Source organism: Scyliorhinus torazame, chromosome 22 (genome assembly GCF_047496885.1).
Source record: "Scyliorhinus torazame isolate Kashiwa2021f chromosome 22, sScyTor2.1, whole genome shotgun sequence".
NCBI classification, from domain to species: Eukaryota; Metazoa; Chordata; class Chondrichthyes; order Carcharhiniformes; family Scyliorhinidae; genus Scyliorhinus; species Scyliorhinus torazame.
In genome coordinates, this window is record NC_092728.1 from 75039887 (window position 1) to 75184065 (window position 144179).

General features: G+C 46.8%; 1 protein-coding gene and 1 long non-coding RNA gene across 2 annotated transcripts; one reads left to right on the plus strand and one right to left on the minus strand.

The window, feature by feature from the left end:
* Window positions 1-13964: 13964 nt before the first annotated feature.
* On the minus strand, window positions 13965-31026 carry pdcl (phosducin-like). Its single transcript, XM_072488378.1, has 4 exons — window positions 30904-31026; window positions 19150-19351; window positions 16629-16810; window positions 13965-16049 (listed from the first exon to the last, which is right to left on the minus strand). The coding sequence occupies exons 2-4, from the start codon at window positions 19310-19312 to the stop codon at window positions 15501-15503; spliced, it is 894 nt and encodes a 297-aa protein (XP_072344479.1). The 5' UTR covers window positions 19313-19351; window positions 30904-31026; the 3' UTR covers window positions 13965-15500.
* Window positions 31027-56523: 25497 nt separating this feature from the next.
* On the plus strand, window positions 56524-108537 carry LOC140399140 (uncharacterized). Its single transcript, XR_011937641.1, has 3 exons — window positions 56524-56578; window positions 98221-98345; window positions 108239-108537. It is a non-coding gene; the product is annotated as an uncharacterized lncRNA (long non-coding RNA).
* Window positions 108538-144179: the final 35642 nt, after the last annotated feature.

Consider the following 144179-nt stretch of genomic DNA (forward strand, 5'->3'; position numbering starts at 1 on the left):
AGAAGCCGGGGTCAGTTGAAGTCAGCTGACTTTCGGAAGCAATATGGGGGGAGTAACCATGCTAGATGGGGATCTAGTGGGGGGGGGGGCACAACTGGGTTGCTGCTGCGGAGATTGAAAGGGAGCTGGTAAGAGAAACGGTGGTTGAGGCGGGAATGCGCCGCCTGGGGAACGGGTGGGTGCACGGAACCGGGACGTGGGACTGGCCCAGAGAGGGTGATGGCTAGTCGACAGGGGAGGGGGGCGGGCAGCCCCCCAGTCCGGCTGATCACGCGGAATGTGAGAGGCCTAAATGGGCCGATTAAGAGGGCTCGAGTGTTCGCGCACTTAAAGGGACTGAAGGCAGACGTGGCCATGCTTCAAGAGACGCATCTGAAGGTGGCGGACCAGGTTAGAATAAGGAAAGGATGGGTGGGACAGGTGTTCCACTCAGGGCTGGACGCAAAGAATAGAGGGGTGGCCATATTGGTGGGGAAACGGGTGTCGTTCGAGGCTAGGAACGTTGTAGCGGACAGCGGGGTCAGATATGTGATGGTGAGTGGTAGACTGCAGGGAATGGAGGTCGTGCTGGTCAACATATATGCCCCAAACTGGGATGATGCCGGATTTATGAAACGGATGCTGGGACGCATCCCGGACCTGGAGGTAGGAAACCTGGTAATGGGGGGGGGGGGACTTCAATACCGTGCTAGACCCAGGGTTAGATAGATCTAGATCCAGGACCGGAAGAAGGCCGGCAGCGGCCAAGGTGCTTAGGGGGTTTATGGACCAAATGGGGGGGAGTGGATCCGTGGAGATGTGCTAGCCGGCTGGCCAAAGAGTTCTCCTTTTTCTCCCATGTCCATAAGGTATACTCCCGGATAGATTTCTTCATTTTGGGAAGGTCACTGATTTTGAGGGTGGAAGGAACGGAGTACTCGGCCATAGCTGTTTCAGACCATGCCCCACATTGGGTGGATCTGGAACTAAGAGAGGAGAGGGAGCAGCGTCCACTCTGGCGACTGGATGTGGGATTATTGGCGGATGAGGGAGTCTGTGGGATGTATCGAAAGGTACCTGGAGGCCAACGATGATGGGGAGGTCCGAGTGGGGGTAGTATGGGAAGTGCTGAAGGCGGTGGTCAGGGGAGAGTTGATCTCCATCAGGGCTCACAAGGGGAAAACAGAGGCCAAAGAAAGGGAAAGATTACTGGGGGAGATTTTGAGTGTGGATAAAAAATATGCGGAGGCCCCGGACGAAGGACTATATAGGGAGAGTCAACGACTCCAGGCGGAGTTTGACCTGCTGACCACAGGGAGGGCAGAGGCACAGTGGAGGAAGGCACAGGGGACGAGATATGAATATGGGGAAAAGGCGAGTCGCCTGTTGGCCCACCAGCTTCGAAAGAGGACAGCGGCGAGGGAAATAGGGGGAGTTAGGGATGAAACGGGAACCACGGTGCGGAGAGCAGGGAAGGTAAATGAGGTGTTCAAGACCTTTTATGAGAGGTTATATAGGTCCCAACCCCCGGAGGGAAAAGAGGGGATGCAGCAGTTTCTGGACCAACTAAGGTTCCCGAGGGTGGAGGAGCAGGAGGTGGCAGGCCTGGGGGCGCCAATTGGGGTGGACGAGGTGACCAAAGGGCTGGGGAACATGCAGACAGGGAAGGCCCCGGGACCTGACGGGTTCCCGGTGGAATTTTATAGGAAATATGTGGCTTTGTTGGCCCCGCTGCTGGTAAGAACCTTTAACGAGGCCAGCGAAGGGGGGACCCTACCCCCGACAATGTCGGAGGCGACGATATCACTAATCCTGAAGCGAGATAAAGACCCGCTGCAATGCGGGTCTTATAGGCCTATCTCACTCCTAAACGTGGACGCCAAGTTGCTGGCAAAAGTGCTGACAATGAGGATAGAGGATTGTGTCCCGGGTGTGGTGCACGAAGATCAGACAGGGTTCGTAAAGGGGAGACAATTGAATGTCAACGTGCGACGGCTATTGGGGGTGATAATGATGCCCCCAGCAGAGGGGGAGGCAGAGATAGTGGCGGCAATGGATGCAGAGAAGGCATTTGATAGGGTAGAGTGGGATTATCTATGGGAGGTGCTGAGGAGGTTCGGGTTCGGGGAGGGGTTTGTCAGCTGGGTTAAACTCCTCTATGGGGCTCCAATGGCAAGTGTAGTCACAAATCGGCAAAGGTCGGAGTATTTTTGACTATATAGGGGAACAAGACAGGGATGCCCGCTGTCCCCATTACTGTTCGCGCTGGCAATTGAACCACTGGCCATAGCGCTGAGAGACTCCTAGAAATGGAGAGGGGTGGTTAGAGGGGGAGAGGAACACCGAGTGTCACTCTACGCAGATGACCTACTGTTATATGTGGCGGATCCAGTGGGGGGGATGATAGAGGTTATGCAGATATTGAGGGAGTTTGGAGATTTCTCGGGATATAAGCTTAACATGGGGAAAAGTGAGCTTTTCGTAATACACCCTGGGGACCAGAGTAGAGGGATAGATGGCCTGCCGCTAAGGAGAGTGGAAAGAAACTTCCGATACCTGGGGATTCAGATAGCCAGGAGTTGGGGAACCTTACACAGACTCAATCTGACTCGGCTGGTGGAGCAAATGGAAGAGGATTTCAAAAGGTGGGATATGCAGCCGCTGTCACTGGCGGGCAGAGTGCAGGCGATTAAGATGATGGTCCTCCCGAGGTTTCTTTTGTGTTTCAATGTCTCCCTATATTGATCACTAAGGCCTTTTTCAAAAAAATAGATAGGAGCATCATGAGCTTTGTGTGGGCAGGGAAGGCCCCGAGGGTAAGGAGGGGGTTCCTGCAACGTAGCAGGGACAGAGGGGGACTGGCGTTGCCGAATTTGGGCGACTACTACTGGGCCGCCAACCTGGCGATGATCCGTAAGTGGATGATAGAGGGAGAGGGGGCGGCGTGGAAAAGGCTGGAGATGCCGTCCTGTAAAGGAATGAGCTTAAAAGCGCTGGTGACGGCGCCACTACCGCTCTCCCCAAAAAAGTTTACCACGAACCCAGTGGTGGCGGCAACATTAAGTATCTGGGGGCAATGGAGGCGACAGAGGGGTGTGCTGGTAGCCTCGGTGTGGTCCCCGATCTGGAACAACCAGAGGTTTGCCCCAGGGAGGTTGGACAGAGGGTTCCAGAGCTGGCACCGGGCAGGAATTAGGAGAGTGGGAGACTTATTTATAGATGGGACGTTTGCGAGCTTGAGAGTGCTAGAGGAAAAGTATGAGCTTCCCCCGGGGAATATCTTTAGGTATATGCAGGTGAGGGAGTTCACTAGACAACAGGTGAGAGAATTTCCGCTGCTCCCGACACAAGGGATCCAGGATAGAGTGCTTTCGGGGGTGTGGGTCGGGGTGGGCAAAGTGTCCGAAATATACCGGGAAATGAGAGAAGAGGGGGAGGAGCTGGTAGAAGAACTGAAGGGAAAATGGGAAGAAGAGCTCGGGGAGGAGATTTTGTGGGCTGATGCCCTAAGTAGGGTAAATTCCTCTTCCTCATGTGCCAGGCTTAGCCTGGTCCAATTTAAGGTGCTACATAGAGCACACATAACGGGAGCGAGGTTGAGCAGGTTCTTCGGAGTGGAGGACAAGTGCGGGAGGTGCGGGGGAAGCCCGGCGAACCACACACATATGTTTTGGTCGTGTCCGGCACTGGAGGGGAGTGACGGGAGTGATCTCGAAGGTGGTGAAGGTCCGGTTCAAGCCAAGCTGGGGGTTAGCTACATTTGGGGTAGCGGATGAGCCGGGAGTGCAGGAGGCGGAAAAGAGGCCGATATTGTGGCCTTTGCGTCCCTAGTAGCCCGGCGTAGGATTTTACTCATGTGGAAGGAAGCGAAACCCCCCGGCGTGGAGGCCTGGGTAAACGATATGGCAGGGTTCATAAAACTGGAGCGGATGAAGTTTGCGCTGAGAGGATCGGCTCAAGGGTTCACCAGGCGGTGGCAACCGTTCCTCGACTGTCTAGCGGAACGTTAGGGGGAAAATAGATAGCCTGCAGCAGCAGCCCAGAGGGGGGGGGGGGGGGGGGTGGCGTAAATTGTTTGTGTTCTAGATGGGATGAGGGGGCGGGGGGCGGGCACTATTTCGTGTTATTTTGTTAGTTCACTATTTTATTTCAACAATGTTATCTATCAGTTATCATGTTACCGTTTTTGTTGATTTGTAAGGGGGGAAAATTGTGTTTGAAAACTTTAATAAAATATATATTTTTTAAAAAGAAAAAAAAAGAAAACTGGTTGGCAGAGAGGAAACAAAGAGTAGGAATTAATAGGTCCTTTTCAAATTGGCAGGCAGTAACTAGTGGGGTGCCACAAGGATCGGTCAAGGGAGTGCAGCAAAGGTTTACCAGACTGATTCCAGCGATGGCGGGACTGTCATATGAGGAGCGATTAACTAGGTTAGGATTGTTCTTGCAGGAGTTCAGAAGAATGAGGGGGGGATCTCATGGAGGCTATAAAATTCTAACAGGACTAGACAGGGTAGATGCAGGGAAGATGTTCCCAATGGTGGGTGTGTCGAGAACCAAGGGGTTACAGGATTCAGTCTGAGGATTCATTTCGGACAGATGAGGAGACATTTCTTCACCCAAAGAGTGGTGAGCCTGTGGAATTCATTACCACAGGAAGTAGTTGATGCTAAAACATTGAATAGATTCAAGAGGCGGCGAGATATAGCACTTGGGGTGAATGGGATCAAAGGGTGAAAGCAGGATTAGGCTATTGAGTTGGATGATCAGCTATGATCGTGGTAAATGGCTCATTCTGCTCCTATCTTCTACATATCTACGTATCTATTGCCAGAGAAAACTATCTTATGCTGAGAAGGAATAAGTATCAAAACAAAATCTGAACTTAAAGAGACACTAACCGGAAATCATCCCACTGCATAAAATATCATTATCCTTTTATTTCATTAGTATTTTCAACCATCCCATTCCCTCTGTGTTGTTTGTCTGTGTGTCTGTAGAGAGCAGGGGTAGTTAGGAAGGGGGACTTGGGAAAGGGGTAAGTAGATAGTCAGTCACATTTTCTGTCCATTTAATTATAATACTGCACATAATAAAATGGTTCTTGTGTGCTAAAGTTACAAACCCGGTGACTAGTTTATTGGGATCAACCAATGATCTTGAGTGTTTTAAATAAGATCTAATTTCACCTGTGTTGCGACTCCGAGCCAAGTGGGGCTGGAATTGACCAGGCACTAGCCCAGGGTGTTGTGACATGAAGTAAATAGTGGGCACACACACAGAATTTTACTCCAGCTGTAATACTGAATATTTTTTAAACCAGAAAGGACAGTCAGCACCTTGTATTCTGAGAAATGTTATTCATTGCTTATGTTCACATGTTTTCCCATGTGAGCTGTGCGTTTTATTCAATGAATAAACCACAATAAGAGAAATCGAAAATGCTCAATGTCACCCATTCATGCAACCTTAAATGTCAAAATCTCTGCTCTTTTCACGACCTCTTGATTCCTTGATAACAATGTACAGTCAACTCCCATTCTAAATGGAACCTTTTGGCCAACTTGTCACATCTTACAACAATTGAGTTGTGCTGCAAAATTTAACATTGCGACACCAATTTCCAACAAACTGGATCTATTTTGCATTTCAATATTTTCTGATCGACACAATTTGTACAATTATTTTAGCCCATTTGTGCTATTATTTTAGCACACCTGGTCTAAAGTTATTTTTTCATTCCATTAAACATTGATTCCATGTGCAATAACCTTCTCCAGATAAATCCCTTGTAGCTTTAGGAAACCTAGCAGTTTGTAATGTAGTTATATCAGGTAACCAGCTGGGGATGCTAAAGATTCAAACCAAGCCCGCTCCCTATATTAAATACACGGTGGCTTAAATAAATGCTGGCTTTCGTTTTTCATTTAACTGTTAATATTTGACAAAGTATTCAGTGAAAGCGGGCATGTTATGAGCTTAAATTTTGCACAGTTATTTTTGTCAGGTATTGCACACTTGTGCAAAGTGATTGGTGTAGCCACCTAAATTTGCCAACTCCCGATTTAAAATGGCGAACTGCAAAGGCTGATGGGAAAGTCAGCCAACAAAACAGAAACCGGCAGGTGCAGGTTTGCTGTGTATTAAAACCTTGCAAAAGGCCAGACAACATCGATACCAGTGACCATCAGCATAACAATGTAGCAGTCATCTGCATACTGATAGCAATCCCCAGGAACAATAAGTAACATTTTGGACACACAAAGCAAAGCCAGACTCCTCGCGCCAGCAGGAGCCAACACAAAGGAGGTGAACGAGCACCTCAAGACCGCCCATTGATCAGAGAACCGCTCCAGTATTGGAGAAAATCGAACCAAGCAATTGGGACAAAGTCCAATCACTTGGGACCAGGTACAGGGTCCGCCCCAAAAGGCGGGAAGCCCCTTGGGACTCTAAGAGTTAAGCCCCAAGTTCAAATAGGGCTCTCTTCAGCCCTCTTCACCTCTTCGTCCTGCCCGGGTCACCCAGCAACGCAAACCAACATTGACCGTGACCGCTGCAGTGACCACCGAACGAAGTAAGTCTTAATTCAACGCTCGCTACGAGATAGGCACTCCTAGCTACCAATCCGTACCAACTTCGAATCCCGCAGACTCAGAACCCGAACGAAAGGCCATTTGTTCCCCTGACCTGGTGGGCCAGTCCGAAGTTAAGTCTAGGCCTGTTAGTTATAGAAGTAGCTTAGACGTAGAATTTGTGCATGAGTAGCGATTACTGTGTATAATAAATGTGCTTTGATTTGAATCTTACTAAATCGGTGTATTGGGTTATTGATCATTACTCGGACTTGAACATCGTGGCGGTATCATAAAGATACCTGGCGACTTGAGAGCAAAGGTAATAAAACAGATCAATTGAACCAAGGAGAAAGTTAGCAACCTTGGCAATGTAAAAAGTTAAATGGATCTGCAATCAATAGCTCTGTAATAGTAATAGCACTGCAATGAAGTTACTGTGAAAATCTCCAAACGTACTGTATTTTGAGAATGGTGCTGGACAACTATGTAACTGGCAGGTGCAGGCTTCGAGATCATTGCCTCACCCCCATGATCGTGCAAGAGATAAGGCGGAGATGTTTGCAAATATCATGAGCCAAAAGTGTAAAGTGGAAGAGCCCACTTGCCACCCCCACCTCCGCTCACAATGTCCCTACCACAATAGATGCCAGTGACGGCTCTGCAAGTCAGTAAATGCTGAATAGACTTGAAAAGGCCATGTGTTAGGATAATATTCAGATTGGACGTGTGCCAGTCACCCCTCTGGGTTGAGCTATTCCAGTATCACTCTGACGTTGGCATCTGTCAGACAACATGGAAGACTGTTCAAATATGCACAATCCATGAAAGTCAGATCAAATTTAAACCCACCAGTTATTGCCCTATCAGCCCCCTCACAAACATCAGTAACGCGATGGAAGGACCATTGGTAGCATAATCAAGTAACACGCACTCACCAAAACCCCACACAAGATCAAAGAAGGCAAAGTGAAAGAAATAAAAGAGAAGCAAAAGAAAACAAAACAGACCAGCATTGAAGCTAAATGAAGATTAGGGGGAGGTTATGGTATAAAATTGTTGAACTCAGTGTTGAATCTAGAAGGCTGTAAAGTACCCAGTTGAAAGATGAGCTGCTGTTCTTTGAGCTTACATTTAGCTCCATTGACCACATCCCTTCTTCAAATGTCACCCCTTAATGTGGATTCAGATAACCTCTGATCTCCCATTCTCTGACCCTGAATGATCTGTGCATGGCAAAGCTTCATCCCCTTTCAGCCCCACCTCAATGAATTTCAAAGCTGGCACACTGCTGAGCTCTTCTTCTGTTGGCTTTGCCTTCATGTCCCCTTCTTTGGCAGGATTCCTTCCCGTGCACAATGGACCTGGTCACCGGTCTCCGTTATTTGCCCGCACTCTGGCCTCCAAATCTCTCTCGATATCTTCATTGAGAATTGTCGCCTTAGCATTTGCTATCTCAATTTGATTCCAGGTTTCACCAAAGCCTCGATCTAGATATGAGTGCAAAGATGTAAATTCCAGGAGAGGCGAGGGTGGGTACCTGCAATATCAAGGCAGCATTTTTCCAGCTATTGCACCAGGGAGCCATTCAAAACTAAGGGAAATGAGAATCAGTGGAAAACCCACCAATGTCTGTGGTTATACACCAAGAGAGCTGGTTGCGGCTGCTGAAGGCCAGTCCTCTCTGGCCCAGGACATCAGAACAGGAAACATCTTTTATCCAATTGTCTTCAGCTGCTTCATTGATGGCCTTTCCACTGTCAAAAGGTCATGTCTGTGGCTGTGAACTGACATTTCCAGTGTTTCATTCACGACTCTTCACATAATGGAGCAGCCCCCAACAGCTTCCAGCAGGGTTGGCATGACAGATTGGCTTAGGCTGATAATTGCTGGGTAACGCTGGGAGAATAGAGGCCGACCATCTCTCCATCATTGGCAAGTCCCCCCCACTATCAGCATGTTAGGGGCCACCGTTGATTAGAAGCTGAACCAGACCAGCCATCAACAGCATGTGGCAGTGCCAAGAGCAGGCAAAAGCCTGGATACATGGTGACAGGCGACTTCACCTTTTAATCCCTCAGGACCTAGCTACAAGACTCATGTCAAGAATGCCAAGCTGGATGTATGCCTCTAAACCTTTAAAAAAAAAAAAAAAATCAACATCTGGGACAAGGCAGATTATTTGATCAATGCCCCTGCTGCTGAATACCAACCCCTCCATCACTGGCAACCTCAACTGGAAACTGTATGATCCAGAAGAAGCACTGCAGTAATTAACAAAATAGCTTCAACAGCTCCAGACCTTGTGATAGCCAAGAAGGATAAGAACGTCAAAAAATGGAACACTTGAACATAGATCCCCCTTAGAACCACAGAAATGTTACGGTACAGATAGGGGCCATTCAGCCTGTCATGTCTGCTCTGTGCCGGGCAAAAAGAGGAAAGAAACCAGCCACTCATTTTAATCTCATTTTCCAGCACTTGGTCCATAGCATTGCAGGTTTCAGCACTTCAGATGTAGAGCTGCACCTTTTACATGAGTTGAGCATTTCAGCCTCAGCCACCAACTTAGGCAGTGAATTCCAGACTTAAGAGGTAAATTCCTTTGTTGTCACTAGGTCCTGGAATTCCTGAGCTAATACCATAGTGAGTGAATCTCATTACAAGCACTCTAGCACACCTATTTACTGTTTTCAATATATAGAGGAACAACACCAATGTAAAATATATTAGCATTTTATTCATTTATTGTTACAATTTCTTTCAAACTGTGCGTATATCTTACTTTAAAATATACTTAAAATGCTTTCTTTGAAAAAAAAATGTGAGAGACATATTCAAGAATCACCAAAACCAGGCACCTGAGCTGTCTTTAGAGGTCTTTTATTTTGTGGTAATACTGCTACTATTTATATGATCATTTTTGTTACAAAGCTTTACGAAACAGTTATGCTTTAACATGCACCTTCTAACTTAAGGTCCTGGGGCAGCCATGATTATCTTAATTCTGCCCAGAGGCAAGTCCATGAGATTTGCAACCAAAACCTATAGAAAATCAGGTGTCCCTCTTCACACCTTAACATAAAGGAGAGGCGGCTGTTTTTTGAGAAAAAGGGGAGGACAGTCACATCGAGGGAGACAGAAACCGATTCCACTGTTTAAAGCAGAGGAAAGGGTGCTTTTTATGTTAGCCTCCAAGTAGGATGCTGGTGAGCTCTGATTCTGTTCGAAGAGACGGGACTTATGGAGGTTTAGTGACCAAGGAGCCGCCAGACTGGTCCTTCCTGCTGGAACTTGATTCGGGGACACTCAAAAGACTGAGTGGAGTGACTTCTAAAGGAGACTGGATGACTCATCACTGTATGTCAGGGAGCCTAATGAAAAGACATGCATAGTTTGGGACTTGAATGTCAAGGCTACATGCTAGGAGTGTGGTATCAAGAAAAATGTGCTGTAAAGTATTTTGGTTGGATTGGTTAGATACTGGGGAAGTATCTTTTCTGTAGTTTGATGTATTTGTTGCTTAAGTAATATTTAGTCAGCATTGATTTTAGCTCTTGTTACAGTACACATCTTAAAACATGACTTTTTTTGACCTGTGCTTGGAAATTAATTTCTCTTAAATTACTGATCTGTGGGGACTGTGAAATATTGAAGAGTGAAAATTGTAGATTCTACTTTCACAATGGTCTACTTGACAAATTACAGAAGCTGTAAATCATAGGAACATCAGACGAGAAGTGGGCAATTCAGCCCGAGTCTTTTTCATCATTTAATAAGATTAGGATTGGTCTCCATCTTATCCCCATCTAGCTGCCAGTTTTGCCAATCTTACTACCTTAGCCTAACAGAACTAAATTGTTACAAGTTAGAAGGTCATGTAGCTTAGGCCCTTTGGCAGAGTGATGTATATGATTGATGTACATTCCATAAAACATGGGCTATGGTGTATTATAAATTCTTTCAACCCATGGTAACATATCATTATACTTGAAAATGACAGTAGACCAGTGAGATCTGTGAAGCTGATCAGTATGCTGTTGAACTGCTAGACATTGTTTTGTCCAGAATAGTTATTTTTACCAGCAAATCCATTACATAAAAGTGAATTGGTAGCTTTGATAAAGCTGCAAGGTTCATTCGAGCATGTTCAGGCTCATTATTTCGTTGTATAGAAATGTAATGTCTAAATAAATAATACTTACAAATATAGAGAGGGATAGGGAACAATGTAATAACATGGTTTTATAGTTCTGGTCAAGTCAAGGCTAGTTAGATATATTTAAGTGGCATAGCCAGTTTGAACAAAACATTTGTCTGCTGAATAGAACAGACTTGAGATGAATGTTCTGAAACATCTCTTCCCAGAAATTGAGGGAACTAGGTACTTGGCAGTGTTGTTCAGTAAAGTTACTAAATTATTGTTGAGCTTGATTGTCCGCTGTCCAAAACCATCAGCCTCACCACCCCTTTTGAACACCAGCACTTGCAGCTTAAATCTCTTCTGATGTACTGTTCTCTCTTTAGGTAATGTCCCTCTTCCCTTTAAATCTGTCATCACCCCTCTCCCCCTTAAAACAATGCTTGATCCCAGTCCTTGCAAATTATTACCCCACCGCCAACCTCCCTTTCTCTCCAAAATCCTTCAGTGTGTTGTCATCGTCCAAATCCAGGCCCATCTTCCTCAGAACCGGTTGTGAAAATCCCTCCAAAATGGCTTTCACATATCCCACCTCCCCAGTAAGCTTGAGGCCATATAAACACTGCTGCTCGTGTCCTTACTCATATCAGGTTTCCTTCATCCATCACCACGTGCACTGACTTATGTTAACCCCTGGCCAAGCAAAGCCTTGATTTTAAAATTCTCACCGTTGTTTTCAAATCCCTCCATGGTCTCACCCCTCCCTTTCTTTCACGGTCATCGCCTTAAGCAACATAAACCTCTGATATCTATATTCATTAAATTCCAGCCTCTGGAAGGCCCATTATTTTAATCAGTTTACCATTGGCGGCTATGCCTTTAGATGCCTCAGTCACGAGCTCTGGAATTCTCTCCCTAACCTCTCCAGCTCTTTTTCTTTCCCCTTTAAGATACCCCTTAAACCCAATCTCTTTCACTAAGCTTTTGGTCATCTGCCTACAATGTGGAGTTGTGTCATAGTTCTTCGGAATGGTTTACTGTGTTGAAAGTACTATATAAAAGGGTTGTGCTGAATTAGGCCTTAACCAAGGAGACATTGGTGGCTAAATTGGTGGGGTGGGGGAATCTATAAATCAGCCAGGATTCCTGCTCTAATTGCGATCCAGCGAGTCTTGTTAGAAAGTCTTTATTCATTTCAGTTAAAGAACAAGATTGCGCTCAAAGCTTCAAAATCCCTCTTGCTCTAATAGCCAGCCATCATTCATTCTTCCATTGCAATATCGGCAAGAATGGGCAACTGCAAAATATGGCAGAGCATAACAAACCACATCTGATTAAACAGGTTGAGATTAATTTTCCTGTTTGCCAGGATGATTTGCTTCTGCTTCATTGGCAGTTCAATTGCTATTTACATGAGATTAAGTATTGGCAGTTTCTTTGAATAAATACTTGCATTAACAGGGCAACTTTAACGTAGGAAAACATTCCATGGTGCTTCACAGGAGTGTAATATAAAAACCACCAAGTCAAAAGTATGACTGAATGGTTGGTCAAAGAGGTAGGTTTTAAGGAGAATCTTAAGAGGAGAGATGCTTTAAGGAATTCTAGAACAAGACCTAGACAAATAAAGGCAGATACCAATGGTGGGAATTAAGGAATGGATTAATCCAGATTTAGAGGCATATAGAGTTGGATGATGGGGATTAGCTAGAAAGGGAGATGTGAAGATGAGTTTTAAAACGGAGGCATTGGTGAACCAGCAGCTGACAACAAGAGTAAGGGTGATGGAGGAACTCAGGTTTATGGACAGTGAATGTTGGCAAGCCAGGAGAATATTGGAATAATCAACTCTGGAAATAACAGGCATCTGATACGTTATTGAAGACAAGATCTCTGCTCAATTATCTATACTTTTGAGAGATCAAACCTGGAGGAGTAACTATAATCTGTAGTACACAATTAGTGTTGAAAAAAGACTTGCCAAAGCTTGCACTTATCAGGACACTACACAATACCAGTATTGGTGGAGGAGGGGACAATTTATACTGTATAAGAAAATGCTGATTCATTGACAAGTGGACTCTGCAAGGCACTGCCATAGGAATGCACCAGTTGATGGTGACTGATGGATAACTGACAAGTATACTTTGAAATTTAAATCTGGTTGTTTTACTGATTAGCGAATGGCTGTCACTTATTTTGTTCAGCTGAAACAGGCGTAATATGTATAAATGTACTCTCTGTCAGCAAAGAACAGGGTCCTGTGAATTAATACATGTAGCTTCCAGTACGCACAAATTCACCACACCGAGCCCGACTGACTACCTTAAACTGGTTGTCAGCTTAATTATTAGCAGACTGAGGATTTAGCAAATGTTGGGCCAATTTCAGAGTCGCATCTCATGCTGGACACTGTTTTGAGAGCATGGGCTGGTTGGATAGTCTGTACCTTGCCCTTTGCAAACAGTAGCTGGCACATGCTGTTTGATACGATCCACCAGTCTTTGGGAGGTACAGCCTACATACCTATCACCACACTGGCTCTGAAATTCATATACCATATTACTCAATTGCTGTGGCAGAACTTCTTGTTTGACGGCAGAATCCTGCTATATTAACTGGACATCATACATTGAACCAATACATCAAAATGTTATCTACCTCTACAGTGCTCGAAGAGCTGCAGTGATTAGACCACTACTCCTGCACTCTGTTAAGTGATGGTCAGTCTGCTAACATTCACCATCAAAGACCACACCTCAATCCACAGCTAGACAAGGCACCCAAGAGCCATTGCAATTACACCCCAGTGAAGTTAAATGCTTTCAAAAGCGAGATAAAACCATGAACTACTTTTCATTTCAGTGCACAAGACTCATTTAATAATAATAATCTTTGTCTCAAGTAGGCTTACATTAACAAGGCAATGGAGTTACTGTGAGAACCCCCTAGTCGCCACATTCTGGCACCTGTTCGGGTACAGAGTGAGAATTCAGAATGTCCAAATTACCTAACAGCACGTCTTTCATGACTTGTGGGAGGAAACCGGAGCACCTGGAGGAAACCCACAGACACGGGGAGAACGCGCACACTCCACACAGGCAGTGACCCAAGCCGGGAATCGAATCTGGGACCCTGGAGCTGTGAAGCAACAGTGCTACCGTGCCGCCCCAAAACAAAGTCAGGGCAGCTGACCAGAGAAAACGTGGGACATATGCTAAAAACCTATGTTAAGGAGTGCTCAAATTACCGTAAATGAACAGACAATCTGATGTCACTTATTTTTTATTAGATTAGGAGACAATGGAAAAAGAAGCACATTTCTTTTCCTTTGTAATTGGAACTATTAAAAATACAATGTGTTCACAGGAAGCAATATTACAAAAGTTGCAGTTAGACATTACACAATAACTACCCATCATTTGGGGACATTTAAAACTAAATATACTTTCAGAATTACAAATGCTAGGCACACAAATAATAACTCTTTAAAAACGCCTATAAAATCTGATAGTTACCATTCGATTGAGCACCTCAACACAAGTGCTACATTTATTGGAAATTTGGTGCTTATTTAAACTTCATGCAAATAATGTAACTTATGAACAATCATGCCTCACAGTATAACTAACAGAAATTAATCAACTTTTGTATGTAGATATAATTAAGGAAACAGAAATGTGAAGTTTAGGAAGAATGTAAACTATTTGCTTTTATACGAAGAGGTCCTCAAAGTAAATTCATTACAAATCACAGCATTGCATGAAAGATTCTGGAACTACACAAATAAAAGGAAACAAGGTGGTAGAAAGGAGGTCTTAGCAATGGAGGTAACTAACAGTTATGGAGAGATTGGATCACTATCTAAGAATTTGTCAGAAAAAGAGCTTCGTTTGTAACATTCTGCTTTGATTACAAAGAACTAAAGCCCTCACAGAGTAGCAGGAAAGCAGATTTTGTCAGAAAGTTTATCAGAAAAGCCAAATTTGGAAAAACAAAAATACAAAGAAAATTAGATACAGTGCTACAGTACATCTCCTTCAGTAAGATATACCCAGATGTCCAGAAACTAAACATGCCTTCAGATTTTCATTATTTGCAATCATCAGTATTAATCTAACTGTATATTTAGCATAGCTTCCACAAATGCATAGCTTGACTTAAAAGAGTTTTGTTGCAAAGAACATTTCCGATAACATCTTAGAACCACTCCAAAGCAAATATTTTCTACAGTAAACACATTGGAATGTTTCATGTTGTTCTCGTATTAGTAACAGCTCTGATGCTGACAGGGCTGCAGGAAGAAAATGGAATTGTGACTAAAATTACAGGACATTGGTCAGAGGCTAACGATTTTCTTTTATAAATTGAAAGCGCACAATTGATTATTTTTTTCCAATTAAGGGGCAATTTAGCATGACCAATCCACCCACCCTACACATCTTTGATGGTTTGTGGGGGCGAGACCCACACAACACAGGGAGAATGTGCAAACTCCACATGGACAGTGACCTGGGGCCGGGTCCGCAGCACTGTGAGACAGCAGTGCTAACCACCGCGCCACCCGCAGGAGGCTAACTGGGGCAAGAACAAAACATATGGTGGCCTGATTAACATACAATGCTAAGGGAGAGCTTGTGTAAAAATTAAAAACAGGCACTACCTCAAATCAGTGGTCCATGTAATAATTTAGGTGCTGTCCACTTTCTAAAAAAAATAATAATTTGCTTTGAATTTGCTCTAGAAATAAACTAAGCCTCAATAATGACCGTCCTGAACCACTAACTTATACAGCTCTTTTGTTATTAGTCAACTTCCAGGTCACTATCATCACTACGAGACACCGAAGCACTCTGAATGGATGTGGGTGACACCACATCTTTCTCTGGCAGCACACCATACTCGCGCAAAAACGCCTCCAAATCTACTGCAAAGAAGTCAAATCCAAGTTGGTCAGTGATGCGCACAAAGTTGCCAATCAAATCTCCGCATTTGTAGACTAGCAGAGCAGGCAAGGCATTACCAGTGAATCTTGCACTGGCTCCAATGACAGAACTGCGGACTTTGCAGAATTTCACAACCGGATATTCTGTAGCTAGACAGATCAGGCACCCATTCATGGCTTCACATCCAGGATGGTCATCTTCATAGATATGCACCATTATGAGGGTATTCTTTTCCTCTTTGTCGATTGTGTCCAGGAAGGCTTGTGAGCTGCCCAGTTCAAAGATCTCTTCAAAGCGCTTTCCACTGTACAGATGTTCCCTCATTTCCTCCATCCGCTGCTTCCTGTACTGCTCCAAAAATTCTTCATCATCCCTTTCATGCAACATATTGCACTCTTTCATAGTCATCTACAGTACAAAAATCCACAAAAGATTAGATTTGAACTTGCACACTGCGAGTGCAAATACGTATTTCTCAATTTTAGGCTGGAATTCTTTGTCCGTTCACACAGGTGGGTTTCTCCAGTCCCGATGCAGTGAATGGAGTTTTTGGCTGAGCACCAAATTCTCCATTCTCGCTGGCTGAGTGGGGTGAACCCAGATCGGGGAATCGCAGCCTTAGTTACTTTATCCGGATCCAACAACATTAGCATCGATGGTCAGAACAAATACCTACAATATACACACATACACAAGGAACTTTAAAATTAAAAAATATTTCACAAACTGAAAAATTTCTCTTGTTACTGGATTTTTACTTTAGTCAAGTTACTCTAAAATAAAAAATGGAATGATTAGTAAAGCCTATTTTAATCAATTTCCTTTTTAAAAATAAAAACACACTATGACCTTCCACAATTAGTATTTCATTTTGGCAAACTTTCTGCACATTTATGCTTCAGAGCTCGATCCAGTTCTCTTCATTGTGTTTGATATTTCCACAGCCCTCTGTTCCCTCATTGACAAGTTACATATCACAAAATTAACCTTTCCATTGATCTTGTCCTGGATTACTCTCTGCTTCTGCTGGTCTTTCTCTTCATCCAAATGAGACCGACAACTCATTGAGAGTCTCTTGATGAGTTTCCGTACCTCCCGGCGCTGCTCTGCACGCTGTTCTGTTTCGAGCTGCTTGAACCGGCGCCAGTCATTTATCACTCCTTTAGGGCCTGCACAAAGAGGAACAAACACAACGGCGATCAATAAAATAAAAGCATTTGCTGGACAGCAAGTATGAGGCAAACGCCAGAGGGCATAACCTTCATAATTTACTAAATGAACGGAGAAAAGTCTAATGTGCGTTCAATGCTTCTCCGTTATTACAGGAGGTTAATGAATCCTTTTCACAAGTAGCTTCGAAAATTCATTCTAGCCTAATATCTAATTGAAGTCTATTACAAATTATAATACAAGTATGTTTCAAAGAACTCCTGAGCTGTCCATTTCATTAATTTGTAAATGTATTCTCTCTTTTCAAAATAAACTCAGCCTGATGCACTAGTGAGAAACAATGAACTACTGTGGGATCCAGTAATGACATGTTTTTGTTGATACCTATTTATTATTTGACTATAGACTCAAGTGGTGCACAGGAACACTCAGAATTAATGGAATCTGTATTTTAAAATATGCTATATACAACGTTTTTGTTAATAACGCAAAATTTGTTTTGACCATGGACTGAAGATGTTCGGCTGGTATATTGCATTTATCAAATTCTAAATCTATAATAAATGATGGCACAGGAAGGATCGGAGTTTCAACGCTATGAGCATCAACCTTTTGCATTTTGCAGTATCATGAAACTATCAAAATTATTTACCATAAAATTTGTGGATGACTTCCACAGCAGTGTATGTCATTTTAAAGATTGATCAAGGTGGAATCTGCGGTATAACTGCAGAATTTTATTTTTGAAAGTGATGTTAGGTCTCATTGGGTGCAGTTCAATTCTGCCTTTCATGTTATTCTATTTATCAGAGGCAGAAAGCTGCTAAAGGAGGTACTCTCCTAAGTAACCTTACACTTGCTGCAGTGTTAACTGCAACCAGCCAAAGCAAACGTTTTAAGCTGAAAGCTACAGAAATTGCAATGGAGACCATTGCATCTTTTGAAGGAACAGATGAATGTTTGAAGCAAAGGAAGATACAGAGCTTACAGAGAAAGTGTCAAGAGGCCCCACATTTGAATGTACACAAGTAGGTTCCTGCATTTCCCTCCATGTTCAGTCACAAACCAAATTCAGGAATGATATCCTTTAACACCACTTGTGGCATGTTATCTTTCCTCAACCTACCAGTGGCTTTTGGCACTTTTCACCCCAGCGTCCTCCTCCAACACCTCACCTCTGTTATTCAGCTCTGTGGAGCCTTTGCTGGTTCCAGTATTGACTACTGAATCACCACCAGAGATTTTCTACCAATTGTTTCTCTTCCCACACCTGCATTGTCACCTTCAGAATCCCAGGAAGATTGAACCTTGCCATAAACCCCCACCTAATCCGCAGTCTGGCCCTTGGTGATATCATTTGCAGATTGGGTCGCAGGTTCGGTTTGTAAACAGATAACATCTACTTCCCCATAAACTCTCCAATGCCTACTGCCAAGATTACTTGTTCAAAATTTGGTTTTAGATGAGCAAATTCTTCTAATTAAATTATTAGAGATAGTGGGGAGGCGGCAGCATAGTAGTATTGTCACTGGATTAGTAACCCAGAAACTCAGGGTAATATTCTGGGGACTTGGATTCAAATCCCACCACGGCAGTAAAAATCTGGACGACTATGAAACCATTGTCAATTGTCATAAAAATCCATCTGGTTCGCTGATGTTCTTTAGGGAAGGAAATCTGTCTACATGTGACTCCAGATCCACAGCAATGTGGTTGACTCTTAAAAGCCCTCTGAAATGGCAAGCCACTCAGTTCAAGTGCAATTAGGGATGGGCAATAAATGCTAGTCCGGCCAGTAACGCCCCCATCCCCTGAACAAATATTTAAAAAATTAGCAAGACCAAAGCCATCATTCTGCAATGAATGCATGCCCTGGCCATAGATAACTTGTTCTCTCTAGCATAGTCTCAAATTAAACAAGTTCGGTCTCAAATTAAACAAGTTCACTATCTTTAACACTAGAGCCTCTTCCTGGCCTACTTTCACACCACACTGCCTGCATCCCACCTGTCGCTAAAATCCTAACAACTAACTTTGCAATCCCGAAATCCAATTACTCTTCTAGTTGGCCTCCCATTCATGTTTACCACTTTAATACAATTAGTGAATGAAGGAAATCTTAGCCTGGAAATTTAACAGAAGGAGTGACAATCATGTTTAAGTACTTTACTGAATATAATGGTATCAAACCTGGTATCGTCAATTTTTGGTGTTTATTCTTGCTTTAGGGGAAAACAATGTTTGAAATATTTAAAAATATGAGTCCTTCAACCAAAAAGTCTGAAATATTTTGATAGCAAACATTTCCTGCTCGCCACCAAAATTTCTTATCTAGTACCTGTGTTGATGGCACTACGCTCTCGGACTTCTAGGTCCACCGAAATTCCAGGATTTCTGACGGTCTTTCGTTCATTCTCATCACGATCACTGTCTTCATCCTCACTGCTGCTGTAATAGTATTGGAGCTTTTCTCCAAGAATCTTGTCGTCCAATGTAGTCATTGTAACCAGTGATTCAGACCAACAAAGTCAAAAAATTATCTAGAAGAGAAACAAAGAAATGAACCATCATATCAATATTATTTAGGTAAAGTGTTCTAAGGAAACTTGGAAAACAATGAAGCTACTGTAAACATGCTAATTTTCACAAATAGTTACGGCAGAAGGTTAAGACAATAACATCTTCTGTTCACGCTTGCATATGATCAATAATTTCAAATTTGTCTTCCAAATCATTTTCATTGTTAAATCTGATTTTATTAATAATTGTAAAAGTAATAATAAGTCTTAGTTTACATCTGCATTCCACAATTTTGAATCAAACTGATTTCTGAAAGTGTTTCTCAATGCCCTCCGTAAAAGATCCGAGTGGTCAGAAGGTACTATAAACACACATGGAAATCACAAGGCTCTATGTTATCAAAGAGCCACCCAGCTTAATCCCACGTACCTGCATGAAGTCCGCAGCATTGCAATTCATTGCTCAAGTAGATATCTATGTACTTTTTAAAACATAGTGGAAGTTTCTGCCTCTCTCATAAAATTCAGACCGAGAGTTTTCAGTCTCTACCACCTTCTACCAATTACTTTAAATCTGGTTTTTGACCTCTCTGCTAAGGAAAACAAGGTTAGCCCTATTTACTCTGAAAATCCTTCATGACTTAATGCACTTCAATTAAGTCAACCTTCAGCCTCCTCTGGTCCAAGGAAAACAATGCCAGCCTATCTAATATTTTTCATAGCTTAAATCTTCGGACCTGGCAAAATCCTAGTAAATAATATGGCATAAATCACGTGTATAGCTAAACAACACGCACCAACAGAACGTGCTTCAAATACAATATCCGTTCTTCAGCTAACACACTATTAAGTCGAATCCAACACAATGGTGATTGCTACAGAAAGTAGAAACGTAACGGTATATTGGCCAAGCATAAAATGGATGCAGGTTACAAGCGGTTATCACTATTAGAAGAGGCGCTGTGCAACCAAATTTTGCATTTGCTGGTTATGCTTCTACTAGATTCCCAAAGGAAATTACAAACCTATTCACCTAAAAGACCGAGGTGAAGGTAAATACAACCTTAATATAACCGTGGCAATTAAGGTATAGTGCCTAGTTGTGGACTCACCTACCTTCCCCCGCCCGTCTCTTTTCGCCCGATCTAATCAAAATACACCAAAACTGGGATCTCCCTTACCAATGCCAGTCAATCGACCTTTTCTTTCAGATATTTTAAAATTCAAGCACTAAGAATGCTTACCCATCTTACCATTAAACCCTTGGTGCAACACTTATTAATTCAAAACACAAACTGGAGGCAGGATACCTGCCACTTAAACTTGTAGTTGGGTCCACTTAAATAAGGTGCCACAGGGTAGAGCTCCTGATCGGCTGTGCTTTTTTTTTGATGCAATTTGTTCGAGATTAGCATAACTCATGCAAAGAATTTTAAGTGCAGGTTCTATTCAGTTCAAACTGATGAGATCTTTTGCATTCGTTCAAAACAACATCATGTCAAATGCTAGTGCCACCCACTAAACAGAGAATGCCCAGGATGACTCAATCACTATTGCAAGTTCCTGCTAATACCAGTGTCTTCAAGGAGCCTCTAAAAATTCAGCTTCCTTTTGGGCATGCTCTAAATTCCACAAGTGTTTAAATTTACGAAGAAACTGACTTGCATGTAAATAGCAAATTGCTCCATTTAGTTTTATGAAGCCATTTTCACTCATTGAAAACAAGGTTACTCTCAATCCACAGATGGTGGATTGGCACGGATTAAAAATGTTTATTTTCCGTGATAAACCCATTTCAACTGTATCATGTTGCCACACTTAAATATACCTAGGAATATATATATTTTTTAAATGAATGCCTAACTGCATCAGATCATGGCAGATTTTACACCTGGTAATATGCAATTGAGTTTTAACAGGAACCCCCAAAAAATCCCAATTGAACCTAAAGTGGATAACCTACTTCATTGACTATCAACTGGCCTGCCTCCCAACTCATGAGAAAATCAATCACACATTTCAGTTTCATATTTTTGCAATGCAATTCATCCAAAAGTTTTCAGACAAAGGGTGATGCATTTAGGCGAGACTAAATGATGCCAGCATCATGTGACCATTTATGGTGACTGATGGGAGTTATGCAAAAATTAACACGCAAACAAGATTTTGTCATCATTTTCCTCTCTGCCAGCAGTTCACATCCTGTAAATGAACAGACTCAAATCCAGAACCATCTGCCACTTAATAATTTGCACCAGGCTATATGATGTATTTATTCTGACCAGTCCAGGTACTCTAGTACATGCGCAGAGTCCATTAGAGCACTCTCAGCTCTCCACAATACAGACATCATTTGTGGTTTTAGACATCCAAAAGCTATTACACGTAATTAACATGTCTATATTTGTAAAGTTCAGTTTTTACTACTACATCTAGAATTGCATATTCACGATTCATTATGGAAATATAGTAATGACTTCAGAATTGATATTGAATTACATCTTTGCTCCCTAGCCCAATTATTCCCCAGCCTCCCAATTCATAGCAATACCCTTGGTTGGTTCAGTGGTAGCACATTTGCAACCGAGTCAGGAGATCATGGCATTAAACTCACTATATGCACTGTCAGAAGTATAATTTGGAGAAGACATTAATTGGAGATCGTCCCTGCTCTCTACAGGGAGATCCTTTGGCAGCATTCGCTGAAAAGCAGAGAGTCGTTCTGCTATCGTAGCCAACTTTATCCTTCAACTAAAACTTAATTAACTTAGATCATTGGTCACTTTTGTCACTATTGTTTGTAGGCCTGTGTTGTGCACAAGCTACCATGTTTCCTCGTGACTAGGCTTTAAGAGTAATTAATTTCTTGCCAGTGCAAACTCAACTATTTTACATGTGGGGTGGGAAGCTGAGGGGCAAATCATGATGCCTGCTGACTCATGAAGAATCCTCTGGACAATGCTGAACTCGAGGCTACTGAATGGCTAAAACATGCATGATGCTGAAACCAACCACTTTGAAACATACAGAATACAAACTATAAAATAAGGGAATAAAATATTTTGGATTTTATTCTAAACTCTTTTCTACAGTTGTGCATCTTCTAATAGATGAATTGCGTTTCAAATGAAAGACCCCAATTAACTTCTGACTATTGCTCGGTCTGCAGCAGACAAGGATATACATAATCAATGTACGAGGGAGTAGATTTGACTGATCTGGCTGTAACCACATTCCCGCCTCCCCCCACGATAACCTTTCACTCCCTTCCTTGTTACCTTAAAGTTCTAGTTCTACCTTAAAAATATTCAAAGACTCTGCTTCCACGGCTTTTTGAGGAAGAGTGACCCCCTGTTCCAGGTTCTCTCACAAGAGGAAACATCCTTTCCACGTTCATCCTGTCAGTCAATATCCCTCAGGATCTTAAAGGTTCCAATCAAGTCACCTCTTACTCTTCTAAACTCCAGCGGATACAAACCTAACCTCTCCAACCCCCACTCATTCCTGGAATTAGTCCAGTAAACCTTCTCTGAACTGCTTCCAACACATTTTTCCTTAAATAAGGAGACCAATAATGTACACTGTGCTCCTGCAAAACTGAACTACAATAAACAACAACATTCTATTAGCATTTTGAATTAAATGGTGCATCTGCATTTGTGATTTATGCACTAGAGCAATCGGGTCCCTCAATCTCTCACCAGTTACATGATTTGCTTCTTTTCTATCCTTCCTGTCAAAATAGACCACTCAAAAGTTGCCCACATTATACTCCATTTGCAAGATCTTTTCCCACTCACTTAACCTATCTATGTCACTTTACAGTCTTTACGTCTTCTTCACAATTTACTTTTCTACCTATCATTGTGTCGTCGGCAAAGTTAACAGCATCGGTCCCTTCATCCAAACCATTTATAAAAATTGTAAAAAAGTTGAAGCCCCAGCATGGATCCCTGCTGCACACCATTTGTTATATCCTGTTAGCTAGCCACCGCCACTTTCCAGGATGTCAAACAGGTTAAACAAGTCAAAAAGGTGACTGAAAATTACAAAGATGTTAGAACGTATAGCTCACAGCATGACATCGCTGCCACTTGAATAACCACCATTTTCAGAATGTACAGCAATATCTGCTCAATGGATAACAGTACCTTCGTTGGAAAAAGCTGCACAGCATATGGCATCAAAAGGAAGGATGTGTATCTTTTACTCACTCAAATGACCATACACAAACCTAACAATCCAACCCATCCAAACACAAAACCACCAAAAGAGCGTTCTTCCGTGACAAACGTAACAAGTGCACTATTGATCCTAAACTGTATTTTGCAACTAGCCATCTAATGATAGTAGAATACTGGTCAAAAAGCACTTTAAAAAAAAAAAAAAGTCCACAAACAGCAAACATTTAAAAATCTGTTCTGTAGTACCTGGTCAAAAAACAATAAAAGCCATCCCTTACCAGTCCTCAATTGCCACCGCACTGGCTGTGGTGGCTCAGTGTAATCAGAAGCAAAGCAAGACTGAAATAACCCCCTGACATTCAATCACAAAACAACCTGAAGAGTCAACTGAACAACCACATGAGACATTATCTAACCATTTTTTTTCTCAAATCTACAGGACTCTAATTGGAGCACCAATGACAAAAACACATGACTGCTCACATCCTATAAATAAAACATTTCCAGCTTTTTTTGTTTTGATGGAAAATATTTAAATACATGTGTGCACACATCTGTGACAGATGCAGTGAACTGGTCCATGAGTAACACGATGCAAATCAATGGACTAGAGCTTGATTTCAAACACTCACTGCTTAAATACAGCCATAAACAAATGTTCGCTTAAAAAAAATCTTTTACACAAAGCATCTACAAACCTTTGTTGGGACTATAATCATGAAGGTGAACTATACAAAAGAACGAATAAATCTCGGCATATGTTTCAATGGTAACGTAAGTCTTGTTCCAAGCATTAAAACAGAAGATAACTAGGCAAACAAGCAGAAAACTTCATCGGCTCCCTTTGTGTATCGTAATCCTAGAAGATATCTTTATAGAGGAGTCAATTCCATATCTAGATGCACACAGCAGAAATTCCTGGAGTACACACAAGCCTTTAACTTCAGGAACATAGAAATATGAACACAGCCATCCGGTGTCCATCTTTATCGACCTACTGCATGTCAATGAAAGGCCAATGAGGATGTCAAAAACTAAACAAATATTCCTGAATTTAATCATTTTTCCAGCATTGACAAGTTTCATCTCCTTGCAGATGGGTTGCCATCTGAAATGCATAGAATGAAACAACGATTTGCAATACATTAAACATGCATACATTTAATTCACCACAGGGTTAAATTCAAGCTGTACACAACAGCTGGTGCAGTCGCTTTTACCATTATTGGGACTACAATTTGGCAGATATATTTCTGACAGCAGATTGATTATCCTAAAACCAGAATATTCTAGATTTTCCATTTACTGAGAAACAACCTGATTGTAATTATACCCAGGTGGGGTTGGGAGGGGGGGGGGGGGGGGGGGGGGAGAACAGCTGTTCAGCCAAATGGTTTGTAGCCCTAACATCTATCTCAGAACAACATTATAAAAGCATGCTCTACAAACCTATAAGATGGGAGCAACAAAAAAGACAAGAAGGAAAATTTTTAATTACATTTCTTAAACTTTAAATTATAATGAAAGGTAGCAAACATATTAAATTCCTCTATTATTTCAACAGTGGCACTAACAGTTTTATTTTAAAGATCAACATTAAGATACCAAAGGCATTACACTAATTTTCACACATGTTTCAAGAAATCTGGTTTCTTCTCTTCACTGTCCATAAAATATTTTCTCCAAACCCCACGAGGTCATTGGTATAGTTCAACAAATAAAAAACAGCAGGAACTCTGAAAATATCCAAAATGACAGCAATTTCAAAATGCATCCGCATGGGATGTACTTGGAGAGAGATTATAGTTTAAATTTGGCAGAATGAGATTAGAGAACTGCAGAGTAAACCCTTCCAGCAAATAAACCATATCCTTAGACGGATGAGCAGGATTAAAAACAGCCTAGAAGAAGATTTTAATAACCAGAGTGAGCTCAATTCTGAACAGTCAAAACAAAATCTACCTTGAAATCCTCACATTTATGAACTAAAGTTCCTCAAACAGAATGATGGAACTAAATGTAAACATTTAGACATGCTTTTATGCTGACAATTAGCATGGTATTTTAGTGAGGACAAATCAGCAGTTCTGGGTTTGAATGTTAACTGTAACCCTTGACCGACAATGACAGACACACAGGAGAACCTAGGAAAATAAACTTGTAATGAAAATAATAATTTCCTTCCAGCTGACAATTACAACTCTAATCTTGTGCCACTTTAAATAAAAACAATAATAAAATGATAAATAGACATTCCAATTATATTAAAAAATTGTGTGGAGGTTAAGTAACCAAAATCTCCAATTATAGAACATAATAGGAATACACGCAAAAAAAATCAAAACACAAAATCTCTCTGGGAATGTTGTTGAGGGTGTGGAACACTCTCAGGGTTTATCCCCAAGTGTCTTGCAATCTTGTGACATGTTGAATGTTATTCTCTATGCAATTAAGAAAAACTTAATGATGATACTTGTTTATTGTTTCGTAGTCATATGTTGCAACTTTATTTTTTTTTTTAAATATTCAAACATATTGAATTCCTTCCCTTCATTCACACAACACACTTCTCGCGCGTGGAGTGTACTTTCATTTTTGATTGTTCAATTAATTTGTAATCATAGAACTTATCATGCTAAAGGGAAAATTCTAACCTTTCATCAAGTTGTATTTTTTTTAAAGACATAGGAGACATATGCCATTTACCTAGAAACAAATACATTTTCTATTCTGCTCCTTGCAATTGGGGAGATGGTGGCTTAATGATATTTTCACTGGACGAGAAAACCAGAGACCCAAATTCAAATCCCGCCACTGCAGATGGCGAAATTTTAATTCAATAAAAATCTTGAATTAAAAGTCTAATGATGACCATGAAACCATTGTCGATTGTCGTAAAAAAACCATATGGTTCACTAATGTCCTTGAGGGAAGGGAATCTGTCATCCTTACCTGGTCTGGCTTACATGTGACTCCAGACCCACAGCAATGTGGTTGACTCTTAAATGCCCCCTCAAGGACAATTAGGGATGGGCAATAAATGCTGGCACAGACTGTGACACCCACGTCCCATGAACGAATAAAAGAAAATCCAAAACAGGTAAATTTAATTTCTGCAAACTACTGCTACCACGGCATAGGAGCTACATTTACAAGCAATTTCATTTTGCGCCAAAGAGAGTGAAGCAAGTTTCCCTGGAGGAAGCGTGTCACACCTGACATATTTGTAGTGTAAATGCTTCCTCAAATTGGGAAGCATTTCCCGATTTAATGGAGTGACCAAGCTATTCAATCATCAATAATAAAGTAAATAGTCCCAGATGGATATAGGCTGCTTTCCCTTTTGAGGGGGAGTGCTGACTGGTGGTGATTTAACCTGAGGATCACCACACCTCAGGCAAGGGGCAAGGTCGAGAAGATGGCCCTTCATGAATAATAGGTTAATCATAAAGTCAAGCCAAATGAATGTACTTAACCACTTGGAGCTATTTAACACCAGTACCTACTTTGGCAGCATTGAGAGTGGGAAGGTGTTATACAGACTAATCTTGATCAATCATTTTGTAGTTTTAAAAATGCCCAATTCTTTGAATTGAAACACATGTTGCAAAAAAGTGGAACTTCAGTCTAAAACGATCGAATGATCAGATACTATAAATTAAACAATTACATGAGTGTATGCTGCCTTGGCCAAAATGCAATACCCTTATTCACGCCGAGATATTTGCATGTGTACTTCACACATTTAGAGTGTCATTGCCAAGTGATTTTTTATTAGTGAAGTGCCAATGAAACAGTCAGTTTTGAAAAAGGTACCCCAATAAATCAGAAGATTATTAAACATTCAAGTTCAAAACATTGACGACTGCTTTAGGAAGCTAGGAGCAGGTGGAGGCCATTCAATAGGATCATGGCTGATTTGGTTGTGGTCTCAACTCCACTTTTCCATCTGTTCCCCCATAGCCCTGGTCTCCCTTTCCATCAAAAATCTGTCTAACTTGTCCTTGAATAAATTCAACGACCCACTATGCTCCAAGGGAGAGACCACCTCAAATATCCTTAAATTGTGTCCCCTAGATCTAGTCTCTCACACGAAAGGAAAAATCCTCCACCCGGTATCATTTATTATTCGCTCTGCAAAGCAAATACAGTACAAGATTATATTATCAAGGTCTCCCCGACCTCTTTTGATAAATAAACAGTGTGCAAAGGTTTGTTATAAATTGCGATCCTACTGCATATTTTGCTTTGATGCAACACAAGTATTGAATCAATGCAAAATCTACAGTATAACTGATCCACTTATATAATGGTTATGACCTGGAACTCGCTGCCTATGAGAAGGGCAAAAGCAACGACGATCAATAATTTCAAAAGGACATTGGATGGACGCTCGAGGGAAACAAACTTGCAGGACTACAGGGATTGGGTGGGGGAATGGGACTCACTATTAGAGAGCCAGTGATGGCCCAAATGGCCTCCTTCTATGTCATAATGACAATGAACTCTAAAAGAAAGTGCATTGATAGGCTGTTGATGTATTGCTCATATGCTTTACTGGATGACAATAGATTATTTGCTCACAACACTATATTAAAAAAATCAGGTTGGGAGTAACAGCTGGCGATTATAGGGGTGGGTTGATTCCAGCTTCAACAAGATTTAATGTTGTTAGCTGGTGTTTGGACTAATTCAATAAACAACAAAAACAAAACACGATCTTGTTTCCAGAGAATGCAAAACAAAGAAATTAATACCGAAACAGAATTTATATTAATTTCTACAGCAAGGTCAGCCTTTCTGGTGATATAATTTTGTTTAACTATTTTTATTCTGGTGATATAGTTAAGCCCATCACTCAAGTGTAAAAACAAATGTGGGAACGAGGTGATTAGGGAAAGAGAAGTCAGATCACGTTTGGACCTGTGAATTAGCTGGCTGTAGATGTCCTGAGATTATGAATGGCACAGTACAAATAAACGTTTTCCCTTTGATCCCTGCTATTCTGTTTCTCTTCATCTGTTACCCTTCCTCCCTATTATTCTTTCTCACCATGCCCCATGCTGGCTACCGTTAACATTCTATTTAAAAATGACAGAGCTGAACACTTTTACAAGTCTGTCATAGCATAAACAGCAAAATTTGCAGATAAGTTTTCCATGGAGCAAAGGAGGTTGAGGGCTGATTTGATACAGATGTATAGATTATGACAGGTTTAAGATAAGGTAGACAAAGAAATTTGGTTTCACTGAGCTGATGGCATAAAGACTAGAGGAGCTTTTGGACATGAGATACTGGGTGTGACTCAGTGGTGGAATGATGGAAGAACTTTCTTTACACAGCAAGAGGTGATGACCTGGAACATGCTGCCACGGTCAACAATTTTGAAAAGGAAATTGGACTGGCACTCATGGGAAATAAACTTGCAGGCCTACAGAGATAGACAAGGAAATGTGGCTGACTGCAACATTTCATAAATGGCACCACAGTCCCAGAGGACAATAAGCTGCTCTCTCCTCCCATTTGAGAGAAAGAGCTGACTGGTGGTCACAATACCTCAAGTAAGGGGCAAGGTTGAAAAGGCCTCAGCCGGTATGGGAATTGAACCAATCTGTTGGTATCGCTCCACATCACAAAACAGCCAACTGAGTGAACCAACACCCCCCCCCCCCCCCCCCCCCCCCCCCAACAAACCATCATTCTACAGGAGGGAGATAGAGAACCTAGTGGAGTGGTGTAGCGGCGACAACAATCTCTCCCTCAATGCCAGCAAAACTAAAGAGCGGGTAATTGACTTCTGGAAGCAAAGTACTGTACACACCCCTGTCAGCATCAACGGGGCCGATGTGGAGATGGTTAGCAGTTTCAAATTCCTAGGGGTGCACATCTCCAAAAATCTGTCCTGGTCCACCCACGTCGACGCTACCACCAAGAAAGCACAACAGCGCCTATACTTCCTCAGGAAACTAAGGAAATTCGGCATGTCCACATTGACTCTTACCAACTTTTACAGATGCACCATAGAAAGCATCCTATCAGGCTGCATCACAGCCTGGTATGGCAACTGCTCGGCCCAGGACCACAAGAAGCTTCAGAGAGTCATGAACACCGCCCAGTTCATCACACGAACCTGCCTCCCACCCATTGACTCTATCTACACCTCCCGCTGCCTGGGGAAAGCGGGCAGTATAATCAAAGATCCCTCCCACCCGGCTTACTCACTCTTCCAACTGGCAGGAGATACAGAAGTCTGAGAACACGCACAAACAGACTCAAAAACAACTTCTTCCCCACTGTCACCAGACTCCTAAATGAGCCTCTTATGGACTGATTTCATAAACACCACACCCTGTATGCTTCATCCGATGCCAGTGCTTATGTAGTTACATTGTATATGTTGTCTTGCCCTATTATGTATTTTCTTTTATTCCCTTTTCTTCTCATGTACTTATGATCTGTTGAGCTGCTCGCAGAAAAATGCTTTTCACTGTACCTCGGTACACATGACAATAAACAAATCCAATCCAATCCAGCTAGCAAGGACTAGGTGGGTCAAATCATAGAATCCCTACAGTGCAGGTCAAAATCAAACATGGTTCCCTGGTGCTGTGAGGCAGCAGTGCTAACCACTGTGCCACCCATCTGTGGACTAGGTGGGTATATAATGCCTCAATGGCTGCATCATTTGTTGGAAAAGCCAGTAATGTGGCTTCATTCGGTGCTGGTTTAGCACACGGTGCTAAATAGCTGGCTTTTAAAGCGGACCAAGGCAGGCCAGCAGCACGGTTCAATTCCCATACCAGGCTCCCCAAACAGGCGCCGGAATGTGGCAGCTAGGGGCTTTTCACAGTAACTTCATTGAAGCCTACTTGTGACAATAAGCGATTTTAATTTCAAAAGACTCAAAAACCGAGAACGAGGTAAAGAAGCCCCCATCCACGTCTCTGAATGCCTGCTTTAAATTACTGAAATTTCCAGATGGTAAACGTTTAAAAAAAAGCAACTCCTATCTGATGCAAATCGACATTTTCATTACAGGTTCTGTTCACCACTATCTCAGAGCAATTAGTCGCGGGTGGACGACCCCTGGTCATCTTTCTGGGGAATAAACATGCAGAATCAAATGTTGTTCCCGCACCTCCCCCTCTCCAGCCCTGAACAAATGTCCCAGACCCCCAAATCCGGCGGGGCGGGGGGCACTCACCCGGGCAACAGGCCTGTTGGCGGCGGCCGGAGCTGAGCCGCCCCCCCAAAACCTTGTCTAACAAGGCCCCCCCTGTCCAGAACGCGTGCACTTCAACCGCGTAACCTCGCTCTCCGGGCGCCTTAAGATGGCTGACCCGACCGACCTTCCCCACCCCCCAATACCGATTTTAACCGCTGCCTTACCGGCCCCGCCAGCGCCCAACTGCGCGCGACACCCGCTCGCCGATTACCCCCGCCGCCTATTGTGACGTCCGCTGTCTGACCTCCCTCGGCGGCCACTCACAGAACAGCCACGCCTCCAACCAGTCAGCGCTGAGCTGTGGGGCGGACCCTCTTGCGCGCGCGCGTCCCTGACGCTTCGCGCGCGCGCGCGCGCGCATCCGCGGAGTGGGCGGGGTCGCAGCTTGCTCCAGGGCCGATTGAGAGGAGTGGAGTTATACAATCTCTACATGGCACAGTGGTTAGCACTGGGGCTGAGGATCAGGGTTCGAATCTTAGACCTGGGTCACTCTCCGTTTGGAGTTTGCACATTGTTCCTGTGTACCCAAAGGTGTGCTGGTTAGGTGGATTAGCCATGTTAAATTGCCCCTTGGAAGAAAAATGACTGGGTACCCAAAATTTATTTTAAAAATACAATCTCTGCATTCGGCCCATCCAGTTTGCACCGATCCTCTGAAAGGGCACCCGACTGAGACCCAAATCCCCCACCCTACATCCGTAACCCCACCTAAGGGCAACTTAGCACGGCCAAACCACCTAACCTGCACATTTTTGGACTGTGGGAGGAAGCCCATGCAGACGCGGGGAAAATGTGCAAACTCCACACAATCACCCAAGGTTGGAATCAAACCTGGGTCCCTGGTGCTGTGAGGCAGTGGACAGACTGGGCTTGCAACAATTACTCCACTGTGAACCTTATTGCCATGGATGGGCACCCATTGGTTCGCCCTGCTGCCTCATGGCATAGAGGATCCAGTTTCGATCCCGTCCCCGGGTCACTGTCCATGTGGAGTTTGCATATTCTACCTGTGTCTGCGTGGGTCTCACCCCCACAACCCAAAGGGTAGGTGGATTGGGAATGTTACATTGCCCCTTAATTGGAAAAAAAATGGATGGGCACCCACATTGATTTTGTGTGCAAAATATTAGCTGATTTTTAAACTTAAAATTTTCATTTCACTTTTTAATGAAATTGTGAATCTCAGTTGTACGTAGCAAAAGATATTAAAATAAATTACAGTCATGTTTCCAAATCTTTGGCATTCAAAGGGTTTGCTTCATCTTGAGCTCTGTTTACCCATCTCCTTGTGCCAGTTGGAACCTGAAAACAACAACTTTTCTATTTTAAACCACATGGTTGATACAACTGTTTAATTCTGATACTATAGTTCAGTACAAACAAGGTGGCTACAATGCATTGCGTTCAGAAGTAATTGCCGCTATTTCAATTGACAACAGATTTCCCCATTGCCTTGCTATGTGTTTTCCCACATATTAAATTATGAAGATGATGAAGTTTGCATCAAAGCCCTGATGTAAGGTCTAAAGAGATATAATCCGTGATAAGATCCTGAGATATTTGATGAGTTACAATGCACAAGAACAATTTGAAGCAGTAATGTACAGTGGGACAATTCCACATAAACAGATGTACAGCCTTCTTTCAAATGCTAACTTTACATTTTTAAACTTAAATATTTTATTTAAAGAGTAGTTTGAATATTCAAATCCATCCAAATTTTTAAAAGCAAGCCACAGCACATTTTCTTGCTAATTCTGGATGGGATTTCACATCCTTTTGTTGAAACATTCCCCTATTTCAGTAACCCCCTCCAGACCTGCAACGCCTCGTCAGTACCCTCCCGCCCCCCCCCCCCCCCCCCCCCACCCCCCTCCCCCCAGCCGCTACTCTTTGTTCCTCTGTGTTGTACTGTTATATTATTCCAATACAACATGATTTTGGAACTAAAATGAGCGAATGATTGCCGGTGCTGGAATCTGAAACAACAGAGGATGCTGGATAAAAACTCAGCAGGTCTGGCAGCATCTGGAGGGAGAGAGGAATTGCAAACGTTTCCAGTCTGGCTCTTCATCAGAAGTGAAGAGGGAGGGGGGGGGGGGGGGGGGGGTAAACTGTTTATATTATTGCTGGAAGAAGTCACAGAATCCCTACAATTCAGAAGGAGGCCATTCGGCCCATCTAATCTGCACCGACCCTCTGAATGAGCACCCCACCCAGGCCCATGCCCGATCCCCACATAACCTTTTCAACATTAAGGTGCAGATTCCAAATATTTATTGCCCAAATGATCTGCATCCCTCCATTCCCTGCCATTCACGTGTCTATCAAGGTACATCTTAAACGTTGCTGCCTGTCTCCACCACCTCCAATGGCAACATGTTCCAGGCACCCACCACGCTCTGCGTGAAAAGCTTTCCTTGCACATCTCCCCTAAACTTTCCCTCTTGAACCTGTGCCCCCTTGTAATTGAGTCTTCCACCCTGGGAAAAAAGCTGGCTGTGAAATTAGAAATTATTGAGTGACAGAACAAGTTCAGTCAGATGAAGGAGAGTATTGGTGGACGAGGATTGTTCAGGCCTCTTTCAAGGAAGAAGCAGGAGAGTGCTCAGACTCTCCTGCTGCGGGGGTGGGTGGGTGGGGGGAATGGAGGTGTAGAGGGCTTGGACATCCATGGTGAAAAAGAGATGGTTAGGACGAGGGAACTGGAAATTGTACGTATGACGTAGGGCATCAGAGGAGAGACTGCCGAAGGGGCGTGAGGATGGAGTCAAGGTAGGAAGAAATGAGTTCTGTGCGGCAGGAACAGGCGAACATGATGGGTCTACCAGAGCGGTCTTCGTGGATTTTGGATTGGATTGGATTAGATTGACTTGGATTGGATTGGTTTATTGCCATGTGTACCGAAGTACAGTGAAAAGTATTGTTCTGTGTGCAGCTCAAACAGATCATTCAGTACATGAAAGGAAAATACATAATAGGACAAACATAAAATACACAATGTAAATAAATAGACATAGGCATCAGGTGAAGATGTGTGAAGAGATCAGATCAGTACATAAGTCCACCAGTCCAGAAGAGGGTCACTTAGGAGTCTGGTAACAGCGGGGAAGAAGCTGTTTTTGAATCTGTTAGTGCGTGTTCTCAGACTTCTGTATCTCCTGCCCAATTGAAGAAGTTGGAAGAGTGAGTAAGCCGGGTGGGAGGGGTCTTTGATTATGCTGCACACTTTCTCCAGGCAGCGGGAGGTGTAGACAGGGTGAGTGGATGGGAGACAGGTTCGTGTGATGGATTGCATGGTGTTCACGACTCTCTGTAGTTTCTTCCGGTCCTGGGCCGAGCAGTTGCCATACCAGGCTGTGATGCAGCCAGATAGATTGCTTTCTATGGTGCACCTCTAAGAGTTGGTAAGAGTCAATGTGGACATTCCAAATTTCCTCAGTTTCCTGAAGTTGTAGCATGGACGTGGATGGACCAGGACAGATTTTTGGTGATGTGCAGACAGAAATTTGAAGCTGTCAACCATCTCCACCTCGGCCCAGTTGATGCAGACAGGGGTGTGTATAGTAATTTGCTTCCTGACGTCTCTCACCAGCTCTTTAGTTTTGCTGGCATTGAGGAAGAGATTGTTGTCATTACACCACGAGGTTCTCTATCTCCCACCTGTATTCTGACTCATCGTTGTTCGAGATCCAACCCACTACGGTCGTGTCGTCAGCAAACTTGTAGATGGAGTTGGAGCCAAATTTTGCCACAAAATAGTAAGGGGCTAAGTACGCAGCTTGCAAGGCCACGGTTTTGAGGACTATCGTGGAGGAGGTGTTGTTGTTTATTACTGATTGTGATCAGGAAGTCGAGGAACCAGTTGCAGAATGGGGAGCCTAGTCCTAGCTTTGGAGTTTGCATATGAGCTTGGCTGGGAAAGTAGGGCCAAGAGGTTGGTGGCTGTGGAGGAAAGATTTCCAGAGGCGATGAAGTCAGTGACAGTCCTGGAAACAATGGCTTTGTGTTCGGTGGTGGGGTTGTGGTCCAGGGGGCGTTAGGGAGTCTGCGAGGTTGAAGTCAGTATGAGAGATAACAACGGCACCACCCTTGCTAGCAAGTTTGATCACAAGGTCAGGATTGGACCTGAGGGAATGGAGTGCAGAAGGTTCAGAAGGAGACATGTAAAAGTGATTTTGAAACTATATGTCCCTGTGTATGGTTACATATATATTCAGAATGTCACTTCATTCACTATTACATTACAGTCTGTGTACTGAGCAATAATGTATCAGTCTGCAATGCATGGTGTCATCTAAAAAGTACATCAAAATTCCAGCATTTGTATCTAAAAGTGTGATTATTTTGGACTTCTGAGAACCACAAGACATAACGCTCTGAACACTCTGGCAACGAACTTATGTATTTCCTTCTTCATCCTGTCGGTGGCTGAGTTTTCAACCTTTGGAAATCCAGCCTTGAATCGCACTGTCTCTGCAACTCCCTCTCTCCTGCTTCAAGGTCATGTCACAAGTCACCCCAATGACCAAACGTTTGGTCACTTTTCCTAATCCCTGCTATGACCTGGCTTCCATTTTCTTTGTGAAGTGTTTTGGAAAATGATGCATGGGCGCGATCTAACCAAATTTATTTTAAGTGTGGTAGCGAGCGGGAAATGCCTGGGGTTTCCCGACAGCTTACTGGTGAGGCCGTCACCGCTATCCAACGTCAGTTAGGCCACTTATTGGAGCCCCGTGGGCTTCACGCTGCAAATGACTGACTCGCCGGGTGATTTGCCGGGACACCATCGGCAGCTCGCTGCTAACGAGGGGGAGCAGCACTTAAACCGGTCCCACAGAGCAAACCCCAGTCAGCACGCAGCCATGCCATCGCAAAGACCAGCTCCATGGTTTGGGGATGCCGACCTGGCCAGACTAATGGACGCGGTGGAGTCAAGGAGGGGCATCCTGTTCCCCTGAAGGGGCTGGAGGGTGAGCCACAGGGCCGTTAGTGCCGCCTGGGAGGCAGAGGCAGGGGCTGTCAGCTCGGGGAGTGTGGCAAGAAGAACCGCCACCTAGTGCCGCAAAAAGCTCAACGACCTCCAACGGGCCGCACGGCTGAGTTAGCATCAGCCCCTTGGCACCATGAACATTGGAGGTTGCGGGGGTAGTCGAGGACAGATCGATAACCAACGTCGTAATTAGCTTGCGCCGCAGCAGTGAGGTCCACCGGCTCCCACCTAGATGATCTGTCACAGATGAGTTGTTCATGCCAGAATGAAGATCCTTCTCTCTCACTGACCACATGTCATTTCTCCCGCAGGATCGCAACTCGGTGTTGCCGGCCCATCCGAGCTGGGCTCTCCCCCTGCTTCCCAATAGAGAACACCTCGGAGGAGAACTCCGAGGGTGCCGCCATCAACTCGTCACGGCTGACATCCCCACCCTGCACCACCGCAGAGTCACACACCTCGGTGGGCGAAAGTCATGGACAGGCTTCTGGGGCACATTCTGGTGAGCACCATACAGTTAAAGATGCACATCAGGTGGAGGCAGGAACGTCCAGGGGAGGCATCAGTCGGAGGTCTGCTGGATCCCAGGACCCAGCTGAGTCCCAGTCACATGCTGAGCCTCTGAACCAGACTAACCCAGAGCGGATGCATTCGAGAAATTAATCGACACTCCAGCAAGTCCATAGTCGATCGGAGGAGTCCCAAAGGCTACGGGCGCAGAAAATAGCACAGGCAATGCGTGGCATCAAGGACAACACTGCTTGGGTGGTGACCTCAGTGGAGAGCCTGGGGTACAACTTCCTGAACTCCCCATGAATGTGAAATTATCTCTCCACACCACAACACAGGCCCCTTTATTGCTAACACCCCCCCCCCCAGAAAGATAGGTAGTTCAACCCAGAGCCCTAAGCACACAGACATGTGCGAACCCATTAGGATATATGTGGATGGATCTTCCACAATATTAGAAGGGAAGCGCATAACAGGATGCGGCATTTACGTCGAGGACGCACAAGGACGCGCCCTAGAAGAAATAGCAATCAAACTTCCAGAACACTTAGGCGCGCAGGCAGCAGAACTTGCGGCCATCGCATACATAGTGGAACACCCAGATTCATTACCCAGCCCAGCAGACATATATTCGGACAGCCTCTATGTCTGCAACAGCCTTACGGAATTCCTACCCCTGTGGAAAGCAAGAGGATTTGTTTCCGCAGACGGAAAACCCCTTCCCTCAGCCCCATTGCTCCGTCACATTTTAGAGAGAGCACAGAACAGGACTTTTGGAATAGTCAAAGTTCGAAGTCACCATCGTTCCTCCCCCCTGGAAATGTAAAAGCCGAAGCACTGGCTAAGGCAGGTTCCAGGCACGGATATTTGTGGGCACCCCCCGAAAGCGCACCAGTGAATGCAGTTCAGGTCTCGCAGATTAATATCGAGGATTTAGTGCAGGCCCAGAAGCAGGACAGCAATCTCAGGGAGATTTTGAAAGGAAACTATCCAGCCCCCTATGATAGGTTTAGAAATGCTCTGACCACACATGATGGTGTGGTGTTAAAGGGCACCCTTTATATGGTTCCTGAACAGGACAGGAGTCAACTGATTTGTTTATTCCATGACAGTCATGGAATCGACTGGTGGGCTGTAGTGGAATCATTCCCACTACAGCCCACCTCAGGCAGCTCTGCTGGTGGCCGAGTTTAAAAGACAATGTAAATCACTACATTGAGAATTGTCTTATCTGTGCCCAGAACAACCCGGACAGATATGCCAAGAAGGCCCAGCTCAGTCACACCCGACCCATTAATGGCCCCTGGACTAACCTCCAGATTGATTATATTGGACCATTGCCCCCTTGCAGGAATGGTTATAAATATGTACTCGTGGTGATAGACACGTTTACAAAATGGGTGGAAGCATTCCCATCCAGAACGAACACGGCAAAGACCACAGCCAAGATTTTAACCCACCACATCCTTACGAGATGGGGACTCCCCCGCAGCATTGAATCCGACCAAGGTTCCCATTTTACGGGACGTGTCATGATGAACGTCCTCACGATATTTGGCATTACCCAAAAATTCCACATTGCATACCACCCCCAGTCGAGTGGTATCGTGGAGCGATGAATCGGACCCTAAAATCAACCCTCAGAAAAATGGTCCAGCAAAACAACACCACTTGGGACTCAGTCCTCCCTTTTGCGCTGATGTTTCTGCGAAATACGGTTTCCACATCCACAGGTTACACCCCACACACCCTCATGACCGGACGCCCCATGAAAGGCACAGAATTTTATTAGGATTAGATTTGACCAGCCCCGAAGTGACGGCCCTCACACACGGGAAAGCAGTAGAACAATTAGTGGCAAATGTTAAAACAGCTCAGCTAGCAGCCGCAGTGAAATTGGGCACAAGAAAGAAACAGAGCAAGGCCTGTTTCGATAAGACAGTGCATGCGACTGAGTTCAGTGTAGGACAGCAAGTCAAGCTCTCCGTATACAACCCCAGCACATTCCTGTCACCAAAGTATTCGGGTCCGTACTCCATTGCGGACAAAGTAAGCCCTTCCGTCTACAAAATAAAGTACCCCAATGGAAAGACTGCGTGGTTCCATATCAACCAGATGAAGTCATATGGAACACAGTCTAATTACGCACACCACGTCATGCTTGACGCAGCAGACCACGCCCCGCCCACACCAACGTAACCCTACCCTCCCCCAATACGTCCAGCCCAGCCACGGACTCAACCTCGACTCCACCCCGAAATATACACTCCGCCCCGGAACGCCCACAGACTGCAGCAGCAGCGACAGCGACTGTGACTCGGACAATAGCCACAGCACGCCACCCTACTATCCCCATGCAACAGGACCCACACCCAGCGAATCTGACCACGATTCGAGTGATCCCTTCATGATCACTTTCCTAAACAAACCCCACCACCGACCACCGACCTACAATGACAACCCCGATTCCATCCCCGCAGAACTAGACACCACCTTTTGGCACCGAGATAATTCGTACAGACTTGTCCGGCATGACGAGAGCGATCCCAGATCACACCATGCAGCCCTATCAGCCCTGATACACTCGAGAGTTTGGCATCCGGGAGAAAATGATGACTTTGAGTCTGACTCCCAAAACGAGAACCCCTTTGCGACCCTGTTCGCAACCGATAACTGAGGTGTCCAGATGATGTTTTAAAAGGAACCGCTTGGGAGAAAATGGTGTCCTTTCTGATGGAACCTGCAGCATGTTTTATGTTGTTTGTAGTTGTATTGTTAAATGTTGTATGTTAGACTGGAATTTTTTTTCCACGGCCCCACGCCACCACCCTTCTGACGCCCACTGGCAGTCAGATAAACTAGTTTGGCCAGACGCTAGTTCAGCGGAACTAGTTTGTCCGCAGAGACTTATTAATGTCCCAGACGCCAGTTCAGAGGAATTCGTCTGTCGACTGAAACACAGGCTCCCGCTCGTAACTGCCCTTCTGGTTTGAAGGAGAACTAATACGGCAACCCCCCACGATGACTACATTTCTTGCCCGTTCTTGTCGGTTGCTCAGGCAGTGGAGAAACGGCATTGGGACCCGCCCTGCCTGGGAACCTCCCTCTGGTCAGCTACGCTCGGGTAGGGCACACACGGCATTGGTTGCCGTCCTTCCCGGGGACTCCATCTAAATCGTACCCACCGCGGCCCATACGCACCTCATTTCGGCAAGTTTGGTTCAAAAAGTTTTGTTTTGTTTTCAGGTAACCCTTAGGTTGCCAACCCTCTGCTATTTACATCCTCAAACATTTGGATGGTAAATCGCACAGCCTGCGAGACAGCTCACACTGGTTCAGTATTTGTAAGTGTGTCTTGTTCTGAAATTCGGTTTTGGGAAAAAAAATGAAAGAGTCACACATAGTGACCAATTATAAAGGGAGAAATTGGCACTAAAGGACAGACAGGCTATCATACGAGATATTAAAGCAAGATAGTAACAGACACTATGCTTATCCCACAGAACCCCAGAAGTTCCAGGACCAGAGAAGAGAAGAGAAGTGAAAGAAGAAGAGCCATGAGGACATCCTCCGCGTGGCTCATAACCCTAATGGACATTTGGTTGCGCGCGAACGCGAACCCCCTGATCTCCACCCCCCGCAACCCCCCAGCCGTTAATGATTCACTTCCCCACAGTACCCAGAGCCCAGTCACAAGTGACACCACACAATCTTGGTGTGACAGGTTTATAACCTGGTACTCCCTGTCCTACTTCATAGAATCCCTATTAGTATTGGCGATACTCTGCTGCATCGTGCAGACTATTTGTCTGAGAAAATGGAGAAGGAGAGCCTACCGCGCTCGCACCCCGGTATATCGGATAAGATTCCCTATTTTCGGCTATGACCAGTCCCCCGACCCCCGCGATCTACAATAAAGAACATTCGTTTACGTTTTTTGTTGTGAATAAAGAAATGTTTCATGAGCAATTGTACAATCCTGAGCTTGACTGCCAAGCCAGAAAAATGTGTATAATGCTGCTAGGATTTTGTGTGTATTGTTTAGGAAGTTAGTGTAATGGAATGTTTGAGTTAGTGTAGGTTATTAAGGATAGTTAGAGGTTCCGATTTTCTTATTTTGTAATGCATGTCCCTGTTTGACATAGCGCCCCTCAGAATCGTCAGTTAAAATGTTCTTGCATAGTTATGGTCAGTGTAGAGGCCATAGAAGAGTGCTCGCCGGGTCAGGGAATGAAAAACAATGCAGTTATGTGATCCTTCACACTTCGCGTTAGGATCACAAGGAGGGGGTGTAGCCACCTGGGTTGGCCAACTCCTGACGTAAAATGGAGAACAGCAAAGGCTGCAGGGAAATTCAGCCAACAGAGGCAGAAACTAGCAGGTGCTAGTTACTGTGTATTAAACTCTGCAAAAGCCCAGACAGCATCGATACAAGCAGCCATCTGCATAATAATGTAGCAGCCATCTACATACCAATGAGCGATCCCCAGGTACAATTGAAACATTTGGGATAAACAAAGCCAAACCAGACTCCCCGGCACCAGCAGAAGCCAACACAAAAGAGGTTAAAGGACACCTCAATCCCATTGATCAGGGAACCGTTCCAGTATTGGAGAAATCGAACCAAGCGATTGGAACAAAGTCCAATCACTTGGAACCAGGTACAGGGTCCGCCCCGAAAGGCGGGAAGCCCCTGGGGACTATAAAGTTAAGCCCCCAAGTTCAAATCGTTCTTCTTGACCGGGTCACTCAGCAAACCTTGACAGTGACCGGTTCAGCTGCTGCCGATATCCAGTAAGTCTTAAGTCAACGCTTGCTACGAGATAGGCGCTCCTAGCTACCAATCCGTACCAACTTCGAATCCCGCAGACTCAGAACCCGAACGAAAGGCCATTTGTTCCCCTGACCTGGTGGGCCAGTCCGAAGTTAAGTATAGGCCTGTTAGTTGTAGAAGTAGCTTAGAGGTAGAATTTATGCATGAGTATCGATTACTGTGTGTAATAAATGTGCTTTGATTTGAATCTTACTAATCAGTGTATTGAGTTATTGATCATTACTTGAACTTGAACCTCGTGGCAGTATCATAAAGATACCTGGCGACTCGAGAGCAAAGGTTATAAAACAGAGCCAAGTGAACCAACCAAAAGTTAGCAACAATGGGTAGGGTTATCAAATGCCTTACTAAAATTGATGTACATCATATCTACTGCCCGACCTTCATTAATGTGTTTCGTCACATCCTCAAAGAATGCAATGAGGCTTGTGAGGCATGACTTGCCCCTCACAAAGCTATGCAGACTATCTTTAATCAAACTAGGTTTTTTTAAATAATCATAAATCCTATCTCTCCGAATCCTTTCCAATATTTTGCTCATCACAGACGGAAGACTGATGGGTCTGTAATTCCCAGGGATTTTCCTAATCCGTTTTTTGAACAGGGGAACAACATTCACGTCCCTCCAATCATCCGGTACTACTCCAGTGGACAGTGAGGATGCAAAGTTCATCGCCAACGGTGCAGCAATCTCCTCCCTCGCTTCCCGCAGTAACCCTGAGTATATCCCGTCAGGCCCAGGGGTCTTATTTATCCTGATGCTTTTCAAAATTTCCAGCACATCTTCCTTCTTAATATCAACCTGTTTGAGTCTATTAACCTGGTTCACACTGTTCTCATGAGCAACAAGGTCCCTCTCTCTCGTGAATACTGAAGCAAAATATTCATTTAGGGCCTCCCCTATCTCCTCAGACTAGGCACAAGTTCCCTCCACTCTCCCTAATTGGCCCTACTCTCACTCTGATCATCCTCTTATTTCTCACATAAGTGTAGAATGCCTTGGGGTCTTCCCTAATCCTTCCCACAAGGGCTTTTTCATGCCCCCTTCTAGCTCTCCTAAGTCCATTTTTGAGTTCCTTCCTGGCTACTTTGCAACCCTCTAGAGCAGTGCCAGATCCTTGCTTCCTCAACCTTACGTAAACTTCCTTCTTCCTCTTGACTCGAAGCTCCACTTCTCTTGTCACCCAAGACTCCTCCACCTTACCATTCCTTCCTCGTCTCAGTGGGACAAAACTACCCAGCACTCACAGCAAGTGCCTCTTAAACAACCCCCACATTACTGTTGTGCATTTCCCCAAGAACAACTGTTCCCATTTTATGCTCCTCAGCTGCTGTCCAATAGCAGTATAATTTCCCCTCCCCCAATTAAATACCTTCCCATACTGTCTGTTCCTATCTCTCTCCATGACTATGGTGGGTCAAGGAGTTGTGGTCACTGTCACTGAAATGCTCTCCCACCAAGACATCTGACACCTGGCCTGGTTTGTTGCCAAGCACCAAATCCAATATGGCCTCCCCACTTGTCGGTCTATCTACATATTGAGTCAGGAATCCTTCCTGTACACACCTGACAAAATCTGCTCCATCCAAACCATTTGCACTAAGGAGGTCCCAATCAATATTAGGGAAGTTGAAGTCACCCATGACAACAACTCTGTTACTTCTGCACCTTTCCAAGATCTGCCGCCCAATCTGTCCCTCCAACTTTCTGCTGCTATTGGGGGGTCTATAGAAAACTCCCAATAAAGCGACTGCTCCTTTCTTGTTTCTGACTTCCACCCATCCTGACTCAGTGGACAAACCCTCCTCGACTACCCCCTTTTCTGCAACTGTGATGCACTGCCTAATTAACAGGCTACACCCCCTCCTCTTTTACCTCCTCCTTATTCTTAAAACATCCAAACCCCCAGAACATCTAACAACCATTCCTGCCCCTGTGAAATCCATGTCTTCGTAATGGCCACAATATCGTAGTTCCAACAAAATAAATGTCTAAGTTCAAAGCAAGAGTGGATACATATTAAATGAAGTTTGCCTTTCTGGGTTCTGAGGACATTGAGGTATAATTTCACAATAGCATAAAACAGTAAGAGTGAATCAACAGCAGCCTGCGCAATTTTCTTTTCCATTAAAGAAAAATAATGACCTGGCTTTGAACGTGAGATCCAAAAATTCAAAGTTGGCAGATTGTACAAAACCTTGTAATGTGGTAAACAGTCAGGTTGATAGTAACAGACTTCAGGAGAACATTGACAAACAAGTAAAATGACAGATACATGGCAGATGAAATTTGGTTCAGTGAAGTGTGAGATGATGCATTTTGGAAGGAACAGTGGTGGGAGGGGGCAACTTAAATTAAATGGTACATTGTTAAAGAGGGTCATAGAGGTTTACAGCACAATAAGAGGCCCTTCAGCCCATTGTGTCTGCACTGGCCATCAAGCACTTATCTATTCTCATCTCATTTTCCAGCACTTGAGCCGTAGCCCTGTATGCCATGGCGTTTCAAGTGCAGGTGTAGAAATTGAGAGACCTGAGGAGGTGTGTTCACAAATCTTTGCAGGTGAATGGACAAGTTGAGAAGGCTGTTAACAAAAAATACATGGGATCATTTTTTTCAGTAGAGGTTGGAGTAGCACAAAAGCAATGAAGTTACTTTAACATTTATAAGTCACTGGTTAGGCCTCAACTAGAGTGCTGTAGCTAATTCTGAGCACCACACTTTCGGAAGATGGTTAAGAAAAGGTATAGAGGAAATTTTAGATTAATACCAGGGATGAGAGACCAGGGAACTGGGATTGTTCTTCTTAGAATAGGAAGATTAAGGGGAGATTTAGTTAAGGGGAAATCGTTCGAGGCTGGGATTTTCTGGTGACGCTGAGAGTGAGTGGGGTTTTGGCTGGAATGACAAATTTTCCATTCTCGCTTGCAACGGGTCCCGCAACAGACGAGACTGGCGAATCCCACTGATAAAGTGGATAGGGAGAAATCATTTCCACTGGCAAGAGGGTTGGTGAGAGCTTGGAAAAATAAACCTGAATCTCTCTCCATTGATGTTGCCTGCTCTGCTGTGTACTTGCCGTATTTTCTGTTTCGTTGTTGACACTGTTGAGCTTGGGTAGCTCCCTGAAGCTAGTTGTCTTAACGGTTCTGGTATTGAGAGTACCTTTTTGAGGTAATTTCAATCAAGCAGAATTTCAATTACGGTGGTACATACAGAAACCCCAGAATCTAAACATATGAAGGCACATGCTCTGGTAATGTCTTCTAAGCATTTCACAGAGGCCTTACATTAGTATCAACTATGTATGCTATCTGGTGCAACGCTTGCAATGTATTTTCATCGAGATGTACATGTCAATTCTGTTTAGATGTTAACTTAATTAATTCCACAAAGAGCGCATGGTAACAATTACCATCACTTTGTATGAAGCCATACAATAGCTACTAACAGATTTTACACTGAGCTTTCAGTTGCCTAGGTGAAAAAATAACCAATCACAAACATCTTTTTCTTTCCGTCCCTGTGTTTTTTTTACTGTGCTTGATTAGTATTTAGATGAAAGTAGGAGCCCCCCCCCCCCCCAGCTTCCAATTACTTATAGTTGCACGCATTTCATTAAATCCACGAGACAGATTGGTAATGAGAAGAATTTGCTCTATAGCTTCCAATGTTATGTTTTCAACATTATCACTTGTTTTCAGAGAATCATAGAATTTACAGTGCAGAAGGAGGCCATTCAGCCCATCGAGTCTGCTCCGGCCCTTACAAGAGCACCCTACTGAAACCCACGTACCTTCCCTATCCCCGTAACCCCCACTTAACAAGGGCAATTTAGCATGGCCAATCCACCTAACCCGTACATCTTTGGACTGTGGGAGGAAACCGGAGCACCTGGAGGAAATCCACGCAGACGCAGGGAGAACGTGCAGACTCCGCACAGACAGTGCAGATTTTATTTCCTGTAACATGCAACTAAACTGTTCCCAACACAACTATTGAGGTAGCAAGATGGATTGACAATGCTTAAATATCTTGTCCTCCAAAGCGTGACATCTTTAAGCTTGTGTGTGCGCTGTTACATTTTCAGCAAGTGTGGAAGACAAAAGTTTTGGTTACCCAAAGTAAGAAATCTTAAACAATGCGGTTCACTTCCTTCTAATATTGAAGCAACTTGATGAGCCCATGGTGTGGGCTCTGGCATGGATAGAGGATTGGCTGACTGGCAGAAGGCAGAGAGTGGGGATAAAAGGGTCTTTTTCAGGATGGCAGCTGGTGACTAGTCTTGTGCCTCAGGGGTCGATGCTGGGACCACAAATTTTCACAATATGCATTAATGATCTGGAAGAAGGCACTGTTGCTAAATTTGCAGATGATACAAAGATCTGTAGAGGGACAGGCAGTATTGAGGAAGTAAGGGGGCTGAAGAAGGACTTGGACAGGATAGGAGAGTGGGCAAAGAAGTGGCAGATGGAATACAATGTGGAAAGGTGTGAGGTTATTTTGGAAAGAGAAATGGAAGCATAGATTATTTTCTAAATGGGAAGATGCTTAGGAAATCAGAAGCACAAAGGGACTTGCGAGTCCTTGTTCGCGATTCTCTTAAGGTTAACGGCAGTTAGGAAGGCAAATGCAATGTTAGCATTCATGTCGAGAGGGCTAGAATACAAGACTAGGCATGTACTTGAGGCTGTATAAGGCTCTGGTCAGACCCCATTTGGAGTATTGTGAGCAGTTTTGGGCCCCGTATCTAAGGAAGGATGTGCTGGCCTTGGAAAGGGTCCAGAGGAGGTTCACAAGAATGATCCCTGGAATGAAGAGCTTGTCGTATGAGGAACGGTTGAGGACTCTGGTCTGTACTCGTTGGAGTTTAGAAGGATGAGGGGGGATCTTATTAAAACTTACAGGATATTACGAGGCCTGGATAGAGTGGACGTGGAGGGGATGTTTCCACTTGCAGGAAAAACTAGAAGCAGAGGGCACAATCTCAGACTAAAGGGACGATCCTATAAAATAGAGATGAGGAGGAATTTCTTCAGCCAGAGGGTGGTGAATCTGTGGAACTCTTTGCCGCAGAAGGCTGTGGAGACCAAATCATTAAGACAGAGATAGTTAGGTTTTTCATCAATAAGAGGATCAGGGGTTATGGGGAGAAGGCAGGAGAATGGGGGTGAGAAAAATATCAGCCATGATTGAATGGCGGAGCAAGACTCGATGGGCCGAGTGGCCTAATTCTGCTCTGATGTCTTATGGTCTTATGATATAAACATGCAAGCCAGGCAAGAAAACATATTTTATTCTAAATCAGCATAAACAGTAAGGAGAAAACCTTTAGTTTCCTTCAATTGTTCATTTTAATAAACAGAAGTATGTCAGTACAAAGCAAGGAAAGCTGCTCTATACTCACATCTACGTTTCATTAAACTCAATCACCAGAGAAAAGTGAATTACTGGAAGACAAAGGATCGTCTCGCTAAAGTGTGCTTTAATCAAATGCCAGGTCCACGAAAACTGCCGTTGTATTAAAACCCTGTTGCCATAAATCCATATCCACGAGTTTAGCACAAAATGCTAAACATTTAGCATTGGAGATGGTTGACAGCTTCAAATTCCTAGGTGTAAACATCACCCTCAACCTGTCCTGGTCCACCCACGTCGACACGACGACCAAGAAAGCACAACAGCACCTATACTGTCTCGGGAAACTAAGGAAATTTGTCATGTCCACATTGACTCTTACTAGATGCACCATAGAAAGCATCCTATCTGGTTGCATCACAGCCTGGTTTGGCAATTGCTCCATCCAAGACCCTAAGAAACTACAGAGAGTCGTGAACACAGCCCAGTCCATCACGCGAGCCCGTCTCCCATTGGCTCTGTCTACACCTCTTGCTGCCTTGGAAAAGTGGGCAGCATAATCAAAGGCCCCTCCCACCCAGGTTATTCTCTATTCCAACCTCTTCCATTGGGCAGAAGATACAAAAGTCCGAGAACACGAACCAACAGATTCAAAAGCAGCTTCTTCCCTGCTGTTACCAGGCTCCTGAATGACCCTCTATGGACTGAACTGACCTCTCTACACACCTTCTCTACTGTTGAAGCACTATACTCCGTATGCTTCACCCGATGTCTGTGTCTATGTACTTATATGGTGTATTTATTGTATGTCCTATGTTTTTCATGAATGGATTGATCTGCCTGGACTAACGCAGAACAATACTTTTCACTGTATCTCGGTACACATGACAATAAATCTAAATCTAAATTACTCCCAACAAGAGCACAAGATTACAAATAGTTTTGAAAGGCCGATTTGATTGTATTTAAATCATAGAATCATAAAACGATTGCAGCACAGAAGGAAGGTATTCAGCCCACCATGTCCATGCTGGCTTCGCAAGACCAACTCAGCTAGTGCCTTTCTCCCCCAGCCTTGCAAAACCTGTTTTTTTTCAGATAATTATCCAATTCCCTTTTGAAAGGCAGAATTGAATCTTTCTCCACCACACTCTCAGGCAGTGCATTTCAGATCCTAACCACTCAACCTGTAAAAATGTCTTTCCTTGTGTTATCATTGTTCCTTTTGCCAATCACCTTAAATCAATGTCCTCTGGTGCTCAACACTTCCATCGATGGGAACAGCTTCTCTGTATCTACTCTGTCCAGACTCCTCGTCAAATCTCCTCTCATCCTTCTCTTATCCAATGGGAACAGCCTCAACTTCTCCAATCTTTCCACATGACTGAAGACTCTCATGCTCGGACTCATTTTCGGAAATCTTTTATTCATCCTCTCCATTGAGTTTGCATACTTCCGAAAGCGCAGTGCTCAGGATTGGACAGAATACTCCAGTTGAGGCCAATGCAATGTTTTATAAATATTCATCATAAATTGTTTGCTTCTGTGCTCTATACCTCTAGTTGTGAAGCCCAGGATTCATAGAATCATTGAATTCCTACAGGGCAGAAGGAGGCCATTCAGCCCATCGAGTCTGCACCGATCGTCTGAAAGAGCACCTCACCTATGCCCTTTCTCCCACCCTATCCCTGTAACCCCACCTAACCTACACATCTTTGGACACTAAAGGACAATTTCCCATGGCCAATCCACCTAATCGTCACAACTTTGGACTGAGGGAGGAAACTGGAGCATCTGAAGGAAACCCACGCAGACACAGGGAGAAAGTGCAAACTCCACACAGACAATCATGCAAGGACGAAATTGAACCCCGGTGGCTGGTGCTGTGAGGCAGCAATGCTAACCACTGAGCCACCATGCCTTACTTTCTCATCTTTCCCTGCCACCTCCACCGGTTTGCGCACATATACTCCTTGCCCCCTTTGCATTCCATTTCAAATTGCATCCTTTAATGCCACAATCTGATCTTCGTACCAAATTGTATCACCTCACTTCTCTGCTCCATGTCCGCTCAATCAGCCACCCTGTCTGTGTTCTCTTGAAGTCTATCACAAACCTGTTCACTGTTTATACACATTCCTCTAGTCCCCAAAACAACTGTTTACCACTACTATGTTTCCTGTCACTCAGTCAACTTCATATCCATGCTATCAGTGTTCTTTAATACCATGGACATCAACTTTGCTGACAAGCCAGTTATCTAGCACTTTATAAAATACCTTTTGGAAATCCATGTGCAGCACTTCAAGTGGAATACCGTCATCCACCTATCAGATTTTTCATCAAGAAACTCAACCAAATTAGTTAATCACAATTTGCCCTTGTCAAATCTATGCTGTATTTCTTAATTAATCCACATTAATCCAAGTGACTGTTCATTTTGCTCTGGATTACCACTTCTAAAAACTTTCCACCACCAAGATTAACCTGACTGACCAGTATGATTACCTAGAAGATAAAGAAGAGGCTCTGAAGAAGAGTCATACAGACCAGAAACATTGAGCGGGTTTCTCCATCACCACGCCGTCGGGATTCTCCATTCCACAGGCTGGGTCAGTGGGGTTTCCCATTGTGGGGCAGCCCCACGCTGTTGGGAAACTCCCGGACTGCCGGCAAAACGGAGAATCCCGATGGCGGAGAATTCAGCCCATTAAGTCTGATCCGCACTCTACCGCTGCTGCCAGACCTGCTGAGCTTTTCCAGCATTAGCTGCATCCCTAATTGCAAACAGTACAAATGGAATTCCTTTAGTTCACAATTCTCTGGAAAATCCTGTCTATAGGCCCTCAATATAGTCTTTAATGTTTGGTGCCACCTTTCTAAAACTCTCTGCGATTCTGGATGATATGCGGTTGATTTAAGTTGCTCTACCCCTAAGTGATCCATAATTTCCCTGAATAACATCGACATAAAATTTGATCCTTGATCTGATGAAATTTCTTTTGGTAGTCTGTATCTGATAAAAAGTTTAGGTAACTCCTCTACAACCCTCTTATCTGTAACATTTTATAATGCAAATCTGGTAGACACATCCATTATAGTCAAAAAGGACTGATTCGACTTCCGGTGGTGGCTGTGAAGGAGTAAGTCGCACATTTGGTGGCTCCCGCTCGGGTCGGACTTTTGGACCTTTTCCTCCGATTTTCTACCGGATTTGAACTGTAAAACTGAAGACAGAGGCAATTGTGTACTGAATTCCCACATTGGTGCATGGAGAGAAGGACTAGAAGTGCTCGTAAAGGCAGAAACAGAAAGACAGAGAAGGCTTGGGCTGAAGCTGCAGTGGGAGACAGCATGGCGGAGGACCGGACCTCTGGTTTGTCGACCCAGCGGTCAACGGAGCAGCTGATGCATGTTATTCAGGAAGGCTTTGCTAAGCAGAAACGGGACTGCTTGGACCCGATAAAAGAGTCGATTGAGCGGCTGGAGCGTAGATTGGATGCCCAAAATCGGGCGATCCAGAAACTGGAGAAGGCGCTGGCTGAGCAGGAGGAACATAAAACTGCGGTGGAGTTGGAGGCGGGGATGCTGAGAGACCAGCAGAAGAAGCTCCTGGAGAAGGTGGAGGACCGAGAGAATAGGTCCCGCCGGGAGAACTTGAGAATCGTTGGGCTCCTGGAGGGGTCCAAAGGAACGGACGCTGGGGCATACATTGCAGATATGTTTGAGAAGCTGCTGGGGGATGGGGCATTCTTCCGACCCGCGGTCCTTTTTTAAATGGGTCAACAAAGTGATCTCTGGCTTTGTTTGTGCGGGCAAGACCCCAAGGGTAGAGAAGGTAATGTTTGAGCGGAGTCGGGGAGAGGGTGGGCTGGCGCTGCCAAATTGTTGTAACTATTACTGGGTGGCGAATATAGCCATGATCAGGAAGTGGGTGGGGGGGAGGGGTTGGCATGGGACGTTATGGTGGCGGCTTCATGCAAGGGCACCAGTCTGGGGGCATTGGTAACTGCGCCTCTGCCATTCCTGCCAGCGCGGTACTCCACCAGCCCAATGGTGGTGGCGGCCCTGAGAGTCTGGGGGCAGTGGAGGAGACATGTGGGAGCAGAAGGAGCCTCGGTCTGGTCCCCAAGCTGTAATAATCGCCGGTTTGCCCCAGGGAGTATGGATGGGGGATTCCAGATATGGCGGAGAGCAGGGATTGAGAGGATGGGGGATATGTTTATAGAGGGGAGCTTTCTGAGGGCGCTGGAGGAGAAGTTTGGGTTGGCGAGGGGAAACAAATTCAGATATCTGCAGGTGCAGGATTCCCGCTCCTACCGCTAAGGGGGATTCAGGACAGGGTAGTTTCCAGAGGGTGGGTAGGAGAAGGGAGCGTCTCTGACATTTACAAGGAAGTTATGGGGTCAGAGGAGACGCAGACCGAGGAGCTGAAGCGTAAGTGGGAGGAGGAGCTGGGAGGAGAGATAGAGGATGGTCTATGGGCGGATGCGTTGAGTAGAGTCAATGCATCCGCAACATGTGCCAGGCTCAGCCTGATACAATTTAAGGTCGTTCACAGGGCCCACATGACAATGGCCCGGATGAGCAGATTCTTTGGGGTGGAAGACAGGTGTGCAAAATGTGCGGGAGGACCAGCGAACCATGTCCACATGTTCTGGGCATGTCCGAAGCTTAGGGGATTTTGGCAGGGGTTTGCAGATGTCATGTGCATGGTGTTAAAAACAAGGGTGGCGCTGAGTCCAGAGGTGCCGATTTTCCGGGTTTCGGAAGACCTGGGAGTTCAGGAGGAGAAAGAGGCAGACGTTCTGGCCTTTGCTTCCCTGGTAGCCCGGAGATGGATACTATTAGCTTGGAGGGACTCAAAGCCCCCAAAGTCGGAGACCTGGCTATCGAACATGGCTAGCTTTCGCTGTTTGGAGAAAATCAAGTTCGCCTTGAGAGGGTCACTGTTAGGTAGCAACCGTTTGTCGACTTCTTTGTGGAAAATTAATCGTCAGCAGAAGGGCGGGGGGGGGGGGGGGGGAGGGGGGATAGTCTAGCTTAGAGTAGGGGGTTAATAAAGGTGGGACCTGTAAGGGAGGGAGACGGCTTTTGCACTATGTTTATAGTTTCATGTACATTGTTTATTGTGTTGTTGTTACAATACCAAAAAATACCTCAATAAACTGTTTATTAAAAAAGAAAGTACTGATTCACACTTTTTGTCTTAGGAAGGGGTCCCACGCAATCAATTAGGGCTCTAGTAAAAGGTTCCTCAAATGATGGAATGGGGGGGGCGGCACGGTGGCACAGTGGTTAGCACTGCTGCCTCAAGGCGCCAAGGACCATGGTTCAATCCCGGCCCTGGGTCACTGACCTGGTGGAGTTTGCACATTCTCCCCATGCCTGTGTGGATTTCACCCCAGAACCAAAAGATGTGCATGATAGGTGGATTGGCTAAATTGCCTCTTAATTGGAAAAAAATGATAGAATGGATATTAAGAGTGCTAGTTCGATTACCACTTGAGTTTTTCCTATCACCTGACATGTGCGATATGCACAACAAAATTCAACCATATTCCTATGCAATCTAGACCAATAAAAATGTTTTGGTATTTTTACTTGAGTTTTCCTTACTCCTGAATATCCTCCTACTAGAACCTTATCCGCTACCCACAAAATCTTCTTTTTGTAACCCACTGGTTACATAACTTGATGAACTTCTGCCCATTTCTCATCTGCCTGAAGAGGTAAAGGTCTCCATTTTCTCATTAATGCATTATTTCTAACATAATAACACTCTGGTCCTACACTCAGATTCTATTTCTGTATATGCTTTCTGATACAATTGGTTTATCTCTGAATTCTTCTGTTGTAATTCTATCAACCCTCCTGAACTAAAGAAATCAGCTTCATCCTTCACCTGCTCTTGCTCTGAATCAACAATCTCGCCAAAGATTTATTCTGCTAACTGAACCTCATCCTCCCTCTCTTTACTCCTTGATTTTCCCCCCTGTCTCAACCTGGGGCTTTGTGATTTTGTTCCCACACAATCTGGAAACACCTCAGGATTTTCTTCTTGCTCAGTTGTTTGACTTTCCATTGGCTTTTCAACCACAGTAGGCATCACTCCCATCTGTGATCCAACTATACCATTAGCCTGAATAAACTGTACCTCCGAAAAAGTAATTTCTCTACTACTCCAACCACCACTTCATTTCACTGGACCCTCTAACCTGACCTTACATGATGGATTGCTACTCACTTCACCATTAATCCCACATAGTACCACTTTTTCTGGCAATGTTCCTACTAAACTACATACCTTATAAACGACCCTCTTTGATTAATACTACACTCCTGTATGCTTCACACGATGCTGGTGTCTATGTATTTACGTTGTGTACCTTGTGTTGCACTATTATGTATTTTCTTTTTCTTTTCTTTTATTTTCATGTACTAAATGATCTGTTTGAGCTGCTCACAAAAAAATATTTTTCACTGTACCTAGGTACATGTGACAATAAACAAATCCAATCCAATCTCCTTATCCCTCACCATTAATGATTGACTTGCTCCTGTATCCCTTAAGATTTAAACATCCTTGCCTATTACACCGTGTACATATGAGTAAACCTCACCCTCACAAACAAAATCCGAACAGGCAGTACATACTTCAGCATTTCTTCAGCTGCAACCATATTTTCTTTTGCCACTTTAATAAACCCCACTGGCTTCTCCTGTTTTAAAGAGTCAGTCTTCCCAACATTTTCTTAAGACACCATCATTGTGACATAGTGTGTCCAACTTTATTACAATGAAATCATTTAAGTGTTCTTAACTCTCTTCCACACTCATGAATTTCCTTTTCTTAAAAAATATTTTTTGGAACTTTTCACATTATATATCAAAAAGTTACAAAACAAAACAAAACTAACACACCTATTAACAAAGGAAAAAAATTCCAAACAACAACAGCAATATTATTCTCCCCTTAACAGAAATACACTCAAATAACCCACACCCCACTAACAGCTAACAGTGACTAATTCCTTAAAGAACAGTATGAACGGTAGAACCCATCAATCGATCGCCGCACAGTGAACTTGACCTTCTCGAGGTACAAAGATTCCATCCATTCACTTAGCCACACTGAGGCACTGGGCGGCGTTGCCTGCCTCCAACTTAGCAGAATCTGCCACTGAGCAACGAATGAGGTTAATGCCAGGGTCTCCGCCCCTGCCTCCATTGTTAACTCCAGCTGATCCGACATCCCAAATATAGCTACTAACGGACAAGGTTCTAAATCAGCATTTAGGATTGCCGACATGGTGCCGAAGAAAGACCAGCAAAAATCCACCAATTTGGGACAGGACCACAACATGTCCCGCAGACCCTCTCGAACTCCACTCGTGCCTATTTTTGACTCCTGCAAAAAATCGACTCATTCTGGTCCTGGTGAAGTGTGCCCTAAATACCAACTTGAGCTGAATGAAGTTCAACCTCGCACAGGATGATGTAGCATTCACCTGCGGATGGACTCACTCTTCACCACCTCCTCCAAAATAGGTCCCAGCTCCTCCTCCCACCTGGCCTTCACCTCTTCCACCAAAACCTGCTCTTCCCCCAAGATTGGTCCATATATCCCTGATGTACTGCCCTCTTCCGACCCCGCACAGGAAAGTGTCCTCTCCAATAAAGTGGACGGCGGTGTTACCGGGAATGTCGAAAATGTCTGTTGTACAAAGTCCTGTAACTGAAAATACCTGGATGTATCTGACCCCGACACCCCCAAGTCCTGCTTTTTCCTTCAACTCCTCCAAGCTAGAAAACCACCCCTCCAGAAACAAATCCTTCACCCTCTCCAGCCCCTTATCTGTCCACCCCCCCCCCCCAATTGTAACATCCAGTTTCGCCGGCTCAAACAAATGGGGAAGGATTCTCTGATCCTGAGGCTAAGTGTTGACGCTGTCGTAAACTCTGCCGCGTTTTACGACGGCGTCAACAAGCCCCCAGGAGCAGCAATCCAGAGCCCTACAGGGAGCCAGCATGGCACTGGAGAGAAGCACGCAGCTCCAGCTGCCGATACCGGCGTCAAACGGGCGGCGCGGGCCCGCGCATGTGCAGTGCGACCGGCGCGAACTCGTGCATGCGTGCTAGTTTCCTTCTCCTCGCCGGCCCCGACGCAACATGGCATAGAGCTACAGGGGCCTGGCGCGGAGTAGAAGAGGCCCCCACCAGGAGAAGCCGGTCCACCGATCAGTAGACCCCGATCGTGGGCCAGGCCACGGTGGAGGCCCCCCGGGGTCGGACCCCTCCTCCCCCCCACCAGGCAGCCACCCCCCCCCCCCGCAGGATGGACGCCAAGGTCCCGCCAGCTAGGACCACATGTGAACGGTGCCGGTGGGACTTGGCGGCCACTCGGCCCATCCCGCGTGGGGAATCGGCGGGGGGGGGGGAGGCCACGTAGAGCGGTCCCCGACCGGCTCCACGCCAACCACGCCGGTGCCAATGTCCCGATTCTCCGATCAACAGAGACTTGACGGACTGTCGTCGAGGCGGTGTCACCTGCCCATTATTCCTGCAGATAGAAGCCCGTCCTTACACTGCCCCCAGCTTAAAATGCTGACGGAGTTGCTGCCAAATTTTCAAAGTGGAGACAACCACCGGGTCGAAGAATATTTTGCCAGAGCGATTGGCAGAGACGCTGTCACAAGCACCTGCAAGTTCGACCCTACACGACCCTGACACCTGTGTTCAGATTAGAATTCTAGGACCTACTGATTCTTCAGACAGACCTGGCTCCTCCCATTAACTATATCATCTGTACTCAAAGCATAATGCATTTTTTTTGCCTCTTCTGACAAGATGCTCCTTGACTTGGTTATCTGGACCATGCGCAATGCCCCTCATAAATTATCCAGACCCCAGGATCCTTCAAACCTAAACAATATTCCATTAGCTAGCTTTCTGTAAACAAGTAAATGGCCCTCAAGATCTATGAGGAGAACACTACATCTGCAAATCAATGATTAGCTCACTTTTATGCCACCTTAATCACCGCTATAGCAGTCATCTTCTGTATGCATCTTAATCCACGTTTTAATAACATTTTTGCAAAAAATATAAAATAGGACAATTTCTTCACATGTATTAGATTATTGATGTTGCTCAGAGGTAATTCGGGAAATCAATGGGGGAAATTAAGCAACAGATTCAAATAGCGAACTAAAAGATGTGCATGCATGCAGGTTTTTGCTTATTAATGCGGGTCATGCCATTAAGTACAGGCTCCCGCGCAAACCACAGAATCCATGCATCTGATCACATTTTAAACAGATTAGCCAAAACAAGAATTTGACATGCTGTTGAACCATGGTAACAATTTGCCTGCCAGCTGATGTAACTTTATAGCATCAAGCATCAAGTTCATTGCACCAAAGCTGGCCAGGGGCTCAAGCTTAAGACACCAAAACTATTAGCAGGGACGTGTGCCGGTGATTTTTGTTTTGTGTGAGGTCTGGAGGATATATTCTTCTTTTGTCATGTCCCTTGCTCTGCCAGGGCACAGAGTATAAATCCGCCTCTGCCCTGCCCCCCATGGAGTTCCATGCAAGCTATTTCCAAACCAGTGTGCAGGGCGAGAGCACTGTATCCCCTGTAACACAAACAGCTCAAAATGCAGTGATTACTTTCAGTTTCCATGTTATGGATTAGTTGACGATGTGGGCTTGGGGCTCGGTCACTTGTCACATCACCCTCCTCTCTTGCTGCACTGATTTGGAGGATTGTGCTTCAAGCCAATTTAGAAGAGGCGGCTTCCCCCTAAACCCAAGCCTGGCATACAGGTAAGGTCCCAAAACTGTGCTTTGGCTAAGGGGGTGATCTTTGGTTGTTGTCACATTTTAATCAAACAGAATGCAGAAAACTCATTTTTCGGAGCTTTGGTGAATCTATAATTTTATTGAAATGAGCAGTATGTTCAGGCAAGCGCGTCAAGGGCGTTACTTTTCTCATCGCAGTCGCTCCTTGCCAAAAGGGGAAAGGTTGCAAAGGGCTCCGGTACCCAGGTCGCTCAGCACAGAGACAGCAAAACAGCATCTCTGAGTCTGAGCCGCTGCAATGAGCGCCCCGCGTGGTGAAGGCTGAATATCTGGCCAGGTAGGTAGATGTACAGTTATCGCGGACCAGGCAGTGTGAAGATAGCCTGGTCTCATTTCACTGAAATGGGTGTTTTTTTTGGCCACCCCCTGATCGGCTCACCCGGTCACCACTGAACTGCGAACCGCTTCTCCTCTCCCCCGGAGCACAGGAGTTCAGGAGTTCACTTGGCACTGCAGCTGCAAAGTTTGCACCTTTATAAAAGGTAAGGACCGAAGACTGGACCCCGTTTCTTTGAAGTGTCAGACCAGCTGGGAGTTATTTTTTTTGTCACAAATGATCAAGTGTCATCAGTCGATAAGACAATGCAGCTAACTGAGATGCACAGACTTTTGTCAATATGATAGACTTGTTTGAGTGAAACGAATGTTCAGTTAGCCAGGCGGGTTCTTTAATATGTCCTGTGTGTGTGTGTGTGTGTGTGGGGGGGGGGGGGGGGGGGGGGGTCCGAGCTCAGTGCATTCACCCACTCCCTGGGGTTTGACAATCCCAGTTACTGAGGCTACCGTTAAGGGGGGGGGGGGAATCGACTGCAAATCTTAATCTTGCTTCAAAGAAAAAATTGGAACAGGAGAAACTAAAACCTTGAGCTGTAGTGGGAACTAAGTTCCTTAAAGAGTCTTCAGACCGTGGGGTGATGGGGTGAACTATTAATTGTACATTTAGGGACATGGGGCATGTTTCCTATGATCATTGGCGGTCACGCGCTTTTTGTTGTCCTCCGGAGGTGAAAAGACGGGCATTCCCTTCTGTTGTACAATGCAGAATAAACCTTTTTATCAGGAGGATTTTAAGCACAGGAGTAGGGAGGTCTTGGTTCAATTGTATTGCAACTCGGTTAGACCGCACTGGGAGTACTGTGTGCAGATTTGGTCCCCTTACCTCAGAAAGGATATTATTGCCTAGAGGGAGTGTAATGAAGGTTCACCAGACTTGTTCCGGTGGGACTTTCTTATAAAGAGGGATTGGACAAACTGGGCCCGTCTTCTCCAGAGTTTTTAAAGGAATAGACAGGGGAAATGCAGAAGATGTTTCCCTTGTTTAGGGGGGCCTAGAAACATGGGGTACAATTTCAAAATAAGGGGATGCCACTAAGGACAGAGATGTGGATAGATTTCTTTAAAAATCTTTGGAATTTTCTACCCCAGAGGGCGGTGGAAGCTCAGTCATTGAGTATGTTTAAAGATTGATAGATTTCTGATTAACAATAACGTAAATGGTTATTGGAGATAGTGGGTGTAAAAGGCATTGGAATGTTCGGTCAGCCACAATCATATTAAATGGTGGAGCAGGCTTGATGGGCTGAATGGCCCAATCCTGATCCTAAATTCTTAACTTGAAGAACTCTGAATTGACTCGCCATCAAGAATTTTATGGTTTCCAAAGGGAAATAAGAACTCAAAATAGAGATTTGCCAATTATGAAAAAGGGACTTGGGAGCCCTAGTCCAGGATTCTCTAAAGGTAAACTTGCAGGTTGAGTCCGTAATTAAGAAAGCAAATGCAATGTTGTCATTCATCTCAAGAGGCTTGGAATATAAAAGCAAGGATGTACTTCTGAAGCTTTATAAAGCATTAGTTAGGCCCCATTTAGAATACTGTGAGCAATTTTGGGCCCCACACCTCAGGAAGGACATACTGGCACTGGAGCGGGTCCAGCGGAGATTCACACGGATGATCCCAAGAATGGTAGGCCTAACATACGATGAACGTCTGAGGATCCTGGGATTATATTCATTGGAGTTTAAGAGGTTGAGGGGAGATTTAATAGAAACTTACAAGATAATGAATGGCTTAGATAGGGTGGATGTAGGGAAGTTGTTTCCATTAGCAGGGGAGACTAGGACCCGGGGGCACAGCCTTAGAATAAAAGGGAGTCACTTTAGAACAGAGATGAGGAGAAATTTCTTCAGCCAGAGAGTGGTGGGTCTGTGGAATTCATTGCCACAGAGGGCGGTGGAGGCTGGGACGTTGAGTGTCTTTAAGACAGAAGTTGATAAATTCCTGATTTCTCGAGGAATTAAGGACTATGGAGGGAGAGCGGGTAAATGGAGTTGAAATCAGCCATGATTGAATGGTGGAGTGGACTCGATGGGCCGAATGGCCTTACTTCCGCTCCTATGTCTTATGGTCTTATGGTATGTCCCAATGTTGAAATGTTATATGTAGATTATTTACGTTTAAAGATGTCTATAAGAAAGCTTACACTGTAATTATACCATCCTTGTGAACGAGATTGACTACAGTAAAATGTAAATGCTACTTGAACCTGGAATTCATTCATGTAAAATGAATTAATCGATGGTAGGATCAGTGATATCGGAGCTGATGCAGATGCCAGGATTGCATCCGTAAGTTTTAGGGGGGCATGACAGCGATACTCCAGCAGGTCCATAGTTGATTGAGGAGTCCCAAAGGACATGGTTGCAGGAGTTGGCACTGTCAATGCATGGCACCAAGGCCAACACTGTTAGAGTGGGGATTGTAGTGGAAAGCCTGGAACACGATGTCAGTACCATGAGTGGTAGTGTCCAAAGCATTGCTCAGTCAGTGATGGCCATGGCTGAGCGCCTCAACAGCATGTTGCAGTCGCTGGGGACCGTGTTCCAGACGCAGGTGGACGTTGCCAAGGAACTGTGGAGCATGTTTGTGTCCCAGGTGGGCAGTGCCGAGGTGCTCCAGAGCATGTCCCAATCGCTTAGGACCGTGTCGTGACACAGGTGGACATTGGCGAGGCACTACAGAGCATGGCCTGGTCACAGAGTGGCATTGCTGATGACATTGACACCAATGTGCAGACAATGGTGAGGCGTCAGGGCTGGCAGAGACAGATGAATCAGGGGCCCCCGCAGCTCACTCCAGCTGGCCCTTCAGCCCATGGTGATCCCCCCGCGCCCTACGGGCACCGACTGGGCGAAGAGAGCACCGGAGGCTGACCCGGAGCCTCCCTCCAAGGAGACAATGGCGGTAACCAGCTCTCCTGGGACGCCCCCCCCTTCTCAGGGTTCCACCCCCCCCCCCACCCCACGGCATGGCACATCTTGGGGTCAGCATGTGCATTGGCGTCAGCGGGTGAAACTGGGTGGCATGGCGAAGCATGAGGGATGGATGGAGTTGTGTGGGTGTGCGATTGGGGCGGGGGGGGGTGCGGGGAGGGAGAGGCGGATCGGGATGGGTGGGAAAGGGTGGGGGCGGGAACAATGGGTGGGAAGGGCGGAGTGGTGTGATGACAGATGAAGGCATGTCCTATGAGAGGCAGGCAAGGATGAGGGCCTCCCTGGCCCTCCGGGCATGCCGGACCCTCGTCACCGCCTGTCCTCCATCCTCCGAATTCAGAATGTCCAATTCACCTAACAGCACGTCTTTCGGGTCTTGTGGGAGGAAACCGGAGCACCCAGAGGAAGCCCACGCAGACACGGGGAGAACTTGCAGACTCCACACAGACAGTGACCCAAGTCGGGAATCGAACCTGGGACCCTAGAGCTATGAAGCGACAGTGCTACCCTCTGTGCTACCAGGTTGCGGAGGGCATAGTCGCCCACCACAAAGCAGGTGCCTCTCTGGGTGGTGTACTGCAGAGCACCACCTGAGTGGTTGAGGTATCGAGAACCGCATTGCAGCATTCCGATGTACTGGTCAATGACAGCCTGGGTGGTCACATGCCTCGTTATATCGGGTCTCCGCATTGGTCTCCGACCCCTGTACTGGCCTCATTAGCCAGGATCTAAGCGGGTACCCCTTATTCCCCAAGAACCAACCTGTCATGTTGGGGTGTCCCTCAAAAACACCAGGTATCTCCGACTGCCCCAGTATGTAGCTGTCGTGCACACTCCCCGGAAAGCAGGCACACACGTGCATGTTCTTTAGTTTATGTGGTTGCACACAAGTTGAAGGTTCAGGGAGTGGAATCCCTTCTTGTTGATGAAGGGCACTCTCAGACTGCCCAGTGCACACAAGGTGACATGCGTGCCATCTATTACCCCTGGATCTGGGACATCCTGGCGATGGCGGTGATCCTGCTGCTGGGCATCTTGATGAGCTTGGTCCAGGTCAAAGTTTATTTGTCAGCGGCCTAGGCAAGCAAGGCATCTGTGACTTCATGCATGCACTTGTGGGATGTTGGTTGGGATATGCCACACAAGTACCCACTCCAGCCCTGGATTGAACTTGAGGCGTAAAGGTTCAGGGCTTCGGTGACCTTCAAGGCTACCGGGAGAAGATATCCCGCTCCTCCACATAGTGCCAAGTCTGTAAGGACATGGCACAGGTCCTGCACAGACCCCTTGTTGAGGCGGAATCTCTTGCGACACACGCTGTCCGACATCTCCTTGAATGACCAGTGACGCCTGTACGCCTTGGGCCGTCGCCGGCCTCCCCCTCTGGGCCCCTCCCTGGCCTCCTGAGTGGTTGGGTTATCAGGGTGCAGGCTGGACCCCTGCACATCGTCTGCCACCTCGAGCCTGCGTCGAGGCTGCTGCCTTCTCTGGCGTCAGGCCACCTGGCCTGCCACCACATCCACGAAAGCAGCTGTTTAGCCCACTGTGTTATCGGCAACCGTTATTTCTGTTTATTTCAGAAATTGCAATCATTTATGGAGATTTCCTCTGCATGCTATTTGTAACAAAGTCATAAACCTGTTCTTTAAAAATTGATATACAATTTTGTTGCTTATATCCCAGGAATAAGATCTCTTCCCTTAATACTTTGCCTGAAATGTGTTGTTCCAATTGCTTTATAAAAGCTTTGCTGTGCCAAGTCTTTCAATGTTAATTATCATAAAATCAGAGAGGTTTACAGCGCAGAATGAGGCAATTCTGGCCATCATGTCTGCAGCAACTGGCAAGTAGCCATCCAGTCTATTCCTGTTTTCCAGCTCTTGGTCCATAGCTTTGTAGGCTACAATACTTCAAGTAAATATACAAGTATTTTTTTTAAATGTCCGAAGGTTCGGCCTCTACCATCCTTTCAGGCAGTGAGTTCCCATCACCCTCTCAGCATTCCCTCTCAAATCCTCAAACGTCACAGTTCCCACTCCAGCGTCAGGACATAGCCTCAAAATCAGAGAATCCAGCCCAGGACCTTCAATCTGGTCTCTCTGGACCCCTCATAATTCTATAAACTTCAATCATCTTCTCCTGTTCCAAAGAAAATAGCTTCAGCCTATTCAATCCTTCTGTGTAACAGAATTCTCCAATTCAGTAAGTCTCCTCTGTATCTCCCTGAGTTCATACAGTGTGGTGACCAGAACTGTTCGTGATACTCCAGCTGTCACCTAATTAGTGTTCTTTACAGTTCCAGCATTATGTCCCTGCTCATATACTCTATGTCACAGCTAACAGAGGCAAGTATTGTATGATTTATTATGTATTCCCGTGCCTTGCTAACCTTCCCCAAATGTATTGCTTATCTAAATTGAATGTCACTTGCCACTGTACTGCCCACAAAACCAATCCATTGATGTCTTCCTGCAGTCTGCAGCTTTCTTCCTTAATATCAAGCATGCACCCATTTTGTTGTAACACCTGCAAACTTCTTAATCATACTCTTACATGCAAGTCCAGATCATTTATGCACACTGCAAAAAGCAAGGGACCCAGGACTGAGAATCTACTGATTGTGATAGAGGCATATTTTCCACCTTGCTGTTTTTCATCTGTGCTTATATATGACATTGACAATATAATCACAACCAACTTCAATAAAATATCTCAAACGGAAGGTAGAAAACTGAACTGAACCGAAGCTCCTTTCTGATCCAATATCACTTCAGGCGGAGTCAGTGGCGTAGTGGTATTGTCACTGGGCTGTTAATGTAGAGACCCAGAGTAATGCTCTGGCGACCTAGGTTCACATCCCACCATGGCAGATGGTGAACCTTGAATTGAATAAAAATCTGGAATTAAAAATCGAATGATGGCCATGCAACCGTCTGGTCCTAGTGTTTAGGGCAGTGTTTTGTTTTCCGGGACCCACTTTTGCCAAGCGGCCGATCTTCATGACACACATCACATTTTAATGCAAGGGGAGCTTGCTTAGTCCTCATGATCTCATTTGGATCAGGTTCAATGGAGGAGAGGGCAATACGCATATCAGCCTGTTTCTCGGTGCCATCCTACTCTTTATGAAAATGGAAAATCCAACCTCTCACATGTAGGTCATTGTGATGGGCAATAGCAACAAAATGCATGCTTCACTCAGCACTGGATACTCCTGGGAGATGCTACTCCAGAATGCTGACAGCCTCATGGGTTTGCCATGTTTTTAATGAGGTTTCACAGGTCAGCTATGTCATAATATACACATAGGTATATGATGGTGCACAGACAGGTAGTGATTGACACACAGGATGACCAGTGAACACACAGAACACAGCAGCCAATCACCAGACAGGACACGGCCACTATAAAGCCAGAGGGCACTAGTTTTCCCGCTCTCTTGGGATCCAGCCTCTGAGACAGTCAGAGCCCATGAGCAGCAACTAGAACATACACCATGTGGTAGTAAGATAGTCTGGTCAGGTTAGCCTCAGGTCTCCAGTCAAGTCAGCATAGTGCCAACCCACAGTTAAAGTATGTATGATAGTTAAGAGTTTAATAAAATCGAGTTGCATTTCTTCAAGTGTTGTGTTGCTAACCTTTGGTTGGTTCAATTAGCTCTGTTTTATAATCTCTGCTCTCGAGTCGCCAGGTACCTTTATGATACCGCCACGAGGTTCAAGTTCAAGTAATGATCAATAACTCAATACACCAATTAGTAAGATTCAAATCAAAGCATATTTATTATACACAGTAATCGCTACTCATGCATAAATTCTACTTCTAAGCTACTTCTACAACTAACAGGCCTATACTTAGCTTCGGACTGGCCCACCAGGTCTGGGGAACAAATGGCCTTTCGTTCGGGTTCTGAGTCTGCGGGATTCAAAGTTGGTACGGACTGGTAGCTAGGAGCGCCTAACTCATAGCGAGCATTGACTTAAGACTTACTGGCTTTTGGCGGCAGCTGAACCGGTCACTGTCAAGGGTTGGTTCGCGTTGCTGAGTGACCCGGTCAAGAAGAACAATTTGAACTTGGGGGCTTAACTTTATAGTCCCCAGGGGCTTCCCGCCTTTCGGGGCGGACCCCGTACCTGGTTCCAAGTGATTGGACTTCGTTCCAATCGCTTGGTTCGATTTCTCCAATACTGGAGCGGTTCCCTGATCGATGGGCGGTCTTGAGGTTTCCGTTAACCTCTTTTGTGTTGGCTCCTGCTGGTGCCGAGGAGTCTGGCTTGGCCTTGTTTATCCCAAATGTTTCGATTGTACCCGGGAACGCTCATTAGTATGTAGATGGCTGCTACATTATTATGCAGATGGCTGCTTGTATCGATGCTGTCTGGGCTTTTGTAGAGTTTAATACACAGTAAACTTGCACCTGCTAGTTTCTGCCTCTGTTGGCTGAATTTCCCTGCAGCCTTTGCTGTTCTCCATTTTACGTCAGGAGTTGGCCAACCCAGGTGGCTACACACCTTCCTTGTGATCCTAACGCAAAGCGTGAAGGATCACATAACTACATTGTTCTTCATTCCCTGACTCGGCGAGCACTCTTCTATGGCCTCTACACTGACCATAACTATGCAAGAACATTTTAACTAACGATTCTGAGGGGCACTATGTCAAACAGGGACATGCATTACAAAATAAGAAAATCGAAACCTCTAACTATCCTTAATAAACTACACTCACTCAAACATTCCATCACACTAACTTCCTAAACCATACAAACAAAATCCTAGCAGCATTATACACATTTTTCTGGGTTGGCAGTCAAGCTCAGGATTGTACAACTGCTCACGAAACATTTCTTTATTCACAACAAAAAACGCAATCAAATGCTCTTTATTATAGATCGCGGGGGTCGGGGGTCTGGTCATATCTGAAAATAGGGGATCTTATTCTATATACCGGGGTGCAAGCGCGGTAGGCTCTCCTTCTCCATTTTCTCAGACGAATAGTCTGCACGATGCAGCAGAGTATCGCTAATACTAGTAGGGATTCTATCAAGTAGGACAGGGAGTACCAGGTTATAAACCTGTCCCACCAAGATGGTGTGGTGCCGCTTGTGACTGGGCTCTGGGTACTATGGGGAAGTGAATCATTAACGGCTGGGGGGGGGGGGGGTTGAGGTCACGGGGTTCGCGTTCGCGCGCAACCAAATGTCCATTAGGGTTATGAGCCACGCAGAGGATGTCCTCATGGTTCTTCTTCTTTCACTTCTCTTCTCTTGTCCAGGAGATTCTGGAGTTCTGTGTGATCAAGCTTAGTGTCTATTACTATCTTGGTTTAATATCTCGTACGATAGCCTGTCTGACCTTTAGTGCCAATTACTCCCTTTATAATTGGTCACCATGTGTGACTCCCTCATTTGTTTTTCTTCAAAAACCGAATTTTAGGACGAGGCACACTCACAAATACTGAACCAGTGCGAGCCGTCTCGCAGACTGTGCGGTTTACCAGCCAAATGTTTGAGGATGTAAATAGCAGAGGGTTGGCAACCTAAGGGTCACCTGAAAACAAAACAACACTTTTTGAACAAAACTTGCCGAAATGAGGTGCGTATGGGCCGTGACGGGTAAGAGTTGGATGGGGTCCCCGGGGAGGACGGCGAACTATGCCATGTGTGCTCTACCCAAGCGTAGCTGACCAGAGGGGGGGGTTCCCAGGCAGGGCGGGTCCCAATGCCGTTTCTCCACTGCCTGAGCAACCGACAAGAACGGGCAAGAAATGTAGTCATCGTGGGGGGGCTGCCGTAGTGGTTCTCCTTCGAACCAGAAGGGCAGTTACGAACGGGAGCCTGTGTTTCAGTCGACAGACGAGTTCCTCTGAACTGGTATCTGGGACATTAACAAGTCTCTGCGGACAAGTTCTCAGAGATTTTGGCCGAAAAATAAGGCGTAGGGCTGTGGGAAAAAAAAATTACGGTCTAACATACAACATTTAACAGTACAAGTACAAACAACATCAAACATGCTGCAGGTTCCATCAGAAAGGACACCGTTTGCTCCCAAGCGGTTCCTTTTAAAACATTATCTGGACACCTCAGTTATCAGTTGCAAACAGGGTCGCAAAGGGGTTCTTGTTTTGGGAGTCAGACTCAAAGGTCGTCATCTTCTCCCGGATGCCAAACTCTTGAGTGTATCAGGGCTGCTAGGGCTGCATGGTGTGATCTGGGATCGCTCTCGTCATTCCGGACGAGTCTGTACGAATTATCTGTAATTGTCTGTACAAAAGGTGGTGTCTAGTTCTGTGGGGACGGAATCGGGGTCATCATTGTAGGTCGGAGGTCGGTGGTGGGGTTTGTTTAGGAAAGTGATCTGAAGGGATCACTCGAATCGTGGTCAGATTCGCTGGGTGTGGGTGCTGTTGCATGGGGATAGTAGGGAAGCGTGCTGTGGCTATTGTCCGAGTCACAGTCGCTGTCGCTGCTGCTGCTGTCTGTGGGTGTTCCGGGGCGGAGTGTATATTTCGGGGATGGAGTTGAGGTTGAGTCCGTGGCTGGGCTGGACGTTTTGGGGGAGGGTAGGGTTACGTTGGCTGTGGGTGGGGCGTGGTCTGCTGCGTCGAGCATGACGTGATGTGCGTGGTTAGACTGTTCCATATGCCTTCATCTGGTTGATATGGAACCACACAGTCTTTCCGTTGGGGTACTTTATTTTGTAGACGGAAGGGCTTACTTTGTCGGCAATGGAGTACGGACCCGAATACTTAGGTGACAGGAATGTGCTGGGGTTGTATACGGAGAGCATGACTTGCTGTCCTACTCTGAAGTCAGTCGCATGCACTGTCTTATCAAAACAGGCCTTGCTCTGTTTCTTTCTTGTGCCCAATTTTACTGCAGCTGCTAGCTGAGCCATTTTAACATTCGCCACTAATTGTTCTACTGCTTTCTCGTGTGTGAGGGCCGTCACTTCGGGGCTGGTCAAATCTAATCCTAATAAAAATTCTGTGCCCTTCATGGGGCGCCCGGTCATGAGAGTGTGTGGGGTGTAACCTATGGATGTTGAAACTGTATTTCGCAAAAACATCAGCGCAAAGGGGAGGACTGAGTCCCAAGTGGCGTTGTTTTGCTGGACCATTTTTCTGAGGGTGGATTTTAGGGTCCGATTCATGCGCTCCACGATACCACTTGACTGGGGGTGGTATGCGATGTGGAACTTTTGGGTGATGCCAAATATCGTGAGGACGTTCTTCATGACACGTCCCGTAAAATGGGAACCTTGGTCGGATTCAATGCTACGGAGGAGTCCCCATCTCGTAAAGATGTGGTGGGTTAAGACCTTGGCTGTGGTCTTTGCCGTGTTCGCTCTGGATGGGAATGCTTCCACCCATTTTGTAAACGTGTCTATTATCACGAGTACATAGTTATAACCATTCCTGCAAGGGGGCAATGGTCCAGGGCCATTAACGGGTCGGGTGTGACTGAGTTGAGCTTTTTTGGTATCTGTGCGGGTTGTTCTGGGCACAGATAAGGCAATTCTCAACGTAGTGAGTTACATCTTCTTTTAAACTCAGCCAGCAACAGAGCTGCCTGAGGTGCGCTGTAGTGGGATCGATTCCCTGATGTCCATGACTGTCATGGAACAAACAAATGAGCTGATTCCTGTCCTGTTCAGGAACCACATAAAGGGTGTCTTTTAACACCACACCGTCATGTGTGGTCAGTGTATTCTTAAACCTATCAAAAGGTGTGGGAATCTTCCGTTTAAAATCTCCCTGAGATTGCTGTCCTGCTTCTGGGCCTGCACTAAATCCTCGATATTAGTCTGCGAGACCTGAACTGCATTCTCTGGCGCGCTTTCGGGGGGTGTTCAAAAATATCCGTGCCTGGAACCTGCTTTAGCCAGTGCGTCGGCTTTTACATTTCCAGGGGGGGGAGGAACGATGGTGACTTCAAACTTTGACTATTCCAAAAGTCCTGCTCTGTGCTCTCTCTAAAATGTGATGGAGCAATGGGGCTGAGGGGAGGGGTTTTCCATCTGCAGAAACAAATCCTCTTTCCACTGGGGCAGGAACTCCGTAAGGCTGTTGCAGACATAGAGGCTGTCCGAATATATGTCTGCTGGGCTGGGGAAGGAATCTGGGTGTTCCACTATATATGCAATGATCACAAGTTCTGCCCCCTGCGCGCCTAAGTGTCCTGGAAGTTTTATTGCTATTTCTTCTAGGGCGTGTCCCTGCGCGTCCTCGACGTAAATGCTGCATTCTGTTATGTGCTTCCCTTCTAATACTGTGGAAGATCCATCCACATATATCCTTATGGGTTCGCACGTGTCTGTGTGCTTGTGGCTCTGGGTTGAACTACCTATCTTTCTGGGGGGTGTTTTAGCAATAAAGGGGCCTGTGTTGTGGTGTGGAGAGATAATTTCACATTCATGGGGGGTTCTGGGGTACTGTAGGTTGTCGGCAAAAAAAGTGTGGGGTTTTTGTCCTTTTAACAGTGATGTCCCGTCCCTGCAAAAGAAGGGTCCATCTAGCTGCTCTAATCTGACTAACTGTACCGTCCTTGAGTCGTCCGTCCAGTAAAAGTTGGGTGGGGGTGTGTTACGTGACGATTGTGATGGGGTTCAGTCCGGTTATGTACGAAAAATACTGTACTGCCCAAAAAACCGCGAGCAGGTGCCTTTCACAGGCTGAAAATCCCTGCTCCACAGCATCTAAAACTCAAGAGGTATAAGCCACAGGCCTTAACTGTTTGTGCCGTTCCTGAAGGAGCACGGCCGAAAGGGTGCGGTCTGTGCTTGCTACCTCTATCGCATAGGGGGTAAGCGGGTCTGGAACTTAGTGTGGGGGCTGCTATGAGTGCTTGTTTCAAAGAGTCCACAGCATCCGTATGCTGCGGAAGCCATTCCCAGGGGGCTCCTTTCTTTAGGAGGTCTGAGAGGGGTGCTGCCTTGCTGGCGAAACTGTCAATGTGGTTTCGGCAGTAGCCAACCAGTCCTAAAAACAACCGGAGGGCTGAAACGTTCTGGGGAAGGGGCAATTTAGCAATCGAGTCAATCCTTTTATGCTCGATCTCGCGTTTACCATGTGTGATTATTGTACCCAAATATATCACCTTGTTTTCCAAAATCTGGGCCTTTTTGGGGTTGACTTTACATCCAATTGCTTTTCGGAGTTCCAGGAGTTCGGACAGAAGCTCAATGTGCACTTCCTTGGTGTCTGTCTGTGGTAGTAGGTCGTCTACATACTGGACCAGACATTCGGGGCGAGAAAACTTGGCTAAACCATTTGCCAGGTGGAAAATGGAGGGGGAGTTGTGGAATCCTTGTGGAAGGCATGTCCACGTGTACTGTTGATTTTTAAAGGTGAAGGCAAATTTGTACTGGCACGCCTTTGCCAATGGAATGGACCAGAATCCATTACTGATATCCAAAACCGTAAAGAATCGGGAATTGAGTCCCTGCTTGAGCATGGTCTCGGGACTTGTGGCTACTGTGGGGGCTGCGGCGGGGGTGATTTTGTTGAGTTCCCGGTAATCGATGGTCAGTCGCCACGATCCATCGGGCAGGTTGTTTCCACTGGCGGGTAAAAGCAGAACTAGGGGGCATAGCCTCAAAATAAGGGGAAGTAGATTTAGGACTGAGTTTAGGAGGAACTTCTTCACCCAAAGGGTTGTGAATCTATGGAATTCCTTGCCCAGTGAAGCAGTAGAGGCTCCTTCATTAAATGTTTTTAAGATAAAGATAGATAGTTTTTTGAAGAATAAAGGGATTAAGGGTTATGGTGTTCGGGCCGGAAAGCGGAGCTGAGTCCACAAAAGATCAGCCATGATCTCATTGAATGGTGGAGCAGGCTCGAGGGGCCAGATGGCCTACTCCTGCTCCTAGTTCTTATGTTCTTATGTTCTCACTGGGCAAATCGGGGCTTTATTAGTGGAGGCTACTGATCTAAGTACGCCCTGCTCTAATAAGGGGCGTCATTCTCCGACCCCCCGCCGGGTCGGAGAATGGCCGTTGGCCGCCGTGAATCCCGCCCCCGCCCCCGCCGAAGTCTCCGCTCCCGGAGATTGGGCGGGGGCGGGAATCCAGCCGCGCCGGTTGGCGGGACCCCCCGCTGGATTCTCCGGCCCGGATGGGCCGAAGTCCCGCCCAGAAACTGCCTGTCCCGCCGACGTAAATCAAACCTGGTATTTACCGGCGGGACCAGGCAGCGTGGGCGGGCTCCGGGGTCCTGGGGGGGGGCGCGGGGCGATCTGACCCCGGGGGGTGCCCCCACGGTGGCCTGGCCCGCGATCGGGGCCCACCGATCCGCGGGCGGGCCAGTGCCGTGGGGGCACTCTTTCCCTTCCGCCTCCGCCACGGCCTCCACCATGGCGGAGGCGGAAGAGACTCTCCCCACTGCGCATGCGCGGGAAACTTTTGGCGGCCGCTGACGCTCCCGCGCATGCGCGGGGAAACTGACAGCGGCCGCTGACGCTCCCGCGCATGCGCCGCATTTCCGCGCCAGCTGGCGGGGCAACAAACGCCATTTCCGCCAGCTGGCGGGGCGGAAATCCCTCCGGCGTTGGCCTAGCCCCTCAATGTTGGGGCTAGGCCGCCAAAGATGCGGAGACTTCCGCACCTTTTTGCCGGCGCGATGCCCGTCTGATTTGCGCCGGCTTTGGCGCCAGTCGGCGGGCATCCCGCCGTTGGGGGAGAATTTCGCCCAAGCTGTCTATTACTTTTGAGATTTCTCCCTCTGCCTCTTGGGGAAATCCATATTGCTTTTGGGGTCTAGGGTCAGGTCCTGTGATTTGTACTGAACCAGTCATCCGGCCACAGTCGTGTTTGTGGGTCGCGAATGCTATCCTGTTCTTTTGCAGAACTGCCCTAACCTGCTTGTCCGTGCTAAGCGTGGTCGGGTTAAACCAAAATTCGCCTACTGCGCTGATTTTGTTGGCGTATTCACCTATTGTGAGCATTGCGGGGGCTCTTGCGGATTTTGCCATTTTCCAGGCACATTGGTTGACTGGATCAAAGGATAGTTTGTGGGAATTCATAAAATCTATTCCCATAATGTGTACTGCTGTGTGGGGCAGGCCGACTAAAACTATGGGGTGCTTGGTGGTGATGTTGCCAATTTGAATGGGTACAGGGGCTGTGATGTGTCCCTGCTGTGAGTGGCCTGTAAAGCCGCTGAGGGTGATAGTGGCTGTAGTGGGTCACGTGTCCTATTGAAACATGGTGGAGGAACCTAATGTGGTGCGGGGCCCTCCTGTGTCCCAGAGAAACTCGATGGGCTGTCCCCGTATCGTTGCTGCAACTACCGGTCGGCCGGACCTATCCCAAAGGGTGTCGCAGACCCAACTGGGGGAGCCGAATACCGTCAGTCCGTTCCGTTCAGGTCCGTCTGATCTGAACGGGTGCTCACACTATGTATGGGCTCTGTCTTATTCTTACTTAGAGTGCCCGTCTGCTGGGCTCTCTGTGGCTTTCGTGGGGCATTGCATTCTCTTGCAAAGTGTCCCAACTGTCCACAGTTGAAACACTCTTGTGACTTTTGTGGGGGGCTGTTCTTGCTTTCATTTACCCAGGCGGGGTTCTGGTGTGTTTTAACTACTTGTATGTCTGCTTCTGCCTGCTTTTCTTCGGGATTTTTAACTGCGGATTTGTTTTGTACCGACTGCTCCCAGGAGCGGGACAATCTTTTTACGACCCATTTATCATTATGAGCCTCCTCTGAGGGATCATAATTCACACAAGCTTTTTGTCCTGTTTCTGTGGCATGGGAGATGAGGGTGTGGGTCCATTTGGCCATGTTGTCTGGGGACAAATGGGAGCGGTCTAAGTCTCCGAAAACTGCTGCAAAATGGATTCACAGGCGTCCAGCAAACGCTGTGGGGTGCTCGGTTTTCTTTTGCCTGCACTTATTGAGGCCACCTACGGGGTCACCCCGGTTATACCCAGTCACGTCTAGGACCGCGGTATGCATTTCTGCAAGGGTGCCTCTTCCGACATTCTGTGGGTTGGGAAGGGCTACTACGACCGAAGGGTCTAGACTCAAAACTGTGAGCTTCACGTGCTCTCGCTCATCCAGGCCGTACATGGTCGCCTGCTGCTTTACTCTGGCAAAGAAGTGGTGGGGGTCTGAGGTGGGGAGGAACGGTGTGATTTTCTCGCACGCGTCCCGTAATTGGGTCATTATTAAGGGGGTGGTGTACAGAAATTCCGTGTCATCCGATGTGGCTGTGCGGTGGGTAGTGACTGGGTTCATTGGAGCCTGAACTATCTGCTCGGTGGGAGGTTGGGGCGCTTTTTTCTTTTGGGGCTTTCCCTGCGCACATGTTCCCTGAACTTATCTCTGCGCTGTCTCATTTAACTCTTCCCAATCAGGGCCGTCTTCCTCGTCTAACTTTGATCCAACGGTTTCCTGGAATTCTTTTTGAACTGAAAGCAGAGATTGCAGTTCTGCAATCTGCTTCCGGCACTTTGCGTGGTCTAGTGAGCTTTGTCTTTGCTCTGTGGTGGCAGCATGGAGTGCTCTTAATGCTGCCTTCAGGTCACTACACTGCCTCTGTAATGCCTCTACCTGCTTCTCGGATTCCTCTCATACCAGGACTGCACGTTGCGCGCCCTGATAGGCCTTTTTGTACTGGGACTGGAAGCTGCTTAGGTGCGCCAGACAAGACTGGTGTGCCCACTTGGCATCATCCACCTCTCCGTCTTTTGCTGCCAACTTCCTCCTTAACTCTTCGTTCTCTCTTTCTAGCTCACTGACATCGACCTTGCTCATTCGATGTATGCCTTCTATCTCTTTCCGGAGCGTCCTCACGACCTCCTTTGTGCCTCGCAATTGTGCCAAACAGGACACGATTGCCATCGGCTTGCGAGCTTTTCCTAAGCTATTCTTGTGAATCTCGCTCAGGTTCTCCCACCAAGTATCTCCTATACTCCCGGGACCTGTTTCCTCATTGTTACAGAATTCGCTCCAAAGGGGCCATCCTTTCCCTTTGATGTACTTCCTGATTTCCTCTTCCATAATGGGACACTGTCCTACTCTACTGCTGCTGGTCACTGCGACCACAAATTCTTCGGGGTTCATGAGGTGTTGCATTGCTTGCATTGCCATCTTTCCTATCTGAATGCTTTCTTAAATTTGGAATGAGGGGGACTAAGGCGATGCTGTAATTACGGGTACGGCTTTCGCTATTTTCCAAAATACAAACTCCCGACAGTTTTGTCGCAACAAAAAAAATCTATCAGTTTACCTTATAGCCCTGTTAGTTATGCATGCATTTAACACACTTCCGGATTATGAGGATTGATCAGAACTGCTTGAACACTTGTGGTTTTCTGTTCCCAATTGGATCTCTAATTCAAATTTTTGGGTTCTCCCGGAGTGGTGAAGCCACTTCTAGATCGGGTCCCGTCAGATGTCGCCAGTAATATGTTGCTATCTTTTGGTTGGTTCAATTGGCTGTTTTATAACCTTTGCTCTCGAGTCGCCAGGTACCTTTATGATACCGCCACAAGGTTCAAGTTCAAGTAATGATCAATAACTCAATACACCAATTAGTAAGATTCAAATCAAAGCACATTTATTATACACAGTAATCGCTACTCATGCATAAATTCTACTTCTAAGCTACTTCTACAACTAACAGGCCTATATTTAGCTTCGGACTGGCCTACCAGGTCAGGGGAACAAATGGCCTTTCGTTCGGGTTCTGAGTCTGCGGGATTCAAAGTTGGTACGGACTGGTAGCTAGGAGCGCCTATCTCATAGCGACGTTGACTTAAGACTTACTGGCTTTTGGCGGAAGCTGAACCGGTCACTGTCAAGGGTTGGTTCGTGTTGCTGAGTGACCCGGTCAAGAAGAACGATTTGAACTTGAGGGCTTAACTTTATAGTCCCCAGGGGCTTCCCGCCTTTCGGGGCGGACCCTGTACCTGGTTCCAAGTGATTGGACTTCGTTCCAATTGCTTGGTTCGATTTCTCCAATACTGGAGCGGTTCCCTGATTGATGGGCGGTCTTGAGGTGTCCGTTAACCTCTTTTGTGTTGGCTCCTGCTGGCGCCGAGGAGTCTGGCTTGACTTTGTTTATCCCAAATGTTTCGATTGTACCCGGGGATCGCTCATTAGTATGTAGATGGCCGCTACATTATTATGCAGATGGCTGCTTGTATCGATGCTGTCTGGGCTTTTGCAGAGTTTAATACACAGTAAACTTGCACCTGCTAGTTTCTGCCTCTGTTGGCTGAATTTCCCTGCAGCCTTTGCTGTTCTCCATTTTACGTCGGGAGTTGGCCAACCCAGGTGGCTACAGTTGGAAGCCTGTCTCTCTCACTGCTGCAGCAAACGCAGTCCTCGCAGACCCGGCATACCCAACATATCATGGTACCAGTGAGTCATGCACGAGTTTGACGGGCCTACCTTGAGATAGTCTGCCTTTGACCAGCGATCAGCCATCCGGTACCATGGACAGCGACCGCCCTCCCCCGCAGCTCCGCATCGCCGGCAACCTCGGTGCTAACTGGAAGATTTTCAAGCAGAAGTTCCAGCTGTGTCTTGACGCCACCGACCTCAAACCGCATCGGATGCCAGGAAGGTCGCTCTCTTCCTCTCTACAGCCGGGGACCACGCTATTCACATCTTCAACTCCCTCACCTTCGCTGAAGGCGAGGACAAGACAAAGTTTAAAACAGTCCTGCTGAAGTTCGACAGCCACTGTGACATCGAAGTCAACGAGAGCTTTGAACGCTATGTGTTCCAGCAGAGGCTAAGGATGAACCTTTCTAGTCCTTCTTAACCCACCCCCGTATCCTTGCGCAGTCCTGCAACTACGGCTCCACTTCCGACTCCATGGTCTGCGACCAGATCGTTTTCGGGGTCCACTCTGATCCCCTTCGCCAGCAGCTCCTTAAAGTGAAGCAGTTCACCCTTACCATCGCCATCGAAACCTGCGTCCTCCACGAGCACGCTAACAACCGGTACTCCCATATCAAGGTGGCAGAGATGGCGCGGCAAGGCCCCCGCGATGCGGAGCGGGTGCAGACCGTAAAGCAGCTCCAGGGCCTGAGTCTGGATGAGGGCGGCCATTTTGTGTGCTTTTCCCGGGCTCCTGCGCATGCGCGGCACGACCAAGGGGACGGCGAGGCTGAAGACCGAACTGTGCAGGTGCGCACATCGTTTGACCGCACCACGCATGCGCGGTGGCGCACGGAGCGTCCTGACGTTGGCGCCATGACATGCTCTGCCCATTTAAAGCGGCAATGTCCCACGAAATCGCGACGCTGTCTCCAGTATGGCAAGCTTGGCCACTACGCAGCCCTGTGCAGATCTGCTCAACTGCCCAATACACAGCGGCCCCAGTTGCAGCGCAGGAACGCCCGGTCAGTACAGCAACCCGTTGCAGACTCCGACTCTGACATGGTTCCAGATTCCGAAACTGAGGGCCTCACATCCCCATTCCGGGTGGGCATCATCACCAAGCACACGATGCCTTCAGCGAAGAAGGTGAAACAACTCCCAGTGATGAGCATTGATCCGGAAAATGAGTCGAGTGCCACCCTCACGGTCAACCAGAATTCGTCGCCCGCCACAGAGACTGAATTTATAGATTGAATGTTGCATTACCTTGTGATCCGTTTACACATCTGTACATATTGTTTTTTCCTAATTTGTTATCTGCCCTCTATCTGCACTAGACACCTTCCCTTGTGAATACTTTAACATACTTTGTATATAGTCAGGCTCCTGTACATACATACTCCCTATTTATTGACCTATACACATTTTTTTATAACTTCAAGAAAAAAAGAAAGAGGGGGAGATGTCATAATATACACATTGGTATATGATGGTGCACAGACAGGCAGTGATTGACACACAGGATGACCAGTGAACACACAGAACACAGCAGCCAATCACCAGACAGGACCCAGAGGACACTAGTTTTCCCGCTCTCTTGGGATCCAGCCTCTGAGACACTCAGAGCCCATGAGCAGCAACTAGAACATGCACCATGTGGTAATAAGATAGTCTGGTCAGGTTAGCCTCAGGTCTCCAGTCAAGTCAGCATAGTGCCAACCCACAGTTAAAGTATGTATGATAGTTAAGAGTTTAATAAAATCGAGTTGCATTTCTTCAAGTGTTGGAAGCCTGTCTCTCTCACTGCTGCAGTAAACGCAGTCCTCGCAGACCCGGCATACCCAACACATCAAGCTACAGCAGCATAGTCATTTAATTTGGAGTCAACTTTAAGTTAGTAACTTACTCTGGTGTCTCAACTTCAAAAGGAATTTTTCACCCACCACTTCGCTTTCAAAATCTGAAAGTTCTTCCATCTGCCAATACTTCCCTGCATACAACACACATGGGCTTTGCATTAGCACAATTGCCAAAACCATACCTCAAGAAATAATTTTTATACTGCTTTGTTCCTGAGTTATCTTTCTTCTTTGTAGGCTGTTAACCAGAGACCCTGGAGCTCTGTACAGAGCTAACACTAACACTGCTTTATCCTGCCCTGGACTCACCTGTTGAAGCTCTCTCCAGCGGATTCAGTTGTGACATCCTGTCCAGTGGGTACACAGTTTACTTGGGCCTCTGGCTGTCTCTTACATTTAAGAAAATGATCCATCTTCATAGTCCTCTTGCCAGCAGCTGGGAAATGCGAGCAACTCTGCTCCGTGATTTTGCACTAAAAGCATGTACACATCGCTTGGCATCAGGTGTACATGCAGAGCGCGTGGCCTGCTCTCTGCTGCCGTTTCTGGCTTGAAGACTCCACACAGCCTCATTCATTTTCATTTAAAAGGCGTCAGCGGCCTCCATTCTCAAAGTGAAAGCCAATAGGAGCCGTGGGCGCTATTCCTGCGAACAGGACCATCACGGGACTAGCGTGACCAATGGCTCTGCAGGTCACGACCCGTACTTTGAAAACTCCTGCTTTAGGGAAGGAAATCTGCCAATCTTACCTGGTCTGGCCTACATGTGACCCCAGATCCACAGCAATGTGGTTGACTCTTAGATGCCATTTGGTTTAATGGCAATTAGGGGTGGGCAATAAATGCTGGCCCACCAGCGATACCCCATGAATGGAACGAAGTTTTTTAAAATATTGACTTTCGGGTTATAACCTCTTCTGATCAGAGATATGTTTGAATTAGTATCAGTTTGCTCCATCATTCATTACGTTTTGGCTAGCTGTATAAAAACTTGGCTGGTGCAGGTAATTATGTTTACCAAGCCACTTCTTAATCACCGTCTTAATGCTCACACAATTTAAAAGCAAAATCAAATTCAAAGCACTGTCCAGGTTGATCCCGTTTATTTTCTAGAACTGGTTGATTCATTTGTTTCATCAAGTGCCATTGTAAAGATCCTTCGTTAATGTGGTGAATGACATTGAATTTTACATTTGTTACAATTCAGCTTGAGAGGTACGCAAATTAATATTCCATTTTCAATAATGCTGCATTTCATTTTACTTGTTCTAACCTGTGTTGGTCTGAGAGCAATAACCACCCACAGTCTCTCAATGTTGAATAGTAAATAATAGGATCTTGAATGTAATTACATTCCTCCCACCTATGTAGCTAGTATTCAGCCAACTGAAACACCAGTTTAAGTGATCGTTTACTGCCATAGCATAAATTACACCGCACTCTTCGTCGAATTATCATTTATCTTTTGGCCTCTAATTAATCCATAATTCCACAGACAGCAGAGCTAGGGGTCTTGGAAAAAAATAAAATAATATACTGCACACCATCAGAGTATAGAAGTAACATTATTTAGCCAACATAGTGTTATGGTCAGAGATGCGATTGAATTTAAACCCCAATTCTCTCCCCTTGTCGCCTGTAATCAACGTGGTATTGAAAATGAAGATATGTCTTTTTCTTAACCCCTGTGTGGTCAGTTCGAATAACGAGCAGCAAGCTTTCATGTGTTTAACTATAGGGGATTATATATTCATGCATTTACCCCAAAGGTCTAACACTGTTGTCACTCAGTCAGCACTCACACATATGTACACACAAACACATATATACATACACACACACTCAAGAACAAAATACAATTAAAGATAATAATGTACTCTTGCACGTTGTGTGGTGTAGAAGGTGGTTTCAATCCTGCAGAGTAGTCAATGTGAATTCAATAGTTGGAGTCATATGTCAGGATTATTGCAGGATTCCCTTGAAAATATCTATTTTCAGCTGTTATAAAGTTAGTTGCGTGTCGTCTTCTCACCAGGGGATTAAGATCCTGTATCGGGAATTTGAAAAGGAACAGGCTGGGAAAGCTTAAGATGTTACAGCCTTCAGTTTTAAGGCTGCCTTTTGTGTTGCTTATCTTTGCTGTGTGGTTTGTAAACTGACTGATTTCCCTCTGATTACTGAGGTAATAAAATTTATTATCTGATGCCAGCTTTGATCAGGTGACAACATGATCAATACTTCTCGTGCTTACCCAGAGTTCCCTTAAGTTTCAAGCCATTGCTACACAGTGGGCGATATATGGTGGTCATTTACAGCTTCTAAAAACTAACTGGTTTCTGTAGCTCTCTCCTGTTAACAATTGAGCTTGGAGACAGTGGGTCTAGAAGTCCTTAGATTTTAGCCATGTGTAAGTCCACAAACAATAGAAGGTGTGAAGGCCACAAATGGTTTTGTCTTGTTATGTTTATTCAAGGGAAGCATTCCATCCATGATCATTCAATTATATACATTTCGGAGGTTTGACAAATTCTGACTCTGTGCAGACAGTGAAAAAGTCACCTCATCTATATTGGCAGTCTTTTAATGCCCATTTTAAAAAGAAATGGCTGTTCCAGAAAATTCTATACCAGATACAGCCCACACTTAAAGATATGAATGTGACATGCTCCTATTGGCATGACAATAGGCATGTCTCAATGAAAAAGGTGGGAACGTCATTTACCCCACAAACCCCTGAGTTCGCCATAAACACAAGCCAAGCAGTTATCTTCGACTGGAGGATAGCAAATGTTGTCCCCTTGTTCAAGAAGGGGAGTAGAGCCAACCCCGGTAACTATAGACAAGTGAGCCTTACTTCTGTGTGGGCAAAGTCTTGGAAAGGTTTATAAGAGATAGGATGTATAATCATCTGGAAAGGAATAATTTGATTAGAGATAGTCAACACGGTTTTGTGAATGGTAGGTCGTGCCTCACAAACCTTATTGAGTTCTTTGAGAAGGTGACCAACCAGGTGGATGAGGGTAAAGCAGTTGATGTGGTGTATATGGATTTCAGTAAAGTGTTTGATAAGGTTCCCCATGGTAGGCTACTGCAGAAAATACGGAGGCATGGGATTCAGGGTGATTTAGCAGTTTGGATCAGAAATTGGCTAGCTGGAAGAAGACAAAGGGTGGTGATTGATGGGAAATGTTCAGACTGGAGTCCAGTTACTAGTGGTGTACCACAAGGATCTGTTTTGGGGCCACTGCTGTTTGTCATTTTTATAAATGACCTGGAGGAGGGTATAGAAGGATGGGTGAGTAAATTTGCAGATGACACTAAAGTCGGTGGAGTTGTGGACAGTGCGGAAGGATGTTACAGGTTACAGAGGGACATAGATAAGCTGCAGCGCTGGGCTGAGAGGTGGCAAATGGAGTTTAATGCAGAAAAGTGTGAGGTGATTCATTTTGGAAGGAATAACAGGAAGACAGAGTACTGGGCTAATGGTAAGATTCTTGGCAGTGTGGATGAGCAGAGAGATCTCGGTGTCCATGTACATAGATCCCTGAAAGTTGCCACCAAATTTATAGAGTTATTAAGAAGGCGTACGGTGTGTTAGCTTTTATTGGGAGAGGGATTGAGTTTCGGAGCCATGAGGTCATGTTGCAGCTGTACAAAACTCTGGTGCGGCTGCATTTGGAGTATTGCGTGCAATTCTGGTCGCTGCATTATAGGAATGATGTGGAACCATTGGAAAGGGTGCAGAGGAAATTTACCAGAATGTTGCCTGGTATGGAGGGAAGATCTTATGAGGAAAAGCTGAGGGACTTGAGGCTGTTTTCGTTAGAGAGAAGAAGGTTAAGAGGTGACTTAATTGAGGCATACAAGATGATCAGAGGATTAGATAGGGTGGACAGTGAGAGCCTTTTTCCTCGGAAGATGATGTCTAGCATGAGGGGACATAGCTTTAAATTGAGGGGAGATATATATATATATTTTTAAAATTATTTTTAAAAATTTCTCCTTTTTCACGTTTTCTCCCACATTTACACCCATCAACAATAAACAATAATCAACAAGATATGTCAATGCCCATAATAACAACGATCCCATCCGCCCACCAACCCCCAAACCTCAACCCGCCTGTTTACATAAACAAACGACAAAAAGGAATCAGGGATTACCTGTAGTCACCCTTAATCTACACGGCTCTCCACCCCCCCAACCAACGCCATCCAGCCTCTAAGAGAGTACCGTACATGATACCCCAAAGTTGTACCCCCCCCCCCCCCCCCAAGTCTCCAGCTCCTCCCGTCCAATGCCTCTTGTAAAACTCCTCCTCCCAACCTCGGTTCCCTCCCCCAATCTCGGTTCCCTCCCCCCAACTTTCCACCCCGGCTAGACCACTCGGACCCTGTTCTGTCAGGGTCCGATGGCCGCAGCCCCTCCCCCCACCTCACTCCCGTTCACTGGCCGGCTTAAACCGGCCAGCGTGGAGGCCCCCGCCCGGGTCCCTTTCCCCCTTGCCCGGCCCTAGGAAAGCCCAAAGATCCCCTTTTAGCACACAAACCCCGCATATCCACCTACACCCCAAAGAACAAAGAACATAGAACAATACAGCGCAGTACAGGCCCTTCAGCCCTCAATGTTGCACCGAAACAAAAGCCATCTAACCTACACTATGCCATTATCATCCATATGTTTATCCAATAAACTTTTAAATGCCCTCAATGTTGGCGAGTTCACTACTGTAGCAGGTAGGGCATTCCACAGCCTCACTACTCTTTGCGTAAAGAACCTACCTCTGACCTCTGTCCTATATCTATTACCCCTCAGTTTAAAGCTATGTCCCCTCGTGCCAGCCATTTCCATCCGCGGGAGAAGGCTCTCACTGTCCACCCTATCCAACCCCCTGATCATTTTGTATGCCTCTATTAAGTCTCCTCTTAACCTTCTTCTCTCCAACGAAAACAACCTCAAGTCCATCAGCCTTTCCTCATAAGATTTTCCCTCCATACCAGGCAACATCCTGGTAAATCTCCTCTGCACCTGCTCCAAAGCCTCCACGTCCTTCCTATAATGCGGTGACCAGAACTGTACGCAATACTCCAAATGCGGCCGTACCAGAGTTCTGTACAGCTGCAACATGAGCTCCTGACTCCGGAACTCAATCCCTCTACCAATAAAGGCCAACACTCCATAGGCCTTCTTCACAACCCTATCAACCTGGGTGGCAACTTTCAGGGATCTATGTACATGGACACCTAGATCCCCCTGCTCATCCACACTTTCAAGAACTTTTCCATTAGCCAAATATTCCGCATTCCTGTTATTCTTTCCAAAGTGAATCACCTCACACTTCTCTACATTAAACTCCATTTGCCACCTCTCAGCCCAGCTCTGCAGCTTATCTATATCCCTCTGTAACCTGCTACATCCTTCCACACTATCAACAACACCACCGACTTTAGTATCGTCTGCAAATTTACTCACCCACCCTTCTGCGCCTTCCTCTAGGTCATTGATAAAAATGACAAACAGCAACGGCCCCAGAACAGATCCTTGTGGTACTCCACTTGTAACTGAACTCCATTCTGAACATTTCCCATCAACCACCACCCTCTGTCTTCTTTCAGCTAGCCAATTTCTGATCCACATCTCTAAATCACCCTCAATCCCCAGCCTCCATATTTTCTGCAATAGCCTACCGTGGGGAACCTTATCAAACGCTTTGCTGAAATCCATATACACCACATCAACTGCTCTACCCTCGTCTACCTGTTCAGTCACCTTCTCAAAGAACTCGATAAGATTTGTGAGGCATGACCTACCCTTCACAAAGCCATGCTGACTATCCCTGGCCCTCATTTCGAGTGAAAGTCCCGTCCCTTCCCTTGTCCAAATATATGCAACATTGGCTCCTATTGCCTCTACACCCGCGCGCAGTGATACAAAAAAAAGAAGAAAATACAGTCATGAGGTTACATCGGCACATGACCATTCCTCAATTTGTCAGTTCTGCCACAGTCCTTCTGCCTTCGCAAACTCCTCCGCTGCTTCCCGCCGTTCCAAAATAAAAGTCCCTGAACTTGTAAGTCACCCTCAGCTTCGCTGGATATACAATGCCGCACTGCACCTTGCTAATGTACAGTGGCCTCTTCACCCGGTTGAAGGCAGCCCGCCTCCTCGCCAGTTCCACCGTAAAGTCCTGGTATACACATATTAAGCTCCACCCCACTGCACCACCCGCTTCTGCTTGGCCCAGCTCAGGGCCTTCTCCTTCACACTGTACCTACGGAAGCACAGAGTCACTGCCCTTGGCGGCTCACTCGCCTTTGGTACAGGCCTCCACGACCAATGAGCCCGATCTAGTTCATATCGGGAGGGGTCCTCCCCCTCCCCCAGTAGTTTTGCCGGCATCGCGGCAAAATACTCAGTCGGCATCGGTCCTTCAACTCCTTCGGGCAGCCCCACGACCCTCAAATTCTGTTGCCTGGATCTGTTTTCCAGATCTTCCATTTTTCCTCGCAGATCCGTGTTCGTGTCCATCACCTTCCGCATCTCCTTCCCCATCGAGGCAAGTTGATCACCGTGCTGCAATACCGTCCCCTCCATTTCCTTCAGTGCCTCCCCTTGCTCCCGCACCTCCGCCACTGCGCTCGCCACCGCCGTCTTCACCGGGGAAACCGCCTCCTCCACCAACACATTCAAAACCTCCCTCAGCTCCTTCCTCACCATCTCCATACATTTCTCAATCTGCGCCAACTTCTTTTGGAATTCTGCAGCCATCCCCTTAGTTAGTTCTTCAGCCGTAAGCACTGTGGCCTCCCCTGGTGCTCCAGCCTCCATTTTCTTTGTTGACCCCGTGGTGACCTTTCCCCTCTCCAACAGACTTTCAGCCGCTTTTTTCCCGGCTGTTTTTTTGGTGATTTTCGACATCCTTCTTCTCCTTTTACTCCCGACTTTTACTGCCGTCACTGGCCCTAGGACCGGGCGTTACTCCCCGAAAATGCTGTTCCCGAACGGGAGCCCTCCAATGTGCGGCTGCCTCCCGCGCGCCGTCACTGGAAGTCGAGGGGAGATAGATATAGGACAGATGTCAGAGGTAGGTTCTTTACTCAGAGAGTAGTAAGGGCGTGGAATGCCCTGCCTGCAACAGTAGTGGACTCGCCAACACTCAGGGCATTCAAATGGTCATTGGATAGACATATGGACGATACGGGAATAGTGTAGATGGGCTTTAGAGTGGTTTCACAGGTCGGCACAACATCGAGGGCCGAAGGGCCTGTACTGCGCTGTAATGTTCTATGTTCTATGGTAGGATCGCACCCATCCATGCACTCCATTGCCAATCCTCAGCTCCGTATGCGGGACGAGTGAGAAAGCGCCCAATTATCATGGGGCGATGGGATGTTAGTGTCAAACACGCTTTTTTATTTTTGGTCCTCTGCTTCAGTCTGGAACTGGGAAATCAGCTCTTATGTAATCTGATGAATTCCGCAAACTGGGTGCACAGGAGGCGGAAAATGGTTCTGCGCAGAACAGAATGCCATCAAGAACTCAGAAAACCAAGCTTCTTTGATCTAAGTGATCAAAGAGTTTTTTTAGTTCAGTTGAGACTGCAGTAGGAGCTTTAAAGACTGTCAGACACATTTTCAGACTTTCATTAGAAAAATCTCTGTATCAAAAGAAATTGAAATCAGCAGAATAAGAATTAGTGGGGATCATCTGTGCAACAGTCCTTGGATAATCATTGCAAAATATTACTTATTAGTGGAATTGAACTTATTTTTTAAATGCTCTATTTTAACTTGTATCTGATTGTAAACATCTTTAAATTTTTGCAGTTAATTTCAAACAAAATTACAAAAAGGCTGGACAATTGAAGTGAATGCCTGGCTGCATAATATCTTGTAAATGCAAATACTGCTTTTATAGAGCATTTGAAGAGGTTGTTGCCTTTCTTGTTTCTAACTTACACAAAGATGTCTGTCCACCAATCATAAGGTAGAAGAGAATACATTGTGCATAATGATTAAAATCGAAAGAAGTCATAAATCTAGATACCGTAAATTATAAAACTGCTGCGACTTTATTTTATTTTCACTTCAGATTAGTTTTCCCTAATGATATCGGGACCAAGGACTCATCTGTTGCTGTGAAAAGCTCCTTTGTCATACAAATTCAAAACTGGGTTCTGTACGATTCAAAAGATTCATACAAGGTTGACACATGCGATGGACAGCATTTTCAGAACGTTTCTCCTTTTGTACACGCTAGTTGCCATGGCAGCAAAATACTTTTGCCGCACCCGGACTGAAAAGCAGTTTACAAATTCAGTGTGTTTTTTTAAATTGCATGATGAGAATTAAAGATTGCCGTGAACATCAGTCTTAAGAAGAAAGGTACTTGTCTTTCTTTGCACTTACACATCTTGGGTTGTGCAACATTCCCTAGCTAATAGGATGATCAGACCATTGCAGTGCTACGTCTTGGGCTGCTCACTATAATGATAAAAGACAGGTCCGGTATATTAATGAGAAGTGTTTGACCTCCCTGCCCAGGATTGAAAACTGACCTCTTGTGTAGTTAACAAGGGCACGGGGAAGGATTCTTCTGTGTGATAGATGTTGTAGAATCATAAATACATTTGTAACTTGTGTGCAATATCAAACCTTTGCACCACTTAGCAATAGGTTTTGCACATTTGAAATCGATGACTGATTTTCTGTTTGAGACTTCAACAAACAAGAGCAAGAAAATTGCCTTACTATACATTAGGACAGCCATTTTCTGTACAGCTAGCTCCCTCAAGTAGCAAATAAATAAACAACCTGTGATGTTCTGTTTTCTTTGTCTAGATGTCCTGAATGCGTAGTGATCAACAAAGAACATCAAGCTATGTAAATTAACAAATCTGAGTTATCACCACTACTTAAACTAGATTTGAACGTATTCCTAAGTACAAGCTTGCTAAAATAAACTATGCTATAACTATCTCCTTTTGCAGATGTTTGGAGACGGTTACCAGTGCGGTAGATAACGGGGAGCCAATGAATGTGGCATATCTGTATTTCCAGAAAGCTTTCGACAAGGTGCCACACAAAAGATTGCTGCATAAGATAAAGATGCATGGCATTAAGGGTAAAGTAGCAACATGGATAGAGGATTGGTTAATTAATAGAAAGCAAAGAGTGGGGATTAATGGGTGTTTCTCTGGTTGGCAATCAGTAGCTAGTGGTGTCCCTCAGGGATCAGTGTTGGGCCCACAATTGTTTACAATTTACATAGATGACTTGGAGTTGGGGACCAAGTGCAATTTGTCCAAATTTGTAGATGACACTAAGATGAGTGGTAAAGCAAAAAGTGCAGAGGATACTGGAAGTCTGCAGAGGGATTTGGATAGGTTAAGTGAATAGGCTAGGGTCTGGCAGATGGAATACAATGTTGACAAATGTGAGATTATCAATTTTGGGAGGAATAACAGCAAAATGGATTATTGTTTAAATGATAAAATATTAAAACATGCTGCTGTGCAGAGAGACCTGGGTGTGCTAGTGCATGAGTTGCAAAAAGTTGGTTTACAGGTGCAACAGGTGATTAAGAAGGCAAATGGAGTGTTGTCCTTCATTGCTAGAGGGATGGAGTTTAAGACTAGGGAGGTTATGCTGCAATTGTATAAGGTGTTAGTGAGGCCACACCTGGGGTATTGTGTTCAGTTTTGGTCTCCTTAGCTGAGAAAGGACATACTGGTGCTGGAGGGTGTGCAGAGGAGATTCACTAGATTAATCCCATAGCTGAAGGGGTTGGATTGAGTAGACTGGGACTGTACTCATTGGAATTTAGAAGGATGCGGGGGGGGGGGGGATCTTATAGAAACATATAAAATAATGAAGGGAATAGATAGGATAGATACGGGCAGGTTGTTTCCACTGGCGGGTGAAAGCAGAACTGGGGGGCATAGCCTCAAAATAAGGGGAAGTAGATTTAGGATTGAGCTTAGGAAGAACGTCTTCACCCAAAGGGCTGTGAATCTATGGAATTCCCTGCCCAGTGAAGCAGTTGAAGCTCCTTCATTAAATGTTTGTAAAATAAAGATAGATAGTTTTTTGAAGAATAAAGGGATTAAGGGTTATGGTGTTCGGGCCGGAAAGTGGAGCTGAGTTCACAAAAGATCAGCCATGATCTCATTGAATGCCGGAGCAGGCTTGAGGGGCCAGATGGCCTACTCCTGCTCCTAGTTCTTATGTCCTTATGTTACAAACATATATACATGGTATGAGCATTATATATTATATACATCTTTGAAGGGTTACTGTTATTGTACAGCAGTTAACAATATTTAACTTTTTTTAAAATTTAGAGTACCCAATTCATTTTTCCAATTAAGGGGCATTAGCGTGGCCAATCCACCGAGCCTGCACATCTTTGAGTTGTGGGGGCGAAACCCACACAAACACGGGGAGAATGTGCAAACTCCACACGGATAGTGTCCCGGAGCTGGGATCGAACCTGGGATCTCGGTGCCGTGAGACAGCAGTGCTAACTACTGCGCCACCGTGCTGCCTCACAATTTTTTACTTTTAACGGTTCACAAATTGAGCCTGTCCAGCTTTTTGATGCAAGTGGATTTTCTCAATTGTGGTGGTTCAATAGATATTGTTGTCTTTTCTGGTGTAACAACATCTCGTTGTCTTGTAAAAGTTGTCTTGAGTAGGTCTGTGTCAAGCTCTATGTGTGAAAATACAGGTTGAGCTGTCTTCACTTTGAGAAGCACTCTACGATCCCTTCGTAGGATAGAACTTTCATTTGTCAGAATGACATATGAGTGTGGAGCTGCTTGGCGAATCACACGTACCATGCAGAACTATCCTCCAGTTGGAATCTGTACCCGCACATTATCTCCTGGCTCTAGCATTGCTAGATCCTTAGCTGTCCTGTTGTAGTAATGCTGTTGAGTTTGCTTACTTTGCTTCATCTTCTGCACAGCATCATCATTATCAGGATATGCTGTTGGTAAAGTTGGTAATGTTGTACGTAGCTGTCGATTCATCAGCAGTTGAGCTGGTGACAAACCCATAGCTAATGGTGCAGCTCTGTTGCTGAGTAGAACTAAGAATGGATTGCTTCTTGAATCCAAAGCTTTCTTTAACAATTGCTTTGCTATGTGCACACCTTTTTCAGCTTTCCCATTCAATTGTGGATGTAATGGGCTGGAAGTAATATGGTGAAAATTGTAACTTTGTAAGAATTTTGTCCAATCGCCGCTGTCAAATCATGGACCGTTGTCAGTCATGACAGTAAATGGGATTCCATATCTTGCAAACACCTCTTTGGTTGCTTTTATGACCGCTCTCGAACTAGAATCGGGCAATTTGCTCACCTCAGGGTAGTTCGAGAAGTAATCTATGACAGGTAAATAATCATTACCATGGAAGTAGAATGGATCGATGCCAACCTTTGACCATGCAGTCTTGACAAGTTGATGCATCGGCAATGTTTCCTTTTGCTGCTGTGATTGATTTCGTTGATAGGTTTCACATTCTGTCACAAGGTTATTGATATCTTCATTGATACCTGGCCAATATATTGATTGATGAGCTCTTCGCTTGCACTTTTCCATTCCCAGATGGCCATCATGCACCTTGCTGAGGATCATATTCCTTAACAAAGTCGGAATTACCATCTGGTCTTGCCTGAGCAGCAATCTGTTGATGCTGCTCATCCGCTTGAATGTTCCCGTAATTGGAACACATTCCTTTTGGACAACCATCTCTCATGTAACGCATCACACACTCTAATATGTCATCCTTGGTTGTTTCTTCTTTTATTAGTTTCATCCGAGAAAGGTAGAATTTCTTCTGTTAGGTTTGCTTGAGCTTCGATTGCCTGGACAATATCATTCGTCCCTGCAGCACCTTCAGTTGCACACGACAGTGCACCTGCTACAACAAGGTGTGTAGACTAACTCAAAATCATACCTTTGAAGTTTCATTATCATACGTTGAAGTCTTGGTGACATATCATTCAAGTTTTTCTTGATGATTGATACAAGAGGATGATGATCCGTTTCCACGGTAAAGGTAGCTAACCCGTACACATAGTTGTGGAACTTCTCTATTCTAGTGAGGAGACCCAAGATTCTTTTTTGATTTGCGCACAGTGTTGTTTGGTCGGTGTCATCGCTCTTGATGCATACGCTATTGGTTACCATTGCCTGTCAGATGTTTTCTGAAGTAGCACAGCTCCTATGCCGTCCTTGCTTGCATCTGTTGATATCTTCATTTCACTCATAGAATTAAAGAAAGACGGAACTGGTGCTTTTGTGAGTGCTGTCTTTAAGTCAGACTACTCCTTTTCGCGTTCTTCCGTCTATGTGAATGGAACATTTTTCCGTATCAGCTTTCTCAGAGGCGTCGTACGTGATGATAGATTCGGAATGAGCTTTCCCAAAGAGTTGACCATGCCTAGCAGTCTCAGAACCACTTTCTTGTCTTTAGGTGAAGACATTTTGTTGATGGCTGCAACCTTCTCGGTGTCTGGCTGCATAACTTGAGCTGAAATCTGGTCACCTAAAAACGTGAGTTTGGATATAGCGAATTGACATTTGGCTCGATTGAGTTTTAAACCAAACTTCTCTAGTCGTTACATTACTTGAAGAAGTCTTGCGTTGTGTTCTTGAGTTGCGGACCATATGATGATATCGTCAACATATACTCTGGCACCATCAACACCTTCTATCATTTGTTCCATCGCTCGATGAAATATCGTTGAGGCTGATATTATACCAAAAGGCATTCAATTAAAACAGTACCTTCCATATGGAGTGTTGAAAGTACAGAGCTTTCTGCTGGCTTTATCTAGTTCCAGTTGCCAAAACACTCTACAGGCATTTAGTTTTGTAAATATCCTGAAATGTGCCATTTCACTTGTGATCACTTCATTCTTCCCTCTTTATATTTTGGTTCAGATCCTTCGGATTAATGCAGATTCTGGGATCGCCATTTGGGTCTTGACGCATACACTTGAACTAACCCAGTCAGTGGCTTCTATCACTTTTTTGTTGAACCCCAGCTGCTGCATGCGGTTAAGTTCCAGTTTCAAGCGTTCCCTCAAGGGAGCTGGTCCCTTCTTGGTGAAGGAATGACCGGCTTGGCATTCTCCTTAAGCTGTATTTTGTATGTGAATGGTAATCAATCAATCTTTATTATTGTCACAAGTGTCATAATATGCACCCATGCACATCATGAGGTAAAAGCAGGCAGTGACAGACACCCAGGTGAGCCAATCAACATACAGAACAGAACACAACCAATCATCAGACAGAACACCAGAGGGGGCTTCCAACTATAAAACATTCGAGGCATCAGCACTCTGCCTCTTTCCACTGGTGACAACTGTAGTGACATTCAGGGTGCACAAATCATTCAACACCTTCTACACGTGGATCAGAGCTAGCCTGGTCTAGATAGTTAGAGTTAGTTTACTTAGAGTAGTAGAGAGTCAACCCACAGGCAGCCGTGTGCTTCGTTACTGAAGCTCAATAAATCTTATTAAACCAACGCCTATGTTTGGTGTTGCTTTATTGTTTATCTGCATCGTATTGCAGTCCGTGTTACCCCATGGTGAATAACACGACAACAAGTAGGCTTACATTAACACTGCAATGAAGTCCCCTAGTCGCCACACTCCGGCGCCTGTTCGGGTACACAGGGAGAATTCAAAATGTCCAATTCACCTAACAAGCAGGTCTTTCGGGACTTGTGGGAGGAAACCTGAGCACCCGGAGGAAATCTACACAGACACGGGGAGGACGTGAAGACTCCACGCAGCCAGTGACCTAAGCCAGGAATCGAATCCCGGGCCTTGGTGCTGTGAAGCAACAGTGTTAACTACTGTGTTACTGTGCCGCCACCTATTCCATGAAACACCTGTGGAAACTTGTCAATTATGCCATCTATTTGGTCTTTTGCGTTGGCTGAGATTTTGTCTGTGCTGTGAATTCGTTTCACCAGTTGCAGCAGCTCACATGCCTGTACACTGAGCGATGAAGAACACTTCAGTTCCACACTCTCAAACTTAATAGGCATCTTCATGTCTTTAACTTGGACTGAGAGATAGCATGTCCCCATCGTAGTAATGACATTGCCACTATAGTCTTTTAACTGACAATCATTGTCATCTATTTGAGGCTTTGGTTTCAATTTGGCTAAGTCCAATTGATTGATCAAATTAGCATGAGCACCGGTATCCAGTTTGATGTGAATGCTGGTTCCGTTAATCTTTAATGGAATTGCCCACACATCTTGATTGTGAATAATCGAGATTGTTTTAAGTTGTCCGCTTCAGAAATTGCCTGTGGAATTCTATTTATTTTCTCAACTATGTTGACAAAGAAAGTGCCTTCTAAGTCGTATTCATCTTGGACAGTGTCGGGTTTACTTGCTTTATTTTCAGATTTGTTTAAATTTTTTTCCTGTACAACTCTGTCTTTAGTAACTGTACTCCTCTTTTTATAGTGATGCGCTGTTGTTCCTGTTCGGCACAGCGAAGCAAAATGATTGAGTTTGTGACACTTCACACCGGTTTTACCAAAGGCTGGACATTTTTTCACTTGGTGGGCGTGGGCGACAACATTTGCACGTCATGACGCTCGTTACGTCATGCGCAATATGGTCGCCGAGCGTGCTGTTTTTTCAACTGCGCCACAGCATCAATGGCGTCAGCCACATTGTTAGTTTTTGCACCACTTTCACGGGCCAACATTTCGGAATATAGATTTTTAGCAAGTTTGCTTGCACGACTCATACTAATAGCATCTTCTAGCATTAGTTTTGATTGTCTGAGTAGTCTTTCACGCAGCTTTGCATGTTTTACACCAAATACAATCTTATCACGCAGAGGGGTGTCTAATAAGATAGAAGAATTACAGGTCTGCGCTTTGAGCCATAGATCTGTAATAAAACAGTCAAATGTTTCACCTACTTTCTGTACTCTTCTGCAAAATATGTATCGTTAGAAAGTTTTGTTGATCTGAAGCTCACAATGTCTGTTGAACATTTTGAGAATCTTGTTATTCTTTTCTGTCAACCTCGTTCTCAAAATGGAATGAGTTGAATATTTCTAAAGTCTAGCCGTTGTCAGGAACAGAGCAATTTGTTGCTACACTGGCCACTTCGAGGTCTAAGGCTTGAGATATATAGTTCAAACTGTTGTTTGAAATTCTTCCAGTTAACATCAACTTTACCCGATGTCCAGAATTGCATTGGAGTCTGCAAACCCTCCGTGAAGGATTTCCACGTGGTCGTTGCGACCGGAGCCTGGTTTGAGTTTTTTTCTTATTTCTTCGCAAGTTTTTTTCGCGCAGAGATTTTTTCTTTTTCTCTTTCTATACTACCTGAGGAACCACTCCTGGTACCATGTGATGTTCTCTGTTTTCTTTGTCTGGATGCGTAGTGTTGAGAAAAGAACATCAAACTACGTAAATTAACAAACCTAATTTATTAACACTACTTAAACTAGATTCAAACGTATTCCTAAGTACAAGGATGCTGAAATAAACTGTGCTTTAACTATGTCTACTCTCAAATACACAACTACTCTCTCTCACGCCTGAACACTTTCTCCTCGAATCAAGGGTTGTCACATGATATATATGTGACTATTCTTGATCACCATCTAATGTTGAGGTGAATGTGCATGAATTTGTTAATCCTATATCTCCCATACAATATCTATATTGTTACACAACCAATCTTTTTTGAGGTGCTGGTGCACAAATGTTGGCCAGGACCCAGGGAGAACTCCATTACTCAGAATCACAGAATACTACAGCACAGAAGAGGCTCACAGCCCATCGAATCTGCAACCCCCATGAGAAACACCAGCCCTGTCTACCATTTGCTAGCACTTGGCCCATAGCCTTGAATGTTAAGATTTGCCAAAGGCTCACCACAAAATAACAGAAATATACAGTGCAGAAAAGGCCCTTCGGCCCATCGAGCCTGCACCGCCGCATGAAAGGCATATGATCTGCCAATCCTAATCCTAATCCCATTTGCCTTCACTTGGCCCATAGCCTCGAATGTTAAGGCGTGCCAAGTGCTCATTCAAGTACTTTTTAAAGGATATGAGGCAATCCGCCTCTACCACCCTCTCAGGCAGTGTGTTCCGACAGTCACCACCCTCTGGAAAAAAAAGTTTTTCCTCAAATCCCGCCTGAACCTCCCGCCCCTCGTCTTGAACTTGTGTCCCCTCGTAACTGACCCTTCAACTAACGGTTGCAGCTGCTCCCTATCCACCCTGTCCATGCCCCTCATAATCTTGTACACCTTGATCAGGTCACCTCTCAATCTTCTCTGCTCCAGCGAAAACAACCCAACGCCTCTGCACCCACCCCAGTGCAATCACATCCTTCCTATAATGTAGTGACTAGAACTGCACACAGTACTCCAGCTGTGGCCTCACCATGTTCTATATAACTTCAACATGACATCCTTGCTTTTGCAATCTATGCCACGATTGATAAAGCCAAATGTACCATATGCCTTTTTCACCACCCTATTAACCTGCCCTTCTGCCTTCAGAGATCTATTTACAAACACGTCATGGTCTCTTTGTTCATCAGCACTTCCCGGTGTGGTGCTGTTCGTTGAATATTTCCTTGTCAAATTGCTCCTTCCAAAATGTAACACTTCACACTTTTCAGGATTAAATTCCATCTGCCACTTTCCTGCCAATTTGACCATCCCGTCTATATCTTCCTGTAACCCAAGACTCTCAGCCTCTCTACCACCCGGCCTATTTTTGTGTCATCCACAAACTTACTGATCCTACCCCCCACATAGCCATCCAAGTAATTTATATAAATGACTACTAATATGAAATGAAAATGAAAACCGCTTATTGTCACAAGTAGGCTTCAAATGAAGTTACTGTGAAAAGCCCCTAGTCGCCACATTCCGGCGCCTGTTCGGGGAGGCTGGTACAGGAATTGAACCGTGCTGCTGGCCTGCCTTGTTCTGCTTTCAAAGCCAGCGATTTAGCCCAGTGTGCTAAACCAGCCCCTAGTAGGGGACCCCGCACAGATCCCTGTGATAAGCCACTGGACACTGGCTTCCAGTCACTAAAGCAGCTGTCTGTCATCACCCTCTGTCTCCTACAGCTAAGTCAGCTTTGAATCCACCTTATCAAGTTCTCTTGTATCCCATGTGCATTTGCCTTCTTTATACGTCTTCCATGTGGGACCTTGTCAAATCAATTGCACTACCCTCATCTAAACACTGAGTCAAGTGCTCAAAAAATTCAATCAAATTTGTTAGGCATGATCTCCCTCTGACAAAGCCATACTGACTATTCTGGATCAAACCTTGCCTCTCCAAGTGGAGATAGATTCTCTCCTGGAGCATTTTCTCCATTAATTTCCCCAGCACTGACGCGAGACTCATTGGCCTGTAGTTCCCTGACCTATCCCTGCAGCCTTTCTTAAACAGTGAGACCACATTCGCTGTTCTCCAGTCCTCTGACACCTCTCCCGCGGCCAGAGAAGAATTAAACATTTGGACTAGGGCCCTGCAATCTCTTCCCTCACATGCCACAACAATCTGGGACATAATTCGTCCGGACCTGGAGATTTCTCCACTTTTAAGTCTGCCAACACCTCCAATACCTTGTCCCTCCCTATGAAAACTTGCTCAATGACCTCACAGTCTCTCTCCCCGAGTTCCATATCTGCCTCCTCATTCTCTTGGGTGAAGACAGATGTGAAATACTCATTTAACACCCGACCAATGTCCTCTGGCTCCACCCACAGATTCCCCCTTGGTCCTTAATGGGCCCTACCTTTTCCCTAGTTATTCTCTGCCCATTGATATACTTATAGAATATCTTGAGATTTTCCCTACTTTTACCAGTTAGAATTTTTTCAGATCCCCTCTTTGCTCTCCTAATTGTTTTCTTAAGCTCCATCCTGCACTTTCTGTTCTCCATTAATGCCACTGTTGATTTGCTCCCCTTGTACTTATTAAAAGCCTCTCTCTTCCTTCTCATTGTATCCTGAATATCTCTGGTATCCATGGTGCTCTGGGCTTGTTACTCCTTCCTACTACCCGAGAGGGAACATGTTGGGACTGTACCCTCCCCATTTCCTCTCTGAACACCCCCCACTGCTCTTTTGTAGATCTCCCACCAGTAACGTGTTCCAATCTACCTTGGCCCGATCCTGCCTTTTTTAATTAAAGTCTGCTCTCCCCCAATCCGAGACCTTTTTCTGCAATTTGTCCATTTCATTGCCCATAACAAACTTAAATTCATCATGTTGTGGTCGCTATCACTAAAATACTCCACCAGCATCACATTATCTACCTGTCCAGCTTCATTCTTCAGAATTGGGTCCAGCACTGCACCATCCGTTGTTGGGCCCTCCACATGTTGAACTAAAGTTCTCTTGTATACATTTTACAAACTCTGCTCCATCTAAGCCCTTAACACAATGACTATCCCAGTTAATGTTGGGAAAGTTGAAATCACCCACTGTAATTGCCCGATTATTATTTTTACACATTTTCCCAAATTTCACACGTATTTGCTCCTCAATTTCCCACTGACAATCTGGGGTCTATAATAAACACCTAGCAATGTGGCTATCCCTATTTTATTCCTAAATTCTACCCACAAAGCTTCATTTAATGCCACCCCCAAGATGTCATCTCTCCTTACTGCAGTAATTGACTTCTTATCTAATAGTGCAATGCCTCCCCCTCTTTTGCCCCCTCCCCTGTCCCTCCTGAAGTTTCTGTATCCCGGAATGTTAAGCTGCCAAACATATCCCTCCCTCAACCACGTCTCCATGATGGCTACTATACCATAATTCCACATGGTATTACCTGTAATACTCTGGGCATTAAAGAAAAGGCCATTCAGCCTTGTCTTACGTTCTTGAAACTTACTGCCATGTACCATGTACTTTTTAAAGGATGTGAGGCAAACCCCCTCTACCACCCTCCCAGTAGTGCATTCCAGACCGTCACCACCCTCTGGGTAAAAATGTTTTTTCCCCAAATTCCCCCCTAAACCTCCTGCCCCTCACCTTGAACTTGTGTCCCCTCATAACTGACTTTTCAACTAAGGGGATCAGCTTCTCCCAAGCACACTGTCCATGCCCATCATAAACTTGTACACCTCGATCAGGTCGACCCTCAGTTTTCTCCAATCCAGCGGAAACAACTCAAGCCTATCCATCTTCTCTTCACAACTTAAATGTTCCATCCGAGGCAACATCCTGTTGAAATGCCTCTCCACTCCTTTTTGAATAGCACTGTGCAATTGTTTATGTCCATCTGAGAGGGTAGATGGGGCCCTCGGCTTAATGCCACTGACAATACAACTCTCCTCCACTGCTACACTGCAGATTATGTGCTGTAGCATCGAGAGTGGGTCTTGAACTTGCAACGTTCTAATTCAGAGGCAGAAGGGCTATTATTGAGCTAGACTGACATGAGGCTCACTAAGTAGTATGAATGCCGCCTCTGTTCAGATTGATAACAAACATTTCCTCCCTGCAAAGCCTTTTCATTGACTGTTGCATCTTTATTAATCACGAAGAATTTTAGCATAGCTTTTGCACAGAAAAAAATAAAATGTATAGCTTGATTCTAAGGCTGTCTTAAACCCCGGACCAGGGGCGTCATTCTCCGACCCCCCGCCGGGTCGGAGAATGGCCGTTGGCCGCCGTGAATCCCGCCCACGCCCCCGCCGAAGTCTCCGCTCCCGGAGATTGGGCGGGGGCGGGAATCCGGCCGCGCCGGTTGGCGGGACCCCCCGCTGGATTCTCCGGCCCGGATGGGCCGAAGTCCCGCCCAGGAATTGCCTGTCCCGCCGGCGTAAATCAAACCTGGTATTTACCGGCGGGACCAGGCGGCGTGGGCGGGCTCCGGGGTCCTGGGGGGGGGCGCGGGGCGATCTGACCCCGGGGGGTGCCCCCACGGTGGCCTGGCCCGTGATCGGGGCCCACCGATCCGCGGGCGGGCCTGTGCCGTGGGGGCACTCTTTCCCTTCCGCCTCCGCCACGGCCTCCACCATGGCGGAGGCGGAAGTGACTCGCCCCACTGCACATGCGCGGGAAACTGACAGCAGCCGCTGACGCTCCCGCGCATGCGCCGCATTTCCGCGCCAGCTGGCGGGGCAACAAACGCCATTTCCGCCAGCTGGCGGGCGGAAACCCCTCCGGCGTTGGCCTAGCCCCTCAATGTTGGGGCTAGGCCGCCAAAGATGCGGAGACTTCCGCACCTTTTTGCCGGCGCGATGCCCGTCTGATTTGCGCCGGCTTTGGCGCCAGTCGGCGGGCATCCCGCCGTTGGGGGAGAATTTCGCCCCAGATCTCTGCCAGACAGAGCTTTTGGAACAGGTGGCATTATTACTTTGCAAGTGCCACTGTTGCTAACTTTGCCTTAGTTCAATTGCTCTGTTTTATTACCTTTGCTCTTGAGTCGCCAAGTATCTTTATGATACCGCCACGTGGTTCAAGTCCGAGTAATGTTCAATAATCCAATACACCGATTAGTAAGGTTTAAATCAAAGCACATTTATTATACACAGTAATCGCTACTCATGCACAAATTCTACGTCTAAGCTACTTCTACGACTAACAGGCCGATACTTAACTTCGGACTAGCACACCAGGTCAGGGGAACAAATGGCCTATCGTTCAGGTTCTGAGCCTGCGGGATTCAAAGTTGGTACAGATTGGTAGCTAGGAGCGCCTATCTCGTAGCGAGCGTTGAATCAAGACTTACGGTTTCGATCTTCACTGCTCCGGTCACGGTCAATGTTGGTTCGTTGTTGCTGGGTGACCCGGGCAGGAAGAGGAACTGAAGAGGAGCTGCTGAAGAGTGAAGAGAGCGATTTGAACTTGGGGCTCAATTCTTACAGTCCCCAGGGGCTTCCCGCCTTTCGGGGCAGACCCTATACCTGGTCCCAAGTGATTGGACTTTGTCCCAATCGCTTGGTTCAATTTTCTCCAATGCTGGAGCGGTTCCCTGATCGATGGGCGGTCTTGAGGTGCTCGTTCACCTCCTTTTGTGTAGGCTCCTGCTGGCGCCGAAGAGCCTGGTTTTGCTTTGTGTGTCTAAATGTTGCTTATTGTTCCTGGGGATTGCTCATTAGTATGCAGATGGCTGTTGTTTTGTTATGTTGATGGTTGCTGGTATCAATATTGTCTGGCCTTTCCAGAGGTAAATACACAGCCAACCTGCAGCTGCTGGTTTTTGTCTTGTTGGCTGACTTTCCCATCAGCCTTTGCCGTTCGCCATTTTGAATCAGGAGTTGGCCATTTTAAGTGGCTACACCACACACAAATTTCAATCTTTTGACAGATAGAAAGGGATAAAAGAACAACAAAAGAACTGCTCTCTGAAAAGACTGTAAGCAATTGCGGTAAATAATTGAACAGTTATAAAGAGTAAGTTCTTGCAGCTTCTGTTACTTACTCCCACACTACAATTCTCCTTCACCAACATTGCTTTTCTATATTTTACTAATATTCTTCTACCAGGAACGAGACAAAAGCAGTTAGTCATATTTTATTGTAAGTACACAGAAGCACAATTACACTGTGAATCACACCCTGCTTTCAGACATAATACAGGGATGCATTACACCGAATTATATAGAATGTACAGCACTAAAAAAGAGCAGGGCCTATGCTTCATACCAGCCTCCTCCATCCTACTGCATCAAACCCTATCAGCAGAATATTCTCCTTGAGTTCTCTACCAAAGGCAGGTCAGACTTGCAGCACTATGATCACTGTGGCGTATTGTGAACAGTTTTGGGCCCCATATCTAAGGAAGGATGTGCTAGCCTTGGAAAAGGTCCAGAGGAGATTCACAAGAATGATCCCTGGAATGAAGAGCTTGTCGTATGAGGAACGTTTGAGGACTTTGGGTCTGTACTTGTAGGAAGAAGGATGAGGGGGGATCTTATTGAAACATACATGATACTGCGAGGCCTAGATAGAGGATGTTTCCACTTGGAAGAAAAACTAGAAGCAGAGGGCACAATCTCAGACTAATGGGATGATTCTTTAAAACCGAGATGAGGAGGAATTTCTTCAGCCAGAGGTTGGTGAATCTGTGGAACTCTTTGCCGCAGAAGGCTGTGGAGGCCAAATCACTGCGTGCCTTTGAGACTGAGATAGATAGGTTCTTGACGAATGAGGGGATCAGGAGTTATGGGGAGAAGGCAGGAGAATGGGATGAGAAAAATATCAACCATGATTGAATGGGGGAACAGACTCGATGGGCCGAGTAGCCTAATTCTGCTCCTCTGTCTTATGGTCTTATGGGTGGGGCATGGAGGCAGGTCCCAAATCCACCCCATTTAAAGAAAAAAATCTCTGACAAAACCAGCCCGCTGTCCCTGATTTTGTGTGTTTCTGCATTACGTTATGAAGTGAACTTGTGAATTTAATTATTTTGCAGCATGGGACGATGCTGCTCATCAGCCCAGGTGATGGAGAAGGCAAGCTGTGCAGTTCTGCATCTCCTGCTCTGGAGTATGATCCACGACTGCTGTACACGGAACAGTATTCATGCTGCAGAGCTTGGTAAGTTAGGTCACCAACAGCTGCTTGTACCTGGAAACCGCTGGTGAAGGAAAGATAAAATGGTGTTTCGGATAGAAACTGGCCAGAGTGTCAATTTATCAGACTTTTGAATATATAAAATGATTTCACATTTCTTAAAAAATAAGTCCTGATAATAACTTTTATGACTAGAATTTTAAGCTCCTTCCACCCCTGTGGGTTTTTGGGCTGGGGAAAGGGGATGGAGGCAGCATGAAATTGCAGGGATGGGATTCCCTCCGGATTCCTGCCCACCCCAGCCTCGCCGTGATTTATGTTGGGATGAATAAGGCCTCAGACAGGGGGAAGCCCTCCTTTGCCCCAGTTCAGGCTCTTAAGTGGCCAATTAATGGGTCTTTTCCCACCCAGGCTCAATTTTTAGTCTGGCGGGCAGGTTGAAACTCCGTGTGGGGGAAACCCCAAAATAAAGAAAGTTAGATCTCGGGCGGGACATGTGGGGTGGTGGCGCCACCATCAAAAGCCTCCTTCTGACTGGGGGTGTCTTTTTAATTGAGGCCCGATGACCTACTGACCTCCTCCCCCACCCTCTGGCCTATCCCCTGAGACCTTGATTGTCTCCCTGACAACACCTGGGGCTTCCTTACCCTCCTCTCCCCCCTCCTCTCCAGATCCCTTTGCACTTCGCTGGGTCTCCAGTACTGGGACTTAGCCTCAGGCAGCTCTGTGCAGTTCCTATTCCGACCACCGCAGCACTGTTGCTGCAGCGAGTGGAGAGGGGATGGCCAATCTGATTGGCCAGCAGCTTCCCAAGGCGGGGCATTTCCTCAGGTGAGGGTAAAGTACCACCTAATGCCAAGCAATGCTCATTAATGCCTAAATTGGTAGCGTGGCAATATATATAGATGTGTATATGAACGGCTCAAATTGTGTGGAGGTGCATTTGCTGCCTTTTTCTTTGTTGGTGGTAGAGGTCACAGGTTTGAAAAATGCTGTTGAAGGGGCCTTGGTGAGTGGCTGCAGTGCATCTTGTAGATAGTCATTCTCTCATTCCATCCTGTCATTTGGAAAAGGAGGAAAACCACTCTTGCATTGAAGAAACCTCTTATCTTCTTAGCCGCAGTCACGACTTAGGAAAATAAAATATCAAAACAGATTGATCAGAGGAAGGGTAGTTGGTTCGCAGACTTCATCTCACGTTAATTTTCTCACCTTTTGTTGCAAGTGACAAAAGGTGTATTCTGAAATAAGGTTAAATCACGTCGCTCTATCAGTTGCCTGGAAACACAAAGCTTTGCAACCTGCTTTTTTTCCGCAACCAAGCAAAAGACAAAATTTGGAGAAAAAAAAAGATTTCTCTTCATGATTATTGTAAATATTTCCCAAGTACCTCAAAAAATTGGAACAAATTTAGTCAAGGATCACCATTTTCTCCTCCACTTCTAATCGAACAGGGAAACGTCCTGACTAGCTATCATGTTTCTCCTAAATAAATAGAAGAATCGAAACATAGAAAATAGAAGCAGGAGGAGGCCATTCGGCCCTTCAAGCCTGCTCCGCTATTCATTATTAACATGGCTGATTGTCAAGTTCAATACCCTGATCCCGCCTTCCCCCCATATCCCTTGATGCCTTTTGCCCCAAGAGCTGTATTGAATTACTTCTTAAAATTATGTAATGTTTGGCCTCAACTACTTTCTGTGGTAGCGAAGTCTACAGGTGCACCACTCTCTGAGTAAAGAGAATTCTCCTCATCTCAGTCCTAAAAGGTTTACTCCTTATCCTCAAACTATGAACCCTAATTCTGGACATCCCTACCTTTGGGAACATGGGGCGCGATTCTCCACTCCCACGCCGGTTGGGAGAATCGCCTGGGCCGCCAAAATTTCCGGGGACGCCGGTCCGACGCCCTCCCGCGATTCTCCCAAGCGGCAGGAACGGCCCGGTCGAGTTTCGCGGGCTGCAGGCCGGAGAATCGCCCGAGACACCCAAAATGGCGATTCTCCAGCACCCCCGCGATTCTGAGGCCCGGATGGGTCGAGCGGCCAGGCCAAAATGGCGGGTTCCCCCCCGGAGCCGTCCACACCTGGTCGCTGCAGTCGTGGGCGGTGCGTGAACGCCGGGGGGTCGGCCTGTGTGGGGGGGGGGGGCGAGGGGGGATCCTGCACCGGGCTTTACTGGCAATGTGGGGTGGCCCGCGATCGGTGCCCACCGATCGTTGGGCTTTCCTCTCTGAAGGAAGACCTCCTTCCTTCCGCGGCCCCGCAAGATCTGTCCCCCATCTTCTTGCGGGGCGGATTTGGACAGGACGGCAAACACGCATGCGCGGGTTGGCGCCGGCCAACCCGCGCATGCGCGGATGACGTCCGTTATGCGGCGCTGGCCGCGTCATCTATGCGGCGCCACTTTTACGCGGGCGACAAGGCCTGGCGGGGTAGATGACGCGGCCCCGATATTGGCCCATTGTCAGGGCCTGAATCGGTCGGGACCGGGGCCGTTCCGCCCCGTCGTGAATCTCGACGGTGTTCACGACGGCGCGGCCACTTCGGCGTGGGAGTGGAGAATCCCGCCCATGGTTTCTGGATCTACCCAGTCTAATCCTGTTAGAATTTTTAATGTTTCCAAGAGATCCCCTCTCACTCTTCTAAACTCTAATGAATATAATCGTAACCGATTTAGTCTCTCCTCACTTGACCGTCCTGCCATCCCAGGAATCAGCCTGGTAAATCTTCGCTGCACTTCCTCTATAGCAAGAGCATCCTTCCTCAGAGAAGGACACCAAAACTACACACAATACTCCAGGTGTGGCCTCACCAATGCCCTATACAATTGCAGTAAAACATCTCTATTCCTCTACTCAAATCCTCTCGCTATGAAGGCCAACATACCATTTGCCTTCTTTACTGCCTGCTGTACCTGCACGCTTACTTTCAGCTGCTGATGCACGAGGACACCAAGGTCTCGCTGAGTAGTCATCTCTCCCAATTTATACTCATTCAAATAATAATCTGCCTTCCTATTTTTGCTATTGAAGTGGATAACCTCACATTTATCCACATTTTACTGCATCTGCATTGCATGCGTCCATTCACTCAGCTTGTCCAAATCCCGCTGATGCATCTCTGCATCCTCCTCACACATCACTGCTCCACCCAACTTTGTATGAGCTTACATCTTCAAGGTACATCTCATATATACTGTTTCAAAAGTGGTACCGACATATATTCAGATCGCATGGAATAGAAATTTAATACAAATGTGATAGAACGATCTATAAGATTTTGTCAATTAATGCCAGACCCATAGACACCAATTCAGATATTGCACCCCTACACAAAATGTTTTAAAGTGTATCCACCTGTACATCCCCATGAAAACTTAAAGCAACAATTTGTTTTGAAGGACCACAGAGTGCAATCAATCATGAATTCGAACAGCAACCAGTGCATATAGGAACAAACAAAGCTCTCAATGAATGTCTCCCTGAAGGGTTTAGAAATGTATGCAGAGCCAGGCCAGCCAATTAGCCACAATAGTGATGTAGCTTTCAATGTAAGAGGCCTTTTACATATTTCCATTTGCAAACATGAAAACACAAGAACAGGAAAACACATCATTCCTCGTACCCATTCTCCCATCATTTTCAGAAGATTCTTAGAGTAGATCAACAAGCTCCTCTATCACCACTTCAGTGTAGCAACAGGATGAAGAGCTTTTTTATCATTGCACAGATTGCAGGTTTGTACAAAAAACTCAAATACACATCCATCTTCATTGCTAAACCACGTAGTCTTTTTAAGAACTCCGTAGCGACTAATAACATTTGAAATTAGATCAATTTCTCAAACGATCAACAGAAATAACCAAAGGGCAATGTTTCACTTTTTAAAAAACTTTTACTGTAAGAAACAAACTAAAGTCAACATAGATCAAATATTACTTAAAAGGCAACTATAGATCAAATTAATGAAAATATACTTTTGCATTAATTACCTAATGCAATTGAGTTATGTCTTACAACTCTTTCTGTGCACCACACTTCTGGCTGAAATGTAGCATTGCAGTAATAGTTTGAAAGTTACAACCCGCTCTCCAGCTTTCTCACTTCTCCCTGCCATGCTAGATCAAAATTTCCAGTGTCCTTCTAAAACTTTTCCACTGAGTCCAGGTTTCCTCAATCCAGTTTTCAGCCTCAAAGACCCATGTTGGTGACCCTGTGTTCTTTAAATGTCCTATTTTGTTCCCTTCCTTTCAGTCAGAAAATTGCTCTCACCAGCATCCTGCCTGAATGATTTGAGCAAAGATATTCTTGCTATAGGGAGCGCATCAAAGGTTTACCAAACTAATTCCTGGGATGGCAGGACTGACCTATGAGGCGAGATTGAGTCAGTTAGGATTACATTCATTGGCGTTTAGAAGAATGAAGAGGGATCTCATAGAAACCTATAAAGTTTTAACAGGACCTGATAGAGTAGGTGCAAGAAAGATGTTCCCGATAGTGAGGGATTCCAGAACCAGGGGTCACAGTCTAAGGATAGAGGCTAAACTATTTAGGACTGAGATGAAGAGAAATGTCTCCATCCAGGGAGTGGTTAGCCTGTGGAATTTGCAATAAGAAGGATGTTTTCAAGAAGGAGTCAGATATGGCTCCTGGGGTTAAGGAGATCAAAGGGTATGGGGGTTGGGGGGGGGAGAGTGGGAACAGATTACCTGATGATCTGCCGTGATCATAATGAATTAAGGAGCAGGGTCAAAGAGCTGAATAGCCTACTCCTGCTCCTATTTTCTATGTTTCTATATTAACTCAAAACAATCCTCCTCTGCTTCCTACAACCAATGGGCTGGTTTAGCTCAGTGGGCTAGACAGCTGGTTTGTGATGCAGAACAAGGCCATGCAGCATGGGTTCAACTCCTGCACCAGCTCACTCGAACAGGCGCCGGAATGTGGCGACTAGGGGCTTTTCACAGTAACTTCATACTTGTGACAAGAAAAGGTTATTATTATTAACAGTATCCTCCTTGTCTATCTGGTTCTCAAAAATCAGCTATCCCTTTCTTCTGTGATTCACTTTGCAATGGGGTTAAAACTGTCACTTGGCATTTTAATAGGTTCCTGTTTGAGTTTCTCCCCCATGACAACCAGATCACATTGCCATGTTTTTGAACAGGTGTTGATCATGACTCCATCATTCTCAATTCAGAATGTTCTGTTTCACGTTAAGTTAAAAAGGACCTTTAAAACATAACCAACTTGTTAAGCCCTGTGTTCATGACAGACTGTTATTGATGCAAGCAGAGATGGCAAATCATTTTGTACAGAATTTACAGCACAAACATTAGGCATTCAGCCCAACTAGTCTATTTTCCACCCTACTCCAATATCCTTCAGTTATTAGTCATGGCAGTAAATTAATAATTTTGTATTATGCAATCATTCTGTATGAAATGCCAAAATCACTTCTTATGTCAGGATTGTGACTAACTGACCGTGCAATTAATTTTGGAGCATTTTGAGAAGTTATTTAGGTAGAATAGAATAGAGGCAACTATTTGTTTAATAGTAGTTAAAGTGGTTCCAAATATTCCTAAAGAATGCTCCACCTACTGTCAATCTGGGTTGGCCCATCTCTCTTGAACCTTACAGCCCTGAGAATCTTACCAGTATTAGGGAAAAGTTCACCTTGCCAGTCTGACAGCTGGGAACAATTGACGTTCACTATGTCCCGTAGTGTCACAATATTTCACAAAAATATGCAACGCATGCACAGAAGCAAAAATAGGAATTGTAAATATATTGCACATATTACGAAGGAAAGTTATTTCAATATATAAGAAAACCCTTTACCTGCAGGGAAACTTGATATAATTAATGTGCACAGAATCAAAAGATTGTGGAGGCTAGAAATTTAGCAGGTAAACTGGGCAGTTTCCACCTGGCTTTACAGAATGGCATCAAACTATCCCAGTAAACTGCACCCATACTTTTATGCGCGCACACAAACTCGCACCTAAAGGCACAAATGGTATTGACATACTGATTGTATGGTAGCTTTTCAATAATGAAATAACCGTGAAACAATCAAAAGCCGACTGCTTATGTGTACAATGCTTCTTTCATTAATATTCATTGGCTACCGCTTTCTGATACACAAACGACTTTTAAAAATCATGAAAATCTTTTGCGATTAAAGATCCACAAGTTTGAACTAGCCGGCATCAAACAATAGCTCTGACGTATGAAACTGAGACCACACAAGCAATGGTGGTCGCGTTGTATAGAAAGAGCACCGCTCTCTACCATATACCCATTGATGGAAAAAATGGACCAAACTATTATTGGATGTTATTGATCGTATGATCTGCCCTTTACAGTGATGTGAATGATAAATTGGCTTATCGATTACTGAGGTGAATGGGCACAAAGATGACTCCAGTTTGGTTTGCTCTCAACACCAACAACAACGTGCATTTATATAGTTGAGTTTTGGATGACCTCAAATTCATGGAGGGTAGAATGTGGGAGGTCGAGTGGAAGTGTGTTTGAATAATTAGGTCTAAAAGTAACAAAGACAGGAGTGAGGATTCCAGCAAAGGATGACCTCAGAACGGGCAGCGTAGACTGATGTGACAGCGGTAGATTCAGAGAATCTTTCCAGTGCAGAAGGAGGCATTTTACCCATCGTGTCTGCACTGGCTCTCTGAAAGATCATTCTACCCAACCTCACTACCCTGCCTTATCCTCGTAACACATTCTTTCTTTTCAGATAACAATTCAATTCCCTTTCTAATATCTTGATCGAACCAGCCTCCACCACATTATAGAACCATAGAATCCCTACAGTGCAGAAGGAGGCTGTTCGGCCCATGAAGTCCGCACCGACCCTCATTATCAGAAAGTTTGTCCCAGATTTCAACCACCTTCTGGGTGAAAAAGAAATCCTTCATCACTTTTACTCCTTTTGCCAATCATTTAAAATCTACGCCCTCCCGTTCTTGATGCTCTCTTGAATGGGGACAGTTTCTCACTATTTACCCTGTCCATGCCCCTTAGGATCATAGAATCATAGAATCATGAATCATAGAATTTACAGTGCAGGAGGCCATTCGGCCCATCGAGTCTGCACCGGCTCTTGGAAAGAGCACCCTACCCAAACCCACACCTCCCCCCTATCCCCATAAGCCAGTAACCCCACCCAACACTAAGGGCAATTTTGGACACTAAGGGCAATTTAGCATGGCCAATCCATCTAACCTGCACATCTTTGGATTGTGGGAGGAAACCGGAGCACCCGGAGGAAACCCATGCACTCACGGGGAGAACGTGCAGACTCCGCACAGACAGTGACCCAAGCCGGGAATCGAACCCGGGACCCTGGAGCTGTGAAGCAATTGTGCTGACCACCTGCTACCGTGCTTGAACCAAGCCTGATCTCGGCCTTCCTTTCTTCAAGGAAAACAATCCTAACCTCTCCAATCTATCCTCATAGCTACAGTTTTTTACTCTGGAATCCTTCTTGTGAATCATCTCTGTACTCTCTCCAATACCTTCACATCCTTCCTCAAGAAATAGGTGGGTTTAGTGCTAGCACATATTTGGTGTTGGAAGCTTATCTCATACAACTGAATAAAATCTTTAAAACTTAACATAGAACAACATAAATTTAAAGTGGTCATTTTCTCTCCGTGCCACATTATTGTATATTCATAGGCAGCTTTGGAACCTACCTCGCCTTGGCCAAAATCATGTTCAACCCCATTGAACTGCTATGCAGAATGTCATCATCTGTAGGCAGATAGTTAGAATAGAGTCGGAGTGAGCATTAGTGAGTTCAATATGAGCATGTTTGACCTTGGGGAACCAGAAACAATTTTCCTTGATCATCTTTCAAAACCGCCACCTCTTGACGCCTTGAAGGGAAAAGGGCAGCAGACACGTGAAAACGCCACCACCGGCAAGTTCTTCAAGCCACCCACCATCCTAACTTGTTTCTTCATTATTGCTGGGTCAAAATCCTGGAACTCCCTACCTAGCAGTGCATGGACTGCCGTGGTTGAAGAAGCCACCTCGCCACTATTGCAATTAGGGAGGGGCAAGAAATGCTTGCCTTGCCAGCGACACTCGAATCGCATGAACGAATAAAAGAATTTAAGGACCAGGTATGAAAATAACATGCATTTTGTATCTTTTTTTAAAGATACTTTATTCCAAACGTACACATCAACAAAATACACAGCCAATCAAAGCATAGTTAACAGTTTGTACAGTTTTCCCCCTTTAAATCCTCTCTCCCCCCCCCCCCCCCCCACCCCTCCTCCCGCGATGAACAGCTCCTCAAATAGAATCATGAGCGGCTTCTGTGGTGATATACATCACTGTAAGTGCACAAAGGGTTAATGTACATACACTACACCTAGCTAGACACTAGAGGGAACACCAGAGACATGACACACAGACAGTCAACCAATAGGTCAGTGAGATTGGACACGCCCAATGGGCAGTCACGCTACACACAGAGGTGACACTACCACAGGAGGGCATTACACCAACCCATATAAAAGGACACATCACACATGCTCAGTCTCTTTCCAGTGGAGACACTCAGTGAGTACAGACACAGGGTTGATTGAACATCACACCCACCACGTGGATTGTAGTAGACTGGTTCGTCAGTCTGAGTAGCTATAGCAGGATTAACAGTAGCGTCGAATCCAAGTAGGAGAATTGTTAATAGTTTAATAAACGTGTTAAAGCTATCTCCAAGTCTGAACCTTTGTCAGAGTGCACATCAAGGAAGCAGCTTATGCTACGTCAAGAGCATAACAAAACACTTCCACCACACCTAAAAACCCTCTGCTGACACCCTCAACTCGAACTTAATTTTCTCCAGCTGGAGAAAATCGTACAAGTCCCCCAGCCAGGCCGCCTTCCCCGGCGGTGCATCCGACCTCCAATTCAACAAAATCCTTCCCTGGGCAATCAGAGAGGCAAAGGCCACAACATCAGCCCCCTTACCCTCCAGCAGCTCCAGCTCCTCCGAGACCCCAAAGATCACGAACATTGGGTCTGGCCTGACCTGAGCCTCCACTATCCTGGATAACGTCCCGAGCACCACCTCCCAAAAGCTCTCCAGCTTCTCGAAATCCCAGAACATGTGAAGCATGATTCGCCGGCCCCCGCCCCCACTTCTCACACCCTGAAAGAACACACTCATCCTCGCCAGTGTCATGTGCACCCTGCGCATCACCTTGAACTGTATCAAGCTCATCCTCGTGCAGGAGGAGGTTGAGTTCACCCGCCGCATTGCCTCACACCAGAGTTCCCATCCTACCTCCCTCCCCAACTCCCCCTCCCACTTACGCTTTATCTTCACCGCCTGTGCCTTGCCCTGCTCCCCCACCCACCCGTATATGTCCCCTATCCTACCCTCTCCCAAATCGTCAGGGAGCTGCAGTTGCTCCAGCAACGTGTACTCTGGTAACCGTGGGAACGTCTGCCAGTCCTTTATTTTGTATACCTTTAATCGAGTGATGCATCAAGTGAAAACAAAATAATACCTCTCAATGCATCACGAATTACCTGGTCACCGTGCATAGCATATCATAAATGATTCAATGAGGATTCGCTTTGTTTGGTACAGATAGAAAAATTGCAGATGCATTTCATTAGACTGAAGGAAGTCTTCACAAAATCGGGCACAATGTCGTCAACCTAACAAAGAAGATTTTTCCCTCCGTTTGAAGCATAGAACTTAAGCTTAACACTGAAAATTTAAAGATAATTTCATGAAAGCAGGGGGTCATGAATGGGATATAAGCAGCCATGGGAAACTAGCTATATGCTGTGTGTCTGTGGTACTCAGGCATGGTATTGATAAAGGAGCATGACTGCTTCTGATTAACTTTCTTGTTTCTTCCAGTCTTCACGTCCTCTCCGTCTGACATGGTGGCTTTAACAAAGAGGCCCCTGAACATTTCTTGTGTGGCAGTTGAGAAAGACCATCGCAGCTCTGCTTTTATCACCTGGTTCCTGAACTTGGAGGACCCCATCCCTGGATTGAATGTCTGGGTTTACCAGTCGCACGCTGGATTTCTATTCTTTCCCAGTCTGAGGGAGGAAGATCTTGGAAAATACACCTGCAAAGCGACATTGGGATTGTCCAGTATCAAAACGACATTCAATATTTATAAGGCCTGTATGTGATACACCTCAATTAAAACAAATGCATGAAATCATACTGTATGCGCTGGCAGCATTGTCCCTGAATTAAATATTAGTGATGCTGTCAGTTAAGATATATGGATAAAACCATAATAGTAGTGAGTGTATTATAATGGGCGGGATTTAATGGTCTCTTAGCGGCTTCCGTATTTCCTGTCACGGTCGCTAAATGCCGTGAGGCTGAAAACAGGATTTCAAAACGCGATCTTCCCTGATGGCGTGATCAGGTTCATGTCCAGGAAGATTTGAATCCATAATAATGTACTGAGCAAGGATAACGTTCAGACCTCATTGAATCTTCCCACCCACCAGGCGTGACGTCACTCTGGCTGCTTTCTGAAAACAGGAACCATGTGCCATGACCTCTGAGAGGGAGGAAGGAGGTGAGCACCCGTATCTCCATCTAGCACGAGGGGGTCTAAGGGGACAGAGGCCGCTGTCAGGCTCTGGGGAGTGGGGGGGGGGTGCCTCATGGGTGTCGGAGGTTGTGAGGATGGGGGTTGCAGCTGATGTGTGTGATCCTGAAGCCTGCTGCCTGTGTCGTATAAGAAGGTCTCACAGGCCTGTGTGAATCTGCTGCCTATGGTGTGGGGGTATGAGCCAGGTGCAGGTGGTGGTAACATGGGGTGGGGGTGGGGGGAGGCAGTGATCAGAGTGAGGGAGGTGGGCCTAATGGGCTGGGTGGATGAGATCCTGAAAAAAAAGCCAACACAATTCCTAGCCTGCTGGGGGCAGAAAACTGGAGTCGCTGTCCAGGAATCGTAAGTGTCAAGGCCCAACATCAATGAGGTCACAGAATTATGCAGCCTGTGTAAGAAAGTGCCTATTAGCTTTGCCTATCCCTGAAGCAGAAAGCAACTTTGCCCTCTAACATTTCTGAGACTTTTGCTCGTCACACTAATTGGCCATCAAGAATTAACCCTTAGCAAAGTCAGCTCCCCCATAAGGTTCAAAGTCAAGGAATGGGATGAATACTCAGGGTTCAAGGATAAACACTTGGATACACATGATCTAGAGGGACTGAATTTGTTTATGTGCCAGACTGAGGTTATGCAGGATCTGAGTGTCCTTCATGGAGCTGTTGGGCAACATAGGAGACACCGCCTCACCAGGGAGACAGTGCGGTACCTGTGCCACATTCCTTCCATCGGTGCCATGTGTAGGTGGAGGCACCACTCTCCCTGTAGCTGCGAAGATCGTGGCAGCCTTCAACTTTCATGCAGGGTCATTCCAGGGCTCAAAGGGTGACCTGTGTGACAATTTGCCCATAAGTACATCCGTGAGGTGACAAATGCTCCTCGGAAAGGGCTTTGGACTTCACCCATTTCCACCTGGACCAGGCTCAGAAGGATGTAAAGAATGCGGGATTTGTCACCATAGCTGGTCTGCCACACGTACAGGGAATGATTGACTGCACTCATGTCTCTTTACGCGCCCCGTGGCATCAGGCAGTCCCATTCACCAACAGGAAGGGTTTCCACTCCCTCAATGACCAGCTGGTGGGTGCCCATCAGGTCAGGTTCATGCTCGCGTGTGCCCATTTTCCAGCGAGCGTGCATGACAACTATATCCTCGGGCAAACTCAAATCCCTGGAATTTTCTAGGTTCACCCAACCTGCAGGATAACTGCTGAGGTCTTGGCCGATGATGCCAGTGTGGAGGCCAAAGACTGCGGCAGAGGCCTGCTACAATGAGGCTCACAGTGCCATATGATCTGTGATAGAGTGATGCACTGGCTTCCACAAGATGCACTTCCGTTGCCTCAACAGGTCCACTGATGCCCTACGGTACAGTCCCCAGAGGGTCTCCTGCGTCATGGTGGTCTTCTGTGCTCTACATAACCTGGCTCAGCCCCGAGGCAATGAACTTACTGACAAAAACCTTGAGGAGCATCATGTTTCCTTGGATTGGGAGGAAGTCCACGAGGGAGTAGAGGGAAAGGCTGATGAGGAGTGTGAGGATGGAGGCCAGGCAGGGGCGAGGGTTCACATGGGCAGGAGGGCTGACAACACCAGCATCACTTGCTGCTTCATACAATAGGACCAACATTTTGTCCAAAAGTTCAATAACCTCCCACCTCCCCCAGTCCATTGTGACCCCCCCCACAGCCACGGGATAAGGGTTGCAGATACCTTCGCCATTAGGATGCTGGGACTGTGAGTCCTAGAGTGCTTATTGACCAGTCAATGCAAGAGGGTGATGACGACTCATAGTGAGGAATGGTCTATGATGACATTACTGATGAAGACCTGGAGATGCATCATGTTTCTTCGGATAAGAAGCAAGTAGAGGCCGATGAGGTGCCAGAGGATGGAGGCCAGGCAGGAGTGAGGAATAATGCTTATATCGGACTAATTCTGTCTGCTGCCAGGACGCTGACTCCCCGGCTTTTGAGCGAGCGAGGTTCGACCCGAGATTCCTTTGTCCCTTGGCACTAGAGGAGTATTGGGGCGAGGGTCTAGGTTCATTGATTCACGCCTGAGTCCTTTCACAAGTAATGAAATATTAGCTATGAGAGTGCCTCACCATCTACCTGAGGGTCTGTGAGAAGGTCTTTCTCCAAATGGGGAGAAGTGCTATGCCAGTGGGAGGAGGTAGTAAGACCTTAAGATTGTGAAGACCTATAGAATTTAAAACTGTGACATCTGTAGATGTTACAAGCGGTAAAGACCCCCAACAACCTGTGCCTAACTTCACCCGCGCCCACGCTGTGCCCCTACAATTCCTTACATTTGCATATCCTCCAACTACATCTCGGTGATTTCCCAGGATGCACATCATTGGCAGAGATAGCCTGCTGCCATCCACGCCTTGTTGCCAGAGATGCCCATGGCAAGGGGGAGGGGCACCTGAAGGGTTGAGACCTGTAGGGCTACGACCTACGTTTGGGTGATGTTGCAGCATCACCCTATTCTGCCTGCTACCCCTGAGTTGTACAGGTATCAGAAAGGGGGCATTCAGATGGGCTGGTCACTCCCAGGGTCTCCTGGGTGAAAGGCCCCAGGGTATGCTCCGGTGGATCCTCCTCCCTCCAGGTGCTCGTGAGCCCCGGGTTATTCTATGGGATGGAGGGGCATCTGGCACTGCCAGTCCTGCAGGACCACCATTGTCTGAACCAGGCAATCGATGCCCTCAGCCACGGTCCTCAAGGATTGAGCCATGGTTCAGACTTTTCCTATCATGGATCTGACCTCTTGCCTCAGGCTTTCCACTGCAGACGCCACTCTTTGCAGTGTTGGCCTAGCAGTGCTGGCGTAGGTGTTACTCATTGCTGGCAACATCTCCTGTGACAGGAGGCTTTGGGCCTCCTCTATGCGGCCTTGCAGTCTCAGGAATGTTGCTGACTACCCTTCCTGGTGTATGTGGCTCTGTCTTTGCATCGCCAGCAGCTGAGGGATGAACATGTCCAGAGACGCGGCACATGTCCAGCGCAAAGCTGAGTCCTGGGATCCAGCAGTCCTCTGACTGCCCGATCCCTGAGATGCCCCTTCCTCCTCCTGATCGGCATCAGAAGCTGTGCGGTGCTCACCAGATAGCAACCATGAAGCCTGCCTGCTAAGGTCACTCACCGAGGTATGTGTCTCTGCGATGGTAGATGGTGCGTTTGATAGCTGTAATGCTTCATCTGTTTCCGCCTCCAAGATCTCTTCCGAGGTGCTGTGGCGAGTGGGCAGTGGGACACTGCTCCTTGATGGACCAGGCTCTTCAGTTGATGGTCCTGCAAGGCAAGGGACTTGTTTTTAGTACATGGCCTGATCAAGGATTTAGACTACACAGAACTCACTTGAGACTGATTATCTGGATGAAGGTACAGTGCCTCCTCACTGGTCTGTCGCAGGCCAACCTCACTCTTTCCTCGTATGGAGTCTGCCCGTTTTCCCTCTTTCGTGGAGGTTGTGGGTGGGCTTCTCAACACAAATGGGAATTGTATGAGCTGGAGCCTGGTGGAACTGAGGTCGATGACACCTGGCATGTGTGGGCACTGCGCCGAAGCAGGGAGGGGTTCAGATGAGTTGTGCCGGGGGGGGGTTTGAGGATCCTGGTGGGAGGTCGGGCGCTGGGGCCTTGCGAGATGGCGGCCTATGGGTTCCAGGTGACATTCCGAGGGGTGACGGAAGGATGGAATGTCAAGAGGCGACAGGGACTTTATCCTGGCTGATCAGAGTGGGCCATTCATCCTTTTTCTGTATTGCACCCCATCCTCTTGGTCAGGCTGTTGGCACTGACCAGTGCTGCTACTGTGTCCCAGGTGGGATTTGTCACCTTGCTGGAAGGCCTTCTGCCAGCCCGAAGGTATATATAGCCCTCCCCTCTTCCACGACATCCAGCAAACAAACACCCAGTATATTTAGGAGCTGGTTCCCCAGCTGCCATCCTCCTGGCTTGAATAAGAGCAAGTGCTGTTGAGCTGTTTAAACGCGTGGCCTTCTTCCCCGCGGCGGCCCCGACGCCAAATGGCGCAGGGCTACAGGAGCCGGCGTGGAGGAAAGGAGGCTGGGGGGGCAGAGAGGCCGGCCCGCCGATCGGTGAGCCCCAATCACGGGCCAGGCCACTATCGGACCCTGCTGGGGTCTGACCCCCCCCCTCCCCCTCACACAGGCTGCACCCGGACCCTTCAACGCCGAGGTCCCGCTGGCCTAGAGCAGGTTAGAGCGGCTCCGGCGGGACTCGGCTTTTTGTTGATGGCTGCTCGGTCCATTCGGGCCGGAGAGTCGACGTGCCGGCCCGGGCCGGAGAGTCGGCGCATACCCCGACCGGTGCCGCGCCGACCATGCCGGCGCCAATGGCGCGATTTGCGGAGAATGCGTCGGGGCGGTGTGGCGCGATTCGCGCGGCGCGGCACCAATTCCCCGAGCCGGCGGGGGGGTCGGAGAATTCCGCCCAATATGTTTTGTTCCCTCATCTAAATCATCAATATATATTCTGAATAGCTGGGGTCCTAGCATTGATCCCCGCAGTGCCCCACTACTAAAAAGACCCATTAATTCCTACTCTTTGTTTCCTGTCTGCCAACTGGTTTTCTATCCATCTGAATACACTATCCCCAATCCCATGCGCTTTAATTTTGCACGCTCACCTCTTATGTGGGACTTTGTCGAGAGCCTTGTGAAAGTCCAAATAAACCACATCCACTGGCTCCCTCTCATCAACTCTACTAGTTACATCCTCAAAGATTTGCCGAGCATGATTTCCCCTTCATACGTCACATTAATTATCCTCCAATTTGTAGGAACTGTTCCAGAGTCTATCGAATCTTGGAAGATGACCACCAATGCATCTATTATTTCTAGAGCCACTTCCTTACGTACACCGGGATGTAGATTACTCGGCCCTAGGGTTGAGGCACGATCAATTGGACAAAAGACGATAGTTGAATCCAACTGAGGAATTATTGCTATCAGATGTGTGGCCTCCCACAGCAGCTGGTGAAATGGCTGCTGGCTGGAGGACACGCATATTTATACCCCACCACCTGGGCGGAGCCAGCAGGCAGGGACTACCGGTGAACCTGTAGTACCGGTCCTACCGTACATCACCTAATACTGGTGCAACAGTGGTTTACCACATTGACTCCCTGTTAAAAATTGAGTCCGGAGGGGGTGGTGGATAACTATATACAAAAATATACAAAGATTTGAGCAAACAAATGTCCTTTGATGTCCGGTGGAGGTTAAGCCAGTCCGGGGCCTTGATATTCCTCTGGGAGCGACGCAGTGGTGTCGGCAATGTTGGTGCTGATCTGGTCGATGGTGACTCCGGGAGCGTGCCGAAATCCTCTTCATCGTCGGGCGTGGGTAGGGGTGGGGGACGGATGGTCCTGCGGGGGGGGGGGGGGGTGATGTTGGGAGTGACGGGGGAGGGGAGGGTGGCACCGGGGGCGGAGGAGGTGTGGGGGTGGAACCTGCTGGTGCCAGGTCCCCTGAAGGGCAGTATCCTGGCGGCCGTCGGGGAACGCCACGTAGGCGTACTGGGGGTTTGCATGGAGCAAGTGTACCCTCTCCACCAACGGGTCTGCCTTGTGGAGTCGGACGTGCTTACGGAGAAGCACGGTTCCCGGAGATGCGAGCCAAGTCGGAGCGACACCCCGGATGTGGATTTCCTGGGGAAGGCAAAAAGACGTTCATGGGGTGTGTTATTAGTGGCAGTGCAGAGTAATGAGCGAATGGAGTGGAGTGCATCAGGGAGGACCTCTTGCCAGCGGGAGGCCGGGAGGTTTCTAGAGCATAGGGCCAGCTGGACGGCCCTCCATACCGTCCCATTCTCCCTTTCTACCTGTCCGTTTCCCCGGGGGTTATAGCTTGTCGTTCTGCTGGAGGCGATACCCCTGCTGAGCAGGAACTGACGCAGCTCATCACTCATGAATGAGGATTCCCTGTCACTGTGGATGTAGGCGGGGAAACCGAACAGAGTGAAGATTGTGTTGAGGCCTTTGATGATGCTGGCAGATGTCATGTCGGGGCATGGGATGGCAAAGGGAAATCTGGAGTATTCATCGATCACATTGAGAAAATATGTGTGACGGTCGGTGGAGGGGAGGGGGCCTTTGAAATCCACGCTGAGGCGTTCAAAGGGGCGGGAGGCCTTCACCAGGTGCGCGCAGTCCAGCCGGTAGAAGTGCGGCTTGCACTCCGCACAGACCCGGCAGTCCCTGGTGATTGTCCTTACCTCCTCGACGGAGTAGGGCAGATTTCATGCTTTAATGAAGTGGTACAACCGTGTGACTACTGGGTGACAAAGGCTGTCGTGCAGGTGCAGGGCCCGGAGTCGGTCTCCCTGTGCGCTGGCACATGTACCTCGTGATAGGACGTCTGGAGATTCGTTGAGTTTGCCGGGGCGATACATAATCTCGTAATAATAGGTGGAGAGCTCGATTCTCCACCGCAAGATTTTATCATTTTTGATCTTGCCCCGCTGTGTGTTATTGAACATGAAGGCTACCGATCGTTGGTCAGTGAGGAGAGTGAATCTCCTGCCGGCCAGGTAATGCCTCCAATGCCGCACAGCTTCACCGATAGCTTGGGCCTCCTTTTCGATGGATGAGTCCCGAATTTCTGAGGCATGAAGGGTGCGGGAAAAGAGTGTCACGGGTCTGCCTCCCTGATTGAGGGTGGCGGGAAGGGCGACGTCTGATGCGCCGCTTTCTACTTGGAAGGGCAGTGTCTCATCTACAGCATGCATTGTGGCCTTGGCAATATCAACTCTGATCCAGGCGAAGGCCTGCTGGGCCTCGGCCATCAGGGAAACTGGGTGGACTGTATGAGTGGGCGGGCCTTGTCCGCATAGTTTGGGACCCACTGAGCGTAGTACGAAAAGAACGGCAGGCAGCGTTTGAGGACCTTGGGGCAGTGGGGAAGGGGGAGCTCCATGAGGGGGCGCATGCGGTCGAGATCGGGCCCCAGAAATCCGTTCTGGACCACATAGCCGAGGATGGCTAAGCGGTTCGTGCGGAACACGCACTTCTCCTTGTTGTAAGTGAGGGTTAGGAGAGTAGCGGTGTGGAGAAATTTAGCAAGGTTGGCGTCGTGGTCCTGCTGATCATGGCCGCAGATGGTGACGTTGTCTAGGTACAGAAGGTTGGCCCGCAACCTGTACCGGTTGACCATTCGGTCCATCTCCCTTTGGAAGACTGAGACCCCGTTTGTGACGCCGAAGGGGACCCTAAGGAAGTGATATAATCGGCCGTCTGCCTCGAAAGCGGTGTATGGACGGTCCGATTTACGGATGGGGAGCTGGTGGTAGGCGGATTTCAGGTCTACCGTTGAGAAGACCCGGTACTGCGCAATCTGGTTTACCATGTCAGATATGCGTGGGAGTGGGTACGCATCAAGCTGCGTGTACCGGTTGATGTTCTGGCTGTAGTCCACGACCATTCGGTGTTTCTCCCCAGTTTTAACTACTGCCACTTGGGCTCTCCAGGGGCTGTTGCTGGCCTCGATGATGCCTTCCCGAATCAGCCGCTAGACCTCGGACCTGATGAATGTCTTGTCCTGGGTGCTGTACCGTCTGCTCCTGGTGGCGACGGGTTTGAAATCTTGAGTTAGATTGGTAAAGAGGGAAGGTGGGTCGACCTTTAGGGTCGCGAGGCCGCACACAGTGAGGGGTGGTAAGGGCCCGCCGAATTTCAGAGTTAGGCTCTGGAGGTTGCACTGGAAGTCCAGGCCGAGGATTAGTGCAGCGCAGAGGTTAGGGAGGACGTAGAGGCGGAAGCCGCTGAATTCTACGCCCTGGACTGTGAGCGTGACCGTACAGTACCCCCGGATCGCTACGCAATGGGATCCGGAGGCCAGGGAGATTTTTTGGTTGGCGGGGTGTATCGTGTGGGAGCAGCGCCTTATCGTATCCGGGTGTATGAAGCTTTCAGTGCTCCTGGAATCCAGCAGGCAGGAGGTTACATGTCCGTCGACTTTCACGCTGGTGGATGCGTTGGTCAGGTTATACGGACGAGACTGGTCGATTGACATCGAGGCGAGTCTTGGTTGGTCGTCGGGTAATGGGCGGCTGGTGAGCCCGGGTCCTGGAACGCTGGTGGTGCCCATGTGCTGAGGGGTGGACAAGATGGCGGCGCCCGAAGATCTTGAGGGTTACAAAATGGCGGCGCCCATGGAACGCACTTTGCAGGGGTGGAACAAGATGGCAGCGGCCATGAAACGCACGTGTTGCGCGGAGGGGAAGATGGCGACGCCCACTGGCCACATGTGGCCTGAGGGGGGGATGACGGCGCCCATTGTCCGTGACCGATGGGGTGGGGGTGATAGCAGCTACTGAGCGGGACTGGCACACCGCGGCGAAGTGGCCGTTGTTCCGGCAGGCTTTACAAAGGGCAGCGCGGGCCGGGCAGCGTTGGCGGGGGTGCTTCTGTTGGCCGCAAAAATAGCATTGGGGGCCCCCGGGGTTCGCTGGCTGGCGTGCAGCGCAAGCGTATTGGGTGGGCAGTGCCCCCGCTGGGGTGGCTGTCGTTGGCATCCACAAAGCGTAGGAGGGGTGGGCCACGCGGCTGGGGATGTAGGACTGGACGTTGCGCAGGACGACCATCATGGAGAGCGCTAGCATTTTAGTCTCTGCGAGGTCGTGTGTGGCCCCTTCTAGGAGCCGCTGGCGTATGAGATCTGTCGCAATTCCAGTCACAAAAGTGTCCCGCATAAGGAGGTCTGAGTGTTCTGTGTCCGTAACAGCCTGACAGTCACGGTCCCTGACTAGTGGGATTAGGGCCCGCCAGAAGCCTTCTATGGACTCACCAGGGAGTTGAGAGCGAGTGGCGAGTGCGTGCCTGGTGAAGATCGTGTTCGTTTTCTGTGCGTAGTTGTCCTTGAGTAGAGTCATGGCTTCGGTGTAGTCGGCGCGTCCTCGATTAACAGAAAGACTTTGGAGCTCAACCTGGAAAAAAAATCTGAATCTTCTGAGCCTCCGGAACAGGGGTTGGTGCCGCGTTGATATACGCCTCGAAGCAAGCTAGCCAGTGCTGGAAGTCCTTTCTGGCATCGCTTGAGTGCGGATCCAGCTGGCAATCCGGTTTGATACTGAGGTCCATCCTTAGCAACTGATTGCAATAAATTGAGGCACGATCAATTGGACAAAAGATGATAGTTGATTCCAACTGAGGATTTATTGCTATCAGATGTGTGGCCTCCCACAGCAGCTGGTGAAATGGCTGCTGGCTGGAGGACACGCATATTTATACCCCGCCTCCTGAGCGGAGCCAGCAGGCAGGGACTACCGCGAAACTGTAGTACAGGTCCTACCGTATATCGCCTAATACAGGTGCAACAGTGGTTTACCACAAGGGTTTTATCAGCTTTTGATCCCATCAATTTCCCCAACACCATTTCTCTATGAATATCGATATCCTTCAGTTCCTCCCTCTCACTCAACACTGCATTCGCCAATATTTCTGGTGTCTTATATGTGTCCTCATTTGTGAAGACAGAACCAAAGTATGTATTTAGTTGCTCAGCCATTTCTATGCCCCTATAATACATTCCCCAATTTCTGACTGTAAGGGACCTACATTTGCCTTCATCAATTTTGTTCTCTTCACATACCATAGAAACCTTTACAGTCAGTTTTTATGTTCCCTGCAAGCTTACTCTTGTACTCTATTTTCCCCTTCTTTATCAATCCCTTAGTCCTCCTTTGCTGAATTCTCAGACCTGTTGTTTTTCTTGGTCAATTTGTATGTTTCTTGGATCAAAAACTATCTCTAATTTACCTTGCAAGCCATGGATTGGTCCCTTTCCCATTTTACTTTTGTGCCAGCCAGGAATAAACAATTGATGCGGTTCCCCCATGTGCCCCGGGAAAGTTTGCCATTGCCTACCTGCAGTCATCCCTTTAAATTCCGTTTCCCAAACGATCATAGCCAACTCACGCCACATATCATCATAGTTTCCTTTATTAAGATCCAGGATCCATCTTTTTAAAAATATTTTTATTCAACAAATTTTCACCATTTTCACCATGCAAAAGAAAAACACGAACAACCCAAAAATATAATAAAACAATCCCACCCAAACCCAGGAAACTGTCTCCAGCAACGAAGAGGCCAGTGCGATCGGGCAGGTCAGGAAAACCTTTCTTGTGAAGTCCATTGCCAGCACCCGCAACCCCGACCCCCTGCACGAACCCGCCTCCACCGTTACCCATCGGGCCTCCCCCTCCTCACTCCAGCCCCGCACCTTCTTCACATTCGCTACCCAGTGATAGTACAGCAAGTTTAGGAGGCCTAACCCTCCTTCTCTGCAGAAGCACCCTCCTAAACCTGGCCATTCAGGATCCACCTTGATGGATAGAAAGCTGGTTAGCAGTCAGGAAGAAAGAATTGGAATAAGTGGGCTTTTTCCTGATTGGCAGTCAGTGACTAGTGGGGTACCGCAGGGCTTTGTGCTAGCACCCCATCTGTTCACATTATATATTCCTGATTTGGACGAGGGAACTAAATGTATTGTCTCCAAATTTGCAGATGATACAAAGTTGGGTGAGAGGGTGAGCTGTGAGGAGAATGTAGAGATGCTTCAGAGGGATTTGGACGGGTTGAGTGAGTGGGCATATGCATGGCAGATGCAGTATAATGTGGATCAATGTAAGGTTATCCACTTCAGTAGCAAAAATAGGAAAACAGATTATTGTTTGAATGGGTGTAAATTGAGAGAGGTGGATACTTAGTGAGACATTGCTGTCCTTGTGCATCAGTCACTGATAGTAACTATGCAGGTGCAGCAGGCAGAAAGAATGGCATGTTGGACTTCATAGCAAGAGGATTTGAGTTCAGGAGCAGGGACGTTTTACTGCAATTGTATAGGGCATTGTTGAGGCCACACCTGGAGTATTGTGTGCAGTTTTGTTGTCCTTATCTGTGGAAGGATGTTCTTGCTATGGAGGGAGCGTATTGAAGATTTACCAGGCTGATTCCTGGGATGGCGGGACTGTCATATGAGGAGAGTCTAAATTGGTTAGGATTATATTCATTGGCATTTAGGATCAGGGGTGAACCTTTTAGGATTGAGGTGAGGACACATTTGTTCATCCAGAGAGTGGCGAATCTGCGGAATTCACTACCACAGAAAGTAGTTGAGGCGAAAATATTGTGTGATTTCAAGAAGGAATTAGATATAGCTCTTGGGGCTAAGGGGAACAAGTGACATGGGGGGGGGAAGGTGGGATCAAGCTATTGAAGCCATGATCACAATGAACAGCGGAGCAGGCTCGAAAGGCCGAATGGCCTGCTCCTGCTTCTATTTTCTCAGTAGGTTTATGTGTTTTTAAACCCTGGAGGCAATTCAAAGAGAAGCCAATTGATGTATGGCCAGCAACAGGATGAAGAAATCGCAAAATGCGATTTTTGAAATTTTGACAGAATGAACGTGCCAATTCATTGTAAGTACTTTACTGTTTACATGCCGATTGCAAAGAAATCAGTCCGACAGGCTTCCTTGAGTTTAACCGCAAATTGTGCTAAAGGCAAGTCAAGATATCTCTCTTTCTCTCTCTCAACCTCACTGCACCCTGACAGTGCGTACGTCAGTGCGTTTGTCTGTTTCTATAGCTAATTATTCCTGGAACATGTCACTAAGTCTTTGTGCAATTGATCGTGCATCAATTTATTGCTCTAAGATTTTCAAAAGATGGATCTCCGTATCAAACCGGATCGCCTGCAGCTGGATCCGCATTCAAGTGACACCAAAAAGGACTTTCAACACTGGCTAGCTTGCTTCGAGGCGTACGTCAACTCGGTGTCCACCCCTGTCTCGGAGGCTCAGAAGATACAGATCCCGTACTCAAGGTTGAGCTTTCCGCTAATCCAGGATGCGCCGAACTACCCCAAAGCCATGACTCTTCTCAAGGAGAATTACGCTCAGAAGACGAACACGCTCTTCACCAGGCACCTACTCGCCACTCGCTCTCAACTCCCTGCTGAGTCCATAGAAGACTTCTGGCGGGCCCTAAACCCACTCGTCCGGGACTGTGACTGTCAGGCCGTTACGACCACTGAACATTCAAACCTCCTTATGCGGGACGTGTTTGTTACGGGGATTGGGCTGGTCCACATACGCCAGTGACTGTTAGAGGGGGCAATGCTCGACCTAGCGGAGACAAAGAAACTAGCGCTCTCCATGACGGTCGCTTCGCGCAACATTCAGGCCTACACCCCCAGCCGCGCGGCCCACCCCTCCTATGCATCGTGGACCCCACAGACGGCCGCCCCAGCGGGGGCCTTACCCAGCCAATACGCCTGTGCCATGCGCCAGCCAGCAAACACCGGGGGTCCCCGATGTTATTTCTGCGGCCAGCAGAAACACCCCCGCCAACGCTGCCCGGCCCGTGCTGCCCTTTGTAAGGCTTGCGGCAAGAAGGGGAACTTCGCCGCGGTGTGCCAGGCCCGTGCAGTCACCGCTATCGCCCCACCCCCCTCATTTACGGACAATGGGCGCCATCATCTTCACCTCCCCGGACCACGCATGGCCAGTGGGCGCCGCCATTTTCTCCCCCTCAGAACACGCGCAGCCAGTGGGCGCCGCCATCTTCTCTCCCTCAGACCAAGCGCGGCCAGTGGGCACCGCCATCTTCCCCCCCAAGCAACAAGTGCGGCACATGGGCGCCGCCATCTTGTTCAGCCACCGCCACTTGCGGCCCAAGGGCGCCGCCATTTTGTACTCCTCTAGATCTTCAGCCGCCATTTTGTCCTCCTCGAGATCTTCAGGCACCGCCATCTTGTCTCCCCCCACGGCACATGGGCACCGCCAGCATTCCAGGACCAGGGCCCCCCGGGCTCCCCGTCATCCTACACCAGCGACGACCGACCACGACTCGCCTCAGTGACAATCGACCAGTCTCGTCTGCACAACCTGGCCACCGCATTGACCAGCGGTAAATCAACGGACACATGACCTCTTGCCTGCTGGTCTCCGGGAGCACCGAAAGCTTCATCCACCCAGATACAGTAAGGCGCTGCCCCCTCGCGGCACACCCCGCCAACCAAAGAATCTCCCTGGCCTCCGGATCCCATTCCGTGGTGATCTTGGGGTAATGTACGGTCACACGCACGGTCCAGGATGTAGAATTCAGCGGCTTCCACCTCTACGTCCTCCCTAACCTCCGAGCTGCCCTACTACTCGGCCTGGACTGCCAGTGCAATCTCCAGAGCCTAACCCTGAAGTTCAGCGGCCCCCTACCACCCCTCATTGTGTGTGGCCTCGCGACCCTAAAGGCCAATCCGCCTTCCCTCTTCCGAAATCTAACCTTGCATTGCTAACCCGTCGCCACCAGGAGCAGCACCCAAGACAGGACTTTCATCAGGTCCGAGGTCCAGCGGCTGCTTCGGGAAGGCATCATCAAGGCCAGCAACAGCCCTTGGAGAGCCCAAGTGGTAGTAGTTAAAACTGGGGAGAATCACAGAATGGTCGTGGACTACAGCCAGACCATCAATTGGTACACGCAGCTCGACGCGTACCCCCTCCCACGCATATCTGATATGGCCAATCAGATTGCACAGTACCAGGTCTTCTCAACGGTAGACCTCAAATCCGCCTACCACCAGCTCCCAATTTGTAAATCGGACCGTCCATACACTGCCTTCGAGGCAGACGGCCGTCTCTATCACTTCCTCAGGGTTTCCTTCGGCGTCACCAATGGGGTCTCGGTCTTCCAAAGAGAGATGGACCGAATGGTCGACCGCTACGGTTTGCGGGCCACCTTTCCGTACCTAGACAACAATTTCATAAGGACCCGCAATCTGCCCTACTCTGTCGAGGAAGTACGGACAATCACCAGGGACTGTCAGGCCTGTGCGGAGTGCAAGCCGCACTTCTACCGGCCGGACCGCGCGCGCCTGGTGAAGGCCTCCCGCCCCTTTGAGCGCCTCAGTGTGGATTTCAAAGGGCCCCTCCCCTCCACCGACCGAAACACGTATTTTCTCAGTGTGGTCGGTGAGTACTCCAGAATCCCCTTCGCCATCCCATGCCCCGATATGATGTCTGCCACCGTCATCAAAGCCCTCAACACAATCTTCGCTCTGTTCGGTTTCCCCGCCTACATCCACAGTGACTGGGGATCCTCCTTCATGAGTGATGAGCTGCGTCAGTTCCTGCTCAGCAGGGGTATCGCCTCCAGCAGAACGACAAGCTCCAACCCCCAGGGAAACGGACAGGTAGAGAGGGAGAATGGGACGGTATGGTGGGCCGTCCAACTGGCCCTACAGTCCAGGAACCTCCTGGCCTCCCGCTGGCAGGAGGTCCTCCCTGATGCACTACACTCCATTTGGTCACTACTGTGCACCGCCACTAACTATCAAAAATTGTAAATGTAGATGTAAAAAGAAAACCATTTGTTGTATATAGTTCTCCACCACAACCGCTGGACTCAATTTTAACAAGGGGTGAATGTGGTAAACCACTGTTGCACCTCTATTAGGTGATGTATGGTAGGACCTGTACTACAGGTACATTGGTAGTTCCTGCCTGCTGGCTCCACCCAGTAGGCGGAGTATAAATATGTGTGTCCTCCAGGCTGCAGCCATTTCGCCAGCTGCTATGGGAGGCTACATATCTTAGAGCAATAAAGCCTCAGTTGTACCCAACTCAAGTCTTTGGGCAATTGATCATGCATCAAGGGGCTTATCGCTTGAGGGGCATTGCACCACATCAAGCATAGCCACACTCACACACAGGTAAACTAAGGGGCAATTTAGCATAGCCAATCCACCTAACCAGCACATCTTTAGACTGTGGGAGAAAACCGGAGCACCTGGAGTAAACCCATGCAGACATGGGGGGGAGGGGGGAGCGCGAAAGCTCCACACAGACAGACGCCAGGCCGAAACCGAACTCGGGTCTCTGGTGCTGTGAGGCAGCAGTGCCAACCACTGTGCCAACGTGCTGCCCAAGTAGCTATTGTAAACACACTTCCTGACCATTGCAACACACGCAAGCATGCTAAATTCCAAATGATAGAGGAAGTTCACTTTTGGCCAAATGAAGATACAATGATAAAAGGCAAATAAATAGAGAGTTCACTGATGGGGAATGCTTCGCTGTTGTTCGTGATTGAGGCATTTCTTTCACTGGCAGTCATTGTTTTTTTCTCCTGGAAGCCCTGTTTTGGAATTTTAAGTCTTCTTCAGAATGTCTGTTGTTCCCCAGTACGGTCAGCAGGCAGAGATCACCTTCGTTAAAAGAGAGAGAGAGAGAGAGAGAGGGGCAAGCAGCCTTGTTGTTGCCTTCAGCCATTTCTTCTCCAGCTCCCGTGCTGTAGCTTTCTGCAGACTTCCACATTTCTATATCTTTTGACAGCTTGCAGGCAAGGTGGCTGCTGCGCCATGCGAGTGGCCTTCAAACAGCACTCATTGTCCACTCTGGCAGTGGGATTTCCTCTCACCTTTCCTTAGAAGCTCTATAGATCAATAGTGGCCAACAGGCAGACGATGAATTCCTTGTCTCCTCTCAGTTACTCTGATAGCTAAAGGTGATTGAATATTAATGTCTCCGCAACGAACGCCTTGAATGGCTCAATTCCCGCTGGATAATGTAGAGAGGAGCTTTTACACCTCTGTTCCCATCCGAAGCTTGCAAAGACTTGATGACTCCATAACAGGGAATGTGGCTTTTACAGATGCAAATTGTCAGCCATTTTAAAGTTAGTAGCCAGGATTATTCCCCCCCCCCCCCAGCCAATCCCCCACCCCATGGCGGATTTTCCAGCGGTGAAGACGGGTTGCCATTGGCTGGTGGATTCCCCGGCAGCACGGCAGGCAAGTAACGCAAACGGCCATTGCCTTTTGTGGGACCGGAAGGTCACACTATGGCCAATAGCGAGCTACTTCCACCCCTGGAAACCCTGCTACAGAAATGCGGGAAAGTTGCGGCCAGTGTCTTTGTTTGGAAAAAGCCCTTTTGAAGGAGTTCAGTATATATCTGACCCGCCTATGAAATTAAAGATGAATATTCCACTGCGCACAACACATCGTCATGACAACACCAACACCGCAGAGTAAACCATGAGGGGACATGGGTTGAAACAAATAAAATGGCAAATCTAGGAATGTCAATGGTTCTTCAGAGAAAGTGTGATAAATTAATAGAATAGACTTGTGGGGTATGGTGGTAGAGGTAAATGTCTTGGAATGATTTAAGAAACAGTCGCATGCCACGATGGAAGGTCTTCCCCTTTCCAGATGAATGAGTCAAGCTGGACATTTGGCTTTCTTCATCTGGATCTGTCTTGTGATATTAACTGAATGAAGCTGATCCAGGAGATAGCACTTTGCGGACATGTAACTACAGGGAATTTAACTCTCGTAGTAGTCAAACAGTGCAGACACTACATTCGTCACTTTTATTGCAATATGGACCAGTTTCCCTATTCCAGGAAGCCTCGCCTGCATGCTACAAATATCAGGAAATGATGGATGCACTGGCCATTATTTTCTATCGCTAATGAATGGAAAATAATCGCATGGCACCTGAGATAGCCTGACGTGCTTCGCCCATGAGCAAGGCTTCCTGCTGTTTGCATAAGCCACAAGCTCCTCTTTTTCAACCTGGGAATCCTTGCTCTGAGTGTCAGTGTTATAAATAGGATGATCCTTGCTATGTCAGACGATCTAATGCGTACAAACGATGTGTCACACAGCACTTGACAGGCACAATCCTCATGTTTACCTAGTCAAAGATTAGAAGTAATTTCCCTTTATGTGTTAGATTGGGTGGATGATTCACAGGAACAATAAATGATTTCCCTTTAGTGAGTCACTGGAATAAATTCTTGGCACTTTGGAATGGAAGAGATATGTTTCGAGAAGTGAGCTGAAGAACTACCTGTTCTTCTGGCCCAGGAGAACCGTGTTAATGTTCTGCCTGAGGGCAGGAGGTGACAACATGGAAATATCATCAATTGACTGGTTATAGGTTGCTACTTGGAGTGGGAATTTGACAGTGGTACTGGAAGAATAGTCTTTTGGGACTGTTTTTGAGCAACATGGTTAACACAAGGTCGAGAACTGTGCTTTACTCCAGACCCCTGTTCTACTTTGTACAGGAGATTGTATCTGTTGTCCAAATAGTCTGCGTTTATGATTTTATTGGTGTTATAGATTGTTAATATGGTCCCCACGGCACTCAGCACATTATAAGCGTAGAGCGCAATTCAGCCACGATATTGCGCCCACCGCTGATCCAGGCACGTCGGGTGATTAGTGGCAAAAGTCAAAATTGGGATCCGCGCCGGGCACCGACCATTTTGCAATTCACCTCCAATGGCGAGTTCTGGATCTCGCCCCAAAATGGCAAGAAGGTTATTAAGTCTAATTTGCATTCATTTCAATCTCATTAGCGAGATTGAAGTAAAATGCAGCGGCCAGCGAGAGTTACTCGACGTCCCAGCGAGGATTCATGCCGGCGCCGAAAACTGTGAAGCTAGCGCCATGGCTACCGGGGGAAGTGAGGAAGTTCCATTTACCAGCAGGCAGCTCAAGGGCACTGGATCTGCTGCCCCTATGCTCGGATGTGGGGGGCGGGCTTCAGAGGGTTAAGGATGTTTGGGGGGTGCTGGAGATGAGACGGTCCAGGTCAGGGCTGTCACCTGGGCTCGGGAGGGGGGGGGGGGTGGTTTGAGAGGTTTTACATTTAAGAGGCCTTTAAATACTATGGAGACCCATAACAGGGCAATCACAGCTAGCTGCAGCCTATCTAACCGACCAAACTCCTGCTGCAGCTTCTCTCATGAAAGTCAATTTCACCCCCTTTAACAGTGACCAGCCTCTGGCTTCACAGCTGAAGGCTATTTCAAAGGAGGGATTAGCCTTGTTAGCTGTGAGGGCACTTCACGCTCCTGAACTTTCTACTTCCTCCTCGAAGGAACAGGTACCATATCTGAGAGGATGATCAGTGGGCTGGATGCTCTGCAGCCTTTGATGCCTGGCCAGTGTGCTTGTACTCTAGGAGCATCAGCACTAAAGAGGCAGCATCAACAATCAAACACTAAAGAGCAGGGCTTCACCACTGAGGATCCTCTCACAGCCAAAGGGTAAGTGTCTGGGGATCAGAGGAGGACAGCTGAGCACAGCCTCCTTTAATGTTGCAGACTGAGGTCTAGCACAACTGGCTCACTGGATGACACTCTGAGAAAAGGAGGGATAGTCATGGTAAGGGTGCGGGGGACCTGTCAGATTTGAGGATACCGGGATGGAAGCTCTAACTGATTATTTGTTTCTCTCCTTCTCCAATTCCTTATAATGCTTGCTGGTGTAGATCCCGTGAAGGCCGCCCTCACTCTGTTTGTTGCAGCCGAGGCAGGCAGACCAAAGAATGCAGCAAGGCCATCTCAGGCTGGAGGCATCACCACATGTGCACGGGGCCACCCAACACCCTGAAGACCCGCCCACCCCTCAGGCTGAGGAGGGGGTTAGAAGGGGATGCCTACGATGTGTCAAGGTCTACAGGAGTCGTTGGTCCTTCCATGAGCTGACAGACAGCTTATCCCGCAGAGGACTCCGTCTCAGCAGAGAGACAGTGCGGCACCTGTGTCAGATCCTTGCGGAAATGGCACCCCGTGAAGGAGGAGGACGCTCACTCTCGGTGGTCGTGAAGGTTACTGCAGCCCTGAACCATGCCACCGCTGGGTCATTCCAGGGCTCGAGCGGGGTTTTGTGTGGCATATTTCAATCTTCTGGCCACAGCTGAATTGGGAGGTGATGGATGCTTTATATGCCTGGGCATCAGACTATATCGAGCTAGGCCAGGCCCACCAAGATGTTTGGGCTGTGGATTTGCCACCATCGCTGGGATGCCGCAGGTCCAGGGGGCCATCATTGGCACACATGATGCCCTGCGAGCACTGGCACCAGGGCATCAGGGAGTGCCCTATATTTACAGGAAGGGGCTCCACTCCCTGAATGTTCAGATCGTGTGTTGCATCACCTGTGTGTGCACGTTACCCTGGGAGCGTGCATGGCAACTACATCCTGGGGCACTCAGAGATACCCGGTGGTTTTGAGGATCACCCCCGGATGATGGGTTGGCTCGTGGGGAACAAGGGATACCCGCTGAGGACATGGATGATGTCTCCAGTGTGGATGCCTGAGGCTGAGGTGAAGACTCGTTAAAATGAGGCCCACGCTGCTATCTGTGCTGTCATTGAGCGGGGCATTGAACTGCCCTAGATGCAGTTCCAATGCCTGGACCGCTTTGGCAGTGCCCTACAGTACACTCCCAGAGGGTCTCCCGCTTTGTGGTGGTCTGCTGTGCCCTCCACAGCTGCGGTGGGACATGATGGAGGAGGAGCAAGAGGAGGCTGAGAGACCTGTGGCCTCATCTGAAGAGGAGTAGGTGGAGGCAGACCAGGAGGGGTTGGAGGACAAGCCCGAGGAGGAGGAGGATGGAGGGCAGGTGGCAGCAAGGTTCCGACAGTCCAGGAGGACCAGGGAGGCCCTCGCCGACTCCAGATTCTCATAGGACAAGACTATTTCCGTCCGCCCAACACCGGCCCCTCCGATCCGGCCCAGCACACAGTCTCCTCCCGACCACCCCTCCAAGAGTTTATGTAACATCACTCCAGGGTGATGGGCCTCTGTTGGTTATAAAACATTTAAACATCATTGAAATATTGTTAAATTAATATTAAAAGGCCATCTATGACCTGATTTGATTCTGCAGCATATTGCACAAAGCATCTGACATCACTGTCTTCTCTTGCAGACACTGAGCCCATGTTTTACGGTCCAATCTCTCAGTCAGTAAACGCAGGAGAGAGTGTTTTCTTCCATTGCGTTTCTGGAGACAGTCGTCCCTTGGTTGATATCAGATGGATTAAAGACAGAAGGATTGTCAGTGAAGGGTGTCAGTTCCAGGTATGAACAGATTAATAATCCATAATGCAGTAACCAAACTGCTTATCTCTATCTCTTTGGAGTTGTGCATTGATATTATTTTGTAAGCGGTGGTGGACTCTCTTCGTTACCAACTAGATATCCCCGATTCATTTAAGTTTAAGATCTGTTATGTTTCAGAGGGAGCATTTCTTTCATTTTTCTTTGTGTTGACTCCTTTGCCCGGATATGTTTCAATGGCCATGGATCATCTTCCAGTACTTTGCTAAAATGGACATTGATCACCAATGAGACATGAGTGTGTGAGCTGGCATACTAATCCCCCATGTGATGCACAGCAACCAAACTGGACCCTGATACCTTGCACACTTTAACTCCATCACAATCGAGAAACCAGGGGTGTTGAGGCCAATTGTACAATCGGCATTGGGCTGATTGGCACGATGGCACAATGGTTAGCACTGCTGCATCACAGCTTCAGGGGCCCGGGTTCAATTCTGGCCTTGGGTGATTGTGTGGAGTTTGCACATTTTCCCCATGTCTGCGTGGGTTTCCTCCGGGTGCTCCGGTTTCCTCCCACAGTCAAAAGATGCGCGGGTTAGGTGGATTACTCACGCTAAATTGCCTCTTGGTTTCCAGGGATGTGCAGGTTAGGTTACGGGGATAGGGCGAGGTGGACGGGGGAGTGGACAAGGAAAGGTGTTATTTCGAAGGGTTGGTGCAGACTCGATGGATCGAATGGCCTCCTTCTGCACTGTCGGGATTCTATCAGGCCAATTAAATCAGCACGGACGTGAAATCAAATCCTGGGATGTCACTGATGTGCAGAGCTCAGTGATTCACTGGACCATTCTGTAAAAGCCATTGGGGAACGTATTTCTAATCCTCCGTGAGCAGGGAATAACTGTTTTGCACAAATATTCTGCACCAACAAATATTCTGTGACAAACAATATTGCAGATTCATGCATGTTTAGAGTTCTGAAAAACAATATTGTTAAAGAATTATGGTGCAAAACAAATATACTGGGCGGAATTTAACGGAAGAATTTCGAAGTTAATTTGTAGCGGGTTTTGCAGGGAGTTCCCCACCGGCTCTGCCGGAGAGTTCCCCATCGCTATCAATAAGGGCATTTTTCGTCCGTGCCCGCCCGTCGACCGGAAATTCCCACCCGTGGTCAACGTACCTCCACGTGGTCCCCGTCCAGTCTGTGATGATCTTGCGGCGGATGCGGCCAAAAATATGAGCGCTTAGTCACTTTTTTGGGCCTTGGGAGTTTCTCACCAGTTTATCATAGAATCCCTGCAGTGCAGAAGGAGGCCATTTGGCCCATCGAGTCTGCACTGACTCTCTGAGAGAGTACCCTACCTAGGCCCCCACTCCCAACCAATCCGCATAACCCAATAACCCCAACCTAAACTAACTTTTGGACACTTAGGGGCAATTTAACATGGCCAATCCACCTAACCTGCACATCTTTTGACTGTGGGAGGAAACTGGAGGACCCGGAGGAAACCCACCCAGACACGGGGAGAATGTGCAAACTCCATGCAGACAGTCACCTGAGGCTGGAATTGAATCCGGGTCCCTGGCGCTGTGAGGCAGCAATGCTAACTACGGTTCACCGTGCCGCCCCGGTAGCCCACACTGAGACTTTCTTTCAGGACTGGGGAGCTGAACTCAGAGATCGGGCCGCCATTTTGAAAGGGTGCCCAATCTCTATGTAAGCTTGTGGTGCCCCTCACCTCCCCCACTCATGCTAAATGGCACCCCCAACACACATGGGCACTACCACCCCCCCCCCCCCCCCCGCTCCAAGTGAGGACGCCTCGCTATGGGGTCCCTGCGCACCGCACCCTTCATAGCTCCCTCAACCCTTCTTTCATGGGCAAGGCCGCCCTCGGGCCCTGACCCTTGGTACTGTCACCCTAGCCTGCTCCTGCCAGCTTGGTAGTGCCACCTGGACAGCTTAACAGTGTCAGGGTGGTAGTGCCAAGGTGCCATCTGAGCAGCATGAAGAGCCTGCATTCCAGGGGAGGGCCAGGGAGCCACCCTCCGTTGGCCTGGGAGACACCCCCAGGTGCCGTTCCACCTGGTTCACAATTGTGTGGCGCCCGGCTGCAGCCTCGCTGGGGAGGCTGGTGGATCCCGGGAGGACAGTTGATCCCGGGTAAGCTCGCCTAGGTAGGTTTAAAACCTACGTAGGCGCATGCCGTTTGGTCACATCCCTTTTGGGTGGAATTCTGATTCCAATGCTTCGCGGGACTTGGGTAAATCCCAGGTGGGGTAAAGGCTGCCAGGACCTACTGGCCAGAGAGCCATGTGGCAGATAGATCACACCCTTTGTCATTTGTCATTCTTAGCATGACCCACCATTTGCATCACACGGTTGTAAAGGGTTGTAACAAGAAACTTAAGCAAGGACTATTTTCAGATTTATGTGTATTTCTGTGCACTTTAGGGTCAATATGGCGACAAAAATTCGCTCAAAGTATCTGGAACTCTACATATTGCTAATGTTTCAAAGGAAGATGAAGGAAAATACGTCTGTGTGACCCATAACTCTCTACTTGATGTCAGCGTATATAGCACAGCAGCTACTTTGAAGATTAAAGGTCAGTACGACTCTTTAGCCTCTACTAACGTGCTATTTAGGGCAAAGATTGTCACCCATAAGAGAGGTTCAGCCAACATTTATTTATTTTTATTCACTGGACAGCATGGTAGCATAGTGGTTAGCACAATTGCTTCACAGCTCCAGGGTCCCAGGTTCGATTCCCAGCTTAGGTCACTGTCAGTATGGAGTCTGCACGTTCTCCCTGTGTGTGCATGGGTTTTCTCCGGGTGCTCCGGTTTCCGTCCAAAGATGTGCAGGTTAGGTGGATTGGCTATGCTAAATTGCCCTTTATTGTCCAAAATTGCCTTTAGTGTTTGGTGGGGTTACTGGGTTATAGGGATAGGGTGGAGGTGTGGGCTTCGGTAGGGTGCTCTTTCCAAGAGCCGGTGCAGACACGATGGGCCGAATGTCCTCCTTCTGCACCTGGACAGCTTAACAGTTCTCCTTCTATGAAAAGTAATAGCGAATAAATTTTAAAACATGAGTCGCAAAGTTAAAAATTATTTTATATGGAAATGGAATTGTTAGTAAAATGCAAAAGAACATCATTCCGAGGTTAACAAAGGCAAATGCTAGAAATCTGAAATAAAACCATAAAGGCTGGATATATACAATTGGTCCATCTGCTCTAGTAAAAGAAATAAAATGTAGGACAGTATTTGTGGAACCGGGAAATAAATTAATTCTTTAACGATACAGAACAAATAAGGGAAGTGCAAAGAAGAAATAGGATGATCAAACATATTTTTGAACATCCAGGAAGATATGAAACTTTTTAAAAATTCATTCATGGGATATTGGCATCACTAGTTAGGTTAGCATTTATTGACCATTCCCTGATCGCCCTTAAACTGAGTGGCTTGCTCGATCATTTCAGAGGGCATTTCAAAGGGCAACTACCGATCTGGAGTGTCATGTAGGCCAGTCCAGGTAAGGGTGGCAGATATCTTTCCATAAGGGACATTAGTGAACCAGGTGGATTTTTACGCCCAATGTTTCATGGTTATTCTATTGCCTTTTAATTCCAGATTTTTATTTCATTCAAATTTCCCCATCTGCCATACATTGAAAGTAGAAGTAGGAAGAGGCCGTTCGGTCCTTTGAGTCTGCTCTGCCATTTATTTAGATCATGGCTCATTAAATTTAATATACTGATCTTGCCTTCCAACCCATATCCCTTGATCCCTTTAGCCCCAAGAGTTATACCTAATTCCTTCTTGAAATCACAAATCGTTTTGGCATCAACTATTTCTGTGGCAATGAATTCCGCAGATTCACCACTCTCTGGCTGAAGAAATTTCTCCTCATTTCAGTCCTAAAAGCTTTATCCTATATCCTCACACTTTGACCCCTAGTTTTGGACTCGCCCACCATTGGGAACGTTCTTTCTGAATCTACCCTGCCTAATCCTGTTGGAATTTTATAAGTTTCTATGAGATGCCCTCTCACTCTTCTGAACTTCAATGAATATAATCCTAACCAATTTAGTCTCTCCTCATATGACAGTCCCGCCATCCCAGGAATCAGTTGGTAAACTTTTGCTGCACTCCCTCCATAGCAAGAGCATGCTTCCTCTAATAAGGACACCAAAACTGCACACACTAGTCCAGGTGTGGTCTCACCAATGCCCCATTCAATTGCAGTAAAACAGTCCTATTCCTCTACTTAAATCCTCTTACTATGAAGGCCAAAATACCATTTGCCTTCTTTACTGCCTGCTGTACCTGCGTGCTTACTTTCAGCAACTGATGCAACAAGGAGACCAAGGTCTCACTGAGTATCCACCTCTCTCAATTTAAACCCGTTCAAATAATAATCTGCCTTCCTATTTTTCCTACTGAAGTGGATAACCTCACATTCATCCACATTATCCTGCTCCTGCCATGCATATGCCCAATCATTCAGCCTGTCTAAATCTCTCTGCAGCATCTCAGCATCCTCCTCACAGATCACCCTCCACCCTACTTTGTGTTGTCTGCAAATTTGGAGATAGTTCCCTTGTCCAAATCATTAATATATAATGTGAACAGTTGGGGTCCTAGCGGTACTCTACTGGTCACAGCCTCCTAATCGGAAAAATACCCATTTATTCCAACCCTTTGCTTCCTGTCTGCTAACCAGCTTTCTATCCATCTCAAGGTGGAGCCTGAATCTTTATAAAGGAAACTATGATGATCATAGCAAGTTGCTATGATCGATTCCAAAACGTTACTTAAAGGGATGACTGTGAATAGGCAATGGCTAACATTCAAGGATTGCATGAGGGAACTGCAACAATTGTTTATTCCTTTCTGGCACAAAAGTAAAATGGGAAAAGTGACCAATCCATGACTTACAAGGTAAATTAGAGATAGTGTTAGATCCAAGGAAGTAGCATACAAATTGACCAAGAAAAACAACAGGTCTGAGGATTGGAAGCAATTTAGAATTCAGCAAAAGGGGACTAAGGGATTGATTAAGAAGGGGAAAATAGAGTATGAGAGTAAGCTTGCAGGGAACATAAAAACTGATTATACAAGTTTCTATAGATATGTGAAGAGAAAAAGATTGGTGAAGACAAATGCCAGAAACCGTCAGATCCAGGTGAATTTATAATGGGGGAACAAAGAAATGGCTGAGCAACTAAATACATACTTTGGTTCTGTCTTCACAAATGAGCACACAAATAAGATACCAGAAATGTAGGGGAATGAAGGGTTCAGTGGGAGGGAGGAATTGAAGGAGATCAAGATTAGTAGAGAAATGGCGTTGGGGAAATTGATGAGATTGAAGACTGATAAATTCCCAGTGCCTGCTAATCTATGCCCAAGATTACTTAAGGAAGTGGCTATAGAAATAGTGGATGCAGTGGTGGTCATCTTTCAAGATTCTATAGAGACTAGAACAGTTCCTGCACATTGGAGGATAGCTAATGTAACTCCACTATTTAAGAAGTGAGGTAGAGAGGAATGGAATTATAGACCAGTAAACCTGACGTCAGTGGTGGGAAAAATTCTGCAATCCATTATCAAAGATTTAATCACAGAGCACTTAGAAAACAGTGGCAGGATCGGACAGAGTCAGCATGGATTTATAAAGAGGAAATTATGCTTGACCAATCTACTGAAATTCTTGTATTGAATTGAGTACAGGAGCAGGAATGTCTTGCTGCAATTATACAGGGCCTTGGTGAGGCCACACCTGGAATATTGTGTGCAGTTCTGGCCTCCTTATGTGAGGAAGGACGTTCTGGCTATAGAGTGAGTGCAGCAGATATTACCAGATTGATTCTTGGTTTGGCAGGATGGACGCCTGAGGAGAGATTGAGTCGATTAGGATTGTATTTGTTGGAGTTCAGAAGAATGAGGGGGGACCTCATAGAAACCTTTAAAATTCTAACAGGACTAGACAAGATAAATGCAATAAGGATGTTCCCGATGGTGGGGATGACAAGAACCAGGCATCACAGTTTGAGGATACGGGGTAGACCATTTAGGACAGAAGTGAGGAGAAATATCTTCACCCAGAGAGTGGTGAGCCAGTGGAATTCGTTACCACAGAAAGTAGTTGAAGTCAAAATATTGTTACGTTTTCAAGAAGCAGTTAGATATAGCACTTCAGGCGAAATGGATAAAGGATATGGGGGGAAGGCGAGATTAGGCTATTGAATTGATTGATCAGCCATAATCATAATGAATGGCAGAACAGACTTGAAGGGCTGAATGGCCTCCTCCTGCTCCTATTTTCTATGTTTCTATATAACCCGCAATTCCTTGCACTTTAACTTTACATAGTAATCTTCTATGTGAGACCTTGTCGAAAGCTTTCTGAAAGTCTAAATAAACCACATCCACCAGTTCTTCCTGGTCAACTGTACTAGTTACATCTTCACGGAATTCCAATAGATTTGTCAATAGATTTCTCTTTCATAAATCCATGCCGACTTTGTCTGATTTCTCCACTGCCTTCCAAATACTGTGGTACAAAATTCTTGGTAATGGACTCCAGCAACTTCCCTCCTTCAGATTTTAGGCTCACTGGTCTATAGTTTCCTGTTTTCTCTCTACCTTCCTTTTGAACAGCAGGCTTACATTAGCTACCCTGTAATCTTTTAGAACCATTCCAGAGTCCAAAGAATTTTAGAAACTTACCATAAATGGATCTACTATTTCTAGGGCCACTTCCTTAAGTATTCTAGGGTGAAGATTATCAGCCCTGGAGATTTGTCTGCCTTCAGCCCCAATAATTTCCCCCAAACCATTTCTCTTGAATACTGATTCCCTTCAGTTCCTCACTAAAAGAACTTCTGGAACATTATTCATGTCTCCTTTTGTGAAGACAGAAGCAAAGTATGAATTTAGTTCCTCAGCCATTCCTATGTAACCCATTGAGAATGACCCTATTTCTGACTGTAAGGGGTCTGCATTTGTTTTTGTCAATCTTTTTCCCTTTACAAACCTATAGAAACTTTTAAAGTCGGTTTTTATGTTCCTTGCTAGCTTACTTTCATATTGTATTTTCCCCTTCTTAATCAATCCCTTGGTACGCCTTTGCTGAATTTTAAACTGCTCCCGATGCTCAGGTCTATTACTTTTTCTTGCCAATTTGTGTGCCTCTAATACTAGCTCTGATTTCCCCTCTAAGCCATGATTTCCCTTGTAAGCAATGAAACCTATCTATTCATTGAGGCTTCGTGATTGAGTCCAGTTGCTGTCCATTTCAAAGACTTTGAGTGCCTGACTTCTAAAAGTAATTGTGGGGAGGAACTGTGGGGTGGAGGGTCAGCTGCGGCAGTGGGCATGTAGATCAAATATTCCGCATAGCTAAATATTCCCTTTTATAGCATTGCCTTGAAATTTAATTTGGTAGCCACGGTGACGATTTGGGGTTTCAGGTACTTAAGTCAAGGGGAAAATTGGATCGGGTTTTGGGCTTGTTTTTACTCAGAAAATAAATTTTGAGGTGATCTAATTATTTGTAAAGGGAATTCAGAGAATTAATTTAAGGGAAACGTTCACAAATATCAGGACATGTGAGTGGAGAATCCCCGACGCCGAGGACCCGGGTTTGATCCCCGCCCCGGGCCACTGTCTGTGTGGAGTTTGCACATTCTCCCCTTGTCTGCGTGGGTCTCACCCCCACAGTCCAAAGATGTGCAGGGTAGGTAGATTGGCCATGCTAAATTGCCCCTCAATTGGAAAAATTAATTTAAAATAAATAAATAAATAAAAAATGTGAGTGAATAATTTAGCAGGAAGAAGAGAAATTAGTCAGAACCCATGACCCAAAAATAAGAGGCGCAAAATGAGGTTCCCAGAGTAGTCAATCAAGGGTTGAAGTGAAAGCTATTGCCTATAGTGCATCTCGTGACCTGGGCCAGAGAGAAAGACAACATAAACAAAGAAATAATGCTTCGGCACCGCCATTTGGATTTCAAAAATATAGAAAGTAAATTTTAGAGAGGTAAATGAGGCCATGGAAGGATTTCCAAAGGAGGATAAGATGAATAAAAGGGAAGGGGCAATGGCAAGAAAGGGGGGAAAAAACAGAACAGAAGACTGAACTGTTCCATTCATTTAAAACCTGCTTGGATCTGCATCTGTAACTTGCAGAGCTACGAGCCGGGTGCTGGAAAGTGGGATTAAAACGAGCGGCTAGTTTATTAATTTTTTTGGCCAGCGTAGACATAATGGGGGGAAGGCGGGGACAGGGTATTGAACTGGATGATCAGCCATGATGAAGATGAATGGTGGAGCAGGCTCGAAGGGCCGAATGGCCTCCCCCTGCTCTACTTCCTATGCATGTTTCTACTTATGGTGGGCCGAATGGCCTCTTTTTGTACCATTACTTTTCTATGGTTCTATAGTAAAGATTTCAGGAGGAAGCAAAGAGTAAGGGAGGTAAGAGGTTCCACAGCTTTGAGATCAGAATTGATTAGAAATTTTTTAACATAGTGGCAATGTCAGAAGATGGCTTGCGCAAAATGGCACATTCTGAGCTCAGGAGGATGGATGTTTGACAAAATAAAGGAAAGTGCATTTCTTGAATTTGTTTTGGTAATGGGGAGTTGCATATGAGATGGAGAGAGTAGTGAGTGAGCCCAAAAATGTCATTGGATGAAGGAAACTAAGAGCGAAATCATCAGTGGTAAGAAACGGAGACCCTGTTGGTTAGACATCCCTGAAACCTGGAAAACGGAGGCCAATAGTATCTTCATCAAGGAGTCCAGAACTGCTGTGATTGAATCATCACACAGCAAGAGGACTGGAGGGCTGGAGGTTGTGGGCAGAAGGACATGTGATTTGTAGAAGGTATAAAATAGAATGGAATCAGCTGCAAACGATTGGATGGAGCTGGACAGAACTTATAGGGGAAATAGTGAAATGTAAAAGAACAGAGTAAGGCATGGAATCCTTGAGAAATATCACATTCATGGAAGACAGCCAGAAGAGTGTCATTAATCACAAAATATTTTGAGCAATTTGGGAGGAACCCATTGGTTATAAGTAATGATAAGAGGCCATAAGCTAAGGGAGAAATACCTATGACACAATGACAGATGACTCAGAGATGCATAACATGGTCGATGCAGACTCGATGGGCTGAATGGCCTCCTTTGCAGTGTAGGAAATCTATGATTCCATAGTTAACAGTGAAGCTGTCATTGTGAAGGTTATACTGGGGACCAGGGGCGAAATTCTCCGGTATCGGCGCGATGTCCGCCGACTGGCGCCCAAAACGGCACAAATCAGTCGGACATCGCGCTGCCCCAAAGGTGCGGAATGCTCCGCATCTTTGGGGGCCGAGCCCCAACCTTAAGGGGTTAGGCCCGCGTTGGACGAATTTCCGCCCCGCCAGCTGGCGGAAAAGGCCTTTGGTGCCCCACCAGCTGGCGCGGAAATGACATCTCCGGGCGGCGCATGCGCGGGAGCGTTAGCGGCTGCTGACGGCATTCCCGCGCATGCGCAGTGGAGGGAGTCTCTTCCGCCTCCGCCATGGTGGAGACCGTGGCGAAGGCGGAAGGGAGAGTGCCCCCACGGCACAGGCCCGCCCGCGGATCGGTGGGCCCCGATCGCGGGCCAGGCCACCGTGGGGGCACCCCCCGGGGCCATATCGCCCCGCGCCCCCCCCCCAGGACCCCGGAGCCCGCCTGCGCCGCCTTGTCCCGCCGGTAAGGTAGGTGATTTAATCTACGCCGGCGGGACAGGCATTTTAGCGGCGGGACTTCGGCCCATCCGGGCCGGAGAATCGCAGGGGGGGGGGGGGGGCCCGCCAACCGGCGCGGCGCGATTTCCGCCCCCGCCAAATATCCGGTGCCGGGGAATTCGGCAACCGGCGGGGGCGGGATTCACGCCAGCCCCCGCCGATTCTCCGACCCGGCGGGGGGTCGGAGAATCGCGCCCCAGAAACTAGGGGCGTCATTGTCCGCCGGCGGGAGTCTCCGTTTTGCCGGCGCCCGGGGGTTTCCCGACGGCGTGTAGCTGCCCCACAATGGGAAACCCCATTGACCGGCCGGTGTTATGGAGACTCCCGCCGGCCGGTCGGGGCAGAAATGTGGCGGGGCGGGTAGGAGAATTTCGCCCCTGGTCAAAACTTACAAAGTGATGATTAATTTAGAAGCTAACGGAGAAAGGTAACAAAGAATTGAACACGAAAATTAGATGTCTTTCTAGGGAAGAGAAGGGGATCTGCAGGGTGTTGAGGGGACTGTGGATTGGTTGGGTCACAGCACAGTTAGATATGTATAGTTATGGTGTGATGGTTTTAGAAATCTAAACATCTGTATTGAAGGAAGAAAGTCTGGGAACAGTTTGTGCGCTACTGTTCTACGTCAACAGATGGAGATGTTGTTCATCTTTCTGCAAGAAAAACATTGGAAACCTTAAACAGAAACTAATGAAAGCCCTCAGTGGTTTCATCGATATCTGAAGTTAGAAAATACAGGGGGTGGATTCTCCGTTCCTGAGACTTAGTGTTGACGCTGGGGCAGGATTCGTGGACTTTCACGGCAGCAAAACTGGTGCCGAACCTGGACCAATTCAGCGACTGTGGAGGAGCGAGCACCGGGCGCCACGTGGAACACAATCGATGCCAATTAAAAGCGATGCGGGATTAGCCGAGCCCGTGATTGACATTCAGGAGGCTGACAAGTTGCAGCCGGATATACACATTATAATCCCCAAACACACTCATCCCAGCCAACAAGATGGCACTGGTTGTGCTGGAGCGCACCCATACAGCTGTTGGGTCGGCTGGGGCCAGTGGGCACCTAGGGGGTTGGCCTGGGAGGGACACCTATATGACCTGTGGCCTTAGGTTCACAGTTGGCTGTCAGTGGTGTAGGCAGCTGCATGGCTGCATTGTAGGCCGTGGCACTGGTGCTCCGTTCCCGTCCACCCCGACCCCACAGCCCACCTGCTGCCCACCCCCCGCTACATCTCGGCCCTGGCAGAAGCCCTCCGGCCAGCGGCACAAGTGTCAGCAAACTATGGCGATGTTAGGCACTTTCTGTAACCCCTCTCTCTCCCTCAGCAGCTACGATGCCGGTTTCACAGTTTTAAAAAGCGCAAGTGAACCGCGCCATTGGGAACTCGGCCCAGCAGGGAATCGCAGAGGTTACGGAGAACACCAGGTCAGGCCCGCTAATGATATGCAATTGGTGTTTACCGTATGTGCGTCCTGGACCACATTGACGCCGCTGTCGAGGTGACGGAGAATTGCGATTTGGCATCAAATTGACACCCGCAGCGATTTTGGGGTCGGAACCTATTCTCAGCCCAATCACGTTTCCCGATTTCAGCATCAGCCAACGGAGAATCCCGCCCCAGGTTTTTAATGGGATCCTTTGTCAGGCCCTCCTTTTTTAATGTTCTTGCATGAACTAAAGTGTTGGCAAAGTTTCTTGAGTTGCTGGGACTCAGACCTCAGATGAGGTTAATTATGACCTTTTCAGAGCCACAACATTACCTGCATGCCTCATGACATGTACTGAGGTACTTTTATAATAAATGGTTTTGTAAGTCAATCCTGTTCTCCAATATAACAAATTGATGCGGAGATGCCGGCGTTGGACTGGGGTGAGCACAGTAAGAAGTCTTACAACACCAGGTTAAAGTCCAACAGGTGATGAAGAGGAACATCTTGCCAAGATCATCCCCACACCCCCACTACTTGCCTTCAAACAACCGCGCAACCTCAAACAAACCATTGTATGCAACAAACTATCCAGCCTTCAGAACAGCGACCACGACACCACACAACCCTGCCATGGGCAAGACGTGCCAAATCATCGACATGGATACCACCATTACACGTGAGAACACCACCCACCAGGTATGCGGTACATACTCGGGCAACTCGGCCAACGTTGTTTACCTCATACGCTGCGGGAAAGGATGTCCCGAAGCGTGGTACATTGGCGAGACCATGCAGACGCTGCGACAACGGATGAATGGATATCGCGCGACAATCGCCAGGCAGGAATGTTCCCTCCCAGTCGGGGAACACTTCAGCAGTCACGGGCACTTAGCCTCTGATCTCCGGGTAAGCGTTCTCCAAGGCGGCCTTCAGGACACGCGACAGCGCAAAATTGGCAAGCAGAAACTTATAGCCAAGTTCCGCACACGTGAGTACGGCCTCAACCGGGATCTTGGATTCATGTCGCATTACATTCACCCCCCACCATCTGGCCTGGGCTTGCGAAATTCTACCAACTATCCTGGCTTGAGACAATTCACACATCTTTAACCTGGGATTACCCCTCTCTCTGGATCTGTAAAGACTTAATTACCTGCAAATGCTCGCATTCAAAACATTGTCTTGTACCTTTGACTTTGTCTATATATATGTTTCTGGAACATACCTCTTCATTCACCTGAGGAAGGAGCAGTGCTCCGAAAGCTAGTGCTTTGAAACATACCTGTTGGACTTTAACCTGGTGTTGTAAGGTTGAGTATTAAAATATGACTCAAGTAAACATTTTGCTCGTCGCGTGGTTATTTATTGTTTGAAACTGCCTTAAAGTTATGAATATGAAATTGAGTTTATTAGGTAAGTGACATTTTCAGCAAAACCATCCTCAGAAGTCTAAAAACAAACTTCATAACAGCATCACTGCTCGTCCTCTGACTTTCCTTTGCAGCTTGATGTATTATCTAAAGTAATTTAAGTTAGGAACCCGAGCCAATCCCCCACAAACATTCAATTCCTTGATATTTTCCAGCCCACTCATGACTTATAGGAATGTCTCATTCAGATTTTTAAAAAAATGTTGGTAGCCATCTTGGGCGTCATTCTCTGACCCCCCGCCGGGTCGGAGAATGGCCGTTGGCCTCCGTGAATCCCGCCCCCGCCCCCGCCGAAGTCTCCAGTACCGGAGATTGGGCGGGGGCGGGAATCGGGCCGCGCCGGTTGGCGGGACCCCCCGTTCAATTCTCCGGCCCGGATGGGCCGAAGTCCCGCCCAGAAATTGCCTGTCCCGCCGGCGTAAATCAAACCTGGTATTTACCAGCGGGACCAGGCGGCGTGGGCGGGCTCCGGGGTCCTGGGGGGGGGCGCGGGGCGATCTGACCCCGGCGGGTGCCCCCACGGTGGCCTGGCCCGCGATCGGGGCCCACCGATCCGCGGGCGGGACTGTGCCGTGGGGGCACTCTTTCCCTTCTGCCTCCGCTACGGCCTCCACCATGGCGGAGGCGGAAGAGACTCTCCCCACTGCGCATGCGCGGGAAACTTTCAGCGGCCGCTGACGCTCCCGCGCATGCGCCGGGAAACTGTCAGCGGCCGCTGTCGTTCCCGCGCATGCGCCGCATTTCCGCGCCAGCTGGCGGGGCAACAAACGCCATTTCCGCCAGCTGGCAGGGCGGAAATCCCTCCGGCGTCAGCCTAGCCCCTCAATGTTGGAGCATTCCGCACCTTTGGGCCGGCGCGATGCCCGTCTGATTGGCGCCGTTTTTGGCACCAGTCGGCGGACATCGCGCCGTTGGGGGAGAATTTCGCCCCATGTTACACCCCTTTGCTGCTTACTGCCCTTGAAAAACGTTGGCCGATTGTCAATCATAAGTTCCTGCACCTTTCTATGTTTTGTGTTACAAGCTGCAAAACACGAAAAGGTGTAGAGAACGTATAATTTAGAATCAGTCAAAAACGTGCGAGGAGAGCGAGCGGCGGGCTGCACCAGGCATTCAGGCAATTAACCTAACGCTTTTTCATCCTCTTTCATGGGATGTGTGTGTGTGTCGCTGGCTAGGCAGCATTTGCTGCCCATCCCTAACTGCCATTGAACAGAGTGGCTTCCTGGGCCAACTAAGAGGGCAGCTCAGAACCACATTGCAGTGGGTGTGGAGTGGTGAGAGCAGGTAAAGATGGCAGATTTCCTTCCCTGAATCATATCGGTGTTTTTTTTACGACAGTCACCGAGAGTCGCCATGGTCACCATTACTGAGACTAACTTTATATTCCAAATTTATTCATTGCATTTAGATCCCCCCCCCACCCAAAGCATTAGTCCATTGGCCTTAGGATTACTAGTCCAGTGACATTTACTGGATGCTATTGCCTCCCTTAATAATCTTAAAAGTATAAGGGGAAGGTTTGACGACTGTGTTTGTTTGTGCTCTCTATTTAGCCTTAATGTCTAAACTCTTCATCGCGAAGGACCCCGAGAACGTCACTGTAGCAGTGGGAAGAACAGCCTCCATGCACTGCACAATTCAGGGATTCCCTCAGCCGGACATCACATGGTACAAAAACAATAAGCTTTTGAACGACACCAGGGCAGTCAAACATGATGGCAACAGAGGCATTTTAATGTTACGGTAAGATAACCATTCTACACTTCTTTTAAATGACAGTAGTTGCATAATGCAGAAGCTACAAAATGAACAGAAATATCCTGCGTTGTTCATTTGTTTGCTGTGGGGTGGATTTACTCAGTAATGGTGCTGATTTTTTTTGTTTGCGAAAGTATACTTTATCTGTAAATTATCTGAAAGAACATTACAAACATTTGAAAATGGCCATCATAGAAAGTGCAATAATATTCAGGTTTTCTACATTGATCATGTTGCACCCTGAGGTGCTTCAATACAATTATGATAAGGTGTAATATTCACTCATACTTTGAATGTGCATCATAAGGCCTGAGGGGTTCCATGCAATTCTAGAGTTAATAAATATCTTGCATTATTCATTTGTTTCTTGTGGAATGAACTTACCTAATGAACAGATAGGTTTTTAGAAAATGCTATTCCTTTCTCAGGCTAGCCGTCCCGTGCCACTGGGAACATGCAAAGTGCTGATTTGCATGAATTAGCATGTAATTAACGGGATGGAAACCAGATTCCCCCCCCTTCCGCCCCCCACAACATGTTGTTCCGATGCCACAGCGGAAAATCCACCGGGCGGGTTTTGGCGTAAGTATGGCCAAACGCAACCCTGGTGGAGATGGACCCCGAGGGGATTCAAGGGAGTCATCCCATTGCTAATGTGCCCCTCTGCTGCTGCGAGGTCGCAGAGGGGGGTGTGCCCCAAGAGTCCTGCCGGTTGGGTGGGGTTGGGCTGTGGATGAAGGCTTGACCCCAGGACCCTCCAGCAGGATGTAGGTCCCATGTCTGGACTGCCTCTTCCAGCTCTGGACAACCTGAAGATTACTCTTGGCCTGGTGATCCCCGGCAGTCCCCTGTTCAATAGCATTATCCTGGTCTGACTTTTTAGTCTCTGAGGTGGCCTCCT

What these genes read in the sequence shown, in the direction of transcription:
- pdcl (XM_072488378.1), bottom strand. Translation starts at nt 19,312, where the DNA reads ATGACTACATTGGACGACAAGATTCTTGGAGAAAAGCTCCAATACTAT. An exon ending in GCGTAGTGCCATCAACACAG is followed by an intron (nt 16,811 to 19,149) that starts GTACTAGATAAG and finishes CTCTTTGTGCAG; the next exon opens with GCCCTAAAGGAGTGATAAAT. An exon ending in AGGACAAGATCAATGGAAAG is followed by an intron (nt 16,050 to 16,628) that starts GTTAATTTTGTG and finishes TTTGTACTGTAG; the next exon opens with ATGACTATGAAAGAGTGCAA.